The following is a 136658-nucleotide window of genomic DNA, read 5'->3' on the forward strand; positions in this document are numbered from 1 at the left end:
TTATTTAACAGTTTTTTTCGTTTTATTAACTTATTCACCCATTTATTTATTCATTATTGTATATATTTATTCCAATATTTATTTATACATTTATTTAAGTATTTACAATTTTGGCAGGTTTAGTCCTCCATAGAATAACTCAGACAATTAAAGTTATGATGTTGATGTTTAAAAAAATGTGTGATGTAAAGTTCATGCACTATTAAAAAATAAAAATAAAACTAAAAAAAAAAAAAATAAAAAATAAAAATAATAATATATACTGTACATATATAAATATAAATATATATATATGTACAGTATATATTATTATTATTTATTTATTTATTTATTTTTTAGTTTTATTTTTATTTTTTAATAGTGCATGAACTTTACATCACACATTTTTTTTAAACATCAACATCATAACTTTAACGACTCATTAAGAAGCCGTTTGGGGGACCGCATGGATGACTTTAGCAATCAGATGCAGCAGCAAAGCACCAGGTTCGCGGCGTGAGCTAAAACGGTGAACAAATCTGGTTCTCCATACCTTCACTTATTTTTAAAAAATTTGGAGGTATTGATTTGTTATTAAGATATGATTTTGTCATGTCTAAATTAGATGCTAAAATCTCTGTTTTTCATCAACAGGTTTTATCACACTGGAAAATGATATACAAACATAATTTCAGCCCCCACAATATAGCTTTTTGGATTAATGGAGTCATTCTGTCTAGAGGGAGGTCGGTGTTTATGGAGGAATGGATGTCTAAACTTATTTGGTCAATTGTACATTTGTTAGATGATAATGGTGACATTGTCCATTTGAACAAATGTAATAATAAATATCATTTAAATTGCTCAATTAAAGAATATACAAAGGTGACAAAAAATATACCAATTGAATTCATAAATTGAATTAAAAATAATCCAGACAAAAGCCTATTAACAAAAATACCTCCATTACATGTTAATGGTGTGGATTATTTACATAGAGGGTGTAGCAATTCTTTCCTTAGATATTACCTTGTTTCCACAATGTATCCTGGATCAAAAAGATAAAATGTCTTGAAGGGTGTAATAAAAATAAAATTTCTGCTATCGGAACTAAATTTTTAAAATATCCTATCCCTCCAAAGTAAGGAAATACATTTTAAAATACTAAATTAAATTTACCCTTTGAATGATTTTATCCAAAATAGGTTTAAATTTGAGGTGGAAAAATGTCATCTTTGTGAGGAAATGGAAACAAGACATGTTTGTTTTTTTGAGTGTGCCCCTGTACTAAACCTATGGAAGGAGATGCATCTCTGGTTGACATCCTGCTCCGTGAACATAGACACCTTCTCATTTCAAGTTTTACAAATTGGATTGTCCACTACAGATAAAAATATTGATTTTTTAATAAATACTATTCTTATCTCTAAATTCTATATTCACAAATGCCGTTTGGCAAAAATCTTGCCTTCATGCCTGCTTTAAAAAGTCATATTTCTCTGTTATTTAAATGCATAAAGAAAGTTAATAATGCCCATGCCAGGAAACTTTATTCACTTGTTTTTGAGTTGAAAATGCTGTAATGTCTCCTTTGTTTATTCTTGTTCTTTTTTATTTATTTGTTTTTTATTTCCTTTTGGAAGATTTTCTGTGAAATGTCGTTGTGATTTTTGTGTGTTTTGTTCTTTGAATAAAAAAAAAATAATAATAATATAATAAAAAAAAAACAGCCTTAACACGTGACTCTCAGAACTTCTCGCGTGACTTGCGGCTCTCGCGTCCCTGCCCCCATTTCTGTGTTGAGAGGTAGTCATGGTAACTCAGACCATCAGCTTCACACAATTTAAAGGAAGAACGGTAAGAAACGACTAAAGTAGGACTAATATCCTTAAAACACTCCGTGAAGTTTGACCTGTGTGAGTTTTTACCGTGGATAGGTTGTATAGCATCATTTAAAAGTGTGTTTATGTCTTGTTTTGTGCAGTGGTTGATGTTAGTTTGTTTTATAACAATCAAAATCCATTGTCCTTATCTTTATTGAACTGAAAGCTACGACCACGTATTTGGGCCACATTAAAATCAAAATAAATCGGAACACTACGAGATAAAAGTTGTAATATTTGGAGAAAAAGTCGTAATTTAATTAGATTAAAGTCGTAATATTTTGTGATTAAAGTCGAAATATTTTGAGAATAGTCATAGTTTTATTGAATCTTTAAAAACTCATAATGGTATAAAACTTTAGGACGTATAGCGTCCTGAAGTCGACCACTTCCATCCAGTTCCTTCTCCACAATAGAGACTATTTGCTCCAAATCAATCTGCTTCTTTGGTCGGAATAAACGCAAACGTATGTGAAGTCGCTTTAAAGTCCTTAAACTGACAACAGTGATGGTCAAAAGCTTCAGTATTTCGCTATGTGTGAAACCTAAACAGAAATATAATCTCACTAAATGCACGAGTGACCCCAACACAGACAAGACCCGGTTTGTATTTCAGTTTTATTCTGTATTCTCGAAATATTATGATTTTAATCTCATAAACAATACGATTTTATTCAGATTAAGATAAAACACAATCACTGAGCCTGAAATAAATAACATATAACATCTAATTTCGTTCCTATCTAATGGTTAGGCTTTCTAATCAATTTTATATAGGTTTAGGTTTTTGGTTTGGGCATCTGAGCCTTTTTTTTTTTGTCAGTATTCACCTCAATTTAATTTTTTTGAAAGGGTAAAATGTGAAAAAGCTTGATTTAAAAAAAAAAATTAAAAAAATTCTTAACTACATATATATGTATAACTGTACATAGAACTGTAACATGGTTCCCCAGTTTTGCATTACATTATATTTGACAATTTTTATAGAATTTTCATGGCTATTGCGATTATAATTAAAACATAATTGTAATTAATGATCAATTACGTCATTCTAATCAGAAGTCTGTTATATATATGTACAAAAATGCATTTTAAACATTTTTAGATAATTTATATTGGGATGAAAAGGGCTATTGTGAAAATAAGCTGGTTGTTAACCACAGTTTTGCACTAAAAATTATTCATGCTGCATTAGGGCCATATATATATATATATATATATGGTTATACCCCTCCCCCCAAAAAAATAAATATATAAATGACCAGCCGCCCCTTAAATTGCAGCAAAAGTATGTGACAAACACAATATTCAATAAACCACTAAAATATAGTAGAACAGTTTTATAAAATACTAGCAATGGACATGGTGTCATTAGGTTATTGCAGGTTTTTTCAATCTTGGGGTCAGGAGCTCATGTGGAGTCAACCTGGAATTAAAATGGGGTTTAAATGTCTAGTAATCGATAAAAAAAACAAAAAAATAAATAAAATATAAAAAAAGTAGGTAAAAACGGAATAAAATTCTATTTTTAAAATGACTTGAAATATTATTTTTCAAATACACATCACACAATAAATATCAAATAACTGTAACTGTATCCTATACTTTAACTTTCTCAAATATAAATCTCGTTCAAATATAATGCAGTATAAAAAATATCTAAGGTGGCACACTTGTCACTGTGTGCAGTAATCCTTGCTACTTTGTATTTGTAACACACTTAAATAAACATGATCAAAAACTAATTCTGGAAAAAACAAAAATGTCTCTTGGGGTCGCCGGACATTTGTGATATTAAAAGGGGGTTACGACCCAAAAAAGGTTAGGAACTTCTGGGTTAATGTTAAGAAAAAAGAAAGCTTATATAATAATGCAAGAATACTAGTATAGTTTCTGGGTGAAAAAAAGTGTACACAACTTACTGTAAGTGCCCAACAATATGGTTTGTACCCAGGGCCCAAAATATGGTGCTACGCCCCTGACTGTTGATACAACTGTCCAATGGTTTTATGGGTTGTGATGTGATAAACCTCGTATTCTTCCTAAGATTATTTTCTCTTGACTTTGAAAATGAGATAATATTGAAGAGTTTATAATCTGACAAAGTTTCTACTCTTCTGCTCATTTCACATGTTTGACCACAGACATTTGACCATTAGAAATGACGTCAAAGGGCAGCACAGCGCTGGTCCGCCGTAATAAAGTGGTTGCCAGGGTGGACAAGCCAAAGAGGGTGAGTCTATCCTGTGTGTTTACTGTTACTAGTTGTACTCACTTGTCTCTCACTTTCATATGCAGCAAAACAGGGTTTGGGTCTATTATAATTGTAATCATATAAATGATAATTAATTACAGTTATGACGCAATTCAAATTGTAATTGTATTTGTAAAACATCTATTGCTGTTGTAATCATAATTGGATCGTAATTATGTTCAGAAAATTGACTTTGTATTTGTAATTCTATAAGAACTGTCAATTACAATCTAATTAAAATGTAAAACTGGAACCATGTTCTATGCCTTACACGTACACAGTTAACAATTATTGAAATATGATTTATGTTTTCCCACTACCTCGCACCTATCTTGAGGATCATTTTATCATTTAAAAATTATTATTGATGACAATATTTTTAATTGATTAGGAAGCCTAACAAGGAAATCAAAAGATTTGATATGGTTATTTATTAAAAGCTCAGTAATTGTGATTAATTGATTTTAAACTTTAGCGATTGAGAATGTAACTGTAATAGAATTTCAGGGGCAAAATAATAATTGTAATTGGAGAAAATGCTAGTCACCGTCATCATAATTAAGTTGCAATTGAACACTGATAATTATAGATGTAAATGTAATTGAAAAATGTAATTGACCTCAACCCAGCAGCAAAAGCTGTCTTTGTGACGAGGTTTGTGTGGACTTTATCTGGAGCTCATTATTGTTTTCTCATTATCAGTGTAAACAGTCAGTGGCTCATCAGGGCCAGTAAATAATAGTAATAATAGTTAATAGTAAATAATAGTAATAATAGTTAATAGTAAATAATAGTAATAATAGTTAATAGTAAATAATAGTAATAATAGTTAATAGTAAATAAGCAGGTTGTTAGTGGTGCTAACAGTCTGTGCTTTTGCTGGGATTGCAGGTGCCCCCATCCATTTACACCCAGGAGACTTTACAGACCTCAGAGGAACGCCTGAACAACACTGTGGTGCACCCGCCTCGCGTTTTGGAGCTGTTTGACATCAACAGCGTTTCTTATCAGCGGGTAAACACCAGCTTTTACGATACCAACTCTATATTTGTATTAATGAAAAGCAGAAATAGAGACATGGGTGAGAACCAAAATATGAATTTTTTTTACCTGTGTCCTTTTACAGGACAATCTTCAAGGAAACTCAGGAAACAATTCTGAAGAAAAAAATGTATTTATAGCGTTTACAAGCACTCAGTGTTGCATCATTATTTGTTTTACTTTATGTTTTGCTTAATGTTTGTCCAAGGTGTGAAATCTTTTATACAACAGTAGCACATTAGGTATGTATTAAATATGGTTCATTGCAACAACAGATCTAAAATGCATTAGTCCAGGGGTCTGCAACCTACGGCTCTGGAGCCTCATGTGGCTCTTTGACTGTTTTGCAATGGCTCCCTATAGCTTTAAAAAAAACTATTGAAATAAAGAGTTCATTTTTTTTTTTTTTTTTTTTTTTACAGATGCTATTAATGATTACTGACAAATAAAATCAAGATATAACAATTTGTTTACCTAAAATAAATCATGTTGTGCAGTGACTCAGCACCTTCCTACTTCACCTCCTGCTACTTCTACAGACCATCAACTTTCCTTACACCTGTGGCTAACCTTAAGTTTTAAATCCCTGGTAAGATAATTAAACCAACAAAAACACTATTCTGGAAGAAAATAGAGATTATAATTGTGTGGGAACAGATTCATTTAACCACCAATGTACAGGTTAAATATACATTTTTTTTATGTGTGGCAAGAAATGAGTAATTAGCATGTGTTGACCAACATGATCATGTTATCAAATTCAAGTTACTTTTTGTAGCCTTTCAAATACATTAACAACAACTTTATATAACATTGTGTTCATGTAAACTTAGATGCATAAGAATTTGAAAATGCAAAATATTCTTATTTCTTGATGTCAATTTATTTTATTTTATCTTAAACTGTTTTTAAGTTGCCATTTATATGATCAAATTAAATCAAACATTATTCTCTAGAATTTTAACTCTATAGAATATAATACACTGTATTGTCTTCATTGAGAAGGTATTTTTTCGGCTCCGTGAGGACTTTAATCAAGGTGAGATGAGGCAAAATGGCAGATTGCAGACCCCTGCATTAGTCATTGACTGCACAAAATAACCACGCATTCAAACTCCACATTAATGCAACAATAGAAAATATATGCTGTTGGCATTTAAATTGTTCAAAGACTTGTGGTCCCTTAGTCAGCAGGCACTAATTGATTGCCAGAGGGCAACAAATGTGACTCGGTGCTTTGTTTTTTTACAAGCTCTTTTAAGCAAGCGCTAGGGGCAGAAATGCTTTGTAAAAAAAAGCACTGGAACTCGTACAGTGTCCACACACATTGCACCGAGGACATAGATTTGGACCTCACTTTTTGTTGAATGTAATGAGTAAAATTATCATCTTGTCATCTCGAGAGACAAAAAGTTGAACAAATGATCATATAGCAAAAACTGTTTAGTAACAAAATAATAGGTGACTAATACTGAATGCACTATGTTGGTAGAATTCTAAAAGAGCAAGCTATGCTCTGCCTAATGATAACAAAGTCCCTTTCCAATACCCTTAAAAATCATTATTGCTTACTATGAAAAACTGGCTTTTATGACTGAGACTCTGCTGTAGTTACTTATTTGCTTTTGAAAAATCAAGACAATTTTATAACCTTTCAGCTTTTGCTAGAAGGCTATCAAGCGATAGCTGCACTGTAACTTTACTTGGTAATATTCCAAAAAAAATGTCACATTTTGCATTTTTTGAATATCCTATTATATATGAAGAGGACAATTTATGGTTCATGGGATCTGTCCTCCTTCAAAAAGAATATAGTAGTATTATGTTGGGCAAGAGAATACAACATCACACATCTTTCCTATCAAAGTAGTAGTGCCCGATTGCAATGGATTACAACACACGTTACAGTGTTTGTGTGTGTGTGTGTGTGTGTGTGTGTGTATGTGTGCTTTCAGACATCCATTGTAGGTCTGAATCAGGCGCTTTTCCAGCCTTACCCATCTGAGCTGATCTTCCAGAGCTTCTCTCCTGGACTCACTTACGAGTTACCTCTTGTTCTGCTAAACAATGACAAGGTGTGTTAATTAATTATGGATGTTCAATAATAGAGGGTTTTCACCAATGGCATGTTCTGGGCAGTAACCCCAAATGCGCGGCCAATTTGGAGGTACTCGGAGTTAAACACTGCGATGGATAAATGTCCGTAACCACAGAAAAGCTCCTCAAAATGCGTTATAGAGAGCTTTATTTCAGACTCGTTGTCCATAAAATCCAAACAAACAAACAAACAAACAAACAAACACAAAAACACTTTTAAAAATGTCTAACAGTCAATTTTCAAAAGGCACCTATACCAGTGGTTTCAGAGCTGAGATGTGCAGCGGTTGGCACTGTTTGCAATGTTCACCAGTACAAGCACAATGTAATGTCATTTATAGATGCAAAGGCATACAGGGAATGACTTGGTCCGCAGGAAACAATATTTGGAAAAGTTACGGTTTATTGGTGGTGCAGATCCATACGAGTTGTCTCCCTCGTCTTTTATCAATGACAACCCGGAGAGTCTTCCGTCTATTGCGTATCCTGATATCGTCAATTACCTGGTTTTAACCCTAACCCAATCTGGGTCATCCTTTTGATAAAGGTCAGACATTTTACCTGGAATACAATTAGCAATACAGCACATTTTAGCTCTACATTTTAAGAACTGTGTGCAGAGTTTGAATTCTGATTGGAAATGGAGCGGAAATGGAGATCAACAAAAATCCAAATTGATCTAGAACTGTACAAAATAAGTCTGCGTAAATTCAATGATAGCTTGTTCAAAGCGAGGCAGCAATACTTTTCTGAAATTATTGCTAACACAACAATTATGGCACAACCCCAACTTTAGAAATAGGAAAACACCGCTCTATCTGAAGACATGGGAAGAGAGCGGAATCACTCATCTTCAAGAGCTCTTCGAAAATGACAAGCTCAGGACATTTAACAATCGAACCCAAACATTCATTATAAATAAAAGTAACTTTCTACAGTACTTACAAGTAACAGAGACAATCAAGAAAAATACTCCAGTAGATCGGATTACCCTACAACCGTCAGAACTGGCTATATATGAACAAAATCTCAACAAAATAAAAAAAACCTCTCAAAAATATACATCGCAATCCATCCTTGCTGCACTCGCCATATCATGTTTGATACTGGTGGAACGATAATATCGCCCATCCCTATAGTTATTATATGAAGCAAACCAGTGTAATCTATATGCCAAACTATGACATACAAAGTCAAAAGTAAAAGATGTGCTCCAGGGTAGCTGATCCTGATAGTGACATCAATTCAGTGAGTTAGAATATATATATATATATTTTGCATTTGTGAGTTTTTTCAGAAAGTAAAGTCATTTCTGTTACTCAGGTTCCAAGATGTGTGAAGTTGGAACCTGTGGATTCAGAATATTTTCACGTCAAAAGTCATGAGTCTTCTGGCAAAAAAGTTGCATCTGGAATGACTGTAACTTTCACAGTCCTCTTCACACCACGGGAGAACAAGGTTGGTGCTTGGAACTTCATATTTGAAACAAACACTGAGTTTTTCCTAGTGTTCTGTGTTACAGACTGTATTTTAAAGTATGGATTCCCTTTTCTCTGCACAGGACTATTGCCATAGTCTGTTTTTTAGGACAGAAAGAGAATGCTTTGAGATTCCAGTCAGTGCCATTGGACCACGAGCCATTCTTAATTTTGAAGACGATATACATTTGCCTGTATGTCTCGTGAAAGCGTCCACACAGAAAACTTGCTTTGTTCGCAATGTCGGAAATTGTCAAGCCAAGTTCAAGCTTGGCACACAGAGGTAGGAAGGTTCACACTGAGCTTGTTTCTAAGGAGGATTTGTCCTTGTTTATCTGTTGCACAGCCACCAAAATCATCTCTCAACATTCCTGCCTGTGTTGCTTTTGCTAATTTCTTTCAAATGTTTCTTGATTTCAGTCCTTTCTCAGTGACACCCTCATCTGGGACTCTTGATGTAAACGAGGGCATTCAGGTCACTGTAGATTTCCAGCCAATCACCTCTGGGGTCTACAAAGAGGACATGATTCTCCACTACCACACTGGTGAGATAAATTCAGGCCTCTGAAAACACATTATTATAGTTAATTATAGAAACCTGTTTTCAGTGTGCGAACTATACCGCGGCCGTTGGGGGGGGGCTCACTTAGATGGGGGGCGTACTCCGCGCAAGCTTCAGAGGGGTGCGCGGTGACGTCATTTTTGGTGCACGTTCCTCTTGACGTCCCCCGTCCATCAAGCATAAACCAGGCTTTGCAAAACACATTCATTATTACAAGCCTGTACGTCTGCTTGCCTTATGTCAGCACATGTAAGCACCTATCACATCCAACCTCCACACACGCATCAAAACTTAATCAAATCTAAATCAAAACCAAAACATGTCAGCCTGTCTACAAGGGATCAAGTCTGCAACAACATGCACAAAATAACCTCTGAAATACTGTAACGCAAATCAACAAACCAATCATTGACAAAACACACACGACATTCATAATAAAACATTTTTAAAAAATCGACCAGGCTGTGTAACGCCCGCCACTCTAATAATTTCCGCAATCATGAAAAAAATCTGCAGCATTTAATGCAATAACATACAACACAGTACTAACAAGTAATAATACAGTTTATAGGCCTACAGATTAGCGCTTACCTTAAAACAGAAGTGACTACACAGGCCTGGGATCAGCCACCTTTGCTGTTGGTCCAGAAGCCCATGATGTGGACAGACGATGACCTGATTTAAACCAGGATGTAATGAAGGATGTTGGGTCTAGTGAGTCCAGGGGTGCCGGACTCCAGGCTTCGAGGGCTGGATTCCTGAGACTTTTAGATGTGTCCCTGATCGAACACACTTGAATGAAATGAATGGCTTGTTATTATGTTTCTGCAGAGCTTGATGACAACACATTGGTTTCAATGAGGTGTGTTCTAGCTGACTCACCGAGTCCGTACTTGGTCAGTGCTTATTCAGGGGTTTTAACATGTGGACAAGGTCTGAATCCAGCATTCGCCTTTTAAGGCCGTCAATCACAGACTGCTCAAGCATAAATGGTCCAGCGTGGTCTTTCTTTTTTCATTTTCGATGTCTGACTTAAAGTGACTTTTAAGGCATAGCGCCTCCATGCTTCAATGGTGAGGACAAGAACTTCATGCAAGCCGGCTTCTTTATTTCATTGAAATAGTGATGTGCAAATCATACATTAGAAATAGCCTAATTCTACACATGATCCATGATTATGATAATACAAAAAAAACTAATAAATTAAAGGAAATACATGGGAAAAACAGCATTTTGCCAATATTTAAGTGACCCCAATTTCACAAATCATGTTTCCAGGGGAGCTCATGTCTCATTAAGGGGGGCGGAGACCCCCCTTGCTCACCCTGCCTGTTTCTCCTTTTGTCATTTTGAAGCTCGACTAACAACCCAGTTAAATATTAGTAATTCTTTGCTTAGTCTTGCACAATTCTGACTTTAGTTTAGGGTGATTGGTTGCAACAGATGAGTTGATAGACACCTAGAAAGGTAGTTGTGGTTTTTTTTCTCCATAGACTTAGGACTGAAAAGGCCGAAATGAGATAAATAGTGATGATGAGGAGAGAATTCATAAGCTCCAGAGGGGCCTGAATTATTAGCATGGTGTAGAATTAATATATGGTGGTTATGGGGTATTGCATTTAACACTCCTTGCTACTTTCTCAAAGGACCTTAACTTTCGTCTATTCTGCTCTTCGAGGACCAAAGACTTTAAATCATGCAACAATGTTTGCTTACTGACCCAACAAGGTGTCATTAGAAGTAGAAGCAGGAAGGGCTTTGAGTTAAAAAAATATATAATTCTATTAATAAATAATAATACGATTCTTTCAAACTGTGCCTGTCTCAACGGGGATCTATTTCTAACCTTCAGGGGTAAAAAACTATGAGGTATCACGATGATAACGTCACAATGCTACATGTATAGGTGTGAAATATGGCATGGGTGTGATTGTGAAAACAATACTGTTTGTCCTCTCCTCAGGTGAAGATGTGCACATAAGCTTGAGTGGAATTTGTGAAGAAGCAAATTTGCAACTTAGTCCCAATTCCGTGTGGTTTGAGAAGACGTTTATATCCCTGGTCAGCCAGCAGACAGTGTCCCTCACTAACAAGACGGACGTCCCGCTGCGGTACTGCTGGACAGATATGCCCACCCAGCAAGAAAAGGACCTCAGGTTATTGATCAATGTGCAATTACATTTTAATGTAAAACTCACAACAGATGACAGCATTTTGCTTCTCAGTTTTGGGATTGTTCCTAAAGTTGAAGAGGTAGAATTGTTTGGCTTTGGTGTCCACCATGTGTTTTCAGTTACCAATGTTTGTTCTTTCTCTTCCAACCTTTTGGTTTTTACGTCTCACCTTCCCTCTGCTCCGCTCTCTCCAGAGAGAGTTCAGATCTCGATCAGGTAAAGGGCGATAAAGAGCGAGCGCTTTCTCCGTGTGACGCCGCAGCAATCCATCACCTCACACTGCTGTCTGTGCAGAACGGAAGCAGTCAGACAAGGACGAACGAACCACAGGACTCCTCACACGGTTGCATAAGCATTCAACCAGCGGTGCGTCCACGCTTTAGCACTTTTTCTCCCTTCTCACAAATTATTTGACCAAATATTTATAATTATAGGCTGTTGTGTGCTGCAATAGATATGTTATTATTGCATATCTCAGATCAAAAATGTGGTGTTTTTAAAAAAACAAAACAAATAGCTGTATTGATTGCATTAAAATTGAAATACCTTTTTCTCATAAGCCCTTCCCACCTGTGTCGTCTTAGGCTTCCTATGCAGCGCCACTGGTGGTATACCAAACAGTTAAGGCTGCTTGCACGTGCCTTTGTTAGAGTAATCCAGGGTTGGGGTCAATTATAATTGTAATCACGTAACAAATAATTAATTACAATTATTGCGTAGTTAGTGAGGGTGCAATGCATCCTCACTATTGTATTCGCGGTCCTTTATTATTATTATTATTATATTTTTTTCTTCTTCCGTCTAGCCCTATCTCTTCCGACACCGTTTGTCCGATTTTAACAATCAAGATGTCAAACGTTCAGAAAATTCACGACATGTATGCTATCGCTTTCATAATTTGTAACTTGTCAACTTTTTGAGTTATTGCCTTGGCAACTTTTTGCTCCCATCCACTTACATTGGAAATGTCAACCTTGGAAACTTTTAAACCCTTCCTCACTAGCCATTCTTTAACTGATCCAAACCATTCAACCTTTAACATGTTCAGCTATTACCTCCAACCCATTTACACTTCTTTTAACCTTTTCAACCCATTTTAACTTTTTTCAACTGTTTCAACACGTTTCAACCTTTTCAACCTATTTGAACTTTTTTCAACCTTTTCAACCCATTTCAACTTTTCTTCATATTTTTCAACAAATTCATATTTTTTTCAAATTGCAGTGCGACGGGGGCAAGCACATGCATCCTCACTTGCATTTTCTTCAGGAAATGCAAAAATTCTAGTTATTATTATATTTTTTTCTTCTTCCGTCTAGCCCTATCTCTTACGACACAATTTGTCCGATTTTAACAATCAAGATGTCAAACCGTTCAGAAAATTCACGACATGTATGCTATCGCTTTCATAATTTGTAACTTGTCAACTTTTTGAGTTATTGCCTTGGCAACTTTTTGCTCCCATCCACTTACATTGGAAATGTCAACCTTGGAAACTTTTAAACCCTTCCTCACTAGCCATTCTTTAACTGATCCAAACCATTCAACCTTTCACATGTTCAGCTACTACCTCCAACCCATTTAGACTTCTTTTAACCTTTTCAACCTATTTCAACTTTTTCAACCCATTTCAACCTTTTCAACCCATTTTAACATTTTCAACCCATTTCAACCTTTTCAACCCATTTTAACTTTTTCAACCCATTTCAACTTTTTTCAACCTTTTCAACCCATTTTAACTTTTTTCAACCTTTTCAACTTTTCTTCATATTTTTCAACAAATTCAACTTTTTTTCAAATTGCGGTGCGACGGGGGCAAGCACATGCATCCTCACTTGCATTTTCTTTAGGAAATGCAAAAATTCTAGTTATAATTGGAACTGGAATTTTTTTTAATCTGTTGCTGTCGTAAACATAATGAAATTGTAATTGACTTTTTTAATTGTAATTTCCATTAAAATTCTAAAAAAATTGTCACAAAACTGGGGAACCAAGTTATAGTTCTATATGTACAGCTCTACACATACAGTATGTCGTTAACAATTATTAACGTGTTTCATTTCAAACTTTCCCACATTTTACCATTTCAAAAAAATTTAAATCGAGGAGTATACCGACACAAAAAAGGCTCAAATGACCACACCAGAAATATTAAAACCTATATTTTCATTGATTAGGTAACCAATAGATAGGAAAGATGATAGATATTTGTTTTTAGTGTATTTTACAGTTGATTTAGGTCCCGTTATTATCAGAGTCAGAGATGCTAACAGAAAGCTAACACAATTCATCCATTCATCCATCAATTTTATGACCCGCTTGTTCCTGTTCTTTTCAGGGTCGTGAGGCTAACCCAATTCAATTCAATTCAACTTGATTTATATAGCGCTAATTACAACAAAAGTCATCTCAAAGCGCTATCAAAATATAAAATATGTAATAAAAAGGGGGAAAAAAAGCAACAAATCCCCATGAACAAGCATCAGCGACAGTAGGAAGAAACAACTCCCTTTTCACAGTCAGAAATCTCTGTTAGAACCACGTTCAGAGGTGGCAGCCATCTGCTTCAACTGGTTGGGGTTAGTGGACAGAAGAACCAACAGAACAGGATATAGAGATAGAACATCAGAGTGTCCCAGACTAGTTGAGCTGTGAGCCACAAATCAGGAACTGCCAGCTCCAGCTTCAAGAACCTGAAACAGAAAAGAGAGAGTAGAGCGAGGAGAAGGCACTGACTGCAGAAAAGCATGGTTTTGAGCTTTGCACCTAGTAGATAGGTTAGGTCTCCATGGTCTGTAAATGCGGCCTTTACAGACGAGACTTTGTCGGCTCTAGTGGTTAGGTTAGCGCTATTATACGCTATACGCTTTAGCAAATCTCTTCAGTTTGGTAATTTCCTTGTTGGCCTTTAGTAATAAAATGTCTATTTCTGACGGTGGCTGAGGAAGGTTAACTGTTATTAGGTTATTTATTTCAGGCTCAGTAATTGTGATTAATTGTAATTGAACTTCAGTAATTAAGAACGTAATTGTAATGGACTTTGTTAGGATAAAAAAGAATTGTAATGGGAATTGGAAAAAGTGTTGGTCACTGTATAACTGAATTGTACTTGAACATGGATAATTGAAAACGTAACTGTAACTGAAAAATGTAATTGACCCCAACCCTGAGTACACGCTAGATTCTTCAGTCCTAATCTCAATTTGTGACGGAAGTTTTTTTTTTTTTTAAAAAAAAACAGACTACAAAAAAATTTATTCAGAATTTGATCTGTAACTAGAATCTATTATATTTCATGTTTTTTTTAAGGCTTTTGATTGTTATTTTTTTGTGTGTGAAAAAAATGACACCTACATTGTTTCATAAAGGATAATTGTTTGTCTATATCTTGCTCAGGAAGGGGAAATATGGCCTAGCATGACTGCAAATTTCAACATCACCTTCAAACCAAAGGAGGCCAAACTTTACCAACAAACGTTATTCTGCGATGTTACAGGTCAGTATCATTATGAAATATCACTCATTCCATTTGAAAAAAAGTTATTTTACTTCCCACTTCTTAAAGCAACAGCAAATGCAATGTGGTTTCCAATATAAAAGACACATACAGTAAAACCTTTTAAGAATAATAGTTCCAGTTATTTGCATGTCTGGGTCAAGCACACATTATTTCCATTTAGCTCATTTATCATTTAAAATGATGATCTTTCCTGCTGTCTCTGGGATGGTGCTGACAGCTGTGCTGATAACTTTCAATGTGTGTCTTTTGGGACTGAGGTTGTATTTACATTAGTTTTAATGTTTTTTGAGGCAGTTGATGACCTGACTTATGTGGGTCAAACTTAGCCAAACTGGAGAATAGTGTCAACTGTCTCTGCATTGTGCAAATAATAATAATAATAACAATAATAATAATAATAATAATAATTTCATTAACCCTTATTCTCAGAGCCGGCCCTACCACTTAAGCAGATTAAGCGGCTGCTTAGGGCCCCGCAGCTACCAGGGGCCCCCACACAATGGCTGTTCATCACACTTCTTTAACCTGTTATTTACAGCAAACAACATTATAAAAGACTTAAAAAAACAAACAAACAAACAAGAAAAATGAACATATAGTCTAGTCATTAGCAAGAAAAAAGAAAATAAAAAAGTGGTTGGAGGCATTGGCAATAAGCTGCAATGTTTTTATTTTAACTTCTAAACAATATTTTTAATGTATTTTTTCATTTGGATGTTTAGATTTTTCATCATTTATTTTGAGGCTCCTTTTTTATTATAAACAATTACATTTTTCACTTTATAAATACTATTCATATTCATTTTGTTGCAATGAGTGTTTTTATTTTTTTCTACTTATATTTGTATTCATGTTTAACTTTTTTTTTTAAAGAAAAATGTCTTTTTGCAGTTATTACCTTGTTCATTGTGTTTCTGCTAAATAGAATAGTTCAGAGTTAGAAGTGTATTTGAAGGAATCCCTGATGAAATTAAATTATTATTGGCTTATGGAAAATAATCATTTATGAATACATTTAAAATGAGGCTTTACCATTTGGTTGTATTTATTTATCTTTCATTTGAGCGACTTTACATACATTTTATTTTACCCTCAGGGTTACAGTGGTTCATCAGAGTTATTGTCATTTAAATTGTTCGACACTGAGGAGCAGTTTGTAAACTATGGCCATCATGTTCATAGAGGGAAAATGTCATTTGGTTTATACTGTAATAGAATAATGACAGTGTGGGGCCCCCAAAAGGTATCCTGTCTAGGGCCGGCCCTGCTCATTCTATTTGTTTAAATTCACACAATGTTGGTTTCTTTGATTGCAACTTAATTCCATGTCTGTCCCATTGTAGGCTGTGAATCATTGCTGCCTCTCAACATCAACGGTGAAGGCGTAGGACCTAAAATCGTGCTTGATTATTACCTGAAGGACATGAAAAATGTATTCATAGGGGACAAGGACCATTATATGGTGAGCGAGAACTTTTAACAGTCAATAAATGTATCAGTTGTTTAATCCCTACTAAAAGTTGTCTAAATGGATTTTATTTAAAAGCTTTACCAAACTGGATTAAATGTGTGAGTCAGTAGCTGGATCACATGTGTCAAACTCATGGCCCGGGGGCCAAATCCGGACCTTTAAAAGATTCAAATCGGCCCACAGGGGAAATTTAAAATGACCAAATAATTTAGTTGTGGATACATGGGTAGGGTTGCAAAGAGGCGTAAAATATCTGGAAAATTTCCACAGAAACTTAAGCTCAGGAATTTTGGCAATATTATAAAAAATGTAAACTTTTCATGGCAATTATTTATTGAAATTAACCAGTCATTGGGAGTAATTTTAAATCACTGTATCATATCCAAACATAAATATTGGCATCCATGCAAAAATAATACACATAAACACAACATTAATTTTACACATAAACATAACATTTTTTCAACAGATTCATTTGAAAGTAGAACTTTACAAATATTGTAGTGGAGTTTCATTGAATTTGTCACAAATTCAATGAAACTATAATATTTGCAGGGGTTGGCAGTTTTCTCATGCTTGTATAACACAATTGAAATCTTTTTTACTTTCAAACTTTCAAAATCCTATTTAATCCTCAAACTATTTGACTACATTTTCCCAAATTGAATAAATATACTCACTACCTGTCTGTCACCTATTGCTTGGATATTGTTGGTGCTTTATACTGTATGTTCTACATACTTTTATATCATTTAAACGTATATGGAAATGCAAAGTAGCACTAATGTTGAAATTGTTCAATTCCCCACCTCTGTGGCCCATTTGTGATCAAACTTATTCGTTCTTTGGCCCCTGAACGAAAACAAATTTGACATCCCTGTGCTAGATTCTAAAGTAGTATCATTATTTTGATAATATAAAAACAAAATGGGGACAAATATAGGGAAGAGTTGCCAACATTTAATTCTTTTTACGTTTTTCCAGGTGAAGGTATCGAACAAAGGTCTGATTGATGCCTATTTTAGGCTGTCAGGGCCGGATACCACTTTTGGTCGCTGTTTCTCCTTCAGTCCGAAGGAAGGTGTTATTCCCTCTGGGACCTGCCAGATTGTGGAAGTCACCTTCCACAGTTGTGACTTGGGTTCTTTCTCTGAGAATTTGCAGCTCGCTGTCAGAGGACGACCTCAGCCACTGACTTTGACCTTTAGGTAAAGTTGGCAGCCAAAGGATCTCGTTTATCTAGGTCCATAAAAATAAAACCCAATAACTTCTGTTTAGTAAAAAGTGAATCTTAGAATTGATAAGCTATTGATCAGTGACATTTTATAAACTAACTTGTCTGTATTTCTTTTAGGGGTTGTGTCATTGCTCCTACATTTCATTTTGATGTTTCAGGCATTAATTTTGGAGATGTGGCATTCGGTGAGTTATAGCATTATATGATATTTCTATTACAATTACAAATAACAGGAACTTTTACTGTTATTATTTATATTTTTCTTCTTCATATTCTGCTTTTTATTATTGCTACTCTTAATAAATTATAACATTGAAATAGGAAAGTAATAGCAATAATAGAATACAATGTATAATATTATGTCATAGTGTACCTACTTTGTATTTATTTTGTCTATTTCAACTTATTTACCATGTGGTCACAGAAACTGTGGTAACTTCTACATTTGGCTAAGAAAAGAGCAAAGTACATAGCCGAAGCCGAAAAGGAACTACTTGTTTAGTTTTTGCCATAATTTTTGTTCCTTTTTTGCTCATTTTATAGGTTTCCCGTTTACCACAGCTTGCACAATTTTCAACACCTCTTTTGTGCCGATGACCTTTGCCCTGCGGGTTGTGGGAGATGGTCAGGGGCCTCCCAGTGTAAGCGGTTTTCAGCAGGTCTCTGATTTGTCAAGAAGAAATTGGCAAGGTTATACTGGAGCCAACGTTCCTCCACATCCCGTGGAGTTCACAGTCAGTCCTGATACTGACACTGTTGATGCCATGTCTGACGTTCTCATCGAGGTGCATTTAGTTTCAAATTACCATACATTTTGTTCTTGATTTGATACGTGCTCTTCCATAGTTTGTTTTAATTGAAATACTTTAAACTATTTCGGAATTGTTTTTGTTGATAGAAGTGATCCAAGAGCACTGTTTTATTTCTTTAAGATAATTCTTCCTCTTCAATTCAAACATATACATTTAAAACATTAAGGAACTAACAGGCCAAATCAAAAAGATTTCTTTCTTTTATTAGACTAAGGTAGTGAGATGTTTTTTTTTAAATATATATTTGCTTGGATGTCATACATATCTTAGAAATATGTCCTAAGCCGAGCTACGTTCTGCGCAATTTGTTCCTGTGTCAGGATTGTTGATGGTCAAATGAGAAAAAAAAAATTATGTTGTCATTTGAAAATATATTTAGGTTTAATTTAGAATGCATATTGTTAAGGTGCGCTATATAGAATTTCAACTAGATTTACACCAATTTGCACTCCTCTGGAAGTCCACATATGGCTTTTTACCACATGGCTATTTCTGCGTTAAAAACAACTTAAAAACAGACATTTCAACATTAAAAATTCCGATCTCCACCTTTGAAGTGTTCCCAGATGTAGCACGTTGAAACATGGCTGACTGAAGTAGTTTTTACAATAAATACATTCACGTTTGTGTGGATTGTTGCCTTCCAATGCATTTTTTTATGTCGGAGGTTCAGATCAGAGCCGGGCCGGGGGCGGGGCAAATGACCGGGCCCTTTAAACCCAAATAATAAAGCTCATAATAACATCATTTTACGACATACACATGCCCGCACTAGCAGGGCTTACAAGCTTCGGCACCACGGAGAGCGACTATGTCATTTTGAAGTCCATCAAACGTACATGAAGTATAACAAAACAAGAGAACAACAAAAACAATAGACTCCATGGTCACTAATATTGAAACAACACAAATTCAAAGCAGTTCAGCACGACGGATAGCGACCGCGTCATTTTGACACCCACTTTAAACATTTCCACTCAGAGCCTGTATCAGTAGCTATAACGTTTAGTAAAACTGGCACAGTGGCCCACATGTTCACAAACACAATTTCAATATGAAGTACTATAATAGGCCTACTCAGCGCTATTTGAAGGGCATATGACGAGCCTTGCGCTCTGTGTCCATTTTTTTGCTCTCATTCTCTATGGACAACATTTCAAGTCCACTCAGTCTCTCCTGTCCCACTGCGCACCTCAACTGGTTTTTAATACGTTTTAACTTGGAGATTGAGCGGGGCAACCTATAGACTCATTTCAATGTGGACAAACATGAGACACGTGACTGATGTGCGTGCGCATACGCAATAAAGAAACCATGTTGTTTACATGTGACGCTTGAAAAATGTAAAAATGGCAATGAATGAACCGCTGTGAAGGCTCATAGATAGTTCGCAGTATGTATAAAGCTTGTCACCTGAGGACGTGGCCGCTTATTTAAGGAAACTCACTTTAAGTACAGGTGAACGATTGCGGGACCCATGCAGCATTCCTGAAAACGAGTGTCATCCGTTGTGTGCTCCTGGCCCGATGTTCAATGGCCAGTTATTTATACATATCTGATAGAAAACCCCAGTGTATATACGAAAGAAAACCTAAAAGCATTAAGTCTCTAGATGCTTATAACTACTTGTTATGAACGGGCAGGTAGGCAGGCTGCTGATCCTGTTACCAAAGGTAACAGTGTATTTCTGCGTGTTCTGATCAGTTTCAACGAATGAGCTTCCATCTCTACATTAAGTGTCCTCCTCACTGTCCCACGTCTGCATTTCAGTCCATTTACGGCTTTTTATGGTCACTTTTTACTGGATCCAGACTGAGATAGCGCTCCGTCCGCTCCCGTGCACCATCGCCTCAGCAGTTTTCCGGTTGTTTTGCACTGAGCCTGCATGCGCATGCATCTAATTTAGTATGCATACTTCACACAAAATGGGTCTATATAATCCCTGTATAAATATGCATGATGGGTGATGTTAAGCAGACTGCCCATACTCTGGGCGCCTCTGGGCACAAGTCATGGGAGAGCCCGCCTTCTCCAGCTCCCCCGAGCCGTGGTAGAGGCCGGCCTCCCTTAAGTCCTACCTCCTGTATTCCACAAATTCGCTCACCCCACCTGCTCCACGCCCCTAAGCTAAAATGGCGTCTCGTCTGTATTCTATACAGTGCCCCTAAAAGTATTTTTTATTCTTCCTCCTTTTTCTTTATTAACAAGTTCTCTAACTTTCATAAAATGCCTTCTAATATACAATCACTTTAGGCTTCACAAACAAATACCTGAGTCAGGTCTAATGTGCACTTGCACTTTTCACAATACCACACTTTACCATACTTGATTGTCTTCAACCCACATTTACACTAAATGAAACATTTAACAATGATGTCAACATAAGGCCCTTATATGCTCAACCTAACACCGAGCACATCATAAAGCATTGTCTCAACATTCTTACTTTTATTGTCACGTGTACAGGAGCCCAGCAAGGATTATTTTTCTCTTTCACCTCAGGTGACGCTGTGCTCCAATACTGTCCGAAGATACAGACTGGCTCTGGTTGTGGATATTGAGGGTGTTGGGAAGGAAATCATGACTCTTCCCATCAATGCCAGGTTAAAGTCACACAAACTTACATAAATTAGCATTTTTGTTTTACCAAGTGTCCCAAACTTTGAATGCTAGGTTTTTCGTTTTTCTTTTTAGATTTTTAGATAGAGAATGAGTAAATCAGTGTGTGACTGGAATCGAATGAGTTCGACAATAATATGGCAACGAATCCAGGCTAAATTGATCCACTCAACACTTATAAGCAATATTACTCATAATATGTATGAAAATAAAATATATCAAAAACAACTGACCACTTTAACATTTATATTAGGTTGGATATGAATCAGAATTGTACTTACTGTAGCTTTTGTTAATTCCTTTGTGGGAATTCCCAGCATACCTGTCAAGTTTTGGATTTGAAAATAAGGGAAATTTTCTGGCGCCCACTACGAGCCGTCCCACACGCCCAACCAAGCTCCAGTATCCCTTATATTTTAAGATAGGTGTACAAGAAATCTAAAATACCCACTTGTCAGCCACTTACTAAATACAATTATGTGATTAGAATCTGGTTGGTCGACCTTTATTAACATTGAAAAGCTGTGAACATTCCTACTAGGGCTGGGTGATATGGACCAAAACTCATATCTTTCTCAAATTGGTGATATACGATGTAAATCCCCATAATTTTATTAAATAAAGTCTGACCAGAAAGATAATTCTGGGTTAAATTTGCTGATGCTAAATGCTACACAGGCTCATTTATTAACAAACAGCTGATCAATATGTGACACTCATTAATCATCTAAATGAGCTTTACATGTTGTTCTGAGACGTAAAAGCAGCGACTCCTAAAACTAGTATTTTGATACATAATAAGCTATGATATATATATATGTATATGAAATATTATAGTTTTCTATATCGCCAAAATAGAAAACTCGATACATCTTGAATCTCGATATATTGCCCAGCCCTAATTCCTAAATTATAAAACAGCCTAAATAAAAATATAAATGTGTATATGAAGCACACGTGTTTATTTAATATACTTACAGTTAATGTACAAGTCAACACGTTGTATATTTACTGTTAATTTCACATTGCTTGTCTTTAAGTTAGACATTAACATTTTATTTTCATTACATATTTTCTTTTAATTTTTCATGCTCACTCATGTGGTTCTCTGGTATTCACTAATGACTTATTAGACACATTTGTTGCAGACTTTACATTCTTTAACACTTTTATAAAGCATATTTATGTATATTTGTGGCACTTGTGAGTGGATGATTTTTCATGTAGACGTTAAAATCTCAGTTATTAATTAACAGAATGTGTAACTGTGTCCCATCCTGATGGTCTTTAGGAAGATAAACTCTGTGTCAAGTTTTACAACGTATTTACACCAGTTCTTTGTTTTTTTCGCCGGAACGTCTTCATTCATTCATTCATTTTTTACTGCCACCAAGCCAGGCCATTACAGGTTGCAGTTCTCGCGAGGCTAGTGACGCCGTTCAGTTCAGTAAGGCATCTTTGAATTATTATTACATTAAAATGGGATATTTACGGGAAAATAATAATACGGGAAGATGGGGTAAAATACGGGAGTTTCCCGGCCAAAACGGGATACTTGACAGGTATGAATTCCCAGGCTATTTACTGTGAAGCACATGGAAATGTATTTTATTTAAATATTAATTTGTTGTTTATATCACGTGAACATCACATTTACATTGGACAACCCAAATGCATTGTTGTATGGATAATGTTTGTGATCTATATAGTGACATTGCTGCCGTGCTGCTGATGATTGATGAGTTTTTCATATATTTGCGTGAAGAAGTGCTGTCAGTTTATAAACTGCATGTTCATTTTGTGGCTATATTTTATACCATCCTGATTATCTGACAAGCTGTGAATGCGACCTATTGAACCTCTGTAAAGGGTGACGAAAAGATGTGTTGAATATATAATGGTTAATTTGCATAATGATACAATAGTGTGTAACATGCAGCGTCACTCAGAATGATAATCTGACGTCCTTGACGGAATTCATTCACATTGATCTTCTGAGCACAGATATTTTGAACCTTGAGCTGATCATGGTCGAGAGAGTTATTTTAAAATAAACCAAATGTTCATGCAGGTAATATATTCATTAATTTAATTAAACATATTATTTTTTGTAAATGTATCTATTAGAAATCTTATTTAACAATGAGTAAAAATACATTTCAGTATGTTATTTGATCAACAGAGCTTAAGCAGGATGCAACATTTTCATTTTAATTAAAATAACTCTTCAATATTATATTTCAATTCAAACTTTTCTCATGTTTCTGCTCATTTTTTTTCTACAGGTGTGTTGTGCCTGACATTTTGGTGCAGACTCCACTTTTGGATTATCAAAGGTGTTTCATCAACTGCATTAAACAACAGCAAGTGCGACTGAGTAATCCCAGCAAACTGCCAGCTTGTTATGGCGTGCTTGACCAGGTAAAGTAAATGATTGATGCAAGTAACAGGACAAGCACTTTATACTCATATAAGCAAAGTGGGAATTAGAGCATTTACTTAGCCTGCATTCATCTGAGAATAAATAATGGTTCATGATTTCATTCCTATGTTCCTATATACAGTGTATTTACAATAGGGATGTAACAATTCACTCAACTCCCGATACGATGCAATTCGATTCACTATTTTCCTTTTATTTTTCATTGTCAAAAGAATCCCTTGATAAACTATTCAAAACAATGCAATTTAACTAAAAATAAATCTTGAATAAAATGAATAAAGGAATAATACAAAGGAAGAAGAAGCCTAATAATTTAAATTCTGGTTCTATAGTAAACAATGCAAAACTGCATAATAGTTCTTTTTCTTTTTAAAAGTGCAACTGAAAATGTATTTTGTGCCTTAACAATTGGACTTAAAAAAAAACCAGTCTGCACTGTATTTACGTCAGATATTTGTTTGGACCAGCAGAGGGCGCTGGTAACCCAGTGGTCGGTTGGGAAGCATCTATTCTGTGCAGTGAAGAAGAGATGCTATGCTAGCAGACAGAGCTAAAAGAAAAACGTGACTTTTATGGATATTCACGTAATATTACAGATATTCTTTCAGTGCTAAAGGGGTAAGGAATAATTTATGAACATGTTTAAGAGTAGGAGACAGCCAGAAAGAAAGTAGTAGCAGATTCCGCCCGCCACCTCAGCATTTAGACAAGAGAAGGATAAATAGATAGCACCCTCTGCTGTTTAAAAAAAGTACTGCGATTCAATTTTCAAAGAATTGATTTGTACCGCGATACCTATGAATCGATTTTTAACTGCCATACGATTAATCGTTACATCCCTAATTTACAACATCTTTTTTCTGTCGGGGTTTTCAGGAACATGAAGGGATTCCTTCCCTGCTATTTCACAGTTCTTCTCCCAGAGGAGTGATCCTTGCTGGCTGTTCAGTGGACATCCCTGTGAGTGTGTGTGCTAAAGCTGTAGGGAAGCTGGAACACACACTAAACATTGCTTTGTTTGGCAGTCTTCAAACACCTCTGGTCAGTGTGCGTTATAGGACTGTCATCATGATACTTTCCTTGATTTGTCAGTGAATTTTGTTTAATTTTAAATCTCTTTCTGTCCCAGGAAGTAAAGTTGTCTTGTATTGGAGAAGGACCTGTTGTTCATGTTCAATACACCAACCTGGATTTTGGAAGAATCCCTGTACTCACAGACATAGTTAGAACCTTGCAGCTGACTAACCAGTCTCCAATTCCAGCTCACTTCTCGACTCGAAAGGTAGAACCACCACAACACGTCAGTGTAAATCATCACCTTCTTATCTACTCTTAAAGAGATACAGGAGATATATACATTTAGGGGAAGTTAAAATTCCAAGGGTTAGTAGTGTTTGCCCATACAAATTTAACATGCATACATTTGACGTTGGCTGTTAAAAAATGTGTTTAGTTTTAAATGTGACATGTATTTAGTTTAAACGTGAGAATCATGACAATATTCCCTTTGAAAGACACAATTGGTTATTGATGTTTTTTCCAACTTAAAATTGTTTTTATATAACTTTAAGAATAAGCACCTTCCATGTGTTCAGGAAGCCTCTACACTGGGTGTTTTGGCCACACAGATTTTAATACTTACCAGTCTTAGTAATCAATAGTATTTTTCTTATCGCTTTCTTAATGAAAGCAAAGAAAGTCTGAAGATGGGCCATATTATTTAAAGGAGCATAAGGCAGGATTTAGAAATCAGACTCCATAGTGACACCACAGTGGTTAGTGTAACTGCAGTCATCAGCCAAACCACCGTGGGGACCCAATCAACTGTTTATCACCGGAGCACAGCTGATACTGTGGATAGAGGATGGATACCCGACCAAACCCTGACGGGACCCGACGGCATCGTACGGGACGGGTTCGGACAGATATTTAGAACTTGCGGTCGTGTTCACTCACATAGTGTTGCTTGCGTGCAGCGTTTTTCATTTCCTGCTGCAGCAGCCACATTGATGAAGTTTTCACTGTTGGGTCGGACTGGGATGAGAAAATGCGGCCCGATCCGCACTCCAACTGTGACACATTTATTTACTCGCTGTTCTTGTGACACTCTGTTTACTGTAAGACCTGTGCACATGCCTCTGCGTACATCTGTGGAACCAAACAGTAGTTTAGTCCACTGTGCTTGTCTTCTTTCAGTCTCCAAACCATCTTCTCATTCCTTTTTATTTCTGGTATTGGGACGCCTCTCCAAGCCATTGAGAATACAGTCCAGCGTCATTTGACGTCACCATCAGCGTCAATTGACTTCACGTCCATAGAACTGCATGGGAAATTCACGCCCAGAACAGCAGTACAAAATGTATTACACAATCTTGTCAAGGCAATAGGTAGGGATGTGTGTGGACTCATTCTCTTTGGTTTTGAGCGCTTCATCACTCATTAGCATTAAAAAAAACTTAAAATGAATATTTATTTTTTCTCAAATCCTGCCCTTTGCTCCTTTAACATTAGCTTACAGTACTACACCATCATCTTGTTCTAATTGTAAATAACTAATTGTAAAAAACTTCTTTAGTTCTTGGTCACAAATAACGCCATAGTTTTCGCCCTCATTGAAAAACTGAAACATGTGGCCAGGAGAGTACAAGAACACAAAAAATGTGCTAAAGTGAATTTTGCAAAAAAAACCAAACTTTTTTTTTGCTTGCTCTTACTTCTTTAGTTCTTCCAAGTCTTGTAAAAGTCACTGATGAGTTTGCCTGTTTTATACTTTATAATATCTACTCCCTATGCTGTAACAATCTCAACGCCATATTTTTCCGGTAAGATTTACTATACAGTACGTAGTGTTAATTCACCTGCTTCCTCAAAGTCGCTTTCTGGCTTCGCCCCATCACTGTCATTTGAAAATCAAAAATGGTTGCCCGCAGCATTCGCCCCTCCCTCTGCGTAGATGCAGTTGTGTGACACTGTCTTTGCTGCTGAGGCAGTGCTGTAGAAAGCAGTTCATCTTCTGCACTTTCAAAGCAACAATCAATGCAGGTCCTGCTAGAATTACATTATATCATGGTCAATAAGCTTGCACCAAGCCATTCACATAAATGTGATGAGAGAACACTGATAATGCGATAATGCACATACTTTCCACCCTTGCTGGTTGCATTAGTGACAATCTTGGAAATTATGTCATCTTTAATAAGGCAACAGCTATTTTATGTAACTACTTATAAATAATATATTGATAGTAAGTATAAGAAAGAAGAGCAACAATTTTATCTAGGACAGCAATAATATATAATGTGTATATAATGGTATAAAAAGCTCCAGTATGTTCAGAACAGTGCTGCCAGGGTCCTGATGAGGATGCGAAAACATGAGCACATCACCCCCATCCTCCATACACTGCACTGTCTCCCAATTCAGTCCCGCATAGAATATAAGATCCTTCTGCACACCCATCAATGTCTGCATGGTGCAGCCCCCACTTACCTTACTGAACTGCTCACACCACACACCTCAACGAGGACACGGTCAGGCCAACAGCACCGTCTGGTCACGCCCAGGACACGGCTCAAAACAATGGGCGACAGGGCCTTTTAAGCCACTGCCCCCCGCCTGTGGAACGCCCTCTCAGACCACCTCAGGGCCCCGCAAACAGTGGACGCTTTTAAGAAAAGACTTAAAACTCACCTTTTTATGCAAGCTTATTTTAACAGTTAATGCCTCTTTTTAGTCCTGTCTTTTAATATATGTTGTGTTGTATTGTTTTAATCTTGTAGCACTTTGAGATTTGGTATCAAATGTATTGAGTATTAGGTGCATTACAAATAAAATGTATTATTATTATTATTATTATTATTATTATTATTATTATTATAAAATATATTAATACATAATAAAAATAATAAAATGATTTTATTAAATTATATATTCCCACTCTGAATTTAATTGATGAAATTTGTGTTGTAAATATGTATATATTCATGTGTATGTGTGTACATGTTTGATGTGCATGTATAAACTGTATATATAAAAGTTATTTATATATATAGAATATATATATATATATAGAATCTATATTGTGAAAATAAGTTAAATTATTTTTGTGTGTGATATGCAGAAAACCTTGTTTTGTTTTGTTGTGATGGGGTAGGTATGTATAAGCTTGGCTTCAACCTACACACTTTCCGCTGAAGAATTACACAATTGAGTGTTGTTTGTTCTGTATTGTTTTTGTGAAGACTGCCAAAATAAAGGTCAAATTCAAATTGAAATTCAATTGAAATTCAACTTCTTCAGCACTGCAGATTTCAATATTTTTGAAACTTTGCTTATGTCATTCATATAAAGTATGAACAGTTTTGGACCTAATACTGACCCCCGAGGGACGCCACAAGCCATGTCGAAGCATGACGATGAATGTTCCCCCAATTTCACAAATAGTTTTCTGTTTCTTGATTGATTGATTGATTATACTTTATTAATTCCCGAGGGGAAATTCAGTTTTAGTAAAATATCTTCTCACCCAGTGTTTGTGTTTCCTGTAGAAGCTTAAAGGCTCCTTTTGGCATGTTGAACCCAGTGAGGGGGTCGTGCCACCAGAGAGCACGCTGGAGATCAACGTTGTTGCAAACCTGAGGGACACTCTTCTCTTCGAAGGCAAGCTGGATGTGTTGATAGAAGACAGTCGTATGCACACTGTCGCTCTGACTGCTACAGGAACTGGAACAACACTTGTTAGTGACAAACCTTTTGGGCCCAACCTGGACTTAGGGACACACTTCAGGTAGAGAACACCAGGTTAACATTTACAAGTACAATAATAACTGGGTGATTTTGAAACTGTAAATGTATCTTTTTTCTAAATCAATTTTTTGTGTGTTTTTCAAGCCATGGGACATGTCAGTACAGCTTTAGGCTGACCAATAAAGGGAAGAGAGTCCACCTGATATACTGGAAGACTGAGGTCATCCCTCCATCCAAGAAATCAAGCTTTTTACCCCCTATCTCCCCTCCCAAGAAAAGCGATGCTCTCAACAGTGGGTTATCACCACACTCCAGCACCCAGAAACCGCTATTCAACATTTCTCCAAACCGTGTGGAGCTCTTTCCCGGCGACTCTGTTGACATGTTGATCACAGGATCGTCAGACTCCCCCAAGGTAAAACATTTTTCTTTAGGTTAAAAGTAAATTTGTTATACACTATCTCTAAATATCACACTCAGCTGATTAAAAAAAGAAATGCAAGAATAATTCAATCATGCATCCCTCCTTTTCTGTCAGGTCGTTCAAGAGCGTCTGGTATGCTCTGGAATCATTGGTCAACAGCAGGGTCCCAAACAGAACATTATGTCTATAAATATGACATGTCAATTTGTGGCTCCAGTGCTCAGCATTTCTCCAAAGCAGCTGAATTTCTGCATCGAGAAGGTGATGACTAACAAACTCACTCAAAGGAAGCCTTTTATTTTTTATCAAGCTCGGGGTTGAGTGTATTTCCCCTTTAATTCAATTCCTCATCTCTCAACACTTTTAGATGATAGGAGAAGGTGTACAACTTGTACCTACAAAACTAGTCTATTAATATCAGTGTTATGTAAAAGAACAGAGTATCAAAACAGAATATCCATCGTTCGGCACAGTTAGCCAGTACAGTTTAGAGATAACTGTCTGATGTTCAGTCACAAGCAAACATTCTCACACATCAGGCAAACAGACATTGTCAGAAAATTATTGTTTTTATAGAAAAGTATTTATATTTTAAGGTAAATGTGGAACTTGTCTTTTGTTGGTCCGCTTTTTGAACAGCTCATACCTGCGTTAGTTTGAGAGTTAGAGATGAACATAATTATTGATACCTCCTGTCATTCAGATCAAATTTAAAACAATTGACAAAATTGCTGAAGAAAACTTAAATGGTCATGCAGAAAACAAATAACCGACTTTATGGAAAAGGTTTTTCTCATATCCATTTCTTTTTGTGTTTTTTCTTTGTGCCATGATACGTTGAAAGGTTGCTTTTTGTTATTAAAGGGTGTGTTTTTCAACTGTACAGGAGACGGGAAAGAATTTACCATTATTGTATGAGAAGCTGGTCCTGAAGAACGTGTCATCTCTGTTCCTCACCATGGAACTTTCAATTGAAGAGCCTTTTTATCTCTGTGAGGCCCCTGGAGACCAGAGCATAACCACAGATAAGGTGTTTAACTTCTACTTCCCGCTCATTTTTTGATGATTAACAGAGCATAGTGGCTTAGCATATACTGTATGTCATAATTATCAAAGAATATTCCACTTGAACAAACAAGTACAAAGAGTAACAAAATTACTTATTTAAGAGTTAGTTACCTCCCTTCCTTACATATAGCAATATATTGTTCATTCATTTATTGAGGTACACAGATTTGGAAATAGAGCTGATGATGATTAGTTTAGATTCAACATCTTAACCTTAATTGGTGCAAATATAAGATGATTCGTTTGTTATCATGCTATACTATTTCATGACATAGTTTTGTCTTTTTAAAGTCCATGGTTTTAGGGCACAAGAGCCTGGCTGAATGCTGGGTTTGCTTTTATCCGGCGTATTATCGGGATCGAATGTCAAGACGCCTGGATAAGGTCATTTAAATTTTATTTTCCCTCAAACGTTTTTGATGAATACAGTGAATACAACCTCTTTCTTTTTCCTTACTCTTGAGTTATTTCCCCAACTGCTTTCTACAGCTGTTGTTGTTTATAGTGATGCTTTATTTTAAGCCTAAAAAAACCCCTGAATATTCATTGCTGTGTGGACAGGTTCTACAGATCCACTACCAGGGACACCCACAGACAGAGGTGGTGGAACTGCATGCTGAGGTCCATTACCCCAACCTACACCTTTCCGCTACCACAATTGACTTTGGCTGCGTGATAAACTGCACAGGGATGCAGAGAGTAATCACCATCACCAACTGCTCCCAGCTGCCTGTATCATATCACTGGACCTTTGCAGATGGCCAGAAACACAGGTACTGTTTAAACTGAGAACACAGCCTACTTTGATATTATTATTATTATTATTATTATTATTATTATTATTATTATTATTATTATTATTATTATTATTATTATTATTATTATTATTTTAGTAGAGCTGTGACTGAAAGCTATCACACAAGCCAGTGGTTCCAAATTTGTTATAGCTTTTTAAAGGTGGACACTGACAATACAGTATCTACTACATGCTAACACATGCTATGTACTAAAATAGGATATGAGGAAGATAAATTATAATGGAGGAGGTTTTAGATCTGAAGACTATGTGCAAATATATCAAATTAATATTTAATACATGGTGCAATACTATCATTTATTTTCTTTGGTCCCTCTCCCTTAAAAATAAACAATAAAGTATCCATTCTGCTCCTTTCCTTAAACCCTGACTGCAAAAGCTTCTCAGGATGAATCACCCTTAAGGATGATCATTTTTTTCCTTCAACTTTACATTAGTATCCACTAATATTCTGTTCTTTTGTGCCCATCTTTGACTTCCACATTGCTTATTCATCTTTTCTATGTCTTCTTTTGCTATTCTACTTCCACTGCCCGTGTTTTTGTTCAATCTTCATCGTCTTTATCTTGACTTTATTACCCTGACCTGTTTGGATTGTGACCCCTTTAACTATCGTTCTCATGGACTGTGTTGCTAAATGAAGACCTCACTTTGATCGCACAAGCACTTTTTCCAAAGTCTATGTATCCCCCCACAAAGCTACACGCTACCTCCCCATGCTCATCACAGTCCTTGGAGAAGAGAATCTCAATCGAGCCAAGTTTTTTTTTTTTTAATCTATTCACCCTTATCACAGTGATACAAAGTACCATACTTCTCGGTGTAGTCAATTTTATTTTAACAATTTTTTCTTAAGACAATTGTATTATATTTGGCCATTTTAACTAAGCTTTATTTACCCAAGAATCAACAAAAAGATTGCTACAATTAAGTTAAATAGTTGAAAAATCTACAAAAGTCTTGCACCTCCTATTGTCTATTGTTAAGTGACTTGAAGATTTTATTTCCAGTACAGAACAGTAAGTGTGAAAGTCTGGGGTTCAGACGTTACAAGCCACTGAGAAAGAGAGCAGGCTGTTGCCGTCTCTTTTTATTTATTTTTACGTCAGGAGCACTACACAGGTATTTTACATGTCGAAATTAATTATTTTTAAGGCCAAGTGTAAATTTTCTCAAAAGCACTGTCATAGTGATCTTACAACAGCGCCCCCTGCTGAGGTTTACCTCACCTTCATTGGACGGTAAATTGAAACATTGGGCTCATGTGAAATTTCCTGCCAGTGTAGACATCAGTCCGGTTCTGCTCTATTGTGTGTACATGTCTATGTACACACTATAACAACACTCAAACACTGCAGCAATAACTGACAGTGAATTGCTCGACTGTTGCCACTGCTGGATGATTTAATGGAGGCCTTGTCTTGAACAGCGTTGAGATGGCCTCACTCACTAAATCTCCTTCATTCTCCTCCATGTTTATTCAGCACTTCAAATAAAATCTACTTTATTTATTTAGCGCAAATTACAACAAAGTTATCTCAATGCGCTTAACGAGACAAAAAATTCATAGTATGAAAGAAAGAACCCAACAAGATACACATGAACAAGCATTTAGCAACAGTGAGAAGAAAAAACTCCCTTTTAACAGAACCAGGTTCAGAGGTAGCAGCCATCGGCTTCTACTGGTTGGGGTTAGTGGACAGAACAGGATAGAGAGATAGAACATCAGAGTGTCCCAGACTAGCCGAACCGATCAGGGACTGCCATCTCCAGCCTCAGACACCTAAAACAGAGAAGACAGAGAAGGGCAAGGAGATGACACTGACTGCAGAAAAACATGATACAGGAATACAGTGGAATGAGAATGAAGATGGGGTGAACATCAGTGTAAATGGTGTGTCAGCAGTGTGAGCAGTATGATGGAATATGCAATGAGGTACAGAAGTGGGGGGTTGGCTGCAACCTGGCAGAACTGTGTCTGACTGGACATCATCCCATTGCAGACTTTTTAGGAAGTTATTGGGACATCCTGACTGTAGGAAGTTAGAATAATCTAATCTAGATGTCACAAATGCATAGATTACTTTTTCAGCATCACTCTGGGCCAAGAAACTCCTGATTTTAGAGTTATTACGGAGGCGGAAGAAGGCTGTTCTTGAGATTTGTGTAATATAAGAGTCAGTATCAAAGATGACGCCTAACTTTTTTACTGTGGTGCTGGGTGACAGAGTAATGCCATCCAGAGACACTATTTGCTCTGATAATTTCTCCCTGAGGTGTTTTTTACCAAATAAAATCACTTCGGTTTTATCCTGGTTAAGAAGAAGAAAGTTGTGGCTCATCCAGGAGGTGATGTCTTTAAAACAAGCCTGGAGTTTTAATCATTTTTGTCTGATAAAGCTGTGTATTATCTGCACAGCAATAAAAAATTATATTATGTTCTCTGATAATGTTACCTAGTGGAAGCATATATAATGTAAAGAGTATTGGTCCCAAAACTGAACTCTGTGGAACTCCATGATGAACTCTGGTGTGTGCTGAGGAGAGAATATTAACATGAACAAAGTGGGTTCTGTATGAAAGGTAGGATTTAAACCAACCTACCGCTGTTTCTTTAATCCCAAAAACACTTTCCAGTCAGCAATAGATGATGATCCATTGTATTAAAGGCTGCACTGAGATCTAAGAACACCAGAACTGAGATTTCACTGACATCCATCCTGACCTGTTCCTATTGCTTGTCTATTCAAATTCCTCTGAATTATAGAACAATTTGTTTAATTAGCTTGAGTGATGCACCCAGTGAGATCCCACGGGGACCAAAATAACAGATGGAATTTGTAAGGTTCTGGGATAATAGACTTTAGTGTGTGATTTTACATCAAATGCACATGTTCATATTATTGTTATTTTATTGGACTTTTCTTCTCAATAAGCTACTATGTTTTTAGTGAGGCAAAATATTGCACGTGTTGCATTAAAATAAGTTGTGTTTATAAATATTTATTTCATTATTATTTCAAACTCATATTTTTTTGAAAGAATAAAACATGCATGGTTGTCAAAAAACTATTGTTAATTTTTGATAACACATGTGCAGACAACAAAAATTATGGGTAATTAGTGAGGATGGTGAGGTATCCTTACTAATGTTATCCATTTTTTCTTGCATCTGCATTAACTCCTCCTACACCGTTAGTCCAATTTTGACAAATAATAATAGTTCCTGGGATTTATGCTATCCCTTTTATAATTTATAGCATTATTTCTTTCCCATTCGTTTCTGTTGAAAATTTTAGCTTTTTCAACTTTTATCCCCTTCATCCCCAGCCATTCTTCAAACGATTTTGACCATTCAACCTTTAACATGTTCAGCTACTACCTTTAACCCATTTCACCTTTTCAACCTTATTGCTAATGCTATGCTAGATTAATGTTAATGTTAGGCTAATGTTATTGCTAGGCTAATGCTAATTTAATGCTAATGCTAGGTTAATGTCATTGCTAGGCTAATGCAAATGCTAGGTTAATACTAATGCTCGGTTAATACTAATGTTAGGTTAATGCTATTGCGAGGCAAATTCTATTGCTAGGTTAGTGCTAATGCGAGATTAAGGCTAATGCTAGGCCAATGCCATTGTTAGGCTAATGCTATTTTAGTGCTAATGCTAGGTTAATGCTATAGCCAGGTTCATGCTAATGCTAGTTAATGCTAGCTAATGCTAATTCTAGTTTTTGCTAATGCTAGCTAATGCTAGTTAATGCCAGTTAATGTTCATACTAATGTTAATGCTATGCTAATGCAGTGTGACACAGATCAGCACATTCATCCTCACTTGCATTTTCTTCAGGAAATGCAAATATTGTAGTTTAATATGTTTTATTAGACAAATTCATTCTTGAACTTTAAAAGTATTGAATAACGTCTCTCCAAAAACAGAGAGAAGACAACAGCTGAGAAGGACAAAACCAACACACAAATTCAGCCAAAGGAATACATGGGTTCCTCTGAATTGGTCTCTCCAGCCATTTCATTACCTGACGGCCTCAGTGTGGACGAGCGAGATTGTACCCCCTATCTGCAAGAGGTATGCAAATGTTCATGCATAAACAAATCAGGTTTTCCCTCAGATTTGCAGCATGTCAGTCAGTTAGTAGGTCCTTTCCTGCTTCTGTGTGGGGTTAAACTCATGTGCATACATTTAGCAGTCAAAGCCTCAGTCTGTTGATCCCTCCTTCCTCAGTGTCTGTATTTATGTTTATCGTTTGCAAAATAAGGAAAACGTCTTAGTAACAAAGTGCAGCCGAATTTGCACCAGGGTAAAGATTTGTGAAAAAGAAAGGAATAAGAAAGATACACCTGATATTTTCCAATTACTGTACATCATTACTATTAATAAATAGGTCAATTATTATTTCAATCGTGTAAACTATGGTGTAATTATGATTGTAATTGTAATTTAAAAAATATTTTGCTCCTGTAATTGTAATTACATTTTAATCGAGTTTAGATAATTGCCTTTGTAATTGCAGTTTCCAATTATAATTTAATGCAAAACTGGTGAACAATGTTACAGTTGTATGTACAGTTCTACACATATGTAGTTAACAATGATTAAAATAAAATATAAGCTTTCCTACATTTGACCATTTAAATAAAAATTGATGTATATACTGACACAAAAAACGGTTGAAATGCCCACGGCAAAAACATTAAAACCTATATTTTCATCAATTAGGAAGCCAAACAACGTAACAGTAGAATTTAGATTTTAGTGTAAATTACAGCTGATTAGGACCCGTTTTCATAAGATAGAAACAGAAAGCTAAAACAAGAGGAAGGTTAACTTTTATTAGGTTATTTATTTCAGGCTCAGTATTTGTGATTAATTGTAATTGAACTTTAGTAATTCAGAACGTAATTATAATTGACTCTCTGGTGATAGAAAGATAATTGTAATTAGAAAAAATGCTAGTCACTGTTATCATAATTGAAATGTAATTGAATATGGGTATCTGAAAGCATCATTGTAATTGAGAAATGTAATTGACCCCAACTCTGCCCTAACCCAACCCAACCACACTAGATCCCTCCACCGAGCCCCAAAAATGCCAACATAGCTCCAAAGGTGTCATAATTTAGCAAACAACACTTAAAGCGATTATCCGGAGGATGAAAAGAGGAGCGTCTCAATGTCCCTCCCTAAACAGCTCCGCTTCCTCCCCTTGCCTCTGCCAATCTACCAGATGCCACGCCTCTACTTTTGTGCACGCGCATAGCGGAACATAACAAGGTTGCATCGGGTCGCATTGATATAGGTCTATGGGTCATCGTTATTCTTTTGGCGTTGGACATTTCTGAGGTAAAAGCCAAAATCATAATTACCTGTTTGCTGTTGTGATGCACAGTTTACTCATGCGCATTGGCTGGGCGATTGCAGCGCGATTTGCTATTTGTGTAGGGGTCTATAGGAAAAAGGCGGGACTTATATACATTGATGTATATGAATGACCATCGGCAGTTGACCATAGTAAAAGACTAGTTACGTATTTTTTTTTCGCCTTTCAAAAGAATGATACATAAACATAGATTTCTCAGAAACTCTGGATATGAGCTTTAATGACAGCCTTCATGACACCTTATTAATGCTATATGGAAGATGATGGCAGCGTAATGTCAGCCTTGTGTATAAAACTGTTAACTAAGTTAATTGTATTCTTTTTTTTGTATTTCTTTTTTACGTTTAAACAGATTTTTGACATTTTGCCACTGCACGGTCGTCTTGAACCTAAAGAGCGGCGAGAAGTGGTTTTCTCATTTTATGGCCATGAAGACATCAGCACAGCAGTGGTAGCACAGTGCCGCGTGGAGGACGGGCCGACATATGAGGTTCAACTCACTGGAGAAGCTTCTGAAATTAGCTACAGCCTTAGCTCCACCCATCTGGACTTTGGCTTTCAGGTACATGCAGACACAGTTTGGTCTGTCTGGGATGCCATGATGAACACGATGTACGAGTGACCTTTCCTGGGTGTAGCGCACCTTTCACTCTGAGGTGGAAGTAGGAGGATTTCCTTGACCTTTACATGCACAGAGTCATTGTAAAAAATGGAAGTGGGGTTTTTTTCTATCTAAAGTGACCCAAACTCTTCTTAGTTTTGAAGTGGTTGGTCAATGGAAAAAGCAAGTTGTTTTTGCTTTGCGATTTTGCTTTGGTATCAACAAGATGGATGTAACATTCCTCAACTATGCTGTGATTAGATCTCTGTGATCTATTCCTATTTATCAAAATGAAATACCTTAAGCATATTCTTTACGTATCTTAAAAAAAAGGATAAAGATAAAGCGAAGCAATGATTCAGCAGAACATCCCACTGCTCTGATCTTTCTGTTCATACCTGTCAAGTTTTGGATTTGAAAATAAGGGAATTTTTCTGGCGCCCACTACCAGCCGTCCCACCCACCCAACCAAGCTCCAGTTTCCCTTTAAGATTGGTGTACAAGAAATCTAAAATAGCCACTTGTCAACCACTTACTAAATACAATTATGTGATTAGAATCTGGTTGGTCGACCTTTATTAACATTGAAATGCTGTGAACATTCCTAGTAGGGCTGGGTGATATGGACCAAAACTCATATCTCAATATATTTTCCCTAAATGGTGATATACGATATTAATCTCCATAATTTTATTAAATAAAGTCTGACCAGAAATACAATTCTGGGTTAAATTTGCTGATGCAAAATGCTACACAGGCTCATTTATTAACAAACAGCTGATCAATATGTGACACTCAGAAATCCATTTAACTGAGCTTTACATGCATTACAAAACAGTCTAAATTAAAATATAAATGGGTATATGAAGCACATGTGTTTATTTAATATACCTACAGTTGATATACAAGTCAACACGTTGCATATTTACTGTTAATTTCACATTGCTTGTCTTTAAGTTAGACATTAACATTTTATTTTATTACATATTTTCTTTTAATTTCTCATGCTCACTCTGGTGGTTCTCTGGTATTCACTAATGACTTATTAGACACATTTGTTGCAGACTTTACATTCTTTAACACTTTTATAAAGCAGTGTATATTTGTGGCGCTTGTGATTGGCTGATTTTTCATGCTGACTTACGTCGTTCCTTCCCCAGATGCTAAAATCTCAGTTATTAACCTAACAGAGCGTGTAACTGTGTCCCATCCTGCTGCGATTTAACAAGATAAACTCTCTGTCACATTTTACAAAGTATTTACGCCAGTTCTTTGTTTTTTTCGCCGGAACATCATTCATCATCTCTCTTCTCAGTTGTTTCCGGGTTTGTTGCCGCTGTGGGCACTAATCTCGCTAGAACTGCCACTCAGGCCATTTCAGGTGGCTGTTCTCGTGAGGCTATAGTGACAGCGTTCAGTTTAGTAAGGCATCTTTTAATTATTATTACAATAAAATACGGGATAATTACGGGAAAATACTAATACGGGAATATGGCGGGAAATAGGGGTAAAATACGGGAGTTTTCCGGCCAAAACGGTGTGTTCCTGTTAGTTCAGCATTCCTTCTCTCTCTCTTTTATTCTGTCTGCTTGTTGTTTCCTTTTGCGCTAAAATATTTTATGCTATATTTAGTTTTCTTGCATCCTAAAAGAAAATGTGAATGGTCATGTAATCATTTAGTTCCTACTTCTGTTGTTGTTGTCATGCCAGCTGCACATAACACTACCTTCAATCATCCTACAAATTTACATAATGCATGAGTTGGTGAGCTGTGGATCATGTAATACACATCTTTCTCTCTTATAAACTGATGTATCTCACCTTTTCTTACAGCTTTTTTACCAAACAGGCGAGGTGGAGGTGGTTCTTAGGAATACAGGAAAAGTGCAGTTCTTCTTCACTGCGTTAAACCCTGCACAGCAAGATAATTATACAAATGAGGAGGACCTGGAGGTCAGGCCTAGCTGCCCTGTGGTTATCCCGGCTCAGGTGACTTCACTTTTATTCATATCATTTTCATGCTAAAGCTTAACCTTTTCAGCCAAATCTATTGAAAGCAGTCATTATTTTTTGCGCTGGTGTGTTTCTGTCTTCTTGGCTTAGGGATACGTTAATGCGTACACAGAGCAGTGCCTAAGAGTCCGTTACCTGTTTGGTATCCCTGGGGAGTTTAGGAAGATGATTCGGTTGCAGGTGGCTTTTCTCCCACCACAGGACATCATTCTGTCAGGAATGGGAGTGTTTCCAAGGATCAGCTTGAGTTTACCACGCAATATGTGTATGTATGCATTTTATACTCAATTTATTTGGTAATATGTTGCTTGCTTATTATATATTTTCTTTCTCTATCTTTTTTCTCCAAACTCAACTTCTAGTGTGTCTCAAATGGGGGTACGCGATGGCACTACAGGGGGTAATTGAGAGAGAGAGAGAGGGAGAGAGAGAGAGAGAGAGAGAGAGAGAGAGAGAGAGAGAGAGAGAGAGAGAGAGAGAGAGGAAAATATAGAGTTTTTTTTAGTTAAAAATGATAGTCACACTAAATATTATGAGCAACTCACAAAACAACATCAAAAAACACACAAATTAAGAGAAAACTGTACTGAATATTAAAAAGAACAGACAAACAATAACAAAATACAAAACATGAGACCAAAAACACACACACTAATAGAGAAAAATACACATAACAAAGACACACTAAGTGAGAGAAAAATACACTATGATAACTACAAAATACACAAAAAAAAACAGAGAAACCTACAAAACCACATAAAAAACAACCAAACTTCACCAAAAACACATACACTGAGATAGAATAATTTTAACAATACCAACAACACGCAAAGCAGCAAGAGAAAAATATACTGAATAATAAAAAGAACAGACAAGCAACAACAAAATGACACCAAAAACACAAAAAATGATCATAGAAATGATCTTGATGAGAACATAGTCAATCAAGAGTCAGTTTTGGTTCCACATCAGGAGGGAGTGAATGTGAATTATTTACAAGATTCTTTAAAATGTGTGTTATCACTCATTCATTCATTTTTTCATACAATTCTGAGCAAAATATAGTCGGGCATAAGGGGAAACTAGCATTCAAAAGTTAATGAAAGGGGTACTTGAGCCAAAGAAGATTGAGGACCACTCAAGTCAATGGCTTGTTCTGAGACAAAATTTCCACAACATATTTTCCTTTGTAACTTTATGAATGTAAACAGATAATAGTGTAATTCTCTTGCAGTAGATGAAATATACGGTGATTTCATGGAGCAAGCCAGGGCGGCTTTGGATGCAGAGAGAGAGAAACGAGAGTCGCAGAAAAAAGAAGACGCAACAGAGTCAACGAGCACAATCACGGTCAGTGACTCAAAAACCGACATGCATAGTCGGTCTGCACATAATCAAGCATAGGTCCATTCATCCGACTTGTTTTCAGGGATTTCTCTTGTCTTGGTTTTAATTCTTCGTAGTCCTGTTAGCCTCAATGTTTCTCTCAAAAACTTATCTGAGCTATGATCTGCTCAACATGTCAGTATTTCTTCCTGTTCTAATGTGCTATAGGAAGAAAAAATCTGATATTTTACAGATAAGATCTGACATGTCAAAAGAATTAACATTACTTCAGAACAAAGAGACGCAAATATTTTTGTGTAAATGATGGATGGATGGATGGATAGATAGATAGATGAATAGATGAATAGATGGATAGATGGATAGATAGATAGATAGATAGATAGATAGATAGATAGATGGATGGATGGATGGATGGATGGATGGATGGATGGACGGACGGACGGACGGACGGACGGACGGATAGATAGATAGATAGATAGATAGATAGATAGATAGATAGATAGATAGATAGATAGATAGATAGATAGATAGATAGATAGATGGATGGATGGATGGATGGATGGATGGATGGATAGACCATATTAATCTTCAATTGAAATTCACATTTCCAGCAGCTTGACAAAGATGAAGGGGACATACAAAATATACATAATAATGAAATATCCTAATGAACATTATTAAAACTGAGAGATAAGAACCTGGAACTAATCACATTTGAAACATATTTTAATACAAAAAAAAAAAAAAAAAAAAAAAAAAAAAAATAATAATAATAATAATAATAATAATAATAATAATAATCCTTGAGTTTTTACATTACCACCCTGACTTGATATTAATTTTCTTGGATGCACAATAGCTGTATCTGCAGTTTTTGAATCAGTCACTTACAACCATGAACCTTCCTCAGTCACAGTAATACTGATTCCCATTTTGATGGTTTCTGTTCGTCAGCTGCACATATCACACCTCTGAATCAGGTTTAAAGGTTACACTGAATGTGATTTGTTTTGTCATTGTTGAAATTTACTTTTTTGCATATTACTTTTATTACGTTTAACCCTCAACAGTTTATTTTCAACCTTTTTCTTTTTTCCATTATGTCTCATCATTTGTAGGATGAAGAACTGCTTCACTTGGAGGTTGATAAGTTGTTGGTGAAGGAAAGTGCTCTGAAGCAGTGTGCTAACCTGCAGGAGCTCAGAGACGTACAGGGTCTTTTTAAAAATGGGAACAAGATAAGCAGGTACGTATGAAGGCTAATGAAATGCAGGGAAACATGGTTGCTCAGTGGATTTATGTGTGCGACATATGCCAATGTGATGCTGATGACACTGCACAATATTTCCAGCGCTCACAGTTTTCCCGTGCTTATATCACATGTTGGCAGTCATTTTAAATCTCAAATTGTTGAAAGAACTCTCAAGTTTGCCCAAATCTTGCAGTTTTCCTTAAATTATTCCACAAAATTTCCCGAAATTACTTAAGATTGGTCCCAAAATCAAGGACAACTTATTGCTTAGATATTATAAGTGCCTTAAATGCTGTATTTATCAGTTATACCAGTGGTTTACAAACTTTTTCTGCTGAGCCCCCCTTTGAAGAATGACAAACTCTCAGGCCTCCCCATCACGAGAAAATGTATAAAAAAAAATGGTAAAAAAGGTGTGACATTTATTGAATAAAATTAAAATTTGGACTATTCTTAAAAAAAAAACATATTTTAGAACAGTAATAATGCTCTTTGTTAATCAAGTGCAATGAAAAAGATGTTTTCTATTCCCCCAGTTTGGGAACCACTGAGTTACAGTATATGATCCAGTAGAAACTAGGGCACATTAACGTTGAAATAGCTCATTTTACCCATCTAAAAACTGCTACCCTCTTGAAATCTAACAGGTTTGTTTTTGGCCCCTGAACAAAAATGGAATTGCTTTAGAGAAAGCAAAATAATGATAATAATGCATTGGATTTTATATAGTGCCTTATCATAGACACTCAATCGCTTTACAGAATGAGGGCATTATCCTTTCACTCTACACTTAGTGGTGGTAAGCTACTATTGCTACTTCTGGCAATGTGTCTGGGGCAGACTGACAGAACCGAGGCTGCCATAGTGCGCCATCAACCCCTCTGACCACCAACAACATTCACTCTCACACTACATTCATACTAGGCAATGTGGATGAAGTGTCTTGCCCAAGGACATGATGACAGATACCACTGGAGTGACTGTCCCCCACTGTGGTACCTGGAATTCTCAGGGGTGTCCCATCAGACTACTAACCAGACCCAGACCTGCTTAGCTTCTGAAATCTAACGAGATCGGGCAATGACAGACAGTACGGCCACAAAAATAGAGGACTTGACTGTAACACTTGATCAGATTTATTATTATTATTATTATTATTATTATTATTATTAAAGCTATTTATCAGTTTGTATTGTTTTCCTTGCCTTTCTTTAGACTTGTGCTGCCTGAATATGTCCTGGACTTTGGTTGTGTTATTCCTGGAAAAGTCATCTCTCACTCTGTGAAAGTGCTCAACAATGGTTTAATACCTGTGTCATTCCAGCCTGACAATAGGCAGCTTGTAGGCACAGGTAATGTAACCTAACCCTAATACCTGTGTTTGTCTCTCATATGTTTATTTTTCTCTCATTTGCTGCTTGTCAATGCTGAGGTAATGTCACACCGGAGGGTGGGTTCTTTTGTGTAGATTTTTAAATTGTTGCACCAGCATATGAATTATCCACTGAGAGAAAATGAGTCACGTCCAGCTACCTTGCAAACCATTTATTTTGTGTTCTCTTTAACAATAAAAATAGGTAGGAGGCCAAGATAAAAAATGTTCTAAAAGAGTTCCACAGCAAATACAGTTTAAAAGGTCATTTGGTCCATCCAAACCCGTATGTATTCCCTTTTTTTGGTTAACGTTGTCCGAGTCCACCATCCACCAGAGGGCGCTGCGCCAGGTAGAGCAGCCAGATGGATCTGTCACTCCAGCGCTGCTCTGAAGTCCAGTCTATACGTAGTCCGTCTGCGGTCCTCTTCTCGTCGGCTGCAATGAAGTAACACACGGAGTCACTTTCTAATCGCCACCCACATGGAGATCACACACACACACACATCAGCGGAACTCTTTCCTTCAACTTATCTGGTCACGGGCTGTATAGTGATCGTGCTGCGTCAGATGGAGCGAGCGACTCGAGCTGTCCCTCAAGCGCGGCTCTGTAGCTTCAATGCGACGAGCCCTGCGGTGCCCGTCCACCACCGAGTCCGTGATCCTCTTCCTGGCTGCGACAGGGAAGCAACACAGTCACCCTCTGATTGCCACCCACTACAGTAAAGATCCCACCCGCACAGGTAAGTTGAGCACGTCCCTTCAACTTAGCTGTCATGCGCGTTGTACGGTGATCTTTCCTTCCGTCTGTCCGGGTTCCCACTCGTCCGCAACCTTCCGATGCCCGTCCCGGTGAAAGACTGTTTATACGTAATCCCTTGGCTCCTTTTTGTGTCCGTGTTCCTTTTTCCTTTTGCTGTTTCTCCTCTGCCTTTTCTACCCTTTTCCGAAAGCACCCACACCTGTCCTTAATCAGTTGTTCATTAGTCCCATAGCGCAGTAGAGTCCGTCACGTAGCTGTTCATAGTATTCACACCCAGATATCAATCTTAATGCAATAATCCACACAAAATACACAAAGGCATGAACACATCACATCAAAGTCTTATTTACATATTTACATACTGGGTTTCCATACCATTGACAGCGCCATATTTCCACATTTCCCCCCTTCTATAATGGAGGTCGTCCCGACCTACTGTTCATTACGGTACCGGGCTGGGGGTATGCCCAAATTACCTCGTTCGGAGCGTCGTACAGTGGGTGGACTATGCGGGGCTGAAGGTGCTGCTGGGGGGTCAGGCTGTGGGACCACAACTGCACCTTGTTCTCTAGTAGGTGGTTGACAGTTGGTGGTGGTTACTAGGCCAGGAAGCCACCAAGTTGGAGGTGGGAGGTGATCCACTAGAGGATGTATAGTAGGTGGTGGTTCTTCTGGTTTGGGTCTGTGCTGAAACATTTGCAAGGGGCAAGGTTGAAGGTTATTTCGATGTACAGTACGAGTGGGCGCTTCCTTACCCTCTGGCCGAAGTACATAAACGGGGTGATTTTCCCGAAGCTGCTTGACTACCACATATGGCTCTGGTGTCCACCTTAGATTCAGCTTCCCTTTTGCTCTTCTGCGGAAGTTGCGGATGAGCACCCGTTCTCCAGGGAGTAGAGGTGCCAGTCTTGCTTTTCTGTTGTACGTCGCTTGGTCCCGGTCTTGTTGTTGTTGGGTCCGTCGGGCTACAGTCTGGTAGGCATGGCTCAAAGCCTCCTGATGTTTCTTTACCCAACCTGCCAGAGTTTGGGGCCTAGTTTCCGGCTGTAAGCCAGTCACCCAGTCCACCGGTAGCCTTGCATGTCTCCCAAACACCACGTAGTGAGGGGTCATCCCAGTAGTGCTGTGGACAGTGTTATTATAGGCCTGAACAAGGGCTGGAATCAGACTCGGCCACTGTGAGTGACTGGCTTCCTCCAAGGAATTCAATAATCCTAACAGCGTCTGGTTGAATCTCTCACACACCCCATTCCCCTGGGGGTGGTAGGCTGTGGTGCGGCTTTTCTGGCAACCGTAGAGTTGACAGAGCTCTTTCATCACTGCAGATTCAAATGATGCCCCCCGGTCTGTTAGGATCCGTTCAGGGCAGCCAAAAACCTGTATGAGGTTGTTATACAAGGCTTGAGCCGTGGTATTGGCCGACTGATCTCTGGTAGGCACTGCAAGAGCATACTTTGAGAATAAGTCCGTAATAACTAGGATGTAGGGATACCTGTCCTCAGGCCGGCCTAGGGAAAGATAGTCCAACCCAACCAACTCAAATGGGTAGCCAGTCACAATGGATACAAGTGGAACCTTTACCACTGGTCCGACCTTGGTACAGACGCATTGAGGGCAGGTAGTTGTCCACTCCCTCACGTCTTCTGCCATCCTTGGCCAATAACATCGTTGTCGCAGGATGGTGAGAGTTCTTTCACTGCTCGGGTGTCCCATCTCACCATGGTAAGCCTCCCATACCTTCTTGGCTTCTGTCTTTGGGACCACCACTTGGAAAATCTCTTCTCCAGACCCAGCTGCCTGCTGTAACCTTCTCAAAATACCATCCCGTAATATTATCCTATCCCATTCTCGACATAGTAGTTTGAAATATGAAGACGAACGATTACTAACCTCTGGGGGTGGCAGTCCTTGTTCCTTCCTGTGTCGTATCTGCAACAGTTCTAGGTCATTGGTCTGTAGGTCTGCCCAACACGGCTCTTGCTCCACCATCACCCCACTGGCCAAGGAGGGTATTGGGTCTTGTGGTTCTGGTAACCTGGAGAGAGCATCAGCATTTTTGTTTTGGGTACCTGGCCGGTACTTAATTACGTACTTGAAGTTGGCCAGCTGGGCCACCCACCGCTGTTCCACCGCCCCAAGTCGAGCAGTGTCGAGATGGACCAATGGGTTGTTGTCTGTGAATACAGTGAACTCTGCTCCATACAAGTAATCTTTGAATTTCTCCGTAATGGCCCATTTCAGGGCTAACAGTTCTAGCTTAAAAGAGCTATAGTTCTGGTCGTTTCTTTCTGTTTGCTGGAGGCTACGGCTGGCATACGCAATCACCCTCTCTTTTCCATTTTGCTCTTGAGCCAACACCGCTCCCAGCCCATCTAAGCTGGCATCAGTGTACAGCCTAAATGGTTGTGAAAAATCAGCATGAGCCAGTATTGGTGCAGTGAGTAAGGCTTCCTTCAATAGATCAAAGGCCTTTTGGCATTCAGGGGACCATATGATTGAGGCAGCTCTGCCATGTCTGGCAGTATCACGCGTCAAGGCATTCAAAGGGGTGGCTATTTTAGAGAAAGCAGGTATGAAGCGTCTGTAGTACCCTGCAAATCCCAAAAAGGATTTTACCTGTTTTGCAGTCTGGGGTACTGTCCATTCTCTTACTGCCGTTGTCTTTGCTGGGTCGGTTGCTACGCCATGCTCACTGATGACATGTCCTAGGTATGTCACTTCACGCTGAAACAAGTGGCACTTTGCGGGTTGGAGTTTCAGTCCGTGATTGTGGAGGCACTGGAATACTTCTTCCAGATGGCGTAGGTGGCTACTGAAATCAGGAGAAAACACAATCACGTCATCCAAGTATATCAACAGTGAGTCATTTACCAAGTTGCCTAGACAACGTTGCATTAATCTTTGGAATGTAGCAGGCGCATTACATAGTCCAAAGGGCATCCTGTTAAACTCGTATAACCCAAATGGCGTTGCAAATGCAGTCTTTTCTCTGTCCAGTGGATGCATTTCCACTTGCCAATATCCACTTGCAAGATCTAATGTCGAATACCATCTGGCAGATTTCAGTCCAGTCAAAGCCTCCTCAATACGGGGCAGCGGGTAGGCGTCTTTGTGTGTGAGAGCATTGAGTTTCCTGTAATCGACGCAAAATCTCCAGCTGCCATCTTTTTTCTTAACAAGCACTATTGGGGCTGCCCAGGGGCTTGCGCTCTCCCTCACCACACCACTTGTCAGCATATTCTGTAGCAAGGATCTCAGTTCTACGTACAAACTTGGAGGAATAGGTCTGTACCGCTCCCGGCTGGGAGGTGCAGAACCTGTGGGTATTTGATGTTTAACCACCCCTGTACGGCCAAAGTCCTCATCATGGCTGGCGAATACTTTCGTCCACTTCCGCAGTAGGTTGGTCATCTCCCTTTGTTGGTTTGGAGTCAAACTGTCTCCTTGTAGAGCCAGCGCTGGATGTGATTCAGGTGCGTCTTCAATCCCTACCATCCCAATGTGTCTCACCTCAACCTCCACTATATCTGATGTTACACTGTTGAGGACAAGCTCTTGGTCCCCTTGTACATCGGTTGCTGCCACTTCGGTCACTTGTGCCAATGGCTGTCGCTGGGGCACCTCTACTGGGTACGGGTTGGGGTTACACAACCGCAGTGGGACCCTTCCGCCCATCAACTCTGCCAAGGTGCGACCCACTCGCCACTCTGAGTCACTTTCAGGGAGAGGTTCTATTATTACATTACAAGCCCGTTTGGGGAAACCTTCTGATACCTGTGTCCATACGAGCATCTCTGTCTGGGGTGGGATGACCACTGGTTGCTGGCGTGGCAACTTTGTCAAGCCTTGGTAAGGGGGAAGCGGCTCTCTGGTGGAGATCCGGTGGCACTCTGCAAATGCTTGAGCCCAAGCCTGGCCTTCCACCCACGGTATGGTCGTCTTAAATGCAGCCAACCCTGGATGGTTCCCCTGAGTGAGAGCAGACCAAACAGGATTAATGATGTTCATTCCAAGAATGCCCTTATCGGGCCCCAGGCATTCATCATTTACGATTATCACCCCCTTTTCAGACACGTGAATGCTCCCTACTCTGCAGTCGACCAGAGTATAACCAATGTATGGAATCTTCAGGCCATTCGCAGCACGTAGGTTTAGCCAGGAGGTTTCGCCAACATTGGTCAAAGAAGTACCCTGAAGGTACTTCTCAAATAAACTTTTACTCAGAAGAGTAACCTGGGACCCTGTGTCAAGCACAAACGGCACAGCAATTTCATTCATTTTAACAACAACATCAGGACACTCACCGATCAAGGCGGACTTATTTTGTGACATGGGCCCCACTTCCTGGACAACAGCCCCCACTACATGGCCCTCAGCTGTAGGGGGATTTAAAAATCCTGCCGCCTGGATGGGTTATGTGGGCACAGACGTCGCACATGGCCAGCTGTGCCACAGCCCAAACAAATGGGCCGGCCCTCTGCATCCCACTGGTAAGTTGGCCTGGTCGCTTGTCGTCTTGCCTGAGGCACATATGCTGGGGCTGCAGGACCATACATGGGTCTAGTACTGGGATTTGGTAGTCGTTCCATGGCTGTTAGATGAGTTTTGACCTCCTCCATCAGGCTAGTCGAAAGAGCCTTCATCTGTTCGCGGACCTCCACCATTAAGCCCTGTTGTAATTCCTGGCGTAGCTGGCTTCTCAGTTGTTCCAGGTTACCCCCGTCATTCCGTGGTGGGGCTATGACCCTACATGCAAAGGCAACCTCCTCTCCTTCTTGAAGTTCCAGTTCGAGGGCTCGCGCTTCTTTGCAGGCCGTACTGAAACTTAAGGGTTCACCTCGCCGAAGCTGGCGGTTTAACTCCTGTTTGATGGGCCCCACACGTAGACCAACCAGGAGTTGGTCCAATAGGAAATCATCTCCATCCTCAGTTCCATCTGCATCTCGCTCCTGCCATCTGGAAAAAGATTCTCTCAGTCTTAGAATGTAATCGCTCACATTTTCTTCTGTATGCTGTTTACAATTAAAGAAACTCGCTCTCAACTGTGCCTTGATGGCTGGTTTAGCATACAGGGTTTGTAATTGTTGCAATACTTTCACTCCAGTGTCCTTTCGTGCAGGTTCAACAAGATGTAATTCACGCTTAGCATCCCCTTCTAGAGCGCCCAGCAAAAAGTCTGCTTGCTGTTGTTCATTAAGTCCTTGGGCCCTCAGCATGGCCTCCACCTGAACCCTCCATTCTCCAAATTTAACTCTATTCCCATCAAATTTTGGGATCCATGCAGCCCCCATAAACCATGGCATGACAAACTGGGCCATAATGGCTGGACTATTGCTACCCTCTGCTGGTGGGTGAATGCTAGTACCTGGAATTGAATCCATTTCCTATCAGTGGAGCTGGTGTCCTGTCGACAGCGCCAAAATATGTCACACCGGAGGGTGGGTTCTTTTGTGTAGATTTTTAAATTGTTGCACCAGCATATGAATTATCCACTGAGAGAAAATGAGTCACGTCCAGCTACCTTGCAAACCATTTATTTTGTGTTCTCTTTAACAATAAAAATAGGTAGGAGGCCAAGATAAAAAATGTTCTAAAAGAGTTCCACAGCAAATACAGTTTAAAAGGTCATTTGGTCCATCCAAACCCGTATGTATTCCCTTTTTTTGGTTAACGTTGTCCGAGTCCACCATCCACCAGAGGGCGCTGCGCCAGGTAGAGCAGCCAGATGGATCTGTCACTCCAGCGCTGCTCTGAAGTCCAGTCTATACGTAGTCCGTCTGCGGTCCTCTTCTCGTCGGCTGCAATGAAGTAACACACGGAGTCACTTTCTAATCGCCACCCACATGGAGATCACACACACACACACATCAGCGGAACTCTTTCCTTCAACTTATCTGGTCACGGGCTGTATAGTGATCGTGCTGCGTCAGATGGAGCGAGCGACTCGAGCTGTCCCTCAAGCGCGGCTCTGTAGCTTCAATGCGACGAGCCCTGCGGTGCCCGTCCACCACCGAGTCCGTGATCCTCTTCCTGGCTGCGACAGGGAAGCAACACAGTCACCCTCTGATTGCCACCCACTACAGTAAAGATCCCACCCGCACAGGTAAGTTGAGCACGTCCCTTCAACTTAGCTGTCATGCGCGTTGTACGGTGATCTTTCCTTCCGTCTGTCCGGGTTCCCACTCGTCCGCAACCTTCCGATGCCCGTCCCGGTGAAAGACTGTTTATACGTAATCCCTTGGCTCCTTTTTGTGTCCGTGTTCCTTTTTCCTTTTGCTGTTTCTCCTCTGCCTTTTCTACCCTTTTCCGAAAGCACCCACACCTGTCCTTAATCAGTTGTTCATTAGTCCCATAGCGCAGTAGAGTCCGTCACGTAGCTGTTCATAGTATTCACACCCAGATATCAATCTTAATGCAATAATCCACACAAAATACACAAAGGCATGAACACATCACATCAAAGTCTTATTTACATATTTACATACTGGGTTTCCATACCATTGACAGCGCCATATTTCCACAGTAACATCACTGTTACTGTCTGCGTGAATACGACACATTGTTTTACCCTTGTTTTTTGCTCTGTTTTTGTTTAAAAAGGCTTTAAGGCAGAACTTGAAAGAGTAAAAGACCTGCCCTGTGGAGAGACACACACTCTGACTGTGATATTGGATACTCGAGGACCAAATGTACATATGGGTAACGTGTGTGCAGTGATGGCGATACAGGTATGCAGTCTGAAACAAATGTTTTGATGCACACATACATTGTCATTAACAAACCAAAAAACATCTAAAACTTGTTTTCCTGGACCTCGATGACTGGGTTTGGACACTGGGGGCCGGATTCACTAAGATCTGAAATAAAGGGTGGTAAACCAGGTGCATCCCTATATCCTTTGGTGACATTGTTTCTTCACCTGCTGTGGGGAATTCACTAACATTGCAGCACTAATAGCTGTGCGTATAGACGTAATTGGGTCCGCCCTATTTAAATGAACATTTTGCTCGTTCAACATGGAAAGGTGAGTGCACAGAAGCACAAAATGACATTTGAAGAAGTTCAATCAGAGTCGGGTGGACTTTTCTAGCTGGGTTTCCATCACAGATTTTTGCAAAATAAAATCAATATTTTTTTAAATGTCGACAAAGCATAATTGCGCTTTGAACGTGTTTCCATTGAACGTTGTTTTGGGCAGTAGCCTCGCAACTTCTGTAAAATCTATCTTGCGTGACTTCGGCGCAGGAAGACGGACGCTCCAAACCTCCTTAAAACACTCCGTATTCCTTTATTGTTTTTTAAGTGTAATGCTAAGAAATGTCTGGGTTTCCTCTTCTGTCTACATGTACCGCGTCATGTTTACGCAGAGAGCAGTGGTCATGTGACCAGGTACGTCACGTCCTGTGACGTGTATTTGCAGAAAAAGTGTTTCCATGGGCTTTTGCAAACATTTCAATGCGATATTTGAGTGTTTTTTTTAAATTTGGGTCTTTCCTTTACCAGTTTTTATTGCGCTATTTAGATGTGGCGCATTTGCAAGGTTAATGGAAATGCAGCTTCTGCCGAACAAACATTTATTATTGTAGAAAACAAAATAAACCCCAACTTTAACATCTAATGATATTTTTTCCCCCTAATTTAATGTGGCTACTCCATCAGGTCCTGTAACTTTGCTCTGATCATTCCATGAAAAACAGGCAGATTTGAACAGAAACCGTCCTATTGATCTGTTGATGCCATTGATCTGAGTTAATGCAGCAACAGAGTCTGTCAATCAGTGGATCAGCACCATCTGAAGATGATCTACTGACCATCATCCTGCAGGTCTGAGCACCCGAGCAGCGCTCAGCTGATTCTGGCCCGACGTTCCTGACATCAATGCGACAAAAGAGTTTTACGGTCAAAACATGGAGAGAAAGACACAGGAGCTCACTGGAGCGGTGCGTCCGGAGCAACATCCATGGAGCTCCGTGCACAGCGACTCTCTGCACCGCAGCCACACCAGACTCTATACGCGCCGCCTCGGGTGTCTACCATTTCTCTCTCCCTCACACACTCTTTACTCTGCATTTTCTAATTCAGTGGCGTTAATATTGACAATTTTTTTTTTATTTAAGATATTTTCTTATACTAGAAAGGTTAACTGAAGACATTTTTTCCATCTCTGCTGTGTTTTGTGTCAACATTCACTGCAGCTGATCTCTGCGTGTGTGTTTGTATCTGCCTGTCAGTTGTACTATTTTCCGGTACTAAAACAATCACCGCAAACACTTTTATGTTTGATGAATTGCATTTCGCCACTGCATTAATTTATTTGCATTTCCTCCTCCCATTTTTTGCGCCCCTTATGAGATCCGCCTACTTTACATATTCATCAGAGGGAAACACGCTAAATGGATTATGGGCGCATTGTGATGCTCAGAAGACACGCAGTCCTGATTCCCTGGGGTTTTGTACCCCTTATTAAGCTGTGGAGTGATGTTTGCACACATTTTAACACCCTTAAACCTTTAGTGAATCCACCCCTGGGCAACAATAAATAAAAGTTACTGATTCAGTTAAGATTATTAACGCTGATAACTTGAAGTGTTGTGGGTTGAATTCAGTCACAAGTACATTATTGAGAAATTACTGCCATATAAAGAGAAGTGCAGCATCATGCCATGTGCCAACAACTGTAAATTAAAAAACTGTGTAAGCATCAGTATACTCTTTCTATGGGAACTGTTTAATAATGCATCCATTCTCAAATGAAAAATCAATAGCCAAAAACCCAAAATACATTCAAAAGTTGTTTGCCACTGTCAGGACAACAAACAAACTGGCACCATCCTGTCAAACAGTTGTCTCCCCGCATTTTTAAAGGGCAAGGTTGGACTTAGCTAGACAAAAGATGAACAGATATCTGCACTTTTCGCTTGTGCCCTCTGATGTTAAATGAGCCCTCTGTGTTCAGTAGGTGTCCATGTTAAATTATTGCAACTAATGGTTTATGTTCAAATCTGGTTGAGGGTTTTTGTGCAATAAAATCTCTGAACTTTACTTTGTTCATTATGTTGACTCAAAAATAAGTATATTTTGTCTTGTGATTACCGGCTTTCTAATTATAGCATATTTTTTTTTATGGTTTTATAGATCATGTCTGGTCCAACGGTACAGCTGCGGATGTCTGCGGTGGTAACGATGCCTGCTGTCTCTGCTTCTGTGGACCTTCTACAGTTTGAAACAGTGCAATGTGGGATGTGTCAGGTAAACAATTTACCCCACAAGTTTACACTTCATGATCATTGAATGACATTGTATTCAAACTAGAAAGTTGAATGTACATAAGGTGGTCAGTACTTGCTCTTGTGCAATAGTAAAATGTGTCAAACTGAAATGTATATTCTAATGTTAGACTCCCGTCCATTATGTTAATGGTTTTGGATGCAGGAACCCTAATATACTTTAATTGGGAAGAAAATAGGATAGATTAGATGCTGTAAAGATTACTCGTCCACCACATTTGGAAACTAAATGCAGGAACACATTTACTCCGATGGTAAATTAAGGGAAGCAGGATGATACAAATGAAACCCTGGCTGTGTTCGAAATGTACAATATACTAAAAACCCAATGAGTATATAGTCTACTATTTACTATTAGCATGATTAGGATGATGACCGTTCCCACTGAAGTATACTTCCAAGTTCCAGTGGTATCTGTCATTGTGTCCTTGAAGACACTTCACCCACATTCCCTAGTATGAATATAGTGTGTAAGTGAGTGTTTGTGGAAGTCGGAGGGACTGATGGCGCACTATGGCAGCCTCGCTTCCATCAGTCTGCCCCAGGGCAGCTGTGGCTACGACAGTAGCTTGCCACCACTAAGTGTGGAATGAAAAAATAATGCCTTAATTCTGTAAAGCGCTTTAAGTGTCTATGATAAAGCGCTATATAAAATCCAATGCATTATATTTCAAACCTACAGCGCTCAAAACCAGAATCACACTGAGGCTAAATATCTCAGTGGATTCGTCACCCTTGAAAGTTATGAAAGCATTTTATGCAAAAAAGTGACCAAAAAGAATATCAACATGTGGTCATTTGATCCTTAAAACTCACAGAAACACATTTCATGCCAACATTTTGGAGAATTTCAGAGATCCACTATTGTGCTAAGCTAATGAAAAAACTTCCGGTTAACTCAGTGCTTCTCAATTATTTCCTGTTACTCCCCCCCTATAAATAGTATAATTTATCTATAAAAGTGGTATAAGTACACCTCTGCATAACATTGTATCCTTATTAACATTAAAGAAAACAAAATAAGAAAGAAATATAGATCAAGATTTAAAGTGCATCAATTTGTTTGAAAAAAAAAAAAAAAAATCCTTATTTAAACTATAAACATTTTCTGAATCAGAATCAGTTTAAAGTACCGCCCAGGGTGGCCCCCCACTATTTGAGAAGGGCTGGGTTAACGTCACAACAAGAGCCCTATTTACAAAAGCGTTAAAAAAACAAAAGAAAGACAAGAAGAGATGCTTTTGTTTTGAAAGGGGGAGGTTTGATTTTTAGCTTGAAGCTGGTCCCAGGACAATTTTATATTCCATTCGCAATGCATCATGGGAGGGTTGCGTATGAGTAGTGTGCCCACCGTGTCCTGATGTAGTATACATCCGGTTGTTTTTTGTGTTCTCAATCTTTTTATAATATTTAATGTGAAAACACTACATACTAATCATGACATCAAACTTAGTAGTACGTTAGTATGCCATTTCAAACACAGCCAACGTCCCCCCAGGCCAGGCATCCTCCATCACCCACACCTGTGTGTCTCACCTGGCTGATTATCTGCCATTAAGTAGTAGTTCCTTATTGAAGCACGAGACAGTGAGCATAGCATATGCAAGAACAGTTACAGTAATTGAGACTAACATAGTGCATCAATATATAATATCCTTTTTATGAGAAATGTGACACAAAAATGAGCTCTTTGTTAAGTGGGATGTGATACACATCTTTCAAAAATCTTTTGTATTTCAAATTGTCTCAATAGAGGAGGACAATACAGCTGTTTAACCACGGGCTTCTTCCATGTCAGTGGAACATGGCTGAGGAAGTGAAACCTTTCAAAAAGGTAACATTTTTAATATTCTACATTTTTAAAGTCAATAATCAAATCAAAACTTTTTTTTTTTTAAATTGCCCTTGTTTAAGCAATTCCAATAGAAAATTTAGGCATTATCAAAGGTATGTTGAACAAATTTCTGGTTTCCCCACAGGTGGATAAATTCTTGCCTTTTTATGAGCGTAAAAGGTTGCTGGCAGAGCAGCGACCACCTCCAGCTGTGTTTGAAATGTTTCCCTCCTCTGGCATGCTGTCTCCGGGCGAACAAGTCAATATCCAAATTACGTTCAGCCCTATTGAGGAGGTAGGAACTTTCCATATATTAAAACTACAACTCACATCTTTAAAAATATTTTTCTTTTGCACAATTGCATTTATTGTAATAATGATTTGCAAAGACATAAGATTGGTCCATAGATACATGACTGTTAACCATTTGAATCTTGCTCAGTGTGCTTATAATAGGAGACTACTGGTCAATGTGGCAGAGAGCACTCAGCAGGTATGGATTACAGCTCAGGGTCAGGGTGCGGAGCCACATCTGGAGTTCTGTCCAGAGGTACTGGAGCTTGGGCCTTGCCTTCCTTTCAGCACTGATGTGATGGCTGAGATCAAAGTCAGAAACTCCTGCTCTTTTCCCATCGAGTTTTACTCCCTGGAATTTGACAATCAATACCTGGAGGAAGAAAAGGTCAATTAGATTGTAAAATATACCAATTTGAGACACTTCTTCTTTCATTCTTTGTTCTGTTTTTATCCTCTTTGGTGTAATCGTTCCTTACTTTTTCCTTTCTGCTGTTCATGCAGATCCTACGTCTGATGCCAGGTTATGATGAAAACAACAAACTGCTGCTTCCTCCCAGGATCCCTGGTGAAGGTCTTCCCAAAGAATTACACAACTACTACAAGGACATTTCCTCCCAGCAAAAAGATGATGGTAGCTACATTATCTAGTGGCAGTATATATAATATCTTATGTGTGTCATTAAAAGTCTGCTTTGTATTGTCTGCAGAGGATGAAAGTGAGGAAAAAACAGACAAACAGGAAGAAAAACAACCAAAACAAAATGATGCCAATCTAATGACCACCACGGGTTCAAAAGCGACTGAGAACTGTAAAGATGCACTTTTTAGATGCAGAATAGTGCATGATAATAATTTACTTTAGGTGAAAACATGTTTTTTTTTATACAATCAGTTGTTTCAAAGTTGACCAGACAGACAAACGGTGAGAGATGGGTAGAATCAGATCCCACCCCGGTGTGGAGCGCGACGGCAATCCACATGGGTTTGGATTTGTCTCCTGAGGGTTCGGCTGCTCGTAATTCCAAAGGCATTGCAATCATTGTGTACGGAGCGCCACAAACAGGTAAGACAGAGCAGGTCCTGTTTTGGAATCATGGAATCAAACACGAAACATCCATTTAACCTTTTTCTTTCCAGACAAGAGCAGCACAGTCGCCGATCTGGCTCTTCTCTACGATGTAGTGGATCTGAGTATCGATTCAGTGGTTTCAGATGCTCTTCTAAATGGTCTCTCACCTGTTAGCCTGGAAGCTAAACAGGTTTTTCAGCAAGCTGTTGAAGAGTATGCTAAGAAAACCACTGAGGAATCAGGTAAGAACTACTACCTTACGACACAAACACACCTCCTTCTAGACTTAGACTTAAACTTAGACTTAGACATTCTTTATTGTCATTCAAACTTGACCTTTACAGTACAGATAAGAACAAGATTTTGTTGCATTATAGCAGGATAAAAACGGAATAAACAGCAGCAAGTATTTACATAAGGTAAGTAGTATTTAAAAATAAATAAATAAAGATATGGTGCAGATATAAATAGATATTAAGAGAAAAAGCTGGGTAAGATTTCTATACAGATAAGTAATCAGTTATCAGTAAAACAGGATAAAAAACCATAGCAAGTATTCACATAAGGTAAGTAGTATTTAAAAAAAAGATAAGTTGCAGATATAAATAGATAGAAAGCTATGCGTAGGGTTCCTATGCAAATAAGTAAATTGCACATTTGTTTTATGATGCATGTTATGTTGTTCTAGCTCAACCTGTGGAAGATGCCACAGACCAAACAACTGTAGAGTCTTCAAAACATCCTGATCCAAATCCAGCTCAGGCGTCATTTGATTCAGAGGAAACTCCTGCAAAACACAACAAAAACAATCCTGAGGCCCATCTGGACACCAGTACCAAGACCATTGCCTCGTTTTTGGTACATCATTTTCAATACTTTTTTTGCCAATACTTTTCCAATTTTTCATTTGTTGAAAAGAAGAAAAAAAACAACAACAACCCCAAAGATAAATGTATTTACACATTTGTTTTCCCCCCTCACATTGGATGCACTTCAGGGTGGAGATTTGACCTCACTACAAGGTCTGTTATTGGAACAGATAATGGTCGACATCCTGGCAGAGAGATTTCAGGTGAAATAACTAGAAAAGCATCGTATTTACTTAAATGACCAAAGAATTCTGCTGAAAACAAAATAGAATAGAATAGAATAGAATTCATTGCCATATGCACAAGTTAAAAAGAACACGTAGAATGGAATTCTTATGCATGTTCCAGAGTCAGATTGAAAAAATTACAAACAACAAATCAGCCAAGACAGTATAACAGTAGAAGGTGCCAAAACAAGGAAAGAACAGAGGTACAGTATACTCTACAAAATGATAAATCAATAAATAGTTGAATGCACATATTGCACATAGGAAAGAGTGAGGTAAATTGTCCAGCATAGATGATACATTTTTCAGTTATATAAAATAAAATACAAAATATAAATGATAAAAACTGTCTATACTAGTCTGAGTCTGTGGCCTAGAGTTTGGTGTTTTCACTATTTGCGTCTTTGTCTCATTTTTTTTTTTCCTTGTCCTTTTTTATCCCATTAAAAAGTCAAGCGACTGTTACTGTGGGCTTGTGATTAACGGCCTGGAGTCAGTCTACACTCAATCCCCATCAGCCACTTTGCAAGTTGTTCTCAAGGCTCTGAAGCAGCGCAAACACATCTACGTAGTAAACATATCGGACTCGTATGCAGCAGCGAAGACACGCGAATGTGCCCGGAGAGAGGCAGAAGGTAAAAAAAAGCACACAAATGTTATTTGTCTTCTACTGAGTGGACAAATAGAAACAGGTTGGCGTTTCATCTCACGAGGAATGAAGGCACTGAATATGTCGCTGTCTGCATTTCAGAGGCTCTGAGGAAGGCAAGTGCTGACGGGAGCGACGATGAGTCACTAAATGATTTTGATGAAGAGATATTGGATGATCTCCCAGAAGAGAAGAAGCAAAGAATTGTCCAAGGGAAAAAACTCAAGCAGGAGAAACTCAGGTAGTGACAGGGGAAAGTCTTTCTTCAAAGATTTGTCCTATTCCTAACTATCATATAAAATTAGCTGATTTTTTCCCCCTTAAAATACCTTTTTAATGTGTCCAATGTTTGTAAACAAGTTTGATTTTTGCTTGTGCTATCAGTTTTTTTTATCCATGTAGGCAAGAAAAGTTATTACTCAGGTGCTCTTATTCACAGTTTTGATGATAGTCACACAGGTACATCTAAATAAATTAGAATATCATGAAAAAGTTTAATATTTTTGGTCACTCATCTCAGAAAGTCAAACCCATATACAGTATGATATAGGCTCATGACACAGTGAAATATTTCAATCCTTTAGTTCTTGAAATGTTGATGATTATGGCTTACAGATAATGAAAACCCAATATTCAATGTCTCGGCAAAAGTATGTTCATTTCTATGCACTCAATACTTGGTTGGGCCTCCTTTTGCATGAATGACTGCATCAATGCGGCGTGGCATGGAGGTGATCAACCTGTGGTGCTGCTCAGGCGTAATGGGCCTGGTTGCCTTGATAGCAGCCTTCAGGTCATCTGACCTTCCTCTTGACAATAGCCCACAGATTCTCTGTGGGGTTCAGGTCAGGCCAGTTTGCTGGCCAATCAAGCACAGTAACACCATGGTCATTGAACCAGCTTTTGGTACCTTTGGCAGTGTGGGCAGGTGTCAAGTCCTGCTGGAAAATGAAATATTTCACTCTGTGTCTTGAGCCTTTATCATATATGGGTTTGACTTTCTGAAATGAGTGAGAAAAAATATTGAACATTTTCATGATATTCTAATATTTTGAGATGTATAATCAGCAACACAAATAAAATAACTTTCACAGAATTTTTTTTTTTTTTTTTTTAATAGCAGCTCATAACTTGAACCTTCCTTTACATTAGATGTCAAGACACTTTTAAATCAGGTTTCTTTCATTTATATATATATATATATATATATTCATTTTTGTGAATAGGAATCCTGTAAGTTAAGAATGAGTAAAATCACCAAAAATAATAAGTGTAATGATACTGATTGTAATAAGTGGCTTGTTATCATTTTTTCAAAGCTAGATGATGACACCTCGACTAGTTTAATTTGGGAGATCAATAACATTGGTCGAGCCATGCATTAACTCTCCAGAGCTAGAATCGGACATCATGTTTGATCAACCATGTGCACGCTGAGATCTAGAACCTATGTTCTAATGTCCTCAATGAATAAATGTGACTTGTCTGTGTTAGGGAGCTTGAGAAGAGGAATAAGGAAGAAGCAGCAAAAATGGAAGAGGCTGAGATGAAGAGATTGAGAGAGGAAGACTTACAGAGAAAGAGTAAAAAACATGGAAAAAGGAACAGTAAAGAAGGATTACCAAAGAAAAAAGACTCAACTGAAACTCTGAATGGACGAAGGAACTCTGTCACCAATAAGGTTCTGTCTGTCATTTTAAAAACAAATGCATATATACATATTATGTCCATTGAATGAACATTGAATTATATTTAGGTACTATATTTAGTATTCAAACTGAATATTTTTCAATCGACCACAAATGTTAAAGAGACAGTCATAGGTCGAGAGGGATATAAATGTAAACGAGCTTGTTCACTCTGTTGATATTTCCAAACTAACAGCATTTTTAATTTTATTCCAGAGAATAGTGTTTATACTATTGATATTACACATATTCAGACTCAGGGATTTCCGCTAAAACCCCTTTTGGCTGATCCGAGCACTTTTAAAAACCGATGGGAGCAGCTGCAGCAGTATTGAAGCAAGGCAGTCCCCTCGCTTCCACACAGATTATACAGAATTCAGACTCTACCTGGGAATGATGCACATATCCGAGCACTTTTGTAAAACCGATGAGAGAAGCACTATCAAAGAATTCCTCTGCTTCCACACTCCTTCTCCCAAGCTTTTAACTTATGATTGTTATGCATTTTTTTCTGTATTTACCTTTATTATTGTTAGTTGCTTTTTTTTAATTTGTGTAATTGTTTTAACAACTGTAAAGTGTCTTTGAGATTTTGAAAAGTGCTTGTAAATAAAATGTATAATTATTATTGATGGGTCAAGCGAGATTTCCGAGTGTGAAAAGGACATTATGAGTTTTCACTTTGAAAAGCTAAATTCACGAAGTACACCATAAACTAACCAGGTCCATGATTATTTTACACATTTGAACAAAGTGCACATATGGACACTAAACTGAAACCACACTGATCAGCTGATTGGTCACTGTTTAAAAAGCCAGGAAAAACTGAATCTTCAGCTTGTGTGCAGCATTAGCTTTATCAGCTAACTCGGCATTACTGTCTTGGAGACCAATACCACGTTTCCGCAAAAAAAATCTTTCAATGAATCGATGCTCTAACGATAAAAATGATCTAAATCTCTGTCAGTCAAGGCGAGTATATCCCTCTTGACCATTGAACTCTCGCGCGAGAACTGAAGGAGAGCGAGATTTCCGAGAGTGTGAAAAGGCTTGTTTTATCTTTTATTTTGACATAATATGAAATAATGAAATAATATGTTTGTCCATTTCTTCTTCGGTTACTCCATATATTTGAAGCCACTGTACATATCATACAGACATATTTTTGTTTATCTGTTTATGTGCTTTTTGTGAATAAATATGTTTCTTTTCTTGATCGCAGACTACAGAAACCACAGAGAGAAAGACACCAAGCGAGGACACAGAGATGAACCTATTCCAAACTGGTTTGGAGAATGATAGTAAGGAAAACATGGAGCTGAATGTTCACCATGGTGGAGAGGAAATCTCTGAAAATGTGAGCCATTGATCTGTTTTGCGTGTGTATTGATCTGTACAAGAAATTTAGTCATGACGTTGAAATATAAAGGCACACCGTGTAACCTTTGGCCACTAGGGGCGCTAGACCTGTAACTTTCACGCAAACACCCCTAGTGGCCACAAGAGTCGCAGCACTGTCACACAAATCAACAAACAGTCAGTCGGGCCACCCTCCCTTGTCATTTGATTGTGTATGCAGGCAGTAGTTGACTTGTAACTTCGAGAAAAGGATTGGCTCTAAGGGCTGGGGTGCGAAGCGGGGCTGACTTGCTGACTTCCCTTACTAAAGAATCCACTTTTAACTGAACTATCGCGGCAGTTAGTGCACCATTAACCCAACACGAAACTACCATATTGTGCTCTTTTGGCTGTAAAAAGAGGCTGACTCGTTTCAACTGCCCACAGCAATGGTGCCACGTCACATGGGAACTATATATATCCGAGCCTGTGGTCACGTGACTGCCGTAAAGTGAAACATTCTCCAGGCATTCACCAGGTCACATGACCTGATGAAAGACGGTCCGTCTCCTCCAAACTTACATAGTCGGTATTTCAAGAGGGAAGCTCCGCTCAGAACATTGATACTGTCAAGCGCTGTATAATGGTCTGAGGAATCATTTAAAATAACTCATATGGGTCAACTCTTCAGGTCAAAAAGTCCACTGTGTGCCTCTAAGGAACATGCTGTTGACTAATGAGCACTATTTGAATTTTTCTGGTTTATTTTTCCTTCCCAGCAGGATGTTGATGATTTGCAGCGTGAGTTCGCTAAATATGAGAAGAACCTGGCTCAGGTGAAGCATATCCTGCAGTATTGGGACCGCTCCCAGGGCTTGTTGATGCCTCCTATCTCCACGGAAGCCGCTTCGCCCAGCACAGATGTTATACCTACAAAAAAACAGGTGAGCCAGTTGTATTCTATCATTGATTTACAATGGTGGCCAAAATTATCAGTGCACTTTGCATAATTAACAGCATTGGGGTCAATTACATTTTTAATTTACAATTACGTCTTCAATTATCCATGTGTTAGCTTTCTGTTAGCATCTCTTATAATAACGGGTCAGTTTGATCCATGCCTTAAATCAGTTGTAAAGTACACAAAAAAGTATTTTCTATCATCCAATTAGTTTTTCATCTCATGGTTACCTTGTTAAGCTTCCTAATCGATGAAAAATATTGGTATTAATCTTTTTTGTGTGGCCGTCTGAGCTTTATTTTCAGCAATTATCTTGAGTCTGGATCTTTAAAAGCTAAAGACCAAGTCAAAAACCTTGGTGTTCTGATTGACTCAGATCTTACATTCAGCAGTCAGATCAAATCTATCACAAAAACAGCTTCTACCACCTAAAGAACATCTCCAGAGTGAAAGGTTTAATGACTCAGAAAGATCAGGAGAAACTGGTCCATGCTTTTATCTCCAGCAGACTGGACTATTGTAATGGTCTTCTGACAGGAATCCCCCAAAAGAGCATCAAACAGCTACAGCTGGTTCAAAATGCTGCAGCTCGGGTCTGAACCAGAACAAAGAGATCAGAACACATTACTCCAGTTTTAAAGTCTTTACACTGGCTCCCAGTCAGCCTCAGAATAGACTTTAAAGTTCTGCTGCTGGTGTATAAATCTGTGAATGGGTTTGGTCCAGAATACATCAGTGACATGTTAGTCAGGTATGAACCCAGCAGGTCTCTCAGATCTATGGACACAGGTCAGATAGTGGAGACCAGAGCTCACAGTAAACATGGTGATGCTGATTTTAGTTGTTATGCTGCAAAGAACCAATAAATCAATCAATCAATCAATCTTTATTTGTATAGCGCCAAATCATATCCAATGGTATCTCAAGACACTTTACAGTAGAGCAGTCTTAAGGACGGACTCTTCATTTTATGGATACACACATATGCATATATACGTATATACACATACATATGTATCCCACACCCAACATGAATTCATCATGGCGGCAAGGAAAACCTTCTGTAAAGCAGCAGGAACCTTGTGTGGATCCCATTCCTATGATGAACAGCCATCCACGTTATGCTGTGTTGGGTGTGTGCAGAGGAAAGGGTGGAGACAGAGTTGTTGAGACTCTGTAACTCCACACTGAGGATCCCACGGACCTGCAAGACAAAAGCCAGAAGGAGTACAGGAGCAAACGCACAAGGGAAGAAGCAGACATAGAGGGAGTGTTTGAGAGAGGAATGGGACCCTCTCCGGTCCCTCTCTAACCTAAATGACCTCTCTCTTAACACAACACAACACAACACAAAAAAGTGGAACAAACTGCCAGCAGAGCTGAAGTCAGCATCCAATGTGAACATTTTTAAATCAAAGTTAAAGGCACTTTTTTTCTCTACTGCATATGAATGAGAGAGAGATTTTTAGTCATGTTGTTGATGTAATGATGATTTTACTGATAATTTTAATTGATTTTACTGATGATTTTAATTGATTTTACTGATGATTTTAAATGTTCTTATTGATTTTAAACAATTGAATGTTTTATCATGTAAAGCACATTGCAGTTGCCTTGAGTATGAAATGCGCTATACAAATAAAGTTGCCTTGCCTTGCCTTATTTGTGTCAAAAATGGTAAAATGATCCTCAAGAGAAGTGATAGGTAGAGGGAAAACGTGATCTGAAACACATTTTAATAATTACTTACGTGTAAGCCACAGAACTGTAACATGGTTAATTACTTAAATTGTAATTGTAGTTTTTATAGAATTTCCTTGCCAGTTACAATTGCAAAGTCAATTATCTGAACCCAATTACAGTTTAATTATGATTAAAACAGCAATAGATTTTTTCAATTACAATTGCAATTATAATTGCACCTTCATTGTAATTAATTACCAATTATGCAATTACAATTATAATTGACCCCAGTCAATTGCGGCAGTATCTCAGTTCGTAGGGACATCGTTTGGGATTCGGAGGGTTGCCGGTTGAAGTCCCGGTGCAAACCTTGAAATACCAAAGTTGCTCTGGTAGCTGGAGAGGTGCCAGGGCTCTTAATGAGAACTGCTGAGTTGCCCTTGAACAAGGAACCGAACCCCAACACTGCTCTGGTGTTCTCCCTTCATAGTAAAAGCAGCCCCACTCTGACCTCTCTCCATTAATGTCCACAGGTCCTGTTTGTGCATGTGTGTGATTCAGGCCTATGTGTAAAAACCCAAATTTCCCCCTGGGATTAATAAAGTAATTCAAAATGATCTTTTTGATCCATGTAGCATCGTGTTACAAAACGTTCAGAGATTTCACTGCTGAAACTAAGCTCTGTTGTCTTTTTGTGTACAGTCCCCGAGCGGTAAAAAGAGTAAGAAAGGCAACAGAAAAACCATGTCTCCATCGTCCAGTCAAATTGTAATCCCAGATGAAGAGGTGTCTCCACCAGATCTTGTTCCCTTTATTGTGCTGAATGTAGAGGAAAACAAATCCCTGAGTTTCCAGCAGCTCCTAAAATCTCACGCACTACCTCTAAAGAACGAAGTAAGACAAAAGTTTTACTGGTAGTTTCTTTTTTGTTTTTGTTTGGTACATAAATGTTATTTATCTTATCTTTTTCTACCTATCAACGTAGCTAAGAGTATGAAGATATTTTTCTATACTATTCCTAAATGGTTTTTCTTTTTTCTTAGGTGCTGAATGATTTGGGACAGCGACCTAGTGACCTACTGGGTCTGGCTCCCATCACGTTCTCTATTGTTCCTTTCCCAAAAAACAGAGAACAAGCTAGGATTGAACAAAGCTGTTTCACCTTTATCCTACCAGAGCAGAAAAAACAGGCAGAAGAGATAAACGAGGAAGTACAAGCTTCACCAGAAAAGGTCATTAGAATATGTATACTGTATGTAGGACATATGGAAGTATAAATAAATGTTTCAAAATGCCTTGGACTATACTGTACAAAACTCTAAATTCACAACTTTTTTCGATGAAGGAGAGGCAGACAGGAGCTGCCTCTAAAAGTTCCATAGCCAGCAGCAAAAGGGACAAGGAAAAAAGGGACAGTAAAAGTCAAATGGGAAAGAAAAAATCCTCTAGCAAGACAAAGTTAAAGGAACTGGATGAGTTTTGCATGGAGTCTGAAGTCATTGATGAAGATCTACAACCCTTGGAGCTGACAGGCAAACAAAGGCATGGAAATTCTCTACTTTGCAAAATTGATTCATTGTTTTTGTTTTTTTTTTGTTTTTAATTTGTTGCTGATAAATGCTATTGTTTTTCACTTGTAGAGTGACAAAGTTTCGCTGGATTGTGCCTGCTGGTGGTGAAGTAACTCTGGGGATTTGGTTCTACTCAGAGTCACCAGGGACTTTTGAACAGATCTTCAACTTTGAGCTATTGGGGACTCAAAAACAGTACCACCTCCCCTGCAGGGGAATTAGCACCTATCCATCGATCTGTGAAGACTATAAGTATGTCTGCCCTCTTAGTTACCTTATAGAGATTTATATGAATTTAATTTAACACAATTTATTATTGTTATCTTTATGTCTTGTTTCCACAGAACAATTTTTGTTCACAGTAAGAAAGTCGCACAAACAAACGGACTTGAGAAGGCTTATGTCATCAAATCTAGTGTTTTTGAGTTCGGCCCTTTGCTCTGCAGTAAGAGCAGAGACCGGTGAGTGAATGGCAGTTCAAAGTGTGTCATGCTTCTGTCAGTTTTTCCTTTTGTATTCACACATATGAATATGTTTTCTTCTAGATACAAGGAAAGCCAGTACCCCGAGAACTCAGAAAAACTGGTCATTCATAACAACTCTCACCTGGAGGCTGAAGTCGAGTTTTGCTTTCAGCACGACACTAAAGCCTCTACGTATTTGTTGGACCCTCCAACAATGACTCTTAAACCTAACGAGGAAAAGGTACTCAAAGACTAACTTGAACTGATTTGAAATGAGAAGACTATATATCATGTGTGATCTTTCTTCTTTCGTGGTAGGAGTTGACAGTCATGGCTTATCCAACTCAAGTGGGACAAAAGATAGACAGCATAGTTTGCCGTGTAAAGGACAATCCTGAGGTTGTGATCATCTGCGTTTCCTGCTGGGGTGTCCGGCCAGAGTTGGTGCTGGAGAACAAGCAGCTGCATTTTGACCGAATTTTGCTGCACAGGTATGAAGCTGTTATGTAACACATAAATAATATGAACTTCCTCTTTCTGTATACAGTAACAAGTTACATACTTCTACTTTGTCCTTTTCTCAATGAAACACACGCGTAGGAAGGACAGTCGCAGCTTGGCTCTGGCTAATAAAACTGCTCTCCCGGTATCCTGGAGACTGCAGGGTGTGGAGGAGCTGGGTGATGAGTTCATTGTGCCTGAAGATCAGGGCGTCATCCCACCATACTCTTCTTTGGCATTGAATGTATACTTCATGTCCAAGAAGCAGCTCTCCATCAAGAAAGATCTACGTCTTGAGGTAGACAGATGTTACTAAAAACTTTCTGGTTCTCAAATTAAAAAACTAAACAAAACAATACATGAGAAGATATACAGAATATAGACTTAATTCAAGTAGTTGCAAATACTACCTTAATCTGTTTTTGTCATCATGTACTTTTTTCAGGTGTCTGATGTGGGGAAGATTTTGGGAGTTGTGCAAACAGAAAGCATTCAGGTCACTGCAGAAGCCTACGATATTAAGCTGGTGCTAAAACCAGGTAAAGTCAACCGCATCTTATTTTTTATGTTCAGCTTCCTTATGTTCTACGAGGCAATATTTCTTTTTTTTTTATTTCCATCTGATATGAAGTAACTACTGTATGTCCACAAATGAAAAGTCTGACACATAATGAACAACACATTTCTGTCTTTTACAGATTGGTTCCATGACTTTGGAACCATCAAAGTGTTTGACGAGGTCAATCTGCCTCTTAAGATTAAAAACCAGGGAAAATATGCCATCGACTTCAAGTGAGTTCAATCAAAGCTTTATATTTGTTCGCTGCTTTATTATACTCAAATGCGATAATTGACTTTGCTCTGGTTTTAAAAGGATGGCATTTGCGGGGACAGACTCAAGCCAAGCAGAACTGGACTCTATGTTCTCAGTATCTCCTCAGTCTGGTACTTTACTACCTCGAGAGAATCCCACACCAGTACTCATCATCTGCAAGCCTGTTAGAGAAGTCTCTATAGATGACCAGCCTATCCTATACTGCAAGGTGTGTGCGTGACTATGCCTGTAATATTCCTGACATGTTATTATTTTTATTATCATGTTGATTCTCATAAACTTTCCTCACACACATTTTAAGCAGAGCTTTAAAGTATTACTTTTGTTACCAAACGCAACAGTCATAGCTTTAGTACTACTATTTGCAACATTTAAGATCTATATAAATGAGTGGCTTCAGACAAGTACATTCCCCATTAGTGGCTACAGGTGTGATTGTTGTATAACTAAGTTTTGAGTTGTCTCTTAAAAGTGTAATGTTGCTTATCAAATTACATTTTTACCTGCAACTGAACAACAACTCTGACAATTTGAATCTAATTGACAGTGACAGCATTGAATAAAGGTTGTGTGTAAATGATTAAGAGATCCATTCTTGATACTAATAGAATCAATCTCTTGCAGGTCATCGACCCTAAGCATGGAAAGGGAGAAGTCGTTGCTACTCCAGAAATCAGGGTTTCACTCAAGTCTGTTTTCTCCAGGTCAAATCTTGATTTAGTTTTGTCTTTTATTTGCAAAAATATACAATTTCTTTCCTGTATGACTGGATTTGATGTACGCACAGTATTTATTGGTTACGCAAATTTTGATTATCCACCGTGCAGATATGATATCACACCCTCACGTGACATGGATTTTGGTACCCTGGCCTTTGGCTCAAAGAAAAGCCAAAGCTTCATCATCAAAAACACCGGAGACTTTGAGAACCATTTCACCATCTTCCGCATGCCGTCGGACCAAAACCTTACCGAAAAATCAGGGTACAAATGCATTAACACAAAATTCACAATTCAAAGTGTAATGAATTCCTATTTATTTTTTTGTATTTTTTTATGAAAAAGAGAAAAAAAAAGACAATTTACTCAATTTTATCAGTTTTACCTGATAGTTTACTCACTACTCACACAAAAACTGCTATAGTAATAAAAGAACAACTTGAACACACGTAACCACATTCTGTCTTTGTTCAGGGGTGCTGGTAAATTGATCCGTAGAGACAGTCTTTCAGGGAGGCGAACCGGTTCAACCGGCAAAGGAAGGCGAGAGTCCACCCAGCAAGACATGGGTTCTGTACAGGTGAGGAGTGCTGATTGCAAGGATTGTGTCATACATGTTTCCTCCATGACACAGGAAAAATGGTTGAACTTCATCACAAACTGCTCACCAGCTGTTTTATACTTTATATAATTTCATCATTTCATTGTTGCTGTAGTTAGCGTATCTACCTCAATGAGAAACAAATGATTTAAAATGTTTTATCATTTATTCGTTTTATTATAATACTAGGGATGCATGATATTGGATTTTTGCGCCATATCATATATGCCAATATTTTCCAACTCATTTGGCCGATAACCGATATTTTTTTGCCTCCACACCAAACTGCAGATATCATCTAGTTTCTATAGTGTAATTAACATAAATAATTATTCTGCATACCTTGTATCATTGCTGGCAAATGCAGACAAAAGACAAAGCTGGAAATGATGTAACATCAGTAATCATTCGTTGTACAAAATAAAAAAAAGTAAATACTTACGTCATTGTGTAAAACATGTCATATTTAGAGATTAAAATTGTTTTTGCGGAAAAACCCCCCCAATATACTTGCATCCTATTCTACTTAAAACAGTTACTACATTCTTGGATGTTGTATTTGAGAGATAAAAACAGCATTTTTACAAGATCCAAGCATTCTTTTTCACAACCATATATGATGTAAAACATTTGGAAATTCAGTGAATAATTCTACTTTGAGATTATTGCGTGCCTCTTACCTCCTTTGATTTACAAGCACTTCTGCAGTTTAGTCACGCCTTTCCACGGGTGATGAGGCGTCTATGTATATGATGTCTATGGGTTGATTAAGAAATCAGAGCCTGGTTTTCTATCAGTTATTTATATTGAATGGTCGGTGTCCAAAACTTAATTTTAAAGCCATATCGGCCGATCCCGATAACGTGCCAATATTGCACATTTATATATACAGTATATTACATATTGGAAAGAGATTGTCACGAAAACATTTCCTCAATGAAGTTAATGAGCTTTAAGTCTTTTGGTTTACTTTGGTATGTTGTGATTGGTTTATTATTTGATGATAAATTTGATGAATTGTATAGTTTTTCATCTTGTTTTGCTCTTCAACTTTTTTCCCCCAGAATCGCCTCAATACGGGGGTGTTCGCTGTGGCTCCCGTCTCAGGGATCCTGCAACCAGGGTCTCAGCAACATGTGCAGGTGGACTGTGTTGCCGAACAGCTAGGCAGCTGGAACCAAGGTTTGCTCATAGACATCAGTGGCCGCGACCCCTCTGACCATCCGGATGGCATTCCCTACAGACTTCTAGCTGAGGTCTGCAAACCAGGTACGAGAAGGATGAGTCCCATTATTTTTAATAATCCAGACCAGGTTAAGTCAGAACTTTTTGCCTACATGTTGATAGTTACTTCTTGGTAAAAAAAAATAACTTGAAACTGTTACATTTATTGCTCCTATCCATCTTTTAGGTATAGATTTAGACATGGCCTCAATCCTCAAGGAGCACTATCTGTGCCACAACAGAAGCCAGCTTTCATCCAAACAGTTCCTCAACGCTGAAGGAATTTACATTCGAGATGAGAACGAGTTTGTCTTTAACAACGTGTTGGTGGGTCATGAGGCCCAAGCCCGCTTTAAACTCACCAATACCAGCAAGATCTTGTGTGGGCTTCACATGGCTATTCGAGCTGTTGGATCAAAGGTAAGACCTTTAAAACTCTGCAGTGAATATACAAAGATATAAGTCAAATTTTATAGAACTCGCACCAAAAAGTTGTGTTCTACACTACTGTAGTAAGATTTATTTTCTTACAGGGTTCACAAAATGTGGAGGGTTTTCATCTGTCGACCACAACGATGACCATCCCCCCTCAGTCTCATGCTTTTGCTGTAGTCACCTTCACACCACAATCCATGCAGCTATACAGTGCTGTGTTTGAGGCAGCTATCAAAGGGTCCAGCAGGTAAAGTCATTTACTTAGTGTTGTCTTTCAATCATATTGTGCATATTACCACCCCAAAACGAGGTGGTAATATGCTTAAAGTTCTCTGTAAATAAGTGAAAACTTTCACTTCAGAAGCATCTTTGTTTCTGAACTGACAACTTGAGAGTTTGTTGTTTGAAGTGAAGAGTCTTTGGGTGTTAGTGAAAAATACTGATGCTTTAATCACTTCCCAAGATTGACTTTTACATGTCTTATTTTCCTGAACGGTTGTACACATCTTCTTCTATGGCTGGAACCAGACTGACACCCACCTCCAAGAACAAGGTGCTGGACTTTACCTTGACGGGAAACGGCATTCTGCCTAGTGTTTGTGTGGTACGTCCAGCGCTGAGAAGCAATGAAGGATGCCCAATGCTTCAGTTTGGAAGAGTCTTGACGGGATTCAGCAAAACCATAGCACTGGTGCTGCACAATGATGGGAACGTTCCAGCTCAGGTTTGAAGAAATCTCTGAGTTGTGTAAATCTATCGAGCCATTTTATGATGAATTTTTAAACAATAATGTTTTCTAATTTTTTTTTCTTCATAAAGGTTCATATTGACATGCAGGATCAACATGGTGTTTTTAACTTTCTAGCTGCTCCCAAAAACTGCAGCTCTGTTAAATCTACAAAAGTGGAAGATGCTTCGACTTTGGGTAATACTTTAGTCACAAGCTCATAAGCTTTATTCGGGAATATAAAGAGATGATAATTGATGTTACCTATATGCTTTAAGGCATTAACATACCACAGTTTTTACTGGTTTTTATTTAAACCAGTTACTACTTCTGCTGCAAAATCCCACTGTTTACAATAAGACTATTACCTTATGCACATACATCATTACATACAAATATACATACATTAAAATGTTGTGCTACAGTTGACCCTTGCAGCGTAACAGTATCTGGTGCTGTTTTGTAAAAGAACCAGAAAGCATAAAATGGTCCATTCATTCATACTGAACACATAGGTACACTGGGCAGGTATCTACAGTATACAGTGCATCTGCCAAGGGGAAATGAAATAGAAGCATGGCTGCCAATTTACACCATCTTCCCCTTTAACCACAACCACATTTTTCTTGATATTTAAGCAGGACATCATGGGTAAAGTCTAAGTGGCATTTCTCTATGTTCTCCACAGGTTATGAGATGATGCACAAAGCTACCCTAAAGCTAAATGTTGATGAAACAGTAGAGTTTAGGGTCAGCTTTTGCTCTGACACACCACAAAGTGTGGAGGCAACAATATCACTGCAGGTGGAAGACAACCAGTACAACAACACTACCATTCAAGTCACAGGAGAAACTTACCAGGAAATTGTGACTCTAGTAAACATCAACAGGCCACAGCAGGAAGTGGATGAGCATGATGAAGGAGGTATGAGAAAGAAATCATTATATGAGGAGAAATTGGTTTTCACACGATCATTGATAGGGATGTAACGATTAATCGTAAGGCAGTTAAAAATCGATTCATAGGTATCACGGTTGATATCGATTTTCTGAAAATTGAATCGCAGTACTTTTTTAACCAGCAGAGGCCGCTATCCACAAGTGTAGGCGGCGGGCGGAGTCTGCTAATACTTTCTTTCTGGCCGCCTTCTACTCTTAAATATGTTAATAAATGATTCATTACCCCTTTAGCACCGAAAGAATATCTGCAATATTACTTGAATATCTGTAAAAGTCACATTTTTCTATTAGCTCTGTCTGCTAGCATAGCTTCTCTTCTTCACTGCAAGAATTTCTGCATGCCAACCGACCACTGTGTTACCAGCGCCCTCTGCTGGTCCAAACAAATATGACGTAAATCAGTGTAATCACGGTTTTTTTTTTTAAAGTCCAATTGTTTAGCACAAAATACATTTTCAGTTGCACTTTTAAAAAGAAAAAGAACTATTATGCAGTTTTGCATTGTTTATTATAGACCCAGAATTTAAATTAATAGGCTTCATTTTCATTTGTATTATTCCTTTATTTATTTCATTCAAGATTTATTTTTAGTTAAATTGCATTGTTTTGAATAGTTTATCAAGGGATTCTTTTGACAATGAAATATAAAAGGAAAATAATACAGTATTTTCTAGTTTTTTTCCCAAAAAAAAAATTTGTCTACAGTCCCATTTTGTAAAATAAATCGTGAGAGAATCGTATCGTGAACCCAGTATCGTGAATCGAATCGTATCGGGAGTTGAGTGAATCGTTACATCCCTAATCATTGACAATCATCCAATAGCTTATAAGACCAAATATCCATTTATGCAGACTAATGCATTGCCAAAACTTGATACTCCTATGACCTTTTTCTCCATCACAGATGGTTTTGTGGTGCAACATTTTGGAGACTGCTATGTTGGCTGTTCATACCAAGAGCATTTCATCATGACCAACCACAGCAGAAGCCAGGCGATGAGGTTTGAATGGCCTCCAAATGGCCCTCATCTCATCTTTTCACCACAGGTGAGTCACTATAACTATCAAAAGATGATAAACGATCAATTCTGTATGAAACTAGGAAAAAGAACTGTTGAACTTTAAAAAACCTGGTGAATGCCGTCTTTGCCTTTTTTATTCTACGTTTTTTAGGTGGGGCACCTTCATGCTGGTTGTTCTAAAGAGGTAATGCTCACCTTTACTTCCAACAAGCCTGTGACACTGACCAGAAAACAACCAGTGAAGTGTAAGATTAGTCAAGTGGAGTTTGAGCAGCCAATAGAGCAGGTCCCTGACTGGGATGATCGACAGAGGGCGGTCCAGCTGCTCACCTCATCACAGCAACCTGAGATGAAAAAGGTAGAATGAATCTTACCAGCAAGAAAATATATTTAAAAAGCTTGTGTTAGATGATCTATCTGTTGGATTTTCTATATGCAGGTGATACAGACGGTTCCGGAGCCTAGCTGTTCTGTGGTTTTGGGTTCTGAGTGGACGATGGACTTGCATATCACCGCGGTTTGTGATTATGCAAAATTCAGCTGTAGCACAGAAAACATCCAGTTCCAGGATACGGTGCTTTACAAAACGAGGATCCATGAGTGAGTCATGCTCTTCAACATGTTATGTATCACCTTGAATTAAAAAATACAGAATTGGCACAAAACTAGCATACTAACTCGCAAAATCGCATGAAAAAGTGCAAACTTTAGAATCTTTTTTTTAATAAAATATGAAATTATTTTATGCTTAACGAGGAAAGTTGCTGTTTAATAGAATGTATAAATAATTAATTACCAATACATATAGTCGTTGTACAAATGGTGCAAAAGCATGTTGTAATAATATAAATATTATAGTTAAGTAAGCACAGTAAAACTGTAAACCACTAATACCTGAAGGAAAAATGTGTTCATCTTGTGAATTTTTGTACCAGACTGCGGATAGCTAATGAGGGCAGTGTGGATGTGGAATTCTCTTGGCAAATCGTGATGGATTCAAGCTGCAATAAAGCAAAGTGTGAATCAGGAGGTGAAACAAAAACGTTTTTTGTTAGAGCAAATAATTACATTGTGTCGTTTTGAATATTTTTTCTTTATCCTAGTTTTAAACTTATAACATTTGAAAATATTTGAAAGGAACAAAGGACTTGGTTTTAATAGGAATGTCTTTTTATATGCAGGCTCCTCCCCCCGACCTATCAGTAGTGCTGCGGGGTCTGGATCCCCTCCATCCAGCGCTCTGGAAAGTGTTGTGTCTCATTTTATGGGAAGCCCTGATCAGCCTCCTTTTCATGTGGAGCCCAGCTTTGGAGTCATAAAACCTGCGACAGAGCAGAGCTTCCAGATACGTTTCTCTCCCTTGGAAGTGGCTCAGTTTCAGGGAAAGCTTGTCTGCAGGTAAGTGACATGATGGACTCATGAAGAGACCTTAACTTTTTAATTACATAGCTAGCAGTGTTCTTATTGTTGACATTTTTGGGAAAACGCTCAATGTTGATTGTTTTTTAACTTTTCTATTTCAAGAGGGAACAACTGGTATTAATTACACTTCATTTTAAAAGAAAAAAAAAAAAAAACTATTTATTTTAACATTAAATACTGGCGGTCATGGTTGGCAAGAATTAACCGTAAAAATTACATAATCAACGCAGAGTACATTATAGTGTCTTTCATTACTTGCCGATCTTTTCCTAAGAACAAGGAGGACACCTGTATAAATATTTTTTTGTCTCCCTTTTAGGATTCCTAATTTGCAGGATGGGGATCATTCTCCAAGTATCTCAGTGAGGGGTAAAAGTCTGTTGCCCCACTACCACTTTGACTTGGAAGACTCTGACTACCTCAGTGGAAACCATCACAGCTCTGAGTTTATTAGCTCTTTGGACCCTGAAACCAAGGTTTTGGAGTTTACAGCTGTTGGAATTTCAACATCAAAAAGGTGGAAGAAATAGATGTTATAAGCTCCTCAACACTATCACTGCAGTACAAGCTCTTGCTCATACCATATTTTGCATGACTCATTCCACAGATCTTTTACTGTGTTGAATCCAACCGGAAAGCCATACACATTTGAATGGAGGTGTGAAGACAGAGGTAGCAGCCACTTCCGCTGCCTCACCCCTTCTGGTATCATCCTATCAGGGCAAAGAGTTGAAGTAAGTGGCAGAGCTTGTTGAAGTGGTACTGTCTTTACATTAAAAGTTAGTTTGCAGTGTTGGAAAGCTAGCAAGACCTCCTCTAAGCCCCCCCCCCTCCTGTATGCTCCCATCTGGGCTCCGTCCAAAGCCACGCCCCCACAAGTTTGAACGCAAGGGGAAACAAGAGTTGACTTTAAAGGTCCAGTATTATGCTGTGTTTTACCCATCTCATTTTGTTCTAAGAACCACAACAACATAGTATTTGAGGTTTATTTTCCCAAACTCGCCTGTTTTCCAGAGTTTTAGCCTCTGAAAAGTCAGTTTAATGTTGCTTCTAAAAAAGGCCTGTTTTGGGGCCTTCATGCATATGAAGGCAAGCCTGTAGATGCTGACTCCACACAACAGCTGATCACTAAGCAATTTTCTTTTGCTATTAATACACTCTTGTTATTGTTTTCAGCCAAAAAACTGCACATTACAGTAAAACATGGCTATTTAGGCGGCTATTGTGATTGTGAGTCAGGAAAACACTGTTTCAGGATGTGTGCCCCGTGCGGCAGCAGCAGCGGAGTCAATCAGCTGTTTCAGCTGCTTCAAACACTCACTGGAGCTGCTACATCGCGTTCTTGTAATCTTTTCACTTTGAGTTGTTTTAGCTGATAGCCGTAATTAATGCACGTTCACATCTGTAGGTTTCCTTTGAGTATGTAGCAGAACAGCTGTTGGATACAGTAGAGTCAGTGTGGAGCTTCACGATTGAGACACTGTCATTGTCAGTTCCCTTCCTCTGTGTGGGCACCTCAAGAGAACCACTCGTCTATTTTGATAGAGCTCATCTTGACTTTGGAGAACTGCTTCTTGGTAAGTAAGATAGATAGATAGATAAACGCCACTAAAATTGATGTTTCATATGTGTAAGCATCAATGTGTGAATGTCCACAGCCCACAAAGTGGAGCAACAAATTATGGTTGTGAATGAAGAGGAGGAGTCCTTCTCCTTCTCAGTCGTGCAGTCGTCTCTTCTCTCTGAAGATCAGGAATCAAGTCTCATTTTGCAGCCAATGTCTGGCAAAATTGCACCTCAAGAAAGGTACTGGTTCTCTTGTGCTTTGCACTCATCACAGGCTGCAGAAAAAAACATCAAATGTCTCAACTCTCCTAAACGTGTTGTTGTAGGTTGCCTTTGTCAGTGTCCTTCAGACCTTCCCATGAGGGCTACGTGGGATTCAGGATGCTACTAAAGCTGAACAAAAAGCCTGAACCCCTAACACTGCCTGTCAAAGCAGAAGGTTTTACCATCAGAGCTTCTGTTCAAGTTGAAAAGTCAAAAGGTGTCCTGCAAGAGATTGACCCCAACCAACAGGACACGCTAAACTTTGGAAAGGTTAGTGCAGGGTTTTTCAACTTTGGGGTTCTGACCCCTGGGATCACCTGGAATTCAAATGGGGTTGCATGTAATGTCTAGTAATTTATTAATTAAAAAAAAAAAGTTTGTTATTTTCTGTATTCTATACCTTCACTTTATGGTAACACTTTATTTGAAGTTTCATACACAAGGATGACCATGACCTTATTCATGCTAATGACAGGTGTCATGACATGATAATGACAGCGTAATGTCAGCCTTGTGTATGAAACTTCAAATAAAGCATAAGTCACTTTCTTAAATATAAATCTAGTTTAAATAAAAAGCAGTATGAAAATATCTGAGCAGCCATATCATGTCACTAATCCTGGCCACTCTGTATTTATCACATAGTATAATAAATGTTTCCAATCTTGTAACTTTACATCTACGCTTTTCATGTCAGAGTTGGCTTCTTGGGGGTGAATAATATACATCAACTCTTTGCAGGTGGGAATAACGGAGCAAGGCGCGTTCAGGCTGTTTGTGACGAATTTGGCAAGATTCAATCAGGAGGTCGACATTGAGTTGTCGGGCCCCAAAGAACTGCTGCAATATCTCCAGGCAAAGCCCCAAAATGCACTTGTTAATGTTGGAGAACAGCTAGAAACATCGCTCTTCTTCTGTCCCGGAAGCGTTTGCATCCTGAAGGATATCACAATGATTGTCAGGGTAAGTCACAATAAAGCTTGTTTCAACAGTGGTAGCAGTTGAAATTAAGTAAGATCCGACTGCAAGAAAATAAAAATTGTTGCACTAACTTCTAATGATAGTTAAATACACTATTTTTGCAAAAACATAGTGTATTTTGCAGTAATATTCTCTAAATTTGTATTCAAAATGTTCTGTTGGTTTTCTTCATTAGGTGAAACTTGGACCAGTGTTTACCTTTCATATCAAAGGCAGGGCTGTCGAGCCGAGTCTTGATTTCTCCTTCACAAAGCACAACTTTGGCACGTGCTTCCTATACAGCCCAGGCATTGTGCCACCTTCTCACACCCTAGTGATCAACAACAACGGCACAAGGGACATCAGGTTTCTGGCAGCCTTTTATTTATAATCAAATAATATATGGAAATGTATGTAATAGTAATCGAACTAAACTCTCTGTTCATTCTTTGACTCCTTCAGCATCCAAAGCCCTTTCCAAGACACTAACTTCCTTGAAATGGACTTCCAGGCCAACATCTTGTCCCCTGGTGCAGTGATGGAAGTTCCATTTACCTTTTATCCTCATGAAGCAAGACAATACAATACAAAGATTCCCTTCATCTTAAACAGCTGTGTTACAAAAGAGGTGGACATACTGGGGCAAGGCGTTGAAATAAAGGTAAGAAAGAAGAGTTGTTGTTAAGTCCAAATCTAAATGTTAAATGTTAAATTTCAGTATAAATGCTTAATGTTACATTTAAGTGTACATGCTAAATGTTACATTTAAGTATACATGTTAAATGTTAAATCTAAATGTTAATTTAAATCTAAACGTTAATTTAAATCTAAATGTTAATTTAAATCTAAATGTTAATTTAAATCTTAAATGTTAAATCTAAATCTAAATGTGATTTACCAGAAGTGCCAAAATAAAAACCTTTAATTTAACATTTAAAATTAACATTTAATATTTAGATGTAATATTTAGTATTTAGATTTAACATTTCAATTTAAGATTGACATTATATTTTTACGAGAAAAGTAAATATCACAAATTTCACAAATATTGCTGTAAATCTGTAATCTAAAAAATTAACATACGTTTTTTTTTAAATGTGGTTTGTTGCTTCCAATAGTAAAAACAAATATAGGTAATAACATTGCAAAAAGTTTCAGCAAACAAAAATGGAAATTCAGTTTCCGGTCACACATATAATGCAGTCTAATAATTTAATGCTCTTTTATTTTCTGCTCCATTTTTAGGCTGTTGGTTATTATTTTCTTTGTGTGTATGCATTGTTTTTAGTGTTCGTTGTTTTTATTGTCAATGAAGAAAGGTATACAAGAAGATTAGCGTCAAATTGGAAATTTTCCCCTGTTTGTCACGCCCCACCTCTTATTTGTCCATTCTCCCCCAGGGAGCACGCCACACACTTTAAGAAACACTGGTATAACCCCTTGGAGTCAGTATAACCCTCAGCAAAACATATCAAAGTCAGTATTACAAATACAGTAAACTGGAAATAAAAAATGACTAACAGCAGTCAAATATGTAATAATTTGACTAATTCTGTTCTATAATAATGAAGTACATGTAAAACAATACTGATCCTCACTAATAAAAATCTTTGATGTTGCCAAAGGGTACATCTGTAGTTTTTATAGGTCTTATTTGGGATGTAATCTGTTCTGTAAGTTGGTGTCTCAATGACAGTTAATGAGACGTCTCATTGTTTGTGTGTGTACCAGCTGGAAGTGGCAGAAGCTCGTCATAGGAAAGTGAAATTGAGAACCCTGATGGCCGGTCAGAAGGTGAAAAAACAAGTAGTTGTTGTTAATCGTAGCAGGTTGGACCTTCATTTCAGCCTTGTGCTTAATGCTAACACCCCAGTGAATCCAAAGGTAAGGCTGGAACACACACTCGATATGTATTGTTCACACTCATCATGCATTGAGGTAAACATTTCCTAACTTGGGATTATTTTCTACAGGATTTGTCCGTTTCTCCAATGGGGAAACTGAAACTGAAATCTAACGGTTCATGTAAGGTTGACATCCTATTTTCACCTCGTCAGCACATTCTTCCCTTCACTGCTGAGCTGCTGGCAGATCTTTCAGGCTTCTTACACCCCCTGCTGACCATTGACGGCTGCTGCCAGGTACAAAACTTGTGCTTTCACAATTAATACAAGGAATATTTTTTCCCCTTTTATTACACAGATGTTTAATGGAGGAAAAGTCATATGATAGTTGTTTATGGGTAGCCTGCATGGACCATGTGAGGGGCCCTCAGGAGCTCTAGTCAACAATGAGCTCCAACTAAAGTCTGATTAACTTTCCAGGATTCTATCTCACAAAGATAAATACGTATGAGAGATGTAGTTTGTACTTAGTAAAGTTAAATATGCTGATAAAGTTTTAGTATTAAAGGGATCTTCCACTATTTTTACAAATGTGGCCTAAAGACTTTGAAATGTCCTTATTAGAAGATCTATGCCTAACAAAACGCATTATTTTGCACCATATTCTTCATCAAGATGATCTACTGAGCATCATTCAGCAGGTATGAGCTCCCGAGTAGCGCTTGTCACGCGCAGCGACCTTCTCCACCGCAGCCACACCAGACTCCACACGCACCGCCTTGGGTGTCCAGCTTTTTCTCTCCCACACACACATTTTAGTCTGCATTTTGCTATTCAGCAGCTGTTATAATTGACTATTGTTTTATTTAAATTATTTTCTCATACTTGAAGGTTAACAGGAGCCTTTTTCCATCTCCGCTGTGTTTTGTGTCAACGTTCAGTGCAGCGATGAACTGTGTGTAAAACAGTCAGTGCAAACAGTTCCAGGTTTGATGAATTGCATTGCGCCCACTGCAATAATTTATTTGCATTTCCCAATCTCATTTTTTTGCTCCCCTTGTGAGATTCGACTACTTTACATATACCATCAGAAGGAAACGAGCTAAATGGATTTCGGGTGCATTGTGACACGCATTCCTGATTCCCTGGGGTTTGTACCCCTTATTAGCACGTGGACGGACGTTTGCACACCTTTAGTGAATCTGCCCCTCAGTATTTAAGAAGTTCTTTTTTAACTGGTAGCCCTATACAGTACCTATGAATTAGCTCACAGTTTCAGAAAGGTTGGTGACCCCTGTTCTAGATACCAATGTAATTTGGAGGTTAGATTTGTTGTTTGGTCTTATAAAATTGATAAATGACTAAAATAATGTCAATGCTTGATTCTGTGTGAACTACCAGGATGTGAAGGTTCTCCTTGACCTGGTCCAGCTGTCGTTTGGTGCTGTAGTCCTTGGCTGCAAAGCTAAGAAAACCATCTTCCTGACCAATACTGGGGCCATCAATGCAAGGTGAGCGCATAACGAAAACATTTAGATAAATTTCTTGATGTATGTAAAATGATTTTTGACATTTTAAAGACAAAACTAATGTTTTTGTTGTTGTTGTGGCCTTGTATCAGATCCTATTTAACAACAATCTTTGTCATGTGTCATAGGTTCCAGTGGAAGGCAGAAAGCTTTCCTGCAGAGCTGTCCATCACACCAGCTAAAGGTTATATCTGTCCAGGAATGAAGGTTCCACTTGAGTTGACCTTTGCCCCTGTCAAACTGAGTGATAGCACAAGATATGAGAACCTGTGTTGCTTGGTGGAGGGCTCCTCTTCACCCCCCAAACTCACTGTCACAGGCTCCTGCGTCGCAGCTTCTCCAAACAAAGAGGTTTGACTCCAACCCTTTTCACACACACACTGCAGAAGCAACGCATTTTTAAATGTTTTACATTGATCCTAGAAAATGGCTTTATTTGAGTGTCTTATTGGGTTTTTAAGACTTTTAAAAAAGATATCGATGCTAATCATGTTATCAGTGACTCCAGTTTTTAAATGGTGAAACATAGTAATTGTTAATTTCACTTTCATGCGATTACTTCAATAGTAAGTAACTAAGGTCTTGTATGTAAAAGTGTCGTTAATTATTGTTTCCTATTTTCAGAAGTGTGATAAAATAGTATTGTATTGAGCAATAGTACTGTTAGTTTGTGGTGAGTTTGTCCAAAAATTTGCCTAAAAAGGAACTTGGAATATTTCCTGATTATTTTTAAATTAATTGTTGAATCTTTCTGAGTAGCCAATTCAATGTGCTCCTGTACCCCTGGGGGTACACGTACCCCTGTTTGGGAACCACTGCATTACAGGCACCAAATAAACTGTATATCTGTCATCTGATCCTCTTACTGTAGTAAATTGTTAGCTGATTTTTGTCTGGAATTAAGTGCTAGAACTGAGCTTGTTGCTTTGTGACACCATTCCAAAGTAACTACAATACATATATGATCTCAGTTAACTCATCTCTGTCCTCCTTACAGGTGATGAACTTTGCTTGCCCTGTGCGCGGTTCACACACTCTGCCCCTCTCTTTGATCAATCCCACCAATCAATGTTGCAGCATCAGACCTGTCATCGAAGGCAAAGAGTGGAGCACTCAACTCTTGGTTTCACTTGAGCCTCATCAAAACAAGACGTTGGATATTATCTACCAACCACTGACCATGACCACTGATGGAAACAAACACAAGGTAAAAAAAAAACCACACATGAAACCAGAGGTGTAAAAAGTACTGATATATCCCACTCAAGTAGAAGGACTGTTACTAGATTAAAATTGCACTCAAGTATAAGTAAGTCATACATAAAATACTTAAGTGCAAGTAGAAAGTAGCTCAATAAAATTGTACTCAAAGTAAAAGTTACTAGTTACTTTCACCTCCACGTTTATTTTTGGTAATAAATCTTGCCACGGTTCCCTTGCATACAGTAAACATCTCATGTAGAAATTTAAAAAGGAAGAGACCAAATCTTGCACGTGTGGAACTTAATTTATTTTCCACAAAAGCATCTGTATAATAAAAAAAAAGGTTTGTCGAAATGTACAATTCTTTTAAAAATAAAATAACACCAATGAATTCAATTCAAAATATTAAAAAAAAAATTGATTTGATTATGTTCAATGTGAGATCATGAAACGGAAATAATTAAATAATCACACAAAAAAAATAATCATTTACTCGGTAATGGTTGGGTGTAGAAATGTAATATATTACTTCTTTTAAAACATACTTAAGTTCAAGTAAAATGACTGATAAAGTAAGTAAGTAGCCATAAAAGCAACTCAATTACAGTAGTAAGTACTTGTAATCTGTTACTTTTACCTCTGAACATAACTAATATTGATACTTGTTATGTTTACAGGGATCAGTGTTCTTCTCCTTCCCTGATGGGACAGGGATACTGTATGCCCTGGAGGGAACTGCTGATCCTCCCAAACCAGAAGACTCCATTGTGAATGAGCTTCCTGCTAAAACTGAACTCTCACTGCAGCTTCCTGTGCGCAACTGGCTCAGCAGACCACAGCGGTACAGCACACTCTTCTAAACGCCTCTCGCTCATAACATATTCCTAGATGTGGTTGTGTATTTTTTTTAGAGGTTTTGATAAGCATATGAATGCTTAAGATGTCATCATACAGAGCTCAATGTTTCTGTCTTTAAAAGCATCCTTGACCAAAGATCTTCTCCTTTGTATTGATTGTCATTTCTGATATAGGACATGACCCTTTATAAATATTCTGGTAACACGACTTGAAGTTTTATACACAAGGCTGACATTATGTTGTCATGATTATGACATGACACTTGTCATTAACATGAATAATGTGTTATGAAGTCTGTCATTGAGTGTTACCGTAACCCTAACCCTTCATTACCCTAACCCCTACCTCTAACCCTTTGTTACCCTAACCCCTACCTCTAACCCTTTGTTTCCCTAACCCCTACCTCTAACCCTTTGTTACCCTAACCCCTACCTCTAACCCTTTGTTTCCCTAACCCCTACCTCTAACCCTTTGTTACCCTAACCCCTACCTCTAACCCTTTGTTACCCTAACCCCTACCTCTAACACTTTGTTACCTTAACCCCTACCTCTAACACTTTGTTACCCTAACCCCTACGTCTAACCCTTTGTTACCCTAACCCCTACCTCTAACACTTTGTTACCGTAACCCCTACCTCTAACCCTTTGTTACCCTAACCCCTACCTCTAACCCTTTGTTACCCTAACCCCTACCTCTAACACTTTGTTACCTTAACCCCTACCTCTAACACTTTGTTACCCTAACCCCTACGTCTAACCCTTTGTTACCCTAACCCCTACCTCTAACCCTTTGTTACCCTAACCCCTACGTCTAACCCTTTGTTACCCTAACCCCTACCTCTAACACTTTGTTACCCTAACCCCTACCTCTAATCCTTTGTTACCCTAACCCCTACCTCTAACACTTTGTTACCGTAACCCCTACCTCTAACACTTTGTTACCTTAACCCCTACCTCTAACACTTTGTTACCGTAACCCCTACCTCTAACCCTTTGCTACCCTAACCCCTACCTCTAACCCTTTGTGACCCTAACCCCTACCTCTAACACTTTGTTACCCTAGCCCTAACCCTAACTCTTTGTTACCTTAACCCCACTAGATCCCTCCATTAACCAAAAAAATGCCAACATAGCTCCAAAGGTGTCATAATTTTGCAAATGACAATTAATGACAGCCTCATGACACCTTATTCATACTAAGCATAATGACAGCGTAATGTCAGCCTCATGTATAAAACCTCAAGCAAAGTGTTACCAATATTGTTACCTCCTGCCACAAATTCAGTGCATAAAGTGAGTGTCAACCTTTAGGAGGATTACATGTTGGCCTTTAAATAACTTACAGCCATACACACAGGTGTATATTTTAAAAGCTGGACCACAATGGCTTGTTGTTCATCATCTGTCTGCTGTTTAAAGTGAAAGTAATTGAGCAAATGCAATCAGAACATCACATTTTGTTAGCTAAGACTTTTTACTATTTTTACGAAAATAGTTTTTTAGAAATGCAATAATTGTATGTTGTAATGATTAAAAAAGCATGTTTGTTCTCTCAGGTTTTGTTTCCTGGTTGAACCAGTGAAGCCAGACAAACCAGATGCCACAGTGTCAATCAATGGTTTCAGCTACATCGATGTCGCTGCTTTGGCCAATAAGGTGTACAAGTTATCATTTTCGTCATACAAAGAAGGACAGTTTACCACCAAGGTTTGAGCCCTCCTTTACACAAACAAGTCTGTGGAAAGTGTTCACGTGTTCACACGTGTTCCCTGTTTACATGTTTTCTTTTTTCTTTCTTTCTTTCTTCAGGTGACTTTTAAAAATGAGGAGACAGGCGAGTACTTATTTTACCTCTTAACCTTCAAAGTAACACCTCCGGGAGCTCTGTCCACCATCGAGCTGGAGGCAACTGTTCGGCGGACTTCCTCTGCCACTGTAGAGGTGAAAAACCCACTGAGCAGTGCCACGTCCCTCACTGTGGAATGCAAAAGCTCAGAGATCCGGGCCCCGTCAAAGCATACAGTTCCTGGACATTCTAAGGTAAACACTGAATACTTCTGTTAAAAACCATTTACCTCCCAACCTATTGATGACTTCTATATGTGTGTTTGTGTATGTTATAGGGTGCATTGAGCTTTGAGTATCACCCTTCATGTAAGGGAGAGTCCACAGCACGTCTGACTCTGTTCAGTAATGAATTGGGCTACTTTCACTACGATCTGATTCTCAGAGCTCTGCCTGCTCCACCCGAGAAAACCGTCCATTTCAGCACTTCACTGGGCAGCAGCCAACTTGTTGTAGTCAAGTTCATCAGCTCCTCCTCCAAGTATTCCTTTAAGGTAAAAAAAAAGAAGTCAGGCTTTCCTTGTTATTCATTTACAAAGGCTTATGTTTATTTATTTTTTTACGATCCCACTAGAGCAAGAAAACATTTTCACCAAATATCTGCTTAAATAATCAGGCAACTGGACCTACGGGAATTTTTCTTCACAATTTATTTTTTTCCAATTTAAAGCAAAAACAGCCTCTTACAAACATCTTCAGTACAATGGGCTCTATTCTCTCATGCGTGTAAGTCAAAAAAGCTGCGCTGCAGCGCTGTTTTTGGCTGCGTGCTATTCTCCCCCCTGTACCTAAGTCAGTCACTGCGTGCCTTCATCCCAGTTACACACTCTGGGTGGAGCCGCCCTGAAATGTGGGCGTTCCCATTCAAATCTGGCCTTACGCGTATATTCTCCCATCTGCTTAAGTTATTTTTGTCTCACGCGGTTCTGAACCTGGAATAAGGTGACACATTACTGTATATTGCACTAGGAGTTTGAACTTAGTTGCAATTGAAGCCACATGCACTCATAATATTGCAGAAGAGACTCCCAGAAAGAATCTATCCAAACTGACGTGGGAGGAGTCACACAAGCATATGCCAAAGGATTGACCATCAACATTTCTAAAATGGACAAAATGTGTTGCATTTAATTATGTTTTATCCTTGCCATCCAATCTTTGTCTTGGAAGGGGGTGCGTCACGGAGCTGATCAGCTGTGTACTGCGGTGCGCGTGTCAGCTGCTGCAGCTCGGTAAATGAAACTCTGACAGATGTCAGACGGGTTAAACTATTTTAACACTGTGTACAACGTAAAGCCACAGGTTCATCCATTACAAGAGTAAATAACAATTGAAACATTGATGACAGATGATGATGATGATGATGATGATTATTATGCGCGCTGATCATTTCTGAATGCAGGAATGTAAGAAGTTCATAAAATTAGACTTTCCACACAAACAGACGTTAATCTGGCTTTAATATGAGGGAAAAAAGAGAGATCCTCACACTGCAGTAATCTGATCAATAATCTGATCAAACAAAGATGATCAACAAAGGTGTTTCAAGATAAAAGTGCGACATGTTCCGTGATTTCTCGACAGCCCAAAAATAAGGACATCATGACCCAGTCCGCCTCCTTTGGTTCAGACTGCCTTCATTCACAGACTAAGCACTTTTGCTTGATTCACGCACGGTGGGCGTGTCAGGAGCCTGGAACTGAGAATACGCTCAGGAGAGAGGCGCGTAACTGCAGGCGCGTAAAAAAGCGTTTAAGTCCAGACCGGACTATGTGGAGGAAAATACCGTAACTCTTTTTCCAATTCTGCCTGATGAAAATGTATCATTATAAATTTTAAACCATTACTCTGATTACAGAGAAAATATTTTTATTTCATATGTGCACAAAACAATATGTTGCAATATTATTTACCATACCACAAAATCCCATATCCCAAATTTAAAAGAACATAGACAGTAACTTTAACAATAATGACCTCTTAGATGTTTAATGAGTGAATTTGATCCACAACACTGCAGCAAACAACAATAGAAAGTATTCAGCTAATTGGCAGTTTTTGTCACTGCATTTTGCATGAGATTTAAATTAAATACACAATATATTTAAAAAAATATTCTAGAAACAAGTTCAATAATTTTTTGATACACAGTGACACTTAGAGAATGAGCTTTGAGTTTAAATGTTAACTTTTTTTATTTTTTATTTTTTTAAGCTGATGTCCTAAAAACATTTTCAACTGATTTTCTGATAATCAAAATTTCTATAAATGAATCAGTGTCTCTGAAAAAGATGAAAGTACAAAAAAAACAAAACATTTATGGACATTGTTCCAGTAACATGCTTTGGTGGGCAACCGAGTCGAAAACGTAACATTTCAAATAAGCGGAACTTCTGCAAATTTAAAAGAAATGATAAATATAATGTTGAATTCATTTTGCAGATTAAAGCCACTGGCCTTTATTATCTTGCTTTTGCTTTTAGATTGATTGTCCAGAGTACAGAGTGGAGAAGAACGTCAGCGCGTCTCCAAGCTCGGAGGCCAGTTTGGAAGTTTCTTTTGAGCCCCATCAGCTCGGAGAGAGCAGAGGTCAGCTAACTGTGTCCGATGGAAGTGGAGGAGAGTACATCTTCCCTCTGTGTGGAGTCTGCCTTCCTCCAAAAGCCCAGGGACCATTCAGCATCCGCAACGGGCAAAGCATCACAATCCCCTTTAAAAACGTCTACCTGCAGACAACTCATTTTGCTTTCCAGGTAATGTATTGATCTAAGAATGTGATGATCACACACATAACCTAATATAACCACTTTTTAACAGCCAATAGATTTTATTCCTATAAAGAAAGTCTGGCTCATTTTAAATAATTACACTGTTTGTTCTGCCAGCCAGTTTGATGCCAGCTTAGTTAAATCAGTCCCTCCAGGATTTTGCGATGTAACGCAAAATCGAGCAAACTCCGCGAAATCAGTACGGCTTTGCAAGTTTTCTGCAACTTTGCTGAAAAAAAAAACCATATAAATATGCAGGCGCTTATCGTTATTTTTAACATTTTAGTGCTTGTAGTTGCAGAAGTAGCGGAGGATATACTATTGGCTTTGCACCATAGACATATATACGTAGACGCCACATCAACTCTTGCCGTCCACTAGAGCGGTGCGTCTATGTATCTTATGTCTATGCTTTGCACTGCTTATAAGGAACCTACGAAGAAGAAAATGCTCATGTCACATCCTGGTTTCAACCAGTGTCGGTAGAAAGCATTCATTGGAGTTATGTGTGATAGAAATACCACGTATTTGCTAACAAAAACATCGGCTAAAGACCGTGCAAAACAGTATCCAACGTTGCTTCATGAGAATGGAGGTAAACTTTTTTGTTCAAAATGCAACGTTATCATCGAGCACAAGCGGAAGTCTTCTATGGACAAGCATTTTACTTCAGCAAAGCACGTCAAGAAAATAAAAGCCAGTGCACAACCCCATGTGGGAGAACAAACAGGAATGCTTTATATTTTTGTTTTGTTTTTTGTTATGCCTAAAGAAAAATGTCTTCATGACAGGTTCATGTTATGCACTTTAAGATTCTTTAAGTTCAATATTATTTACTGACTTGCACATCTGATGATCATTTTGATTAAAAACTGTTGCACCTTTTGCATTCAGGGTATGCTCAGTGTATAAGCTAAAAAAAAAAAAAAGTGTTTGCACGTTTTGCAAAATTGTATTGGTGTTTGATTTACAACAATAAAGCATATTTTTTCTAGAACATGTCTGGTCAATATGTATTTATAATTGGTAGAAAAAAATAACTTAATTGGGAGTAAAGTATGATTTAGGGCTGAAAAAAAGTCGCAGCTTTTTACTGCAACTTTTGGAAAAGTGGCCCACGAAATCAGGCATTTCAGCCCGCAACAATAACAAAAAATACCCGCGAAATCCTGCTAAATACAGCTTGGAACAGTTTGTGGAGTGTAGCACACTCATTATTTCATCACATTTTTTCATAAATACTGCTTATTTAGTTTCACTTATATATAAATGATATGATTGATTTCCTTCCACTCTTAAGTTTTGAAGCTATATCATTGTATTATTTGTGCTCGTTCTAGGTTGAGAGCCCCCACTTTATTGTGAAAGCGGTGAAGAGCATGCTTTCTAAGAAAACCCAAAACATCGAGGTGTCATTTGAAGCTCCTCCAGGACGCTCAGTGGGACAGTTGTGTAGCAGGTTGACCGTGACCAGTCAGCACTCTGAGGGCCACAGAAGCCCTTGCTCATGGGTCTACTACCTGAAGGGTGACTGTGCAGATTCTCCTTAGGAAAAAAACAGCTATGAATAAATGTGTTTGAGATTAACCTACATTCTTTGTTTTTATTGTGTGTGTCCATGGCACATAAATATGTCAACATTGTGGATTCAGGTCATTTAGTTGATTTGATGTTTCCTTGAGTAAACTTTGCAGAGAAAGCTTTTCATTTCCACAGGAGGGCAATCACGTCCATTCACTTCACCCCCTGTATCACACTCTACCTGTCAGTGCTGTTTGTGGTGATGAAGTGTCAAAGTGTCACCCTCTAAACCAGTAGCTAATTGGATTGTCCAAACCATCCAGTGAGCTATTTTACTGTCAGCACATCACAGGAAGTATGAGTTAACCAGCAGAAAGGGCAGCGCTGGGGGAGTCCCCCATTACCAAAGGTTAGTCTTGCACACACACGCACGCACGCACGCACACACACACGCACGCACGCACGCACACACACACACACACACACACACACACACAGGTTTAGGGGGCATTATTTTTAATGAGTATCTAAACCTAAAAACCATGTTTCTCTACTGAAAACAAATGGATTAGGGTGTGAAATATTGTCGGTGATGGATCCTAGTCCAACTCTTGACATTTTAGAGTATTTCAATTTGACATATTTTGTTGTAAAATGTAAGAGTGACTGACCTCAATAGGTTGAAACCCAGCTATAACAATAGCATTATACTATTGGCTGAGAATGGTGGTTTGTGACGCTTTGGTGGCTTCTTACATCATGAACCACCATTTTTGGACCTGTCCCTCCAATAAAAACTAGCACCGTTGACTCTGTAATCTGTGAGTGTTTGAGCTGAGAGAATTGTGGAGGTATAGTGAGGATGTGTTAGAAATGGCAAACTCCGTATGCAATGCCTCAAGTTCATACAAAGACATGAACAGAGGAGATCAATTATTATTGATTTGTTTAGACAGAAATGTACTATTAAGATATAAACTTAAACATATTTATGATTTTTGTTGTTGCACTAACACATCCAAGAACATTGCTGGAGTAGTAGTAATAGTAATAGTAATAGTAGTTCCAGGAGGAGTGTGTTAAAGTTTGAGCTGACAATTTTCAAGATTTGGCCACTTTTTTGATCGAGAGGCCAAAACAGAAGTTTGTGAAAAATTCCAAACATTTTTCATTTTTTTTCTACAAATCTCACTGAAATTTCACCACATGGGCCAAATTGGAGCAGTAGCCTGCATTCATCTGTCCACTTTCGCAACCCCTTTTTTTCCTAGATCTTATCAGTGTTTATGTCATGATGCACTCTTATTTTGAAGAGTCTCTCTGCCTTCTCACCAGCTGGCATCAACCCTGCAATCAGCACCATCTACTTAAGCTCACCTGTGTCTCTAGGTCACTGCCAGACTGTCTGTGTTCTCTCATGTTTCCAGAAGCTCACCGTTCTCGGATTGAGTCCTCAGCTCTGCACCTTGCTCAGCTTCTCTGACCTTCTTCTGCATTCTCCCCTGGACACCTCTGCTCTCTCAGCTGGTCTCTCTGTTCCCAAACTCTGCTCTGCCCTCTGGTCTTCCTGCTTCGTCTTCCACGGTGCCTCCGCTTGTAATCACGGCCTGGATCCAAGCAATAAAGAATCTAAAGAATCTCCCCTTCTCCTCATACAGCCCGATAGCTTATAGTTGTATGAAATCTGTTTGCATACAGTTCAAGTCTTTGAACGCTAGCTTGTGTCAATTCAAGTAGTGCTCTGCTTTTGTTGGGTCACTCATTTTTTAGTTCCTGTCAATGACCTTTTAAAACAAATTACTTAAGCCGTACAAAACACAGAAATGCTTTGATCCAAATCATTTATTCTTACATTTGATGTTACCAAAACATTACATCACAAACGTTTCACTGAATTTCTTTTGTATCATCACAGTAACTATAAATACACCTACATTGCCATCCACTCACTAATTGCTCAAGCAGGTGTTGAGGTAAAAATAAAAAGAAACAACTTTTTCCTGGATTGTTTTATTGACTTCCATGTCACGTCCTGCACTTTCAGCCTGGAGATGTCTGGCAGAGGTCAGTCGACAGAAAAACCCTGGCCAGCATCCATCCCTGCAGCCTTCTATGTGTCCTATTCAACAGCAACAACCAATCAAAGGCCAATGAGCATAAGGTCTACAGTATGATATATACTGGCCCCCAAGGTCTTATAGAACTTTAGTGCAGCCCTGGAGTTTTATTTCAATGGCAAATTGTGGAGATCCCTTTAACGCACAAGCTGGAGCTGAACGCACCCACCAATTACAGTGGGGTGTTGGGGATGGTTCCGTACTGCATTTTAGTTGAACTACATTCACAAAGTGAAAGTATAGAATACAGTTGTTTAAGATTGTGTGTTGTTTGAATGAAAATAATAAATTCAAAAATCTTTGAAAACCCCTGTTTTAGAAAAGTACATTTTATGAAACATAATTTATGGGGCCGTTATCACTGCTTGCAGTTTTAATATGTATTGTTTTTTTAGTTGTACAAAAAAAATGAAAAAAATAAATAAATATGTAAATTTAATCAGTAATTAATTTTATTATTACTAGACACTTCAGGCGCCACCATTTAAACTCCAGTTGACTCCACATGAGGTCCCGACCACAAGCTTGAAAAAACTGATTTAGTGGCTCCTAAATAGATTTATTTCTGTAGTTTTGATTTTAAACCTGGCCTATAGGTGGTTTTGTGTGAAGCTTTGAGAAATGATCTCACCATCACTAGAGAACACGCTGTAGAACATAAAGAGGGAAACATTGACAATGATCCAGCCATCAAACACTCAGCTAAATAGTGAGGGAGGCCACACCTGGGTGGAAACATGAGGCAGATAATCACCATCGACCCAAACACACTTACATCACTAGGAGACACAAGAGTTAATACATAAAAATAATAATTAAATAAATTGAGTAATAATTCTAAATAAGAGGTTTTCTTGTGTGCTTATTATTATTATTATTTTTTATTATACTGCATATTATTCCTCAAGAGTATATGTAAAAATGCACTCGGTGGCTTAGTGGTTCGCATGTCCACCTCACAGCAAGAAGGTCCTGGGTTCAAGCCTTGGGGTGGACACTTGGGTCTGTTCTGTGTGGAGTTTGCATGTTCTCCCCAATCCAAAAAACATGACTAATAGGTCATGTTTGGGGTCTCTAAATTGCCTGTAGGAATGAATGTGTACGTGAGTGGTTGTCTGTGTCTGTGTTGCCCTTTGATGGACTGGCACCCTGTTTAGGGTGTACACCCGCCTTGTGCCCAGTGTGAGCCGGAGATAGGCACTGGCAGACAAGCTTGTCTGAAAATGGATGGCTGGATATGTAAAATTACATTATTATGTTTTTAAGTACGGGACTGTGGAAAAGTTGGGGAACTAGAGGAATAATGGAGAATCAATAACATCAATGTGTTTGTATGAAACTAGAAAAGGTGGCCTTTAGGAGGAATCTTTATTAATATCATAAAAGACATCTTTGTTGTTCAGGTAAAAAATTACAATAAAGAAACTGCTCGTCCTGAAGAAGAATATTTCTGTGTTTTTATTTAATCTATTTATCACTCAGGATAATTCAGTCATAATTATCTAGTAGCAGCCACAGGAATAAGGTAGATAAATACCTGTTAAGATATATGTTGAACAAAGACACTCTTCTGGTGTTGCCTGTGCGTGAAGTGTCAAATACATACGAGGAATCCATAGGATGAATTATTATGATCTACTGCCTCGACACACAAATGCTTCATCACAGCGGGCAGTCATTAGGGTGTCCCCTCTTCTTTTCTCCTCCAACACTCCATCTTAGATCTGGGTTGACCTCTCCTCTTTATTTGTGTGCTCCAATATCAAGTGTTTTAAATAAGAACTACACAGACCTAATACACAACTTAAATATCACTAAATTATCCTAAGTGATACCAGATAGTGCTCCATCAATAATCTGAGGAAATGATCCAAGAAGATGAAAGCCCACAATCTGATGCAGAAATGCAGACAAACCAAAGATAATGAGCCACTAGTAAATAATGTGACAACAATAAAGAGAAAACAATTATACACTTACATGGTCAGTTAGCGTACACCAACTGGGTGAATTACCTATTTACCTAACTGAAACAGAAATATATAAAACAACCTGAATCTAGTTGCTTAAAAGGAAATTTCCAACACATTAGATTTGACTAAACAACAACTCTGATATTTCAGGGTTGACATTTAAACCTTCTGTAGAGGCTTAGTGAGCTATTTAAAATGTAATTTCACAGGCAGTTGCCTTCAGTCCCACAGTGCATGAAACACACTGATTAGCGTATACCTGGCTGCTGTGAAATCAGGCTTTTCAAGCAGTGGTCCGTAGCATATAAAGCAGTAACGCCAACTATCAGGGCAGGGGGCACCACCACCACCAGTAGTCTTAGTTTAAAAGTAGTTTGTACCATTTGGTGATTTAAAAAAAGGACATATTAATTCACCTTCAACAGTGGTTCTCAACTTTTTTAGCTCACGACCCCCAACATAAAGGTTCCAGAGACCAGGGACCCCCACTGTACCTGAAGGTGGTTGAACACAAACAGACATGAACATTGAAGAACAGTCATGTGGAGACAGGGTCATCTATAATGGGGAATAAAGGGGAGAGATTTTTGGGGTCCATCCATAAAGTCAGTAAAATGATGGTCCATTGTTCTATGAATCTGTGATAACCACATTTATTTATTCATCTGAATAATATTCACTGTATCCATGACATTTATTATTATTTGTGCCATAGTATAAAGTCATCTTAAAGATGTAATCCCTGTTTTAAAATGGGTTAAAAGTGACCAAAAATGGTGGGAAGGGTGTTGAAATGGGATTTTTAAAGAAATTAGTTAAAAGTTGCAAATTATAGTGGCAAGAAATGGACAGAAAAAGTGATTAAAAAAGGGTTCAAAGCTTCAATATTGGGTGAAAAGTAGCAGAAATAGGGGGAGAGGGGGTTGGGATAATGTCATTTAAAAAGTAGGAACAATTACTGGTAGTTTGAACTGGCAAATAATTGGCATGACAAATCGTGAATGTAGTTAAATTGGCAATAATAAGCATGAAATATGGTGAAAAGAGGTTAAAAGTCACAATAATGGGTCAACATATTGTTTATAAGTTCCAAAAATGTCTTAAAAGTGGAAATAATGAAAATATGGCGAAAATATGTTTGAATATGGCAAGTTTGGTGGAGTTTCAGAAAGAGGGTAAAAATAAGCAAAAAAATAATATATATACATACTGTATATATATATATATATATATATATATATATATATATATAGTATGTTTATATTGTAACTATTTTGATTGGATTCTTTTGAATCTTGCCTTGCGTGCCAAATTCCTTAGGGCTGTGTTGAATTTACATGTTGTGTGTGACTGGGACAGACTGGATACTGGTGAAGGATGTACCAACCAAAATGTGAGGTACACTGTTGTACAGAATAAAGTAGGTACAGATGATGAATAAAAGGATGAATTTATTTCAGAAGAGTGGAAATCCTGTGGTTAAAAACAAGTCCCATGTAAAGTCAGTACTGAACAGTAGAGGGCGGTATTGTTCCATCATGTAAACAGGCTTTTTTTTTTTTTAATTTAATTTAATTTTTTAGCACAATTAATAATGACTGGGGCTGCAGTAACACATGGAGGTGAAACTTTTAATGTATGATTAATTGATAAGTGTAAAAATGTAAAAAAGTATTTTTTATGCTTTTCATTTATTTATTTAGCACACATTAAACAAAAAACTGCATTAAGGGTGGAAGGAGGAAGCGAAGCCCAAAGGGCTCCGCCCCTTTTCAATAAACACAAACAATTAGAATAAGGGCTAACAAATAAACACTTGTAAAATAATGAAACAAAATGCACAATTAAACTTTGATATATGGGGGAAAGAAATGTATAGACAAAGTACATAAAAGTCAATATCAAAAGACAAAGGAAATATTAAACAAAATATTAATTTAAAATAAAAAAAGAAACTTAAATCATGTATACATGAACATACATACATACATACACACACACACACACACACACACACACACACACACACACACACACACACACACACACACACACACACACACACACACACACACACACACACACACACACACTCACATACATACACACATATACACATGTGAATACAAACAGAGGGCCTCTATATGTTTTTGTTATATTTTTTGTGTTATTGTTATAATTTTTTTTAAATTTGTCTGTCATTTTCTATAATTTCATTGGCCTTTTGTGTGTCTTTGAAGTCCTTTTGTATCTGTTGTTGTTTCTATAGTCATTTTTTGTGTTTAGTAAGTGGTTGTTTAGTGTATATTTTGTGTTATTTTCTGTACTTTTGAATTCATTTAGTTTATTTTTATGTCAATGTGGCAATTTTTTGTTGTCTTTTTGTGTGTCTTTCCAAGTCATTGTGTTTGTTATATTTTTTGTGTTATTGTAATCATTTTCTGTCACTTTGAAGTCCTTTTGCATATGTTGTTGTTTTTGTGGTCATAATGTGTTAAAGTGGTTGTTTAGTTTATCTTTACTGTCATTTTGTGAATACATTTTTGTATCGTTTTTGTTGTTTTTGTTGTTAGTTTGTGCAGTTTTGTCATTTTGTGTATTTTGTTGGGCCTCGTGTAATTTCCAACTTCATGAATTACAGTTTTGTTTTGGGGGCCTAACAAAATTAGGCAGAGGGCCACCAATTATATGTGTGGTCTATGTGATTTGACCAATTCAGTCTTTCATCAGCTAATATTACTAAAAATGTAGTGGTATTGACTTGCAATATTGTGTATGCCAATAGAGTAATAGTAATAGTTGTGCTACTTTTCCTCTATTGCTCTGTTCTGTGTTTGACTGTGTGTGTAGCCTGTTTAATCCTAGTTCTGCTTCATGTTTACATATTAAATCTGTCCTGAGAAAAATGAACACCAACTGTTTGCTGTATTTATCCTATAACTTCAGGCTACAGCCAACACCATCTCACACATCCTCATCAGATGGCCATGACGGCCTGTAATAACTGTAAATAACTGATATTCAAGCATGGTTGTAACTCAGCAGCAGCAAACTGTCCACACGCACACGCACACACACACACACACACACACACACACACACACACACACACACACACACACACGCACGCACGCACGCACGCACGTCAGAGGAAAGTTATACGACTGAAGCTAACACATTAATGCAGATGTAGGCTTCCTGATTTTTCTGCAGCAACATTGTTGTTTTTGGTCTGAATTACTGGTTTTAATTCTTCATATTTTTGAATAATTATTCCTCAATTGTGATGTGAGTTGCTCTGCATGGTTTCTCTGTGTTTGTGATTGGTCTGACACTTCAAACTGTCCCTTTCACTAGAGCGTGCACGTGGCCAGGTTGAAGTCACATGACTTAAGTGAATGTGTTGATATCTTGCTTCGTAGTACAGCTGCTCTGTGACGGGAAATGTTTGTTTAAGTGAAGCTAATGGAGAGACATTTATCCAGCTTCGTAATACAGGCACTATGTGATGAAATGTGCTGCATTTAGACAGACACTGCTAACATTTAAACAGAGTTTATAAATCAATAGCAGAGCAGGAAAAAGCTCTGTCATAATCTGTGGCGAAAAGAAGAGTTTTTAACTTAGATTCTGCTGACGTCAGCTCTGCTGGCGGTTTCTGTTCCACTTTTTTGCTGCACAAGAACTAAAAGCAGCGTCACCATGTTTGCTGTGAACTCTGGGCTCCACTATCTGACCTGTGTCCTGAGAGATCTGCTGGGTTCATACCTTACTAACATCTCACCAAACCCATTGACAGATTTATACACCAGCAGCAGAACTTTAAAGTATATTCTGAGACTGACTGGGAGGCAGTGTAAAGACTTTCAAACTGGAGTAATGTGTTCTGACCTTTTTGTTCTGGATCAGGCCAGGTTCTCAACCTTGGGGTTGCGAGACACTGTGAGCCAGATGCCTTTAAGAAACTAAGAATGTTTTCAGAACAATTTGAGACCATTTTTGCTTATTTTTTTTTGAACATTTTTTCTGCAACTACACCAAACTTGCCATATTTTAACTTATTTTTATCACTTTTTCTTGCCATATTTTTGCTCCTTTTTATGCATTTTTGCTTCTCAAATTCCTTCCACTTCTCCATCAAATTTCAATGCTTTTTCGCACATTTTTTCCACTGTCAAGACACAATTTGTTATGCCCATTATTTGCCTAGGTTCCTACTAAATGTTCCAATTTGGACACTTTTAACCCTTTTTACCACTTTTTCCGTCTGTTTTTAGCCACTCTAATATGCAACATTTAACCAATTTCTGTGATTTTTAAAATCCCATTTCACCACCATTTCCACCATTATTGGTCACTTTTAACCCATTTTATTTCTATTTAAACAATGATTTACATCTTTAAGATGACTATATACTACGGAACAAATAATGATAAACTTCTTGGATAACAGTGGATATTATTCAGATAAATAAATAAATGTGGTTATTACAGATTCATAGAACAATGGACCATCATTTTGTTGACTTTATGGATGGACCCCAAAAATCTCTCCCCTTTATTCCCCCTTATAGATGACCCTGTCTCCACATGACTGTTCTTCAATGTTCATGTCTGTGTTCAACTACCTTCAGGTAGAGTGGGGGTCTCTGGCACCTTTATTTTGGGGGCCGCTGCTGGAAAGGTTGAGAACCACTGCTATAGATGAGACTATGTCTGCAGGGTTCTGAACCAGCTCTGGTCTGAAATGTTCTTCAGCATGACTTTGAAGCTGGCTGACTTGAAACTCATGCGGTAGCCTTTAACAGACTATTAAAGTAACATCCTCTCCCTTTATCGCTGGATGGAGCTGTGCTTTTGAGAGGTATAAAACTCATCTGCCCACCTGGAAAAGCGTGACCTGTCAGGGCAGGATATAAATCCCTCTGGCACAAGCTCCCACTCTCTTTCTTTTTCTACCTCGCACTTCTTCATCCATCCTCTCTGGAGCTGTCAGTGCGCCGGCCTCTGTGTCTGTGTTCAGGCTTTGTTCTGGGTGACGGAGCGGGCTGTCAGAGATAGAGGATCTCGTTAGACAGTGAGAGGCAGAGCACGGTGGCTTTCTTTACTCTCTCTGAGTATGTATGCTTCAGCAGGCAGGGGTGAGCGGGGTCTCCAAGTAGACAACGGAGGGAGAAACTCGACTTAGAGAGCAGTGACTGGACTCCAACGTCAGCGTCCCAAAGCGTTGTCTACTTTGAGCCAAAAAAACAAAGATTCCCTCTGAACAAACAGCAACCCAGCCTGAAAATAAGGGGTTCAGTCAAGCTAGGTGTCGTTATTGACGATAAGTGTCAGGTTTGGGGTCAATTACCCATTTCCATTTACAATTCCATTATGATTAGAGTGACTGGCATTTTTTCCAATCACAATTAAATTACAATTATTTTTTCATTCTCAGTTACTAAAATTTAATTACAATAAATCACTAAATAACCTAATAAATGTTAACCTTCCTCTTGTGTTAGCTTTCTGTTAGCATCTCTTATGCTAACGGGTCTTAAATCAGCTGTAAAATACACTAAAAACAAATATCTATCATCTAATGTCTTTAGTATCTATTGGTTACCTTGTTGCGCTTCATAATTATTATGGCGTGAGCATCTTTTTTGTGTCAGTATACCCCTACATTTTTTGTAAATGGTGAAATGTGGGAAAGCTTGATATGAAACATATTTTAATAATTGTTAACTACATATGTGTAGAACTGTAAATAGAACTGTAACATGGTTCCCCAGTTTTGCGGTAAATTATAATGAACAACTTTTATAGAATTTTCATGACAATTACAAATACTAAGCCAATTATTTGAACTCAATAACAATTTAATTACAAGTACAACAACAACAGATTTTTTAAATTACAATTATAATCACGCCATAATTGTAATTAATTATCAATTACGCGATTACAATTATAATTGACCCCAACCCTGATAAGTGCACATTTGCCACTTTTTTTTCGAAAGACTGAGGTAGTACAAAGATTTACACATTTGCATCATATATTTTAAAACTGTGGTTTTCAAACTGGGGTCCACACATGCTGCAGCTTAGGGATCCGTGAAATAAAGAATTAAAAAACAGTTTTCATGTCATTTCTTCACAAAAGTGTAGAACTACATATGGAGACCAATGCACCAATGAAGCAAACATACTTTACATGTACAGTACATGACTGCCTTCTACAGGTTGAAATCCAGCTATTACAATCAAATGTTGCTATTAGCTGAGAATAGTGGTTTGTGACGTGTTGGTGGCTTCTTATGTCACTGTTAGCCTCACCACTCCTAGAAAAACTAGCACCTGTGGACTTAGCAAACTGTGGTGAGTAAGATGGATTGAGAGAAAACCAGGAAAAGTTAAAGATGCCAAGAATAAAAACAGATGTAACCTGAAAAGATCTGTGACCGCAGGGCACGACAGTTCCAACTCTATGGTTTTGTAGTAGACAATGAAGCAGAGAAGAAGAGTTCTCCTAAGGGACCTTTACTCTCCCTTAAACAGTGCACGGCATTGACATCTTTAACTCGTCCTAATTATTTAAAGCAGCCAAAAGTAGAGCAAAGTGGCGCCTTGACCGAAAAAGCTGCTACAATCTAAAAAGCAGGCTTCACTCCGATAGAAAACAATGGGATGTTGACAGGCAAATGGGGCCATGTGACATCATCAATCACATGAATTCAAGATGGCGGAACACAGGCTCTGAAAGTGTAGCATAATTTTAAAAGTTAATAAAACGAATATGGTGCAAAAATAATGTGTTTTGTTTGGCATAGATCTTGTAATAAGTACATATCAATGGTTTTAGGTCACATTTGTGAAAATAGCGGAGGATCCATTTAACAATTGTAAACATTTCTTGTGAATATTGATATATGTGTGTGAGATTTGAAAAAAACATTTTTGTGTTTATAATCTCAAGGATCTCCCTATTTTTTTACATGTTTATTTATTTTCTTATTCTACACGTCTCTCTTTAGTAATGAGTAAATGGTTAGATGTGGAGTAACCATCATCACCTGTCTGGCGTCTGATTGGCTCCTCAGAGTTAGAGTGGACACAAGAGTTGAGCGGATCCATAAAAAAATACCAATAACATCAATACCAACTTGATATTGAATGATACCAGTGTTAAAATGTCAATTCTCATAGATGTGTTTTCTCTGCTGCATGCACTGACTGCTGTGGTTTCAACAAAGAGCCAACATGGCTCTATGTGTCTCCACTCATCTTTTATGTTATGGTATGATGTTTTTGTATACTTTTTTCAAATGAAGAAAAATCCAAAAAAATAAGTGTACTGAAGGGGAGAATTTTATAAATATTTTTGTATTATAGTTTCTCTCAACCTCAGAGATAGTCATTGCGCGGCTCATGAGCCACATTGGGGTCTTCAATATTGGTGACTCGCATGGTAGTTTATAACAGTATGGTGACACAACCAATACATTTTGTGCTCGATAAACACACAGTGAACACTGCAGTGCAATGACGCATGCTTTGCATTCTACGTCTTTTTTTTACCTTTATTTACAAAAAATTAAGGCAGAGATGGGCGACTTTTATCACAGCACAGGCCACATTATGAACATTCATGTCAGCATTAGAGTAATGACCAATCAGAGTGTTAACACTGGAAAAAAACATGGCATTTTGTCAAATTTTGTTGTTTGGTAAATTTTATTTATTTTTGTAGTCATCTCATGTGTTTTTATACTATTCAAAAAATAAATATTTTTAGTTGTCATTTTTGTTTGTTTGTTTTTTGGTAATTTTGTGTTTTCATAAATACATTTTGTGTGTTTTTGTTTGCTTTTTTAAGTTTGTGTTTTAGTTGTTGTTTTGTGACAAGTTTTTTGAGTTAAATTGCATATTTTTGTTGAGGTTCTGTACATGTACTGTATCTTTCATTTTGTATGTTTTGTGTGTGTGATTTTGTGTTTTGGGAGTCATTTTGGACATATTGTATATTCTTATTTTAGTTTTCTACATCTCTGGAATTGCCATTTTGTGCATTTTTTTTGTCATTTTGTGTACTTTTCTGTCTTTTTGTATATTTTTTTTGGGGGGTCGCATAATATTAGATCGAGGGCCACCAGTTGCCCATGTCTGCATTAAGGCATAATAATTAAGGAAAGAGTTAAGGCTGTTGGTTATTCCTAAAGGGGTCAAAGTCAAACATGTCAATCTTTAGTGGTCATTCAGGCTGAAAACACAACAGAGGCCATTTCACACTGTGAAAGAATTGCCTGCAGCTTTCATCGAGAGTTATTGAAGTAATGATGGTTATATAAGGGGTTCATTTTTTTTTTTTACCCCTTTTTCTTCTCCGAGTCCTTTTAAAGGCTGTTATTAGACACTGTAACATTTGTGCTCTTATTTCACGCTGCTGCATGCGGCAGATCATGAATGGGCTTCACTATGGAACATAATAACAGCTTTAACCCCACATCTTACAGAGGATCCATTAAAAGCTGATTTTCACGAAGGGCTGAAGACGTTGTCACAAAGAAAGGAAGCACTTTCCTTTGGCTTTTATGTCAAAGTCTTTTGTTTTGTTATATCCCCCGTTTGCTCGTTTGTGTGTTGGCGTACTAGCTCTCACAGGTCACCAGTTTCACGGCTGGTAAATAAATGATCTGGTGGAAAAAGAGAGGGAAATAATTGGTTCACTGCTGAGGGACCATCATTGCCTTACAAAAGACTTCCTTTAGTCTCTTGTGGCCGTGCCACCTCTGAGCTGGGGGTGTCGCAACAGTCAGTAGCTCATTATATTCTTCAGCTGCAAATGATGACTCGCTGGTGACATTCTTTGGTTCCCTAAGTGACGTGCATTAGAGTTAAAAAAAAGAAAATCCTTCTGCTCATTGGATGAATAAACACGATACATCACCTCTGAGCTCATTCAACTTCCTCTTTTGTCTGTTTACAAATGAAATCTAGCAACTAGAGTTATACATAAAGTCAGGCTATCCATAGTTTAACATCAAGGGCTTGTACTATGAAGCTGGATTTCCCCTTATTGCGCTAACTTCCAGGATTTATTCTGTGTGTGCTGCACTATGACGCTAGTTAGCTTCTTACGGGGCTAAATCACCATGGCAACTTAGGCTGAACAGCTAACCTGGTCGGGAGCAGTGATAGGCAGTAACACGTTACTGTAATCCGATTATTTTTCTTAATTAACGAGTAAGGGATTATAATTGAAGAAACAATAGTTAGATGACAGTTTATTTCCCCCAAGCAGGCTGCATTACTGCGTTACTAAATAAAACTGTCTCACTACTGTTTACTGGGCGTCTAGCGTTTTTTTAGCACATTATAACCCAGTCGGCCACCGTAGTCTCAAGCCAATGACGTAAGCGGTGCAACATCATTGATAAACAACACACACAAAGAGAATGCAAGAGAGAGCATGTCCAAACAGCTTGGAAATACTGATTGTTGACCTTTCCTGTCCTGTCTTCAGACCGTGTTCTATGTAACTAATTATTACTTCCAAGCAGTGACGTGTCGTGACCACTAGGGCTGGGTAGGCACGTTGCAAATCGAGACCACCAATGACAATTTCATATGTTTCTGCTGGCAAGTATTAATTCAATTCAAATCAATTTTATTTGTATAAAGCAATTTCCAACAAATTCATCTCAATGCGCTTATCAAAATATAAAATTCATAATAAGAAAGAAAAAACCCAACAAGATCCACATGAACAAGCATTCAGCCATCTAACAAAATCAACATCATAAACACCATTAAAGAAACATAAACAATTATTTAATATAGCCTCCATAATCTCCCAACAAGATATATCTCATGACACGACAGCAAATCCGTTGTTTGTGTTGGAAACACAGAAACACAGAGAAAATGACAAAAACAACTCAGAACAGCCTCAGTGAGGAGCATCCACAAAGTAAATCCTTCCTTTTGTACCATTCACTGTAGAAAGTACCAACAATGTTCTGACCTTATCTTAGCTGAAGCTCTGGTAACTCAGGTGTTGGTCTCCATCTTTTAAAAGCTGTCGTTTTTCCTAAAAAAAAAGTTTCTCTATCGTCTCTGGTGCTGTCATCCTGACTGTAGTGTTATCCCGCCCACTAGCTAGAGAACATAACAGCAGCGGTCACATGGCATCTATTCACTGATGTACTGTGAAATTACGTATAGCATTTAGCATAGCGCGGTTATGTGCAAATGCAGCGTAGAGAGCTGGTTTTCATCTTGGGGACCTGACTGCGCATGCGCAAACACGTAAAAACACGGAATGGGAACGGAGGCAGAGGAGCAACGTGCCTTTGGGAGGGGGTGTGGCCTCCCTCGGCCTTACAGCGGAGTGAAAAAAAAAAAAGACTGTGCGGCTGTTCCAGGAAATAGCGCTGTTTAGTAATTTGGGCTCTGAAATGCACAAAATGCTGACACTTTCAAACTTATAGGTACTGTAGACTATTGGAAATGGATAACTAAATAATTTATAATTATATGATAATTAAAACAAATAATCAAAATATCAATTCACCTTTGGGTAGGCACTGCCTACCTTGCCTACCCTGACGGCACGTCACTGCTTCCATGTAACTTGACCAACACTGTTCGGGAGTAGGTTTTGTTCCGGCTTGGAAACGACCTGCTAAGAAACGACCTGCTAAGAAACGACCTGCCCATTAAAAGGTGGATCATTCTGTGAACATGTGTCTGCATGTATCTGATGTGGCGCAAACAGGAGAGAATATTTAGGCATTGATGCAATCATTTCATTTACCTGATGACATCCTATAGGGATTATATGGTTTTTTTTTATCTGCTGTACTGACCTATATGAGTCAGCTGTTAAAGCCTGCTTACGTCAGGCATTTTCAGACCGATTATTTCATTAATTAATTCATGTATTCTGTGGCGTTGCAGAGAGCCTCAGTTGTGTAAGATAAAACAGGCAGTATAAAAATATTGTCCACCTTATGATGTAAAGGTGTCCCTTTATTCTCCCATAAATTAATATTGTATAATTTCACTAATTTAAGCATTAACTGTCATCAATTATCTGCCTGCATTCCTTCCTTCCTGCTTCTGCTGCAGCAACAGTGTTGTTTTTGGTCTGAATTACAGATTTTAATTCTTAATATTTTAAAAGAATTATTCCTCAATTGAACATGCATGTAGCGAGGTTCAAATAACTTGGGTTCCTTCCATGTTATTTCAATAAATGGTCCACGCACTTCTGACATTTTTACCAATTATTACTTAAACTGTAAATTTTTAGTTTGATCTGATGAATACTTACCATTATAACAATGATGGATATACAGTATATTAAAAACATTCCCCAAAAATGGAAAAAATGTAGAACATGAGAAATTTGTTCATAATAAATACGCTTTTTTTTTTTAAAATAATGTTTTTCTGACGCAATGGTTTTTATATTTTTTGTCACCAGCGAAAAATTAATAAACAATAAAAGATTATAAGACAGTAAGACACAAGCTACATTGGCATCAAGTAAAGGATTTTCAACATTTGCGAATGGTGAACTTTGCCAAAGTTGGGATCGAAAATAAAAAATGAAGTTGCAAAAAGAAAAAATAGTTTTATATCCCAATAAAGAGTAGTCTTTATACTATAAATGAAAACAGATCAGATTTTTTCTTTTATTCCCACATGCAGTTATGGGTCAATGAAAATAATTTTTAAAAATGTATTTTTTTCAGATTTCAAGAGACTGTCACCCAAGAATCAATGCATATATGTGACATAGCTCAAATTACAAGGAGCTGAGGTACATGTAAATTGTTTAGTGAAGACCCAAACATGTTCCAAGCCCAAACCCTGAAGCTAAAAAAAGAAGAAAAATAAGGACAAGCAAAAATCGACACATACCTCCCTTACTAAATTGTCTATATCTCAAAAAGTATTCAACCCATCAAACTAAAAATATACAGTGTGCCTATTGAATAACTATAAAATAAAAATGTCCTGAAAATTTGTGGGGATAACATGGGACGACTCAAGGGTGATTTGATGGATGTGCAGCATTGGAAGGTCAAAATAAAGCAATTGTGCTCAGTGTTATTCTGCTTTAATTCTTTTTTAATTCTTGAATACATTAAGTTGAAGATGGAGTGCAACTTAGAGAGCACATTTATTCAAATGTAGACATAACAGCACACTCAGTGTTTGACTTGTTCAGTGACTCACCAACAGGGTGGAATGTGCCTAAAGCTTCCCTTCAGGCACAACACAAAACAGTTATTAAATTTAGTCCCTGCAAACACAAATGAGGATTAGCCATTGTAGCTTCAGGCCAAAGGCTTCCTTTAACCTTTAACCTGACCTTGACCCCAAACATCATCAGCTGTGCGCTGGTACAACTGTGGAGAAAAACCACACACTGCCATCATTATTGACAATCATGTCACACTGAAAGAAAGTCAATAACTTTGTGGTCTGTAATGAACTGGGATCTGGTGATTGATTGAACTACTTTCCAATGCTGATCAGAGGCTATAATTAACCCCACAGGATGTCCATCACTTTACTGTTGCTCAGTTATGACACCATTACTGCTCATTTAAACATAAATTGTCCTGAGAAAAAAGCTGTTTTCTGGTGCGTATGTATCAAACCAATGCGGCACGCACATGTAGGCGAGTTTCTTTAATAAATCAGCTTTATTTAATACAGGGTCCCCACGGTTATGACATTTCTGGAAAAGTTATGGAATTTGAAAAAAATTTCCAGTCTTGAAAGGTCAGTTTTGGAAATACAGTAGTCCTTTGCTATATCGCAATTCACCTTTTGCGATCTCGGTGTTACGCAAATTTTTTTACAGTGCAATTTTTGATGAATTTTATTTTACAGCGTATGAACGTGCATTGTGTTCTGCGTCCTGATTGGCTAGTGCTGCGTTCACCCACCAGACACATCCAACTGGGTGAGTTGCCTGCTGAAGTGAGGAGCTGTGCTCCTTTTTCCCCTCTCATAAACATAAACCCCCGGTGAAAAAAGTCCCGCTCAATGATGCTGCCGGTATGCAACACTTTCACTTTGAGACAACGCTTAACATTTTTCAAGATCTCACAAATTCACTCTCCATCTCATTTATAAAACTGCGTAGGTAAGATCATATCAGCTGGCATACGCTAAAAACCAGAAAATGCATACGCAAAAAAAGATCTTAGCACTTCAGAACTAAGTCATTGAAATTTGGTAAAATATTTTGAGTCTTGAAAAATAATTGTGAAAAAAGTGTGGGAACCCTGTTAATAGCCACGAGTTCTGTATTAAACTGTAATCATGACAAGCAGCTTCATGTTATGCTACAGACGCTACGTACCTGTTTAATGCTGTAACACACACAGCTCAGAGAGCTGCTCTCTATGTGACACACAGCAACACAACCAGTCAAAAGCTAATCATTTATGCATTTTACAACATTTATTCATTTACCAGAGGACAGCCTCCATTAACCTCCTCAGCAAACATTTGTGTTCATTGAATGTTTTAATGCCTATTTAAACACATCTGCTTCACCGTGCAGCATCCAACCAAATAGCTCTCAGAAGTAGTGCAGCACTGATTGTTGTCAGAATCTGACATGAAAAACGTCTCTGTTGATTCAAGTGATGGTGAAGTAAATCAACGCTTTGCTGGAGAAAATCAGTTTAAATCCATGATGTGCACAAACACTCTTAATTGTGTTTGTTTATTTTGGTTCATTGCAAATTTATACCACCATCTATTGGCCTGGAATGTTTACGACATATTTTTTATGCTTCCAGCGGTCTCATATAAAGAGATCGTTTTGAAAACATTGCCATGTGAATGCTGAAGTTTTTGGAAACAAAAACGGAAATGGAAGCAAAACGTTGTTGTGTAACCACATTTGCTAACTGTATAGCCTGGGGGAAGGGTCAAAGGCCCCTGATTAGGAATGTGCGATATTTTATCGTTTATGATGTATCGTCAAAAACATTCTCATCGGTAAGAATTTGTCATCCCACGATATAAACGATAAATTCCCATGTCGGAAATTAGCGAGGGCCACGGGCCATTTGTCCCTCAATTTAGCCAAGAATGCTCCCAAAAAAATGTGTTCCACGGGCCAAAACTGCCCGTTTGTTGTCAACTTATCATTCTCTGGAGCGGAACGTTGTTTACGGAAGCTCTGACGTGCACCGCCACCGCCCCCTTCACACACCGCCGTCTGTGTGTGTGCGCGCGGTGCTCGTCTCAGCTACCTGAAGCTGCCGTGCTGCGATACATCATGGACCACTACTTGGTTAAAACCAGACAACCATCAAACAAAAGGAACCGATTCAAGTTCCTCCGTCAGCTCCACCCGAAGTTCCAAAAACACGGGGACAGAAGATGAACCCTCAGCAACGATTATGAACTGGAAACTCAACTAAAGCTAACTATGCTAAGCTAACACTAACCACTCCAAATAAGGAACAGACCAAGTAAAAAGAACACATCTTACTGTTTATGGTCAGATTTAACACTTTACTATGGAAAGATAAAAACTAACATGTCACACGTTGTGTGAAATAAATGTTAGCATAAATAATAATGTCACCTTTAATCCGTCCCAATTTGTGAAACGCAATACTTTTTAATTATATTTCACGTGGTCACAGACAAAGCTGGTCCCATTAGACTAATGTAACTATTGAGATTATTACACCTAAATATAATGAATGATTAAATCATCAGCTTGATCTGGTTTAATTATAGAAAATCAGAGAAATATTTATCAATCATGACTCTATGTAACTCATTATAAGATAAACGAAACAAGATTCAGCAACAGTAAAGACACTAATGGAGTTATTTTTGCTTTTCATGTGCTTTTTTCTTTAGAAAATAATTTTTTATTTCAAATGAGGAAATATGCACAAATATATTCCATAAAATATCAGCTCATGAACTCTTTTTTAATGTGTCTATTGTTTTTCCACCCATCTCCATTTGTTATAAGAATCCCAACAACATAGTATTTGAGGTTAATTTCCCCAAACCCTCTTATTTTTATTTTCTCTCATTTTGGATGTTGTTTTGGTCTGTTGTTGCTGTCACTTTGTATACGTATGTTTGTTGTCAATTGTCGTGGTCCACGGGCCGTTGGTTGCCCATGTCTGTTGGAGGGGCTTCAGTCACAGAATGATTTGAAGACATTGTAAATGTGGCCTGGATGTAACTGTGTCTCTTACTGGTGCAGACAGTGATTCTGATTGAATCCATTATTCCAAAGGTATGTTTTGGGCAATTCTTGGATGATCCTCACATTTGTTTAGAGAAAAAGCTAAAATGCGGCAGATCTTGATATTGCCAATGAAAAAATTGGATTACCCAAGTATATAATTTATTTACTGTAATGTCAGGAACTTTAAAAAGTGAGACAATAATAGTCTATGTTTATGATAGCTTTTGCATTACACTCCGGCATAAAAGAAGAAGCTGCAGATTAAGGGTGGAAAAGCCACACCTCCTGTTTAGATCACTGCAGGTCCAATAATACCTGTAACTAAAACATTCTGTATGAAATTACATTACATCCTGAGATTTATGATTTTAAGGCACTATTAGCATCTATTTGTGATCCTGTGATCGTCTCGTTCTAATCTGTGTGGTGGCTGTGGATTCCAGATAAGCAGATTCATTGCCTCTGTCGGCTGCAGCGCTGCTACACTTTCATCTATATAATGGGTTTGATGTAGAAGACAGGGATGGTTGGATAATACTCAAGTTACAATGAAAATATAATTGAAATGGCACTCTGGCAGACAGCAGGGACAGTAATGGAAAAATAGATGCAGAAATGTGCTCAAGGTTTCACTTCTAAGAGTTGATGATGAATATCAAAAAGAAAAAATGTATTGCGATGAGATGAGATATCCTTTTGAGGTTTTGGATGAAGGAGAATTCTCGGTGGACTTTGTAGAGTGTGGTTTGTGACGTTTATGCCTCTTGTACTGGATATAGAATAATATTTTCACATAAAGGATAGTGATTCTTTGTTATAACTGGCTTGTATTTGAAAATACTAATAGACTAATATTTATTATCAACACAAAGTCATGAAACATTTTTTTATTACACTTTAAAGCTTCCACAGTGTGGCTGGAATTATGTAAAGCACATGTATTAAACCAGTGGTTCCCAAACTTTTACAATAAACACAGCTCCGTACTAGGAGTGTGACGATATCTCGATACGGCAATATATCGCAATATTTTTTCCGCACAATCGATTATCAATATGCTCGTACTAAATATCGATTTTTAAAAATGTATTTATTTTTTTTTCAAAACCTTTTCTGCTTTTTCACTAAAATGTGCTGGTAGGTCTTGACAGAAATTTTGTCACTGTTTGTTGAAGGAACCAATATATTGTTTACTGGAATATTGCACTATACTGGTGGTAAGAAAGACCCTATTTTTTGTTTACAGAAAGCACTATTAGAGATACTTTGTTTATTTGTTTACATTGGTAGGTTGACACTTATTTACAGAAATGTTGCGCTAAAATAGTGTCACTGTTCATAGGCATACCTGTCAAGTATCCTGTTTAGGCCGGGAAACCCCCATATTTTACCCCTCTTTCCCGCTATCATCCCGTATTAGTATTTTCCCAAAAATATCCCGTATTTTAATGTAACAATAATTAAAAAATGCCTTATTAAACTGAATGCCGTCACTAGCCTCGCGAGAACTGTCACCTGAAGTAGCCTGAGTGACAGTTCTCGCGAGATTAGTGCTGACAACGGCAACAAACCCGGAAACAACTCAGAACAGAAATGATGATAGAATGAAGACGTTCTGGCGAAAAAAAACAACAAAGAACTGGTGTAAATAGTTTGTAAAATGTGACAGAGTTTACCTTCCTAAAGACCATCAGGATGGGACACAGTTACACGTTCTGTTAGATTAATAACTGAGATTTTAACGTCTACCACAGAGGAAGGAACCACGTAAGTCACCATGAAAAATCAGCCAATCACAAGCTCCACAAATATACACTGCTTTAAAAAGTGTTAAAGAATGTAAAGTCTGCAATAAATGTGTCTAATAAGTCATTAGTGAATACCAGAGAACCACATGAGTGAGCATGAGAAATTAAAAGAAAATATGTAATGAAAATAAAATGTTAATGTCTAACTTAAGGACAAGCAATGTGAAATTAACAGTAAATATTTAACGTGTTGACTTGTATATAAACTGTAAGTATATTAAATAAACACACGTGCTTCATATACACATTTATGTTTTAATTTAGGCTGTTTTATAATTTAGAAATTAGGGCTGGGCAATATATCGAGATTCAAGATGTATCAAGTTTTCTATTTTGGCGATATAGAAAACTATAATATTTCATATATCAATATATATATATATATATATATATATATATATATATATATATATATATATATATATATATATAAATATAAAGCCTTGTGTAAAACATGAAGTCACTGCAAAAGCATTATCACAGAGTTTATCTTCTTATTCTAAATAAAGTGTCAAAATGAATAGGGAAACAAAGCATTTGTATACACCAATTAGCCTATAGCCTATCAAATTGCATGAATTATTCATATTTATTCCTCTCTTTTTTAATATTCATTCATTCTGTTTAAATAATCATTGTCTTGGTTTTTGTGTTTGCTTTTAACTTTGACTTTTAAATCCTTTCTTAGTGTTTTTTTCCATCTTGTTTTCTATTTAAAGTGATTTCCCCCAGGGATTATCAAAGTCTTTTCTGATTGTAATTCAGATGATCTCATTCTTCTCTTCACCCTGGCAGCTATAGGTAGGTGGTGCACATTAGCCAGGAAGTGAACATAGTGTCATAAAAGCTGCTTTTTCAGAAGCAACAAAAAGTGAACAGTATTTTTAACTGTTGAATTATAATTAATTGATAATTAGGACACGACGTTCCGAAAAAAGATCCCAGATGTGGTCTAAGGAATAAACACTATAGAAGCTGAGCGACAGTGTAGCATGTGGAGAGGAAATTAGCCTCTGTGATCCGATCCCCATCCAATAAATGAGGCGTAACATTAGTTTTATGACAGAAAGGTGTGAGACAGTTCATGACAGCATGGTGCAGATGCAGATGTGACTGCACAGACGTGCGCTCAGGGTTGCCATGGCATGCTGACTTCTGTTCTTTACAGAGAGTCCCTGTGGGAGGAAGTGTTGTTGGCTGAAGCAGCATGAGGCCTTCCATGAGCTTAGAAACATCAGCCTCTGCCGTCCTCATCATGCAGGGTTGGGATCAATTATCCTTGTAATTGTGTACTCGATAAGTAATTACAATTATGGCGTAGTTGTAATTGTAATTTTTTAAATCTGTTGCTGTCATAATCATACTCAAAGGTATTGTGGACGATGTTTAAAAAAGAAACGCCCTCTCCACATTTTGAAAAAAACGCGCATGCGCAACACGCCTACGTGTGCGGGAGAGCGTGCACGAGCCCCGTTTTCCTCGTGCACAGCTCTGTTTACAAGTTGGTGTGGACATCGGTCATACAAGCTTACCTTACAAAAGAAGATTTGCACTTTTCCCACTATGTCAGACTCGCCACCGGTAAGTGAAAATCCATTTTCAAAGGACCCGGTGCGCACCGGGCACGAGCACGAGCACGTACGACGGCCTTTCGTAAACATGATTGACAATTAGGAGGACCAATAGTCTTGATGATCCACCCGGAAGCTAAACATCGTCTACAATACCTTTAAATTGTAATTGAGTTTAGATAATTGACTTTGTAATTGTCATTGCCGTGAAGATTCTATAATAACCGTCAATCATAATTTAAAGCAAAACTGGGGAACATTTCTATGTACAGTTCGACACATTTCAAGTGAACAATTATTACATATATTTCATATCAAGCACTGGCACAGAAAAGCCTCAGATGCCCATACCAAAAATATAAAAACCTATATTTTCATTGATTAGAAAGCCTAATAAGTTAACCAATAGATAGAAAAGAAATTAAATGATAGACATTTGTTTTTAGTGTATTTTACAGCTGATTTAGGACCTGTTATCAAAAGAGATGCTAACAGGAAGCTAACACAAGAGGAAGGTTAACTTTTATTCTGTTATTTTTTTTTGTAATAGAACTTTAGTAATTGAGAGCGTAATTGTGATTGACTTTCTGTGGATAAAAAGATAATTGTAATTGTAATTGGAAAAAATGCTGGTAACTGAAATTGTAATTGAATTGTAATTAAACATGGGTAATTGAAAAAGGCAGCATGATTGTTGCAAAGCATTGTGAACCTTCTCAAAACAAAGCAACATCCTGCCTGTAACGCCTTGTTTCCAGATACCCCAGCACACCTTCAGAGGTGTAGTACTTCCATACCAGAGATGGGAAACTTTAATGACAGCGGGGGCCACAAATATGTGATTGTCTGATCTGACTCAGGGACACACGTCATCAGCATTCACGTCAGCATTTAGAATAATGACCAACCTGAGCATTAATACAGAAAACAACACATGCAGGGTTTGTGGAGTTTAGTGTTTTTTTTTTACATTCATTTTTGTATATTGTTATTTTTGTTTTGTGTGTTTTTGGTTCATTTTGCGTATTTTCATCGTCATTTTGTGTATTTTAATGTCAGTGCTTGTTTTGGAGTCTTGTAGTGTATTTTTGAAATAATTTATTGAGTTGTGTTTAGAACTCACTTTGTGTGTTTTTGTTGTGTTTTTGTGTATTTTTAGAAGAATTTGGGGGTGTTTATGAAGTCATTTTGTATGTTTCTATTGTACTTTGTATTTTTCAGTCATTTAATGTGAATTTTGTTTGTTTTCATTGTCATTTTGTGTAATTTTTTTTGTTGTAGTTTTGTGTCTTTTTTCTTGTCGTGCATTTTTGAAATCATTTATTGTGTTGTGCTTAGAACTCACATTGTGTTTTTATGTTGATGTTTGGTGTTTTTTTTTTGTTTTTTTTTACATGTTTTGTGTACTCTTCTGGTGGTTTGGTGTATTTTTAGAATGATTTGGAGCATTTAGGAAGCCATTTTGTATGTTTCTGCTAGGGATGTAACGATTCATTCAACTTTCAATTCGATTCACGATACTGGGTTCACGATATGATTCTCTCACGATTTATATTACAAAATGGGACTGTAGACAAATGAAGACTGAAAAATATTCCTTTATTTTTCATTGTCAAAACACTCCCTTGATAAAGTATTCAAAACAATGCAATTTAACTAAAAATAAATCCTGAATGAAATTAATAAAGGAATAATACAAATGAAGAAGAAGCCTATTAATTTAAATTATGGCTCTACAGTAAACAATACAAAACTGCATAATAGTTCCATTGCTTTTTAAAAGTTCAACGGAAAATGTATTTTGTGCCTTAGCAATAGTCAATTATACTATATTTACATCAGATATTTGTTTCGACCAGCAGAGGGCGCTGGTAACCCAGTGGTCGGTTGGCAAGCAGCTATTCTAGCAGTGAAGAAGAGCTATGCGCTAGCAGACAGAGCTAATAGAAAAACGTGACTTTTACAGATATTCACGTAATATTACAGATATTTGTTTGGTGCTAAAGGGGTAAGGAATCATTTATGAACATGTTTAAGAGTCGTAGGCGATTCCGGCCGCCGCCTCGATATGAACCGTGATACCTATGAATTGATTTTTAGCCTTACAATTAATCATTACATTCCTAGTTTCTATTGTTACTTTGTATATTTCAGTCATTTTATGTGATATATTTTTGTTATTGACATTGTGTGTATTCATTTTCTCGTTTTTTTAATTTTCTGTTCTTCTGTCATGTGTCAAATTAATTTCTGAAAAAAAAATTACATTTTGGGGGTATTCAATTTGTGGGCTGCACAAAATCAGACTGAGGGCCACCAGTTGCCCATGTCTGATATATAAATTGATTAGTCTGGCCTGCTTTGTAGCACAGAGAAGACCTTCAAATAGGCCTGGAGTCAAAGCTTTGTGGGCGTGACGATTATATTTCCTCCCAGAAAGCACTGGATGGCTTTCCCCAGTGAAGAATTGTACGTGTTAAAGAGTGTACTTTGATTATTCATAACGTGCACCTTCATCAGGAAATCTAATCTCCAGGGCACCAGCGAGTCGGTGAAAGTAATTTTGCTGAAATGAGTCTAAGTAGGTCAAGTAAGCATGCTGCAGATAATTTCATATTTTCTAATGTAGCAGAGAGCAATAATTAGTGATCAGTCGAATGTTTGAGTCTCAGGCACGCTGTGAAATTTCTTGTTCATTACACTAATCAAAGAAAATCAAGGACCTACAGAAAGTCGTGTTTTCTCAGTCTGTGCTTGTGAGCTGTGAAACTGATTGTCCATGATAATCATAAACTATTGAAAGAAGTCTATTTCTGTGTGGAATGTTTAACTACTGCCGTCTTCTGATTGAGAACAGAAACTTCTGTGTGGCCAGTTGTGGAAAACTGTTTGATCCCAGTGATATTGTTGTGGCGGTTTGGATGAGTGAGACGGAGTCAAGCTTTAGGGTGGCTGGTCAGATGCGGACACAGGGTTTATTTGGTCAAAGGGTTTTGGGGAACAGACTGATGGAATTCGGAGGTAAAGTTTTTGAGTGTGTGCCTCTGTTCAGTGCTCTCAGTGTTATGTATGTTGCTGATAGAGGTAGTATTGACCATATTTTGATTTTCAAAAAAGAGATTTGGGCGACCTCGGCATACTCAAAGTACTCAAATTTTTTTTTTTTTTTTTTTTTAAATCTACCTTATAACGGCAAAATACAATATAGTAGATAAATAAGTTGGTATTGTCCATAAGGTTTAAAATATATGTTTTGTCTTTATAACAAAGACTTAAGTCAATCACCTTTATTATGCATTATAATAATCTGTACTTACAAAACGTCATGTATACCTTCTTGGTAAAAAAAAAAAAAAAAAAAGTCTAAAGGAATTACCTCCCACCATGTTCACATACTGTACTCTGAGTTTATTTTAATGCCCTCTGGCTGTCCCTTCATCAGAACCTATAGGAGAACAAATCAATATGCAAAGTATTTTATTCCTTCTGACATCAGGATGTTAAACCTAGACAGGAGTCTCATGGTTTTGTTATTTAGCCCTTGTGGTCCTCTTTCAGTTATTCTGTCTTTGTTTATTCTGTTTGAGTCTGGCCTCCTGTGTTTCACTCTTGTCTTTGTGTTTCAGGTATTCCTGCTTGTGGCTCCACCCCCAGTGATGTCTGTGTGCTTGGTTTGTGACTGATTAGCTCCCTCGTGTTTCCACCCAGGTGTGGCCCATTACCAATCGGGCCTCCTCCACTATTTAGCTGAGTGTTTGAACACTGAATGTTTGCTTGATCATTGTATTGTCTACTCTCATCGTGTCCTGCTGCAATATGTTCCCTGCTCCCAGTTTTCCCTGTGCTTCCTTGTGTCTTTTTTTGGGTTTCATGATTAAAAATTGGATACTACCAATGCTTCCTTCATCGCTCTCTGCATTTGTGTCCACACCTAACTCTGAGAGTTAGATTTATATTATTTATTTATTTTCCCACCTGTGGATGCTGAAGTACATGGTAGTTAAAAACTGATGTGGAAATGACCATCTCTGTCAATGTACCGACTTTCATTATTGTCTTTCTTAACTCTTTTAAATGTATGTATGACCTTATGGACTGGAAAACTGAATTGCCCTTTGGGATAAATAAAGTTGTCAAAATCTAAATTTAAAATCTCTCAATCATTGAAACAAAGAGAAGCAATCATTAAATATACACTTAAATAAATAATTGTGAAAGTTTACATCCCATTGTCCCATGCTGACAGTTTTATTCTGTCTGTTTCCAGTGGCTCCTTCATTTTCAAGTCCCTCTCTGAACCTCCATGGAGGTTTTATCATCCTGGAGGATCTTCCTGCTGATAGTTTTGAACTAAATCCACCAGTATTTGGTCTCTTTCAATCCATCTTGGACTTTAGTCTCTCTTCTCTTTTTACTCTTGTGTGACAATTTCTTTGCTTCCTTCAATTCAAATTTATTTATACAGCGCATATTACAACAAAGTCATCTCAAAGCGCTTAACAAAATATAGAGTCATGGAAAGAAAGAAAGAACCCAACAAGATCCACATGAACAAGCATTTAGCGACAGTGGGAAGAAAAAACTCCCTCTATTTTATAGGAAGAAATCTCCAGCAGAACCAGGTTCAGAGGTGGCAGCCATCTGCTTTGACTGGTTGGGGTTAGTGAACAGAAGGACAAACAGAATAGGATAGAAGGATAGACCATCCAAGTGTCCCAGACTAGTTAAGCCGTGAACCATTGATCAGTCCATCCGAGTGTTCCAGAGCCATCGATCTGGAACCGCCAGCTTCAGCGTCAAAACACCTGATACACTCGTTCCTAGTGGTTAGGTTAACATTAAACATCTTGCGGCATCCTCCATGCTCTGAAATGCTACCACTACAGACGAGGTTTCGTCTTGTACTGGTCACATGTAATGATATGGGGTGGACATCAGTGTAAATGGTGTGAGCAGTATGATGGGTTATGCAACGAGGGACAGAAGTGGGGGGTTGTCCACAACCCGGCACAACTGTGTCTGACTGGACATCATCCCATTGCAGCCCATTAGAGCTATGTGTAGATAGTGGATCGTATTTAAATATGTTGGTGTTCTACTATATAATCTGAGTTTTTAGTTCCTATTTTTAGGTACGGGGCTTTGTTCCTAGTGGTTAGGTTAATGCTATTATACTATATATGCTTTAGAAAATAAGTAGGTTTTGAGTTTAGCCTTAAAGGTGGAGAGACTAGCAGCCTCCTATACTAAGACTGGGAGCTGGTTCCAAAGGCGAGGAGCCTGGTAGCTGAATGCTCTGCCTCTGTTCTACTTCTGGACACTTTAGGAATTTCCAGAAGACCAGCAGACTGAGAGCGGAGTGTTCTGCCTCAATGATAGGGCACTAACAGGTCTCTAAGATACACAGGAACTTGATCATGTAGAGCTTTGTATGCTAACAGGAGGATTTTAAACTCTATTCTAGATTTTACAGGAAGCCAATGAAGAGAAGCCAATACTGGAGAAATATGCTCTCTCCTGTTAGTATTCTAGCTGCAGCATTCTGGATTAACTGGAGACTTTTTAGTGAGTTACTAGGACATCCTGACAGTAGGGAGTTACAATAATCTAATCTAGATGTAACAAATGCATGGATTTGTTTTTCAGCATCACTCTGGGCCAAGATACTCCTGATTTTAGAGAAATTATAGAGGTGGAAGAAGGCTGTCCTTGTGATTTGTTTGATACTGACTTATCTTTTAACTCTCATATTAAAGATAACACCTAAGTTTTTTTACTGTGGTGCTGGGTGACAGTAATGCCATCCAGAGACACTATTTGCTCTGATAATTTCTCTCTGAGGTGTTTTGGACCAAATAAAATCACTTCAGTTTTATCCTGGTTAAGAAAAAGAAAGTTATGGCTCATCCAGGATGTGATGTCTTTAAGACAGAATGTTCTCTGATAATGTTACCTACTGGAAGCATATATAATATATAGAGTATTGGTCCCAAAACTGAACCTTGTGGAACTCCATGAATACCTCTGGTGTGTGCTGAGAAGAAAATATTAACATGAACAAAGTGGGTTCTGTCTGATAGGTAGGATTTAAACCAACCACGTGCTGTTTCTTTAATCCCAAAAAGGCTTTACAATCTCTGCAGCAATAAATGATGATCCACTGTACTGAAGGCTGCACTGAGATCTAAGAGCACCAGAACTGAGACCAACCCTCTGTCTGAGGCTAAGAGGAGATCATTGGTTACTTTTACTAAGGCAGTCTCTGTGTTGTGATGGGCTCTAAAGCCAGACTAAGCTCTCGTATAAATTGTTACTATGTAGGTGATCACATAGTTGAACTGCTTCCTTAAAAATGACATTCATTTTGAAGCCTGAGGCCGTGTCAATTGACGGCATTTGATTTGACAAGTGAGGCCATTTCATCTGATGAGGTTTTGTTGAGTCACGAGTCTGTTTGGTTTGATAAATTACAGAGGTCTTGCTGATACCTGATACATCACTCTGAGACCTGAAGATGTGCTAAAATGTACCCCCTACATTTGGTGAGCTGCAAGCGTTGGCTCATAGATCTCTGAGGTGGTTTGCTTGGACTACTTGTCTCTCATGTTATCCTGTCTCCATCCAGTTAATCACTCAATGAGTCTGTGTATGAAGACATTATCTCCAGACAAAACAGCCTTTCTCAACATGTGGAACAGAAGAGAATGCAGAGGTTTGTTCAAGTCACAACAATAGCTGGAAAGGCATGGAAAGACTTGCAGGAAAGAAAAGCAGATTGTTTATTAGTGGTGCCAGTAGGCTGAGTGCATATTTGCGATCATATCGGCATGAGAAAGCATGAATAAACTGAATGAGTAAACCACAAAACATGTGATTTGTTCATAAACAACACTAAAACAATAGTACAGTTCTCAAACTGTAGCTGTTTTACTAATCAGGAATTTTCTGGCTGAGACACAGCAAAAAAAAAAAAAAATGATTCCTTTACTTTCAAGCTCATTCGAGAAGAAGTTCATGAAATAAATGAAGTATTACAATTTCTCATTCACTAAGCAGAGTAACTGGAACATCTGGAGCAGCTTCACGTTCAACAACAATGCACATTATTGTGGGAAAACATACATCTGCCTCTGCAATGATGACCTTGTTGCAACCATGGAGAGATAACAGTCAGTAACCAAAGAAAAAAAGCACTTTGTTTTGTTTGCACCGGCTGCTGACTTCCTGTGTGGTATTAAAAATATCTGGATCTAAACATGGGGCTGTAACATCTGATTAATATCAGTATGAGTGCTGCTTGATGGCTGTAAGAACATTACTATTCTTGTTTTTCAGCATCTGAAAAAACAGAAACGAGCAGCTGCCAGAGGCGAATAAAGCTTTGTTCCTCTGTCTCTTTTGATTCTGATCTCTGACGAACTGGAACATGTGACCAATTATGATGATGGTTTCTGGACTTATTGCTTCTCTGTAGACTGTAATTATTCTGGTTAACATGTATTATCTATAAACTGTGGAAACAGGTGTTTCCAGATGAAAACTTTGTATTCCTGGGGAGAACATGCAAACTACGCTGAGATGAAGAATCCGCATCCTTATGGTTCAATTCAATTAAACTATATTTGTATAGCGCAAATTACAACAAAGTCATCTCATTTCGCTTATCAAAATATAAAATTCATAATAAAAAAGAAAAGTGTAAAAAAGAGCATAAAATTACAATTGTTCTATTTAAATAAGTCTGTTTATTTTCAAAACTTCTACGATTGCTGCTAATGGCAAAATTATTTGGATTTTTTTTACAAAACAGACTTTATTAAATACTTTTACTTGGCAAAACAGTTTGGATACAGTTCAGTGTAAGACAATTTAACACTGAACAAAAAGGGCATACATACTATTCAATTTAAAATGTTCACCTGCACTACTCATCACTGCACTACTGCACTATTATCTCATTATTGTTATTGTTATTGTTATTATTGTTATTGTTATTATTGTTATTATTATTATCTTGTTATTGTTATCTTGTTATATTATTTGATTTAGTTTTGCACATATTAGTCTAACTACTGTTTATATTTATGTTTATATTATTATTTAATGTTTACACTATTAGAGAGAGCACAGTTCACCAAGACAAATTCCTCGTGTGTATAACTTACATAACTTGGCCAATAAAGTTGATTCTATTCTATTCTATAAAGTCAAAGTTTAGTGTCAGTTACAAGTCAGACAAACCAGCAGGTTCAAATAACTCGCTTTAAAAACAAATATGGAATTAGATTTGACATATTCCTCCCCAGGACAGAAAGAATCTATACATTATTGCTTTTTATTAAAAAATCAGCAAAATCATCCATGCTGTTAAAAATACAATGTGGCTGAAATAGTGGATTCTATTCGTTTTCTGCTGCTTATCCTTGGTCGAGTCGCGGGGACGGTATCCTTAGCAACGAGGCCCAGACTTCCCTCTTCCTGGCCACTTTGTTCAGCTATTCTTGGGGGATCATGAGGTGTTCCCAGTCCTGGGTCTTCCTCTGAGTTTTCTACCATCATTTTAATTGCTCAAAAATAGCCTCCAAAGAAGCATCATAGGATGAAAAATTGAAGATCATTTTTCAAAGCCAGATGAATATAAAGAAGTAAAATGTAGACTTGTTTCCAAGTACACCAGTGGTTAATTAAATTTGCACTCATACAATAGCAGTTGAAAAAATACTATAGTTTCACATTTAAAGGGGCAGTATTATGAAAGAATCACTTTATAATGGTTTTGCTACAGTGATATACATCTCTTTAGCCTCTTTCAGAGGGCCAAAGTTGAAAAAGTTCTGTTTCTCCCTCCCTTGTTATTCCACATTTTGTAAAAAGTCAGCTCCAAACCGGCGAGTCGGATTTTTTCCCCAATCCTGGCCCCTCCTACTCTATAAGAACTACCTCACAGGTAAAACAAACACTGCGGTTTAATATATCTTATACTTTATTTTCATTTATGTAAAGCATCCAGGGAGCAGTTAGGGTTAATATAAGAGACTAATCAGCATCCCACAGTGATGGACCAGGTGAGATTAGAACCAGTGAGCCATGATTACAAGCCTGCTCCCTTAACCACTAGTTCCTTTATCCACAAATAATATATTTATGTTCAGTATATAGATAATCCAGTATATAAGGGTAGGGTTAGGGTTAAAATCCGAAATGTTGTGTGAGCACTCACAATCAGTTCCATGTTTAGTAGCCGTTGCATAACCTCGTATCACCTTTGACATGATCTGACGTGTTTGTGACCCAATGCGACACAGCGGTTGGACAAAACAAATGATTATCACATTAAATGCACTATTCCTGTAGTTAAGGAGGTGACAAGAAAGTGAGCTTAACACTCTGGTGAGTGTTTGAAACAGCTGACTCAGATGACAGTTTTCTCTCCTTCTGCTGCTGCACACAGACACACACACCCAGAAGTAGCGTTTGTCTGACTTACAATCACAATAGCCACTTAAATAGCCATTTGTTTTACTGTAATGTGCAATGTGTGGAAAGCAAAAAAAAATTTCTATGGTACTCAGCTGTGGCATGAAGTATGCGTCTACAGACACACCCACTTGAGCATATGTATGTAGGCCCCAAAACAGCCTGTTTTTAAAAGCATCATGAAATTGACTTTTCAAAACTCCGGAAAGCAGGCGTGTTTGGGAAAATAAACCTCAAATACTATGTTTTTGGGGTTCTTAGAACAAATGGAGACGTGTGGAAAAAAGCATAATACTGGACCTCTAAAGTGCCACACATTGCAGTGTTAGTAGTGATAGTTGTAGTATTATGTGGTTAAATAATTACCTTGAAAAGTGGTAGTTATACATTTGTATAAACATGTGGTGTGTGTGCATTAGTTCACGTTTGTATATTAAAATAAAAAGCATGAATATTACTTTTACAAAATGTATTCACATTATGTACAATTTACATGATATTGACACCTGAGTGGTATTCCATAACAGAAACAGAAACAGAAATGTTTTATTTGCCATGTACAGTTTTGAGGACAGTACAAGGAATTTGACTTGGTGGTTGGTGCACAAAACAAGCAACAAAAAGAAATAAAAGAAATAAAAACAAAACAACAAAGAACAACCCAGCAACAATAATAATAATAATAATGATAAATATAAAGGATGAAGGATAAATAAAGGATAGATAGAGAATAAAGGATAAATAGGATAAATATAAATATATATATATACAGTGCAGCATGGTATCAAGCTGGTGGAGGTGGTGATCGGGGGGGGGGGGGGGGGGGTGGTTCAGTGGGTGACTTGGGGTGTGTTCATGTGGATGGTGGCAGAGGGAAAGAAGCTGTTTTTGTGTCTGGAGGTTCTGGTCCTGATGGACCGAAACCTCCTACCAGAAGGGAGAGATTGAAACAGTTTATGACCGGGGTGGGAGGGGTCGGCCACAATCTTTCCTGCACGCCTCCAAATCCTGGAGGCGTACAGGTCCTGGAGGGAGGGCAGATTGCAGCCGATGACCTTCTCTGCAGAGTGGATGATACGCTGCAGTCTGGCCTTGTCCTTGGCCGTAGCTGCAGCGTACCAGATGGTGATGGAGGAGCAGAGGATGGACTGGATGATGGAGCTGTAGAAGTTCACCATCATCTTTGTTGGCAGACTGAACTTCTTCAGCTGCCGCAGAAAGTACATCCTCTGCTGAGCTTTTTTGATAAGGGAGCTGATGTTCAGCTCCCACTTGAGGTCCTGAGTGATGATGGTCCCCAGGAAGCAGAAGTACTCTACAGAGCTCACTGTAGAGTCTCCCAGGGTGAGGGGGGCTGGGTTCTTCCTGAAGTCTGCTATCATCTCCACTGTCTTTAAAGCATTGAGCTCCAGGTTGTTCTGGCTGCACCAGGACACCAGCCGGTCTGTCTCCCACCTGTAGTCAGACAGAACATAAGCGGGTTATGTTCAAATTCTGAGTATGTTTGGGCTCAAATGAGGGAAACTCTGCTGCCACGTCTCCTCAGACACATTTTATTCATATTATTCCCCGCTTGTCACGTCACTGTGATGAAGTGACCAAAAAGTGTGACTAATTACAGGTGATTTAAGCCACTATAGTCACTGAAGACTGAATGCACCTTTAGAACACCGGCTTATTTCACCCATTAGGTTGAATAAATCACTCTCTTTGTCACGGTTAGCTGTGGGTGTGGACCCAAATGCAGGAAAAGATGGAGGCAGGATGCAAGAGTAGTGTTCTTGGAACCAATCCATGTTTTTAATTCAAAAATCCAAAATCAAAACTAAAATCCAAAACAGGCAGCATGAAGGAATCAGGGAACAAGACCAGACACGAGGAAGGTAACAACAAACCTGACATCACACACATTAACACACAATGATCCCGCAGCCATACTGTGTCCAAACACTCAGCTAAATAGTGGAGGAGGCCTGATTGGGAATGGGCCACACCTGGGTGAAAACATGAGGGAGCTAATCATTCACCAGCCAAGCACACAGACATCACTGAGGGGTGGAGCCACAAACAGGAATCCCTGAAACACAGACGAGTTAACACAAACCAAATAAACAAAGACACAACAAAAAGAGGACCCAAGGGTTAAAATAAACAGAACCTAACACTCTTCCGTTTGGTTGTCATGGCAGCTCGAGTAAATCTCTGATCCATTGATGGTGGCTTTTTATCGTGCGCGTGCACGTACGTAATCCAAGGTTTACCTACGCAGGGTTGATTGACCCACTTCATACCAGCTGTAATGAATCAGATACCCAGAGTTTCCCACCGCGGGGTATGTTGACACAGAGTTTATGGATAAACTCAGTTTGTTAACCCTCCTTTATGGAATACCCCTCAGTTGGATGGACCATCAACTCCATCAAAACAAAGGACAGTTCAGGAAGATGATGTTTTGAGGATGTCCATGTTTCAGGCTTTGGTCCGACATCGTTTCCTCTTCATTCTCTAAAAACAAACACATGACACTTTGAGTCAGCTGATAAAACACTTTCACTGTCACCTTTAAGGTTGCTGTGTCAACATGTCTGCAGAGTAGACTTACATAGTTGTCTTTGTTGCTCCAGTCGGGGTTCTCATTGGAGTGGATTAAAGATTCCTTTTTGGCCATAGTAAAAAACTTGGATTTCTCCTTTGGTGACAATGATTTCCACTGTGGATGGACAATAAGAAAAGTGTCGGTCACACACACTGAAGAGTTTAACCCTTGGAGCATCCTTGTGACCAAAAGTGACATTTTGGGTGTTTTTATTTTTTGCCTCTCAATAATCTGGTCATTTTAAAGGCTAGCTGTATGGAATTTTGTTACTATTGTTTTTTACATATAGGTCTGAAGTAGTTAAAAAAAGACTGATGCTGTGGAAGTTAAAAAAAAAAAATGAGTACATTTTTATTGCACTTTTATTAGATGGACCGTTTGTGTACACAAGGTGTACAAGTGTACGTAAAGGAGTGCACAAAGGTTAAAGGTCATTCATGGAACAAATTAACTCACCTGTTGACCAAGGAATTTGTTCACCACAGCGCTCGTCCTCACGCCCAGCTCCTTCTCCGCAGACTTCCTGTTCGCCTTCAGGAACAGCATGAAGGCGTTGAGGGGCTTTTTGATGTATGGCCCCTCTGCCACCTTCTTCGCCTGGGCCTTCTTCACCTTTCTGAAGGAAAAAAAAAAAAAAACACAAATACAGTGTAAGAACAGAGTCAGACACAAGAAAGTCATGTATATTAAAACAACTCACTGTGAGACTGGGGCCTTCACTGGGGACACAGTCTGCACTGGGGGCACAGTCTGCACTGGGGGCACAAAGTCATTCCCATTCCTACAAAGATAAACACACACTGGATCAGAAATCACGTCACATGTGAAGTCACGACTGTGTTTGATCTGGTCTGTTTGTTGCCTTTACTTACTCTCTTCCAAAAGTGGTGGTTGTTTTACCCCCCGGGGTGTACACTGGGATTCCATCATACTGGAGACACAAAAAGACGTGAATGCTAGACACCCTGTCATGGTATTATTACAAAGATCTACAGAAATACATGGACACGTGTGTTAAACAAAGATCTTACTGTCAGAACCGGCACATTGATAGCCGGGAGGGTGGTGGTTTGGAGGTCAATCCATTGTGGGACCTCTTTAGGAATGGGGGCAATGGTTGAGGGGCCAGGATTTTGTGTGGGCCAGTACTCGGAATTCAACAAAGTGGCGAAGCTTCTGGGTTCCTCAGTGTTTGGGGCCCCATACCAATGATCATAAACTGCTTTGGGTCCCTGATTTTGTTGGGCCCCATACTGGTCCCCATTTTTTTTGGCACTGTACTGGGCCCCATTCTGTTGGTCCCCGTACTGGCCCCCATTCTGTTGGGTACCATACTGGTCTGCTATCTGTACAGCCCCATATTGGCCCCCGTACCCGTACTCTTGAGACCAGTAAAAAGGAACCGTCTCCTGAAAAGTAGAAAAACATCCATATTTTAGGAACTATCAATAACACATCAACGTTATTAAGTACATAATTAGGGGGCTTGTCCAGGTTCTTACCATCTGTATGAACTCCCGCTGTTCGGCCAACATCTGCTCGTTATTAGGATATAAAATGTCCTCCATACTCTGAGGGAGGAACGAGGTTCAATGAGCTGATCAGTGACATGTATTAGTAACAAAGGGTAAAGTTTTTTTTATTAGGCACTTATTCTGATACAAACAATAATATACAGTACACTAACTGAGACTTATTGCAGTGTGACAAACTAACCAAAGCGAAATAATGACATGGATCACTACTAAACAGCTGATAAAATGTTACCACACTACATACAACACTCACTTATATCACTATTACATTGCATTTCTTTGTATTGATAATTTAATTAATAATCAAATAATTATTGAATTAATAATTAAATTATGTATATTTAATAGCACTTATGATAGATATGTAGAAACCATAAGAATCAGGTCACTGTCACATTAAGTTTAGAAACATTATCATACTTACAGTATAAGGACTTACTTTGCTGAAATTTTGCTGCTGATACTTTAAGAAATCAAAGTTTTTTACAAATCAGCAAACAAGGAGGATTTTGTTTTCTTTGAAAGCTGAAAAACTGAAGATGGTTCTCTAATCTGGAGATGGATGCTTTGCTGCATTAAAGGTCAAAGTTTGTTTGTTTTATTGCTGTTCCAAAAGAACACAAAGTTTCGGTTGCTATGACGATCACGTTTGAGTGCCTTATAGCCTCTGGTCATCCATACACAGTGGCTGACCTAAAATATATCAAATATGATTAAAAAAAAAGTCCAGAAATAATTAAATAAAAAAGAAAAAAGTTAATCAAAAATAAATAATTAATACACTGCACAATATAACAATTTTTTTTTTTTTCTTAAACTTGTGCAATCGGAGGTCACGTAAAAAACTTGCCCTTCCAACCAGAGAGTTGGTATTGTTCAATGAGTGGGGGGTGAGGTAGGGGGCAAGCAGGCCCGGAGTGGCTAATTGGGAGGACTGGGACAATTCCCGGTCGGCTGGTCTGATGTTTGGGCTGCGAAGACAGGTGTGGTGCTAAAAAGTGAATGCGGTCTACGGGAGTGCGCACAGCCAGTTAAGGCTGTATCGCCCACTTGTGGCCGAAAGGAGGTTTCTTCCTCAAAAGAACTTGAAGTCATTCATTCGGATTATTTTGGACAGTTTAATGCCAAACAAGCCCTTGTAATCTATTACAATATCCTTAAAGGGCCAATACAATCAATGAAAATATTAAAAGGGCTTGTTGGTTTTTAAACTATCAAATATAGCTTTCATGAATGAAATCAAGTCATCTTGATGAAAAAAAAATCTTTCAGTCACAAAGTAGAAGCTACAATCACTTTTTGGCAGGTGAAAAACAGCCTTTTATTGATTGTATTGACCCTTTAATATAATCCTAATTATTGACTTCAATTTTTTTTAATGAAGAAACCACCTTTAAGTCACTTTGTAGTGTTTAATCACTTTTTGGAAGGTGGAAAATAACCTGTTATTGGTTGTATTCACCCTTTAAAGATAAGTTTGTGTATAAAATGTGTATTTTTGTATCTTTCAGTTGTGTTTTTGTGCATTTTTTGTATAATTATTGTTTTGTGATTCTGGAGTCATCATGTATATTTTTGTATCTTATTTTGTGTAGTTTTGTTCATTTCTGTTGTTGTTTTGTGTTCTTTTTGTATAAATATTGTTTTTGTTTTATTTTACTCATTTAGTACATTTTTAATATAAATACCGTGTGTGTGCGCGTGTGTGACCATCTCCTCACACACACGCACTCGCATCAGCCGCGCGAAAAAACAGACCAGGAAGTACCACAAAAAAAAAAAATGCAACTCTCTCTCTCTCTCTAAATGGCTCTCTGTGCATTCAGCATGTACATCCAGGCACTCTCACACACCCACGTACATCAACCGTGTGTGTGTTTACATTGTAGCTGTTACCATATTTCTTAACACATAGAATAATATAAGGAGAAACACTCACCCTTGCGCAGAACAAACAATAATCATTGTGGAGCCGTGTTATGGACCCATCCGCTCACAAAAAAGTTACATTCCGCTGTTTGAAGAACCACATCGTGCTGTTGCGATATGGTCGGCTATTGGCCGTCAGCACAACCGCGCACAGTGATGGAGACAGAAGAGGGAGTGAACTCTGTAAATATTGACTTTCTTTTTTAAACCCAAACAAACTGCGACAGTGACGTCATGCTCCGGTGACCCGGAACCAGAAGTTGCACGCTCAATACCGCGTAATCTTAAAATTCAGAACGTTTTGCAACACCAAATTATTCCAAAATAACGAAATACACGTGTGGTATTTGGAACCGTTGACTGTTTCACGTCAAACTCATACTACAATATTTGTAGAATTAAATTATCTGAACTCAATTACAATTTGATTATGATTACAACAGCAACAGATTTTTAAATTGCAATTACAATTATATTTACACCATTATTGTAATGATCAATTACGCAATTACAATTGATCCAAACCCTGTTCTTTACACATCATTTATATGTGAAAGTGGAAACTAGAGCACATTGATGTAGAAATTACTTGTTTTGTGCCTAAATTCTGCTTTCCTTTTGGACCCAAACTGGCTCTTTATTTGGCCCCTGAACTAAAGTGACAATAAACAAAGTAATGTTCCCACACAAACAAAATAAATACAGTATCTAAATATATAAACAAGTTAAATTCGGTATTCTTGAAAGAATAACCACCATAGAATAAAATCGGATTCTTAGAGCTCATGTGTCAAGCTGCCACAGCTGGACACATGATGTCAAAATGCAGTACTGAAAGTGTGTACAAAGAGGAAGTGGTGAGAAACCATCCGTCAGCTGTTTTTGTGGTGGGTGTTTAATTGCTTTAAAGGATGCCTCTTGGCTCAGTTGATTGCGGTAACACCGGGTGAACTGCACGCAACATTCTTAGTGGTAAGTCGGGCATAGTTTAGGGGTTATTTAAACTTTATTCGATATACTCAAATTAAATGTCAAAGGAATTTGCATTTTACATTTTGAATCTGTTTTAAAAATGTTTTCACAGAACTTTTCAAAGATCAGTGCTGAAAGCCAAAAATGGAAATGTCGGACTACAACTATATGGACTTCAATTACAGCTACGAGGGCAATGACAGCATTCAGGAAGCGCCTGTTTTCAGACACAAACCAGCGTGTTTAAAGGAAGTCTTCTGCGTGTCTTTACTGGCTGTCAGTGTGCTCATCTTTCTGCTGGGCTTCTGTGGAAATGCTTTGGTCATTTGGATTTCCGGATTTAAGATGAAGAAAACGGTAAACACCACATGGTACCTGAGCCTCGCCATCTCTGACTTTGTTTTCTGCGTCTTCCTGCCTTTCAGCATTGTCCAAACGGCCATGGAAGAGTGGATCTTTGGCTACTTCATGTGCAAGTTTGCCTCAACGATCATGTTCCTGAATATGTTTAGCAGCATATTTCTCCTTGTTGTCATCAGTGTGGATCGCTGCGTGTCCGTCATGTTTCCAGTCTGGGCCCAGAACCAGCGCACGGTTAAAAAGGCTTCAGTTATTGTGGTTGTGGCCTGGCTTCTTGCCATCGGTCTGAGTGTTCCCTCTGTGATCTTTCGAGAGGTTCACACTCACATGGGCAGAACCAACTGCTACAACAATTACACTTTACACCAGAACAGCCACTCACTGGTAGCCGTGACACGCTTCTTCGCAGGCTTTGTCGTACCATTCATCATCATCATCATCTGTTACTCCATCATCATCATCAAACTTCAACGCAACAGAATGGCTAAATCGTCCAAACCTTTCAAAGTGATGACGGCACTCATCGTTGCGTTCTTCGTCTGCTGGCTGCCCTATCACGTCTTCGTCCTGCTCGAACTGCAACACCAAAAGCACGACCTCCACGTTTTAACCACAGGACTCAAAGTGGGCCCCACGATGGCCGCGGCCAACAGTTTCCTCAATCCTGTTCTGTACGTCTTCATGGGCAACGACTTCAGGCAGAAGTTCAAGAGCTCCGTGCTCTCCAAGATGGAGAATGCGATGGGAGACGACGGCCGCACCACAAGCCGATACCTGTCTAGGTCCAGCTCCATGGACGGCAGGGCTTCCACACACATTTAGAGGTTGTGACGCGCCCCCAGAACTCACGTATCACTTTTAGCCAGGGTGGGGGTAAATTACATTTTTAGTGACAATTACATTTTTAATTACAATTACATTTTCAATTTCACATTTTTTAATTATCAATTACGGGATTACAATTATAATTGACCCCAACCCTCCAATTATCCTCAAATATTACCAACACATTATACCTTTGGGGTCAATCTGACCCTAGGGATAGTTCCAGCGATAGACACAGATAGACACGTTTTACACAACTAAAACAGCTTCAGGTCAAATTGACCCCAGAGGAACAACACCAGTGTGTGCAATATGTGTAAAAATATCATGATAATTTCATGCTTAATCAATTGTAAGCAGCAAATTAGGAAAAGTCATGAAATATGAAGCAAAAGACAACAAGTCAACTACTTATGTTTAAATGATAAACATTGAATGGGGTCAAATTGACCCCAAGGATAATAGGAGGGTTAACATTGTCGATTCACTCTCAATTTACATTGAATGTATGTGTTTTTGTTGCTAAGAGACATTTTTTGAATAAGAAAACAAACAGTATTCTGTTGGATTTCTTTAATTGACTCACAAAAAACACAACTAAAGAATATTGTGTAAATACTGTATATATTGAGCTCATTAGTATTTACTTTTCAGAGACAATATGGTGATCAGTGATTCTGTTAATTACCAACTTCTAATTAAAAAGAAAACTGCTTTAGCTTTAGGATTAAATGCAACTAAATATAGATTATTAGTGTTAACAATAGTGGGGAAGAGGTGAATGCACCTCTAAATTCTGATTTATTTGAAAAAATAATTTGTTGTCTTTTCTTTTTAAATACAAAATGGATCAAAGACATTAAAAAATCTGAAAATAAATCAATTATTGTATTTTTATTTGTATCATTCGTAGGGAAATGACAAGCAGAATACTTTATCTTATCAAAGTGTTTTTATGCTACAAATCAATTTCAAGCTGTTTTTGATTTTGATTATTTGTTTGATTGTTGATTATTTTTTACAGTTGAACCATATGAATGATTTAAAAAAATGTTTTTACACGGAACCTTGGAGCACTTGAGCTTCTTTTTCAACCCATTTGTTGTTCCAGGATGTTTCGTTAAGATTGTCATTTGTCATTGTAAATATTTTCCGTCCATCAATAGAGCGAGATGATCACTAGAAGAGAAGTGGTGTGCAGTCATCAACATTTTTTTTACAAGTTGATGACGGCACACCATGAAGCTGAGTTATGGTTTGGTCTTTTGTATATGAAGTGACTGAAACCCTATAAAATCCTAAATAAATATAATTTTTTAAGTTTTTGAGCATGCTTGTGATTTTCTGTGTGCATCAGTTTGATTATGAATAAATAAAAAAAACAAATCAACCACCTGCTAAATATATGTATAGTCAGATTTTCCTCATGATTGAAAAACATAATTATGTATTCTTAAAAGAATAGGGAGGTGAGTTATAATTTCAGTGCAGGAAATGTACCAATAATCAATATTTATTATGCATTACACTGATTATGGTTCATTTTGATTTCTGCTTCTTGTTACTGGACATGCTGTAAATTCTGGAATTCTGTATCAAATAATAAAGGCACAAGTTAATCAACAAGTGCCCGACTTCCAACATATTTCACCAATACCTATGAAAATTCATACATGCCTTCATATGGAAAGAGTTGGCCAGTTATTAATACGTAATTCTTGATCAGAAACATTTAAAGCATCTTTCTACACTAATTAAAAAGTGAGTCATAAGCTACATCTGTATCTACACTATTCTTACTGATTCTGAATCCTTTTAGAGCCCTGTCAAACTCAAGGCCCGGGGGCCAAATCTGGCCCTTCAGAGCATCCAATACAGCCCACTGGAGAAAGTGAAAATGACAGAGACACGAAACATGAACCATTGTGTAAATTCCCGAATAATTCATTTATAATTTGTTGTTGAAAGAGCTCTAAATTTTTCAAAAATCCTGCAATTTTCCTCAAATTACTCAAAAAAATCGCCAAATTGAATAAAAAGTGGTGAAAACAAATAATAAATAAAAAAATAAAAAAATCAAAGGATATTTAGATATTTGTCACTTATTGCTTGGATATTGTTGATTTGTTCCATACTTTATGTGTAATTCATAACTGGAAGTGCAAACTCACACACATTCATGTTGAAATTGTTTGTTTTCCCGCCTGAAGCCTACAGCCCACTTATGATCCAACTAATTCGTTTTTGGCCCCTGAACTAAAATGAGTTTGACACCTTTGTTTTAGAACATCACTTATGAAATGTCAGGAAATATAAATTAATTCTTATGGATTTTTTCTAGCTTTGCTATTAGTTGAAATGATTTGTTTTGCTATTTTTCACCCATCTCCATTTGTTCTAAGTTTATTTGTTTATTTTCCTAAACTCGCCTGTTTTCCAGAATTTTAGTCTCTGAAAAGTAATTTTCTGAGCAACTCTACACAAACAGGCTGATTTGTGGCCTACTTATGCATATTCATGAGTGGGCGTGTCTATAGATGGGACACTGACTTCCTCCTGCCCTCACGGTGACGTAGGGCCAGAGGACGGCCCGCCCTCCTCCCACCCACTCCGTAGCTGAGCTCATGCTGCTTTATAAACATGAGACAGAGCGTGGGGGCGGGGCGTTCACCGGTACATACATAGACTGTAGAAAATACATACATAGCACTGAGCGAAGAACGCTGTAATGCTCACCTTTGTGGGTGTGTCTTTTTACATGTCAATCACGGCAGAGAGCTTCCTGGAGGTGCGGCTTCTCCAGCTCAGTGCTACGTCAAATTCGTCATCAAAGTGGGAACGTGTCATCAAATTGTAGCGAGGTGTTTGGGCTCACCCTGCAGTAAGAAAGGAGCAAATCACCCTCTAACTAATGATTGAGAGAATCAATGAAAAACACACTTTAGGCATGTGTATGAAACCATAATAGCACTTTATGATGTTTAAAGCACAGAAAAGTTGATCTAGCGTAACATGGGCTCTTTAAAGTTATTGTGCTTACAATCAACTCCACCTCTGATAATCCTTCTTTACAAAACAGGCTAAAATAGATTACTTGTGCTGTTAGCCTGCAGGCTAATGTGGACAAAATCCAATTTTTGTTTGCCATATACAACCTGTATCCAATCTGATAAAGGCAGTTTGAAAGGCCAGGTCCCATTTGTCCGACCTTTACATCTTTGAAATGCAAAAATGAATTGACTTTTATTGTGCTAAACTTGGTTGTATAGAAAGTTTACCAGACACGGAAAAACCAGAAGCTTCAATATCTATTTTGGTGAACACATTTTCCTGTTTGGTCACATAAGCTGAGGTGCTTTTTAGCACATGCATGCGGTTCAACACATTCAGTTTATTCTTTAAACTGATAGATGTCACATTTAATATTAAATATGAACAATCAAATTAAAAAAAAAAAAAATCAGAATTTTCCTTTATAAAGATTAAAGTAATTTACAAAGCATCTTAGGCCCTCAGAGGCTCCTAAGAGAGAAAGGAGAGATATTCTCCGTATGTTTAACGACAGTGATTTAATAACGTGCTACCAGCTTATTCTTGCAGATATAATGTTTGGGGTTGACTTTATCGGGGATGTGTGTCTTTTCCCACACAGGGTAGTAACATAATAGCAGTGTTCAGTCCATTACAGTGCGTGCACGGTTTTGTGTTGTTGCGCAATTTGTTTGCTCCCTGCGACCCTGAAAAGGAGCAAGTGGGTCAAAACTGGATGATGGATGTGTTCACTTTCCGCTGGATTCTCACTCGTTTCAGGCCAACAAACAGGCATTCAAGGGCATAGTGGGTTTTCCTGGCGTTGTTGGTGTCATTGAAGTCTGCAAAACTGCAGCATCACAAGATGAGGCGTTTATATGAATAGAAAGATGGTGATTCACCCCCAAACAGTTCAGTAAATTAGCATATATAATTCTAAAGCATTCATGCAATTATTAATATCAAAGTAAGCAATGTCAGCAGCCATAGCCTTAATGGTAGACTACAACATTCACCTGTTTGAGAGCTTCTCACACTTGTCACTTGTGTGCGCACGGAGAGGGAACAACACATTCATTTGTTGGACAATGCGCTCCCAGGTCTGCCTCTTCTCTTGTGCTGTGACCCCAGGACCCAGTTTTCCTATTAATACTCTTTTATTTCACTTTTTAGAAGAGCTCCAGCAATCACAGTAATCACTGACAGCTGCGTCTGCTCCACCATTAAAGGGGCAGTGTTATGAAAAATTCACTTTATAATGGTTTTGCTACAGTGATATACATTCCTTTAGCCTCTTTCAGAGGGTCAAAGTTGAAAAAGTTCTGTTTTCGCCCTCCCTTGTTATTCCACATTTTGTAAAAAGTCAGTTTCAAACGGGCGAGTTTGATTTTTCTCGCCCACCCATTGCTCCAAACGAGAGATCAAGATCTTATGATCCACGGTGTCAAATGCAGCGGTTAAGTCTAAAAAAACAAGGACAACACAGTCACCAGAGTCTGTAGCTATATTATATTATTACAAACTGATTCCGTGCTGTGCAGGGTTTTAAAACCGCTCACAGTCCCCGCCCCTTTCCCAGGGCTGTAGCACCACCTTTTTTACAGTGTATGGTCTGGAGGAGTAGAACATGGAATTAGCAACTTTTCTGCTTGAAAGGTAATTACTGCAGCTTGATTTACATTATGTTTGATTTGTAATTGTTACACTAGAACTCTGTAGTGCATGTGTTGTTAGTGTGCGCGCAGCAGCCTCCGTGTGAGCTGCAGTAAGTGACAACGTGTTGTTGTTGCTGCTGAGTTGTGTGCACATTGCAGTAATATGCTTTTAACAGTGCACGTTATATTACTGTGATGTTGCTGTCTAGCTAACATTAGCTCCTCTGAGGGAGGGACTTTGGAAAGTTTGGAGGCAGGGCAAGAGAGCAGCGGGGAGGGAGGGATCTGAGAGTCGCAGAACCTGAGGATTTTACCAATAATGTCCTGTAAAGAAAATAAAGTCACAGGCTCAAACTGGTCAAGGACAGCAGAGCAGGGGACAGAGATTGAGGGGTCATAAGCGGGAAGTGAGATTAGAGCCATAGTATAAATGACCTTATCAATAAAAAAGTGAAGAAAGTTTTCACAAACAGCAAGAGAGGCCTCCATGCCGACAGTCAGCGGGGCATTAAGAACCATTTCAATAGTGTTAAATAAAACACGAGGCTTGTGACAGTTTGACACAATAATATCAGAGAAATGTTTTCTTTTAGCATCTTTCACAGTTGTCTGATAATGACGCAGACATTTGAAATGACACCTGCAGTTTGCACTCGCGTCCAACAGCATGAGCCGTGTCATTTAGCCAGGGCTCAGATTGAATTCTGGGCTGTCTGGTTTTTAATGGGGCCACAATGTAATGCAACCATACACTACTGTAATGTGCAGTTTTTGGCTGAAAACAATAACAAGAGTGTGTGCATAGCAAAATGAAAATTATTATGGAAAAGCTGTTGTGGAGTCTGCGTCTAAAGACACGCCCACTCATGCATATGCATGAAGGTCCCAAAACAGCCCATTTTTAGAAGCCTCATTAAATTGACTTTTCAGAGGGCTAAAACTCTGAAAAATAAACTATGTTTTTGGGGTTCTTAGAACAAATGGAGATGAGTGAAAAATAGCATCATACTGAACCTTTAAAAACAAATACATAAAGCGGTAAAGTCACCAACATGGACAGTTAACAACAATAAGTTAATTAATATAATAATCGGCATGTGAACAAGGTTCACACATTTTTACGCTGCGTACAAATAAATTATATTTTGCTGAATTAAATTAATTTTATGATTACACATTTCTTAATGCAGTCCAAGTGTGACCCTTTGATTTTACTCTCCAATCATTTGTAGGAGCACAGAGCACTTTTCCTTTCTCTATCAACCAGGGGCGGATCTGAAAGCTCTCATAAACCACACCGTTGTAAAAAAATACCTTAAAACAAAGGACATTTGCTTTTTCTTTCCTACATCTTTAGTTTCATCAACAATACCTGAAATTCGCTTGCTTGTTTTAACCTCTTGGATAATTTATTCTTTGACCATTGCAGCCAAGCATTCAAGCATTTCATTCTGAATTGTTTTATTGATGTCTGTAAGCAACTCAAAATGGGTGTAGATGCACCTCTGAATGAAAAGAAAACAACATGAAGGAACCTACAATGTTGTCAGACTTCTACTCTTGAATGTCATTTCCATTCCATCAACTTTCAAAATTGACATAATATGTATTCAAACATATTATGCATTGATTTTAATTAGGCTTACCACTTAAAATTATTCTATCACCATTCTATGTTTTTTTCATGGCATTTGCAGGTATTAACTTAAGAAAAATCAGAGATGATTCAAAACAGTTTTTATACTTTTCATCAGTCCAACAACCTAGTTATTCCTGCACGTGTGTCTGTGTGGCACGTAGCAGAGCAACGAACGTACTAAAGTCAGACAATTTAGACAACGCTAATGTCAAGAACATTTATTTTTTTTTTTTTAACGTTAGCTTATAAGCTTTTAAGTGCATCCTGAAAACGAACCTTTCCTTCCTCCTCCAGTTATACCACAACCAATGGTGCACACCTGCAACACATTGCTCATAATAAACCTTTAATTCACTCTGCTAGATGTACGTTTTAGCTCAAGGACATGCTCTTCATCCCCTCTGTCTTGCAGGCCTCGCCTAGCCTAAAACTCAGCACCAGTTCTCATTCGTTAAAATGAAGAGCAGTATGTTAAATTAATCAAAGCAAAATGTAAGTTTTTAATTACCTGTTATTTGTAGATGCATAATCCATGCAGAAGAAGCAGGACTTGTTCATGTGCAGCAACAGATGCCATCAATGATCTGGCAGGAGAACTTTCCCTCGCGAGTTTGACATGCGCCAAATTTAGAAAATACTGTAGTTTACTGTAATTTATTACATTAACATACTGTTGAAACCATGTGCGATGTTGCTTCAGGTTGAACAGCCCACAATGCATTGCAAACAACAGTACAAAACCGTATTACATTGACACAGTATATTGCTGTTGGCAATGGCCTAATTTTTTTTCTTTTTTTCTTTTAAATTCTCCCATTTGCACATTCAAAGTCTCATTTGTGTCAAATGTGACTCAGTTGTTAAGCCCTAAACCAGCTCAATGTGGAAAAACAGACAGAGTGAAGAGAACTTATTATGGGGCAAACGTCTTTTAACGCACTTCTCCTTGGATGTTTCACTGACAGGCTCAAAATTGCTGGAGATCATCTAGAGAAGTGGGACATCAAAAGTTTTTGATAACTTGCATTTTGACCAAAACCTTTTGAAAATGTATTTTTTTGGAAATGCTCCCATTTGCACATACAAACTTTGATTTGCGTTAAATGTGAATAAGTTGTTAAACTCTCAGCCCTAAACCAGCTCAATGTGGAAATATGGAAATGGGTGCATAGCAGAGTGAAGACAATTTACTATGGGGGGAAAAAATTAAAAATGTTTGGAATTTTTTTTACAAACTTCTGTTTGACCTCTTGATCAAAAAAGTCAGTGAGTCAATGTAAGATTCACAAAGTAGCTTCACAATGTTTTCCTTGACATACATTGATTTATAGACATACAGAAGTGAATGGACATGACCCTAGCCAATAGCTCGACACTGTTAATATCTATACTGGAGTGGAGACTAACATCCACACAGAAAAACAGCTTCTGTCCATGAAAATAAACATCCATCACATTAAAGAACCATTCTGTAATATTTAACAAAGTGTAAGACTTGAAATTGTGTGAGTGATTAAAAAAGTGTGTCGTAGTTATCTCACGAGAACCATTTTTGTGAAATATACACACAGATACCTGTGATTATATGAGGAGGAACATATTCATACTTTTTGGCAAGTTTTACAGTGCCTCATGCAGCTTCAACTCACCATCACTAATGGACAGATGCTGTTTGTTGTGTGGAGTTAGAAGAAATTAAATTAGCGGCCATTTCAACCAATTTACGAGCACGGACCAAATAGTGAAAGTGATCTCAGTTTGTGAGTCTGTGCACTCACGTGGGCGTAGGGCGGTCGTGGCTCAGGTGGTAGAGGGTC

General features: G+C 38.1%; 3 protein-coding genes across 5 annotated transcripts; 2 read left to right on the top strand and 1 right to left on the bottom strand.

Annotated features, from left to right (window-relative positions):
• The first annotated feature begins 1797 nt into the window (after positions 1 to 1797).
• On the top strand, positions 1798 to 88143 carry LOC114470115 (hydrocephalus-inducing protein homolog). Its single transcript, XM_028458127.1, has 91 exons — positions 1798 to 1836; positions 4007 to 4095; positions 5008 to 5130; positions 7113 to 7232; positions 8578 to 8712; positions 8816 to 9015; positions 9153 to 9277; positions 11258 to 11450; positions 11663 to 11834; positions 14865 to 14964; positions 16332 to 16450; positions 17444 to 17667; positions 17814 to 17881; positions 18240 to 18481; positions 21011 to 21111; positions 23413 to 23548; positions 24447 to 24611; positions 24700 to 24852; positions 28118 to 28356; positions 28461 to 28731; positions 28855 to 29001; positions 29627 to 29770; positions 30100 to 30192; positions 30370 to 30581; positions 34566 to 34713; positions 36378 to 36587; positions 38460 to 38615; positions 38730 to 38904; positions 39874 to 39989; positions 41105 to 41232; positions 42454 to 42590; positions 49974 to 50101; positions 52509 to 52622; positions 54414 to 54494; positions 54640 to 54789; positions 54937 to 55176; positions 55293 to 55422; positions 55499 to 55600; positions 55684 to 55854; positions 55929 to 56102; positions 56549 to 56718; positions 56858 to 56932; positions 57408 to 57591; positions 57708 to 57846; positions 59100 to 59286; positions 60516 to 60650; positions 61411 to 61575; positions 63978 to 64169; positions 64319 to 64507; positions 64621 to 64817; positions 64916 to 65098; positions 65191 to 65307; positions 65392 to 65551; positions 65629 to 65801; positions 65911 to 66109; positions 66257 to 66350; positions 66510 to 66603; positions 66686 to 66854; positions 67271 to 67350; positions 67474 to 67629; positions 67840 to 67945; positions 69031 to 69235; positions 69378 to 69610; positions 69724 to 69872; positions 70154 to 70349; positions 70445 to 70550; positions 71041 to 71277; positions 72217 to 72359; positions 72486 to 72692; positions 72774 to 72934; positions 73270 to 73364; positions 73516 to 73732; positions 74076 to 74273; positions 74364 to 74490; positions 75165 to 75333; positions 75415 to 75562; positions 75649 to 75856; positions 76328 to 76549; positions 76743 to 76912; positions 77009 to 77207; positions 78278 to 78430; positions 78520 to 78687; positions 79792 to 79901; positions 80048 to 80270; positions 80917 to 81126; positions 81800 to 81963; positions 83537 to 83687; positions 83790 to 84020; positions 84104 to 84319; positions 86309 to 86578; positions 87934 to 88143. Exons 2-91 carry the CDS (start codon positions 4024 to 4026, stop codon positions 88141 to 88143), a joined length of 14574 nt encoding a protein of 4857 aa, XP_028313928.1. The 5' UTR covers positions 1798 to 1836; positions 4007 to 4023.
• A 33823-nt stretch (positions 88144 to 121966) lies between these two features.
• On the bottom strand, positions 121967 to 125003 carry LOC114470308 (lymphoid enhancer-binding factor 1-like). 3 transcript variants are annotated; one of them, XM_028458438.1, is made up of 9 exons: positions 124871 to 125003; positions 124399 to 124467; positions 123928 to 124305; positions 123769 to 123827; positions 123597 to 123677; positions 123353 to 123512; positions 122903 to 123010; positions 122466 to 122805; positions 121967 to 122008 (listed from the first exon to the last, which is right to left on the bottom strand). In XM_028458438.1, the coding sequence occupies exons 2-8, from the start codon at positions 124462 to 124464 to the stop codon at positions 122770 to 122772; spliced, it is 888 nt and encodes a 295-aa protein (XP_028314239.1). In that variant the 5' UTR covers positions 124465 to 124467; positions 124871 to 125003; the 3' UTR covers positions 121967 to 122008; positions 122466 to 122769. The 3 variants fall into 3 exon arrangements, with proteins under 3 accessions (XP_028314239.1, XP_028314237.1, XP_028314238.1); XM_028458436.1 differs by having other exon boundaries at positions 124856 to 124994; XM_028458437.1 differs by lacking the exon at positions 121967 to 122008 and adding an exon at positions 122333 to 122377 and having other exon boundaries at positions 122459 to 122805; positions 124856 to 124994.
• A 2292-nt stretch (positions 125004 to 127295) lies between these two features.
• cmklr1 (chemokine-like receptor 1) lies at positions 127296 to 130081 on the top strand. Its single transcript, XM_028457089.1, has 2 exons — positions 127296 to 127332; positions 127445 to 130081. The coding sequence occupies exon 2, from the start codon at positions 127477 to 127479 to the stop codon at positions 128512 to 128514; it is 1038 nt and encodes a 345-aa protein (XP_028312890.1). The 5' UTR covers positions 127296 to 127332; positions 127445 to 127476; the 3' UTR covers positions 128515 to 130081.
• The last annotated feature ends 6577 nt before the right edge of the window (positions 130082 to 136658 follow it).

The sequence above is a fragment of the Gouania willdenowi genome, chromosome 9 (assembly GCF_900634775.1).
Source record: "Gouania willdenowi chromosome 9, fGouWil2.1, whole genome shotgun sequence".
Lineage (NCBI taxonomy): Eukaryota > Metazoa > Chordata > Actinopteri > Blenniiformes > Gobiesocidae > Gouania > Gouania willdenowi.

What these genes read in the sequence shown, in the direction of transcription:
- LOC114470115 (XM_028458127.1), top strand. Translation starts at nt 4,024, where the DNA reads ATGACGTCAAAGGGCAGCACAGCGCTGGTCCGCCGTAATAAAGTGGTT. An exon ending in CGTTCAGCCCTATTGAGGAG is followed by an intron (nt 54,790 to 54,936) that starts GTAGGAACTTTC and finishes AATCTTGCTCAG; the next exon opens with TGTGCTTATAATAGGAGACT. An exon ending in TAAGCTGGTGCTAAAACCAG is followed by an intron (nt 66,351 to 66,509) that starts GTAAAGTCAACC and finishes TGTCTTTTACAG; the next exon opens with ATTGGTTCCATGACTTTGGA.
- LOC114470308 (XM_028458438.1), bottom strand. Translation starts at nt 124,464, where the DNA reads ATGGAGGACATTTTATATCCTAATAACGAGCAGATGTTGGCCGAACAG. An exon ending in TCAATGTGCCGGTTCTGACA is followed by an intron (nt 123,828 to 123,927) that starts GTAAGATCTTTG and finishes TTGTGTCTCCAG; the next exon opens with TATGATGGAATCCCAGTGTA. An exon ending in ACCACCACTTTTGGAAGAGA is followed by an intron (nt 123,678 to 123,768) that starts GTAAGTAAAGGC and finishes TTATCTTTGTAG; the next exon opens with GAATGGGAATGACTTTGTGC.
- cmklr1 (XM_028457089.1), top strand. Translation starts at nt 127,477, where the DNA reads ATGGAAATGTCGGACTACAACTATATGGACTTCAATTACAGCTACGAG.